Genomic DNA, 144,179 nt, shown 5'->3' with positions numbered 1-144,179 from the left:
CTAGAAAAACGGGAAGGATAGGAAGGGCTAAGGAGAGGAAAGAGAGAGGGAAGGGGAGGGAGGTCAATAAAATCTCTTGTTCCTTACCGGTCGGGGCACTCTGGCCAGTTGTCCGCGTCAGGAGGAGACCAGGGACAAAAGGGTCCCAGTCGCGGCCGCTGGGTCTGGTCCATTGGCAGGCAAGCTGGCCCCTGAGTACCCCGAGTGGTCAGGATGTCAGTCTCAGCGAAGAAGATGTCCCTTCGTGGTCGCCATTTGTTGCAGGAAGGGGGACGCCTTCCAGGGCCCGAAACTGGGCTCTTGTCTAACACTCGGAAATGAATTGTCCGAGGAGACACATGTTGACAAAGCAAGAGATTTTATTGGGAAAGGGCACCCGGGTGGAGAGCAGGAGGGTAAGGGAACCCAGGAGAACTGCTCTGCCGCATGGCTCGCAGTCTTGGGTTTTATGGTGATGGGATTCATTTCCGGGTGGTCTTTGGCCAATCATTCTAATTCAGAGTCTTTCCTGGTGGCGCACGCAGCGCTCAGCCAAGGTGGATGCTAGCAAGAGGGATTCTGGGAAGTGGACGGACAGGTAGTGTCTCCTTTCGATCCTTCCCGAACTCTTCCGGCTGGTGGTGGCTTATTAGTTCCGTATTCCTTATCAGGATCTCCTGCCATAAAACAACTCATGCAAATGGTTACTATGGTGCCTGGCCAGGGTGGGCGGTTTCAGTCAGTGTGCTTCCCCTAACAGAGGTAGAGTCAGAATTTGAATCCAAGTCTTGGACTCCCAGTGCAGTGCTGTTTTTGCCCTACAGGTGAGGAAGAGGCATGCCCTCCTTCTGTCCTATAAGCCAGTTGGGAAAGAAAACAAAAAACAAAGTGGGCACTCCTAGGAGAAGCCAGCAGGGACCATCTGTCCCAGCCTTTTCTTCCACAGAAATTTTTGAGCTTTTCCAAGAAAAGATCTTGGCCTGGCTGCCTTCCTCATTGCCTAGTGGGATCTTTGAGAATGAAATCTGCCCTTCCAGAGCCTGGGGATTGGGAGAAATCACAGTTGGCCAGGAAGCCCCAGAACAGGAATGCAGGGCATTTTGTAGGGCAGTTCAAGGTACTAGACATCCTCTCCTTCACCTGCAGCTGCTTGGGCAGCCGTTTCTCGCACTCAGGGCTTCCTCGGCCAGCAAGGCTTCAGCCCTCAGTGAGTGAGCCTTCTCTGAACTAACCTGGCACTTAGTGGGTGCTCTTTAAACCTGTTGGAACAAAAGAATGACTGTGTCTATTGACACAAACATTCATTCCACAAATACCAGATGTCCCCTCGGTGCCTCGCCACGTGTTGGGGTGGGGGACCCAGAGACAAATCAGCCCATGCCTCACAGATTGCATGATCCTCATCTTAGTATTCACCATCTCTATTGTGTTTGCTAATAGTTTTATCAAACACTCTCAGGGAGCAAAGGGTCCTTGGAAACCTACTCTATCAATTGTCTCATTGTACAGACGGGGAGACCAACGTTCAGAGAAACAGCATTCTGGTACAGACCAGAGCGCGGTCGGAGGTCTGGAATGCCTGCCCTGCCAGTGACTTGCTGAAGACTCTCGACCTCTCTGTGGACCTGTTCTCCGTGTCTGTAACACGAGGCAAAAAGCAGAGTGCACTCGGCGCAGAGGCCTGTCCGAGTGCAGAGCTCCGTCTCCGAGAAGGCCTTTCTCCTGGGAGAAGGGAGCTTTCTTTGTGAAACCTTCAATTTCAAACCCTGCGGCAGCCGGTTCCCAAGCCCCGCCTCCTCTCCAGGCTGCCGCGCGTTACCATGGAGACCGTAAGACCCTCTCAGCTCCCTGCTGTTCCTCGCCCCTCCCCCATTCACCTCGTCTTTAAGCCGTTTTTTTCTGTGGCTGCAGCTCTCTCCCTGGGCTGATAAACTCCCGAACTTTCGCAAGACAGGAATTATTATCCCATTTGTAACTGGGGAAAACTGAGACCCGGAGCAGAGCAGGGATTTGTCCCACGTTACCAGCAGCATCATAAACAAAGCTTCCCTCCACGAGAGACACCGCTTCCTCACCACAACCACACCTCCATATGGCCTTATGCGATTCTATTCAGGGAGGTTTATTTTCTCTTTTTTCTTCTTTCTTCATTGTTGGTAGTTTAACTTTTTTTCTAAGAAGATTGGAACGTGTTCTGACTGAATCTAGAGCGACTTGAAGTTCAGTCTTTACATTAGTGACTTTAAATCTTTTCTTGGATATGTTGTTGAAGTCCTTTGTTCACTGAAAATAGTGCTGGATGATAAAACCTGCCAAAAAGCTATCGCAGAATGTACCAGCCCTGATTATGCTGATGCAACAAGGATAATCACATTTTAGAGCACTGCAGTTTGCCAGAAGGCATTAAGAAAAATGGTACATGAACGTGCAAAATTTACCCAACAAACTTCCAAAAATTTGGACACATTATACCAAGTAGTTAAAAGTGTTTTTACAACTCTTGAAGACAAGGGTATCAAAACTTTGGCATATGAAAAATAGAATTTATTCTGCAAAGCTGAGTTCCAGTCCCAACTGGCTCATTTTGAACTACACATTACTTAACCTAAAGGTAGAATACCACCCACTCCAGTGTGATGGAGAGATGTAAAAGGACTTTGGAAGGTATGACATGTGCAGCAGATGTTATTTATTGTTATTAAAAGAAGGTTGGAGAAGGATAGTGTAAATTTTTCCCAAGGGTCTCCAATTGTCAAATGATTAGTTTCCAAAATTTTCTATAACTACCATATGTGATGCTAAAGTCTATGATTCTGGAATCCTGATCCTGATTCTAATCCCAGAACTCTGTGAGTTTCACTTTCTCTGATTCCATACAAGCATGAAGTTTAGGTCTTAGACCAGGGCAGGATGGAGACCCAGGTCAGCCTTCTGGGCTTACCCCTGAAGCCTTAGCCTAGTTCCCATCAGACCTGTCTTCAGTTCATCAGCCTCCCCCCAACCAGTTTTTGTTGAGGCTCATTGCCTGTATTATCCATATTCATCACAAATATTCTCCCATTAGATTCAATTAAACCATTTCACCAACACTGCAAGAATCAAAGCCTCCCTTGATTATTCGGCCCAGCAGAGGAGCCCCCAATTTAGGGTAAGTCCACCTCCCAACTCCTCACCCGATAGGCTAAACACCTTAATTCCCTCACACCCCAGATCAGCATAGTGGCTTAAGGAGTATTCCTTTCTGTACATTCGGGTACATGATGTTCCCTCTCTGCTGGCTTCACAGGCAGCTACTGACTCACCCCAGGTGGCTAATGTACCAGGTACTCACATATTCACATGGGGCTGCTCATAGGGTGCAGCAGCATATGTACATGTGACCTCATGTATGTGGACATCACCAGAACACCAGTCCTGGGGTACAGGCCACTACTGTTTATAGGGTTACCTTGAGGTGTCACCTTCTTCTCTATCTAAAGAGAGGATTCTGGTCCTGTGGGCCTCATGGGGGGTATTCTAAGGCTTTTGAACCAGTGTATCAACAATAAACTGTTCAACAATAATGTGTGATGGAGAGTGATATATAAATACATTGTACTACTAAGGTGTTCATGGTCAGTCCCGTACCACACTGCGGCCTTGCTGTGTGACCTCAGGCAGGATTCTAAGAGACTGGCTGCTATGCAGACAGATCATCATCACCATCTTCATCATCACCATTACCACTGTCATCATCATCATAGTGCTTTTAGCTCATAGAAGCCTCACAAAACCTGGGGAGGTAGGTATTACCCCAGTTTGCCAAATGAGAAAACTGAGGTTCAGAGAGGCTTAGTGATTGTTCCAAGCTCACAAAGCAAGTCAGAACATGAATCATGTCTAGATCTCCTGTCTCCAGAGTCTCCTCTGTCACATGGCATCTATTTCAAAGGAACAGGCTGAAAGCAGAACATTGATTCAACAGAGACACAGAATGTCAGGCCAGGAAGAGGTCTTAGTGATCTTCACATCCTTTCCCTCCCTTCACTGATGGCAAAGCTGAGGCCTGGAGGGAAGAAGTGCCCTTCCGAACCTCATATAGTGCCATCTGTGAGGTCTCATTCAAGAGCCAGGGTTTGAATGCAGTCCCCTTGCCATCCAGTTTGGTGAACATTCCCCACCCCATCATGGAGCTCATTTTAAAGTTGATGTAACTGAGATGGACAGCAAGCAAATACATGGTCCACCCAGCTATTGGGATGAGGGCCTGGCTAAGATGCAGGCCAGAAGAAAGGGCGTGGCAGCAGGGTGGCTGGGGGTAAGAGGATTTGCACCTTCATCCTGTTTTCTCACAACCAGGAAATGTCTCCAGACATTAAGAGCCAATTACCTCCTCCTGATTGGAAATGATTGCAAGAGACTTAAATTTGTCAGTTATTAGAATAGCTGGGGCAAGAGGTCTGAAGACAGTTTGTTTAGACCTGGACAGATCAAACTCTTCAGCCCAAAGAACTGGACAGTCTGCAATCATTAGCATCTTGATCTGAGCCCACACCTAGATGCTAGGGAACTTCCATGTGCCTTGGCCCTTGAAACAGCCTTCCCATCATGCAGATACCCCCCAATTGCATCCTGACTCCAGAGTCAGCTCAAACAGCTGGACTCCCACAGCTCTTATGACTTCCCTGTATCACAGCCCAGACCACGCTGGGTTGTCACTGTCTATGTGCCATTCTCCTCCATTATAGACTGTCAACTCCAGGGTACGATAAGGCTAGTCTTCATAGAGAGGCCTCAGCAAAGTTAGTTAATTGAATAAATGAATGGAGCAAAAGTAGGAGAGAACATCCAAGAACCCACCCTTACCCCAACTCCTCCATTTCCATTCTAAACACCAGGCCAAGGGCAGCAGTCTCTGCCCTAGCTCAACTCCTGGATTTGGCTTTTAGTTCAGGTTCCACTGGTAATGAAGCCTCAACTGCCCCACAGCTTCCCCTGGCTTCCCCTGCTCATGATCAACTCCAAGGATCCTGAGTTGCCTTTAGACTAACATCCCAAGAAGCTGAACTCCAGCCCTAGGAGTCCCATCTACAGATGGCCCACTGGGCAGGAGCGTAGCCAGGCTACCCTAGAGTAGCCATAAGCTTGGCATGACCTCTCGGCAGGCCCTGAGATAAACACTGGAAAGCACAGAAATGGACAAGGTGGTCTACTGAGGTCCTGAGTCTGCAAGGTATTTGAGCTATATCTCAAAGAAGAGAAGGCAAAATCAGGAAGAAATAGGCATCTACGTGCAAAATTGACTGAAGCCCATGAACCAGCCTGGTGCCTATTAGGGCAAGGCTCTAGCTACCAACCCTCACTGACCTCTTGTAGGGCACTGAATAGGGGATGTAGAAGATTTAGAGGCTGAATCAGATAGAAGCCTAACCTAAGGTACAACTAAGCCAGGAGGATGCCAAGACATCTAGAAGGAGATGTTCTAGGAACCCAAACACATCAACATTCCAGAGACACTAATATTCTAACACACTAATATCCCAGCATACCACATTCTTCTACCCTGCCATTCCATTACAGGGGGCACTCCACCCCACCAGCATTCCTCTTTCTACCATTCTAATGTTCTGCCCCACCAACACTCCTCCATACCACCATTCCAACATTTAAAAATACCATTATGTATTACACTTGAAACTTTCAATCTTCCAACTTTCTTCAAGTAAAAGCATTTGTTTCTTGGTTCATTTATACCAATGACTCCTTTAGAAAATTAAAATCCATGGCTCCTTCTCCCCAGGGGGGGAGAAAAAAAGTATGTACACATAAATTTTGCAGATCATTGCAGATTTTCAGTGACTGTCGGCAAGGTACATTGACTCTAAGAATTGTTTAATTTTATCCCGTCTTAAAATCTAGAAAAACATTTCAGTAGAACAAGATCATTAAGACAAGATTGAGAAAAACAAAACAGACCAAGTGGAGCCTGGGATGGTGCAAAAAGTGCAGAACTTAGTGACGAATTCAGCTAAATTCGTGTCCCACATATTTAGATCTAAGACTTTCAGGAGCCAAGGCAAAAAGGGAAACCTGTTCACTTACACAGTTCACTGTGTTCATGAGATGAAAACAAACCACTTATTCCTTAGGAGACATACAACTATTCTTGGTATGAAGGTCAGACAAGAATTTCTCCTGAGAGCCTCATAAAGAATGACAGAGTGGACCATGACCTCAATAGGGCTCTCACGCAGCCTCAGAGATGTGTCATGTGATAGAGACCAACTCAGTCCAGTTGCTTGGTTTTACCACTGAAAGTCTTAAGCCCCAGAAATGCTTTAGTCCCAGGCAAACTGAGATGGTTGGTCACTCTATTCGTGAACTACAGTCCAGTCAAAACTTACCTGGGCTAAGGTTCTACAAAGCTGTGTAAAAATTAACTTTGGGAAGTCTTTCGATCCCCTGTTACGTACAGTACAGAACCATTTCTCAACAGCCCAGCCAGTTTGTCCTCTAGCCCTGGAACAGATTTCTGTTTCTTTAGTGAAGTATTTGATGAAGAGATTGGCTTGCTTGGGGCCAAAAGTACTAGAATAGCACTCACTGTAGCAAAATGCACACACACCGTGGATTACAAGAGGCATATAGAGACTGATGGACTTCCCTGGTAGCTCAGAGGGTAAAGCGTCTGCCTACAATGCGGGAGACCTGGGTTCAATCCCTGGGTTGGGAAGATCTCCGGGAGAAGGAAATGGCAACCCACTCCAGTATTCTTGCCTGGAAAATCCCACGGACGAAGGAACCTGGTAGGCTGTAGTCCATGCGGTCGCAAAGAGTCGGACACGACTGAGCAACTTTACTTTCATAGAGACTGATATCAACAGAAGGAATAGCATTTACCTCTCCCCTGACACACTCATCTTGAGGCATATGCTGAGTGAGTGAAATATTCAGTATGTTAATTGGGGTTTTTCTTTCCATGTCTCTTTTTATTCACAGCAAGTAAAGCTGAATTTCTGTAAGTTAAAGGAAAACAGTACCCACCTCACATGGTTTGTGTGAGAGTTAAGAGTTAATATTTACAAAGCACTTAAAACAGTACCTGACACAGAGTGAGTGCTTGCTGTTGTTATTAATATAGATATGGTGGCACTCGAGTCTGTGTCCTACAGCAATCCTAATATAAGTTGATGGCAATTTTGGAAAAAGAAATTCAATGACAGGAATGAGTTTTAGAGCCCCAGCCCTAAGTTGGAAGTTCATAGAGGGATACTCTCTAAGATTCTAGAGGAGCTGAGGACTGCCTGCCTTTAGACAATCCTCCTTGAGCCCTGGTTCTGAATCCAAGATCTTAAGTGTGAGCGGCCGTGAACCCTCTTTGGTGAGGGGCATGGCCCTTTCAGTCCATGCCTTGCCTTAGAAGATACCCAAGTATCACCCAGAAAGCAGCAACCTTCCAGGCTCCCCCATGTGTCCAGACTGCACACCCCTGGCTGGCTGGGATCTGTCCAGAGGTCTGTACAATATGAAATGCTATGCAGATGTGAGAGACCAAGATTAGTATACAGTGGTGCAAAGTTTAGAGTCCAGAGGGCTAATGAGACTGGAGCCTGGCCTGTGCCCATAGAGGAAAGGAGGGAGCACTTAGGCAATTAATTAAGAAGACACAGAGTGGATCATATTTGATAATTATGTGGAGGTCAATTGGTAAGAAACCCCAAAACGGCTGGGTTCCTGATTCCTCCTGCAGCAAAGCGCACATTTCCCAGGAGCTTACTATCTCAGAGATGAAAGAAATAATGATTAATTGATTAATTTAACAAACAGTAGATGCCTACTCTGGTTTAAGCAGTGGGCTAATCTTCATGAGCTCTGACCTAACTCCGAAGGTGGAAGGTGAAATTTCCTTGACTGCTGGTCAAATCTTAGCTCTTCCACTTACCAACTCTGTGATTGACAACTCACTGACCTTTTCTAAGGCTCAATTTGTTGTTGTTTAGTCCCTTAGTCATGGTTGACTCTGTCAGGACCCCATGGACTGTTGCCCACCAGGCTCCTTTGTCTGTGAGATTTCCCAGGCAGAAATACTGGAGTAGGTTGCCATTTCCTTCTCCAGGCACAGGGATCAAACCCGAGTCTCCTGCATTGCAGGCAGATTCTTTACCACTAGCCACCTGGGAAACCAAGGCTCAATTTTTATTGTTGTTTAGTCACTAAGTTGTGTCCAACTCTTTTGCGACCTTGGACTCTAGCCTGCCAGGCTCCTCTGTCTCAATTTACATACCTATTAAATGGAAATAGAAGAAAGTAATAGAATGGGAAAGACTAGAGATCTCTTCAAGAAAATTAGAAATACCAAGGGAACATTTCATGCAAAGATGGGCACAATAAAGGACAGAAATGGTATGGACAGAACAGAAGCAGAAGATATTAAGAAAAGGTGGCAAGAATACACAGAAGAACTGTACAAAAAAGATCTTTATGACCCAGATAATCACGATGGTGTGATCATTCACCTAGAGCCAGACATCCTGGAATGTGAAGTCAAGTGGGCCTTAGGAAGCATCACTACGAACAAAGCTAGTGGAGGTGATGGAATTCCAGTTGAGCTATTTCAAATCCTAAAAGATGATGCTGTGAAAGTGCTGCACTCAACATGTCAGCATATTTGGAAAACTCAGCAGTGGCCACAGGACTGGAAAAGGTCAGTTTTCATTCCAATCCCAAAGAAAGACAATGCCAAAGAATGCTCAAACTACCACACAATTGCACTCATCTCACATGCCAGCAAAGTAATGCTCAAAATTCTCCAAGCCAGTCTTCAGCAGTACGTGAACCATGAACTTCCAGATGTTCAAGCTGGTTTTAGAAAAGACAGAGGAACCAGAGATCAACATCCGCTGGATCATCGAAAAAGCAAGAGAGTTCCAGAAAAACATCTATTTCTGCTTTATAGACTATGCCAAAGCCTTTGACTGTGTGAATCACAACAAACTGTGGAAAATTCTGAAAGAGATGGGAATACCAGACCACCTGACCTGCCTCTTGAGAAATCTGTATACTGGTCAGGAAGCAACAGTTAGAACTGGACATGGAACAACAGACTGGTTCCAAATAGGAAAAGGAGTACGTCAAGGCTGTATATTGTCCCCCTGCTCATTTAACTTATATGCAGAGTGCATCATGAGAAACGCTGGGCTGGATGAAGCACAAACTGGAATCAAGACGGCAGGGAGAAATATCAGTAACCTCAGATATGCAGATGACACCACCCTTATGGCGAAAAGTGAAGAGAAACTAAAGAGCTTCTTGATGAAAGTAAAAGAGGAGAGTGAAAAAGTTGGCCTAAAGCTCAACATTCAGAAAACTAAGATCATGCATCCAGTCCCATCACTTCATGGCAAATAGATGGGGAAACAGTGAAAACAGTGGCTGACTTTATTTTTTGGGGCTCCAAATCATTGCAGACGGTGACTGCAGCTATGAAATTAAAAGACACTTACTCCTTGGAAGGAATGTTATGACCAACCTAGACAGAATATTAAAAAGCAGAGACATTACTTAGACAACAAAAGTTCGTCTAGTCAAGGCTATGGTTTTTCCAGTGGTCATGTATGGATGTGAGAGTTGGACTGTGAAGAAAGCTGAGCACCGAAAAATTGATGCTTTTGAACTGTGGTGTTGGAGAAGACTCTTAAGAGTCCCTTGGACTGCAAGGAGATCCAACCAGTCCATCCTAAAGGAGATAAGTCCTGGGTGTTCATTGGAAGGACTGATGCTGAAGCTGAAACTCCAATACTTTGGCCACCTGATGTGAAGAACTGACTCATTGGAAAAGACTCTGATGCTGGGAAAGATTGAGGGCAGGAGGAGAAGGGGACAACAGAGGATGAGATGGTTGGCTGGCACCACCGACTCAATGGACATGAGTTTGGGTAAACTCTGAGAGTTGGTGATGGACGGGGAGGCCTGGCATGCTGCAATTCATGGGGTCGCAAAGAGTCGGACATGACTGAGTGACTGATCTGAACTGAACTAAATGGAAATAATGCTAAATAATACCTACACTATAGGATTATCCTGAGGATTAAAAAAACAATAACTAACAAACATTTAGATATCAGTATATGTCAAACACTGTTCTACGTGGTTGTCATATGTGTATATATGTGTGTTCAGTTCGCTTAGTTGTCTTAGACTCTTTGTGACCCCCTAGACTGCAGCCCACCAGGCTCTTTCGTCCATGGGATTTTCCAGGCAAGAATACTGGAGTTGGTTGCCATTTCCTCCTCCAGGGGATCTTCCTGACCCAGGGATCAAACCCAGGTCTCCTGTGTCTCCTGCATGGAAGGCAGATTCGTTACTACTGAGCAGAGTGGGAAGCCCTTTCCATATGTATACTAATTTAATAACAATAACTCCAGGAGGTAGGTACCATTCTTATCACCATTTTCCAGATGATGAAATGGAGACACAGAGAAGTCAATTAAGTTGCTCCCAGTCACGCAGCTAATAAGTAGTGGAGCCAGGATTGAAAGCAGGCAGCATGGCTGCAGAGGCTATGTTCTCGACCACTCTGCTATCCTCTATTTTTTCAATGAAGTGCTTAGCACAACTCCTCGCTTGTTGTAAGCACTCAGTTGAGGTTAGCTGCCAGTATTATATTTTTAACAGTTTTATTGAGCTATGCTTTACATATTAGGGTTACATTTTGACTATTTGAAAAGCCTTTCTCACATACACTGGGCTGAAATCCCCCTCAGATCAAGCTCCTTCTCTGCGGGTTCATGTTGTACCTCCAGAATCTCCTTAGAGGTTGTCTTTCCCTTGCCGGGTTACCGCCTCTTAGAGATTTGCAGTCACAGGTCAGACCTGTTATGGTAGGACTTGATCTGGCTTCTTTCTTGTCTGTTGGTGACTGAGTCATTGGCCTATAGGATTGACAAGCCTCTGACAAGTCCCAGAACCACCACAGGTCAGGCCTGGCAGCCTCCCACCCCAGAGCACAGCACCTACATAAACTACAAAGTGTGGAGCGTCCAGTGGAATGAAAATGAAAAGGCAGGACCCCGTGTTCAGAAATCATTAAGAATCTCAAGACGGTGATGGCAGAGCATTAAACTGAGCGTGGGTCCGTGTGCAATCACTCAGGTGGCATATCCATGAAACTGGCACTACACAGCACCCTGCATTTCAGCTGTTCATCACCCCCCCGCATCCTCAGCCCATCCTACCATGTGCCCACATGGAGGCAGGACCTGGGAAACTCCTGCCACACCTGAGAAACAGGAAGCATTTGACATCAAGAGAATTAAAGCCCACTTGGGCTCTAGAGTCTATCAGTTAGCTAAAAGCCTACCTTAAACCTCAGTAGCTGTAAGATTCAGTCCTCTTCCCTATCTCCTTGGCTTCCTTTGTCAGAGACAGTCCTCTGGGTTTAGTGGATGTTGGTGCAAACACCAGACTAGGAGTTGGGAATTTACCATTGTCTTGCTAGACAACTGCAGGCATTGCATGTCCTCTCTGGCGTCAGCTCCTTTACCTAGTAAATTAAATGGTTACATTCAGTATCAAAGGAAATGTGTTTTCACTGAGCACTGACCAAGCAGGTTCACATTATAATAATCATATCATTAAACTAACTACTTATTATTTGCCAGACACCATTACATTACCAGACATATCACACCACTGTATGTTCCCCCATTTAATCCCTGTAACAATCCTATGAGTTATTTTCCAGAACTCTAAAATAAAGACTTGACAGAAGTAGTGATTTTGTCTGATTTTTTTCACTGCTAGAACAATGCCTGGCACACAGTAGGTGCTCACAAGCTATTTGTGGAACAAATAAATGAGGAAACGGGCTGAGAGAGGCAGCGATGTGATTTATCCGAGGTCTTACCATTAGGAAATGCCAGGGTCAGAATTTTAATCCTGCCTAGCTCCAAAATCTATGCTTATGCTTATTCACCTGCCATGTGGGTGTGATTCACATTTTATAGGTGAGGAAATAGGCTCAAGTGAATGGGGATCTCTGCTGGCTCTTAAATCCTGTGTTTCTTAGCAGATGGTCTGCACTTTGCAGGAATAACATCACTTTGAAAGTTGATGTCATTTGTCTCCTCTGCCCAGGACGATTCTGGGGTCTCAAGAGGACTCTTCTCTTCTCACAGAAGCAGGGTCACTGGCAAAGACATTCCAGACTCAAATCCTGCTCTGCTGAATACTCACTGTGACCTTGGACAAGTTTTTTGTATTTCTGAGCCCCAATTTCTTCATCTGTAAAATGGATCCTATACTTCCTAGACCTCCCTCCAAGGATGTCCCCTCCTCCAGAAGGTGCCCTGCACACAGGCGACCCTTAATAAACCTTATTACTCCACCCCAGAGCAGCGTCAAGGTCAAAGCTTGCTGCTGCTGAGGGCCAGAGTCTGCTGGGGCCTTCTGGAACCTGATCGGAGGCCACCGGCTTGGGGAGAGCAGGGTCAGCTGCTATTCTTGGAGCTGGTGGAACCCAGCCAGGTTTCAAGTTCCCTCAGGGAGCCCTGACCCAGGCAGCTCGGCTGGTCATGTGGGCAGTGAGCTCTGACCCCAGCATGTTCCCCCCAGGCCCTCCACACTGCCCAAGCTGGAAAGAACCCTGAGGCACAGAGCGTGCTGCAGGGAGACCAGGTCCTCCCGGAGCTGACCGCAGCCTTTTAGCTGTGTTCATTAGCATCTACTTGGTGCCCAGAAGGGTGCTATTTGGGAAATCTCCCAGAGATTTCAAGGAATTTTTAACATCTGGATGACAGACTGCCGTAGAGAAAGAGGGACTAAATTTTAACCCCAGATGCATGCTTGCAGAATCTGTGTGTCTTTTTGCAAGTTGTTTTGTCTACCTGGGCTTTAATTTGGCTGAAAACTGGTGAGAATAAAAGCTTCCTTAGAGGACTGTTGAGAGGATGAGAGCATCTGGTACATAGTAGATGTTCAGTAAATGATCATTATTTAGACTGGGAGCTCCCAAATGATAGTGAACTTGTCAGATTCAACTATGTCTCCAGTGCCCAACCTAGGGCCCAGCCAAGGAGACACTCTCAGTGTTGGTTGAATGAATAATGAGTTACGGAGGAACTGAAAAGAAATGCCTCGTGGAGCTCCCATCTTTCACCACTCTCACACCCCACTCCAAACCTCATGCAGGTTCAGTCACCTCTTCATCAGCCCTGGCAGGTGAGCATCCACCCTCGGCTTGCATGTTCCTGTGATAGAACGTTCACTTACTCCCATGTCTTTCCAGTCTGTTGAGTAAAACGTTCTTCCTTCCACTCAGACCTCTGTGAACTGAAGTCTTCCTCCTTGCAGACTCCATCCACTGGGCCTGATTTCACTCTCCAGAGCTGTACAGAGTAAGCCTAGCTCCAGTTCCAGGAGACAGTCCCTCAGCGACTTATTTCACAATTTAGAATGTGTCAGGCATTAAGTTAAGCACCTCACTTACTTTATCTCATTTTACCCTTTAACCCATACATTAACCCTGAAAAGTAAATACTATTCCTAGATCAGAGATGAGGAAAATGAGGCTCAGAGAAGTAATGTAGCACATTTGTATGTGGCAGAGAAATGATTTAAACTCAGATTCTTCTCCAAAACACTACATTTTCAACATCCAATGGACCACTGGAAGACAATATTTATTTCCAGAGTTCTTTCCCTTCCTTTTTTCTTCAATAAAGATTTATTTAGTACCTTATTTGTGAGGTTCTGAGCTAGGCCCTGGGGATAGATGAGTCAGACATAATCCATGTGCTTAACACACTTACAGCCTGTTTTAAACCATGTGAAAAGAACTAGAGTGAGAAACACGAGGACTGTCATAGCACCGCAGACCTGGGGGCCCAGGAGGGCTTCCTAGACGCCTGAGCTGAGATTTGAAGGGCTGTTAGGAGTTGGCTGGGCTCGTGCCAACCAAGACAAGATGTTTTGGTGGAACTGTTATGCAAAGAGCTGAAGCAGTAGAGCTCAGACTGCATGGGGGTCTTGATGCCAAGGAACTCAGACTATATACCACTTGAATGGGTGCTTAAGAATCTCCTGTGATTTATTTAAAAATCCTGATTTAGCAGAATTCCCTGGTAGCCAAGTTGTTAGGACTCTATGCTTCCGCTGTAGGAAGTGGGTCCGAACCTTGATCAGGGAACTAAGATCCCGCAAGCCACGGGCATGGCCAAAAAAGAAAAAAGTCCCAATTTTCTCTTAGTACATCTGGGTAGACCCAAGAATCTCTATTTTAAGTAGATGCCCTAAGAGACTGAGGAATAGAAATCAACACTGCTATAAGGGACAAGAGGTCTTTGAAGGATTTCAAAGAGGGTAGAATTCTTGATCCCTGTCTTAGGAACCTCTTAGGTTAACTTGGAAACAAACAAGAAAAAAGGTAATTATAATGATGGGCAATGACCATAATTCTTAGAAGTTCAAGAAAGATATTCTTAGTATTCCAAGAAAAAGGTGTGGCATATTTGTACTTGTGATTCTTTAGCCATGAGGATGTTAATATTGGTTTGTTGGCATTAAGTTATTGAGCATGTTCTTTAAGGTATCAGGGTGGCCTGGTATTGGGGCATTTTCTTTGTTTCAAAAACATTGTTTTTGTAAAAGTCACCTTCCTGAATAGAATTGAAGAAAGAGTACAGATCCATTCATGTGCTAGCTCCAGCTTAGACAGGATCTTTTCTATTTCCTATTTATTTATTTTTGACTGTGCTGGGTCTTCATTGCTGCATGGGCTATTCTCTAGTTGCCGTGTACTGGCTGCTCATTACAGCGGCTTCTCTTGTTGTGCAGCGCAGGCTCTAGAGCATGAGGGCTTCAGTAGTTGCAGTTCATGGGCTCAGTACTTGTGACTTCCGGGCCCTGGAGCACAATCTCAGTAGCTGTGGTGCACAGGCTTAGTTGCTGCTCAGCATGTGGGATCTTCCCGGACCAGGGATTGAACCTGCATCTCCTGTTTCAGCAGGCGGATTCTTTACCACTGAGCCACCAGAGGAGCCCCAGGAGCTTTTCTTGATGAGCAGTTAGTTTCAAAACCAGTACAGCCCTACAGCTAACACAGATTCTTGGATGTGCAGAGGAGCCTGGGCCTGATTTGTCTTGCGGTGGTTGGGAGGCTAAGATGTTACTCTCTGCTGTTCATCTCAATAAGCAGCCACTGACGGCCTAATATGTGCCCAGGCTCAAGTCCTCGTACATGAGGAACTCAGAGTCTCATGGGATGTGGAGATAAATATACAAATAACACAGTGTGATTAGCACTGATAAGAGTATACTTGGGCCACTAGTGGGCAGAGAAAGCCTCTATCCTGGCCTGGGGAAATGAAGGAAATGCTACCAGAACCTTACAAGATGAAGGGCGTTCTACTTGAAAGGTAGAAGGGCATTACAGAAGAACCAGCAAAACAAAGAGCACGGCTGAAAACAAAAAAAAAGAAACAAAAAACCAGCCTGGGTGTTTTTTTTTTTTTTTTTTTTGAGGGGGGATGGGTGGAACAGAGGTGGGGAGTGCAGAAACTACAGGCAGTTCCCTTTTGTAGAAGCCTGTTAGAAGCAAGATGGGGCTAAATACCGAGGAGGGACTGTGGGGGTAGGGAGACTTATATGCTGGGGAAGGAATTTTGGCCTTTCCCCTTTAGACAGTGGGGAGGCCTGATTTATAAACTGTAACACAATCACCATTCCTCCAGCCTGGGGAGGGGCACCAGCTGGGAATAGTTTCCACTCTGGGCCCCCAGCAGGTGCAAGTCTTCTCAGTGACTCTGTCTCCACTGGGGCAGAGAGAAGGGAGGAGGAAGGGGGCAGGCCCACCCCCACCCCCACACCAGGCCTGCCTCCTGCAGCTGTTTTATGCCCTGGACACCCCTAGAGAGCTGAGGCCCATCAGCTCCCTGGATGTGAAAAGAGGGGCTGCAGAGGCAGCCTGTTTTAAAAGCTAGACTACCTCACAAGCCCATGTTGCCACGTGGAGAGAAAACAATTATCTAACTGTAAAATCTGGTCCCATAAATACCTTTCCAAAGAAAAAGTTATCATTCTGTAAGAGCTAACCTTCCTAACCACCTTAGTAGAAGGTATTGTTATCCCCATGTGAGCGGTGACAAAATTGAGACCCAGAAGGTCGAATAATTTGCCCAAGGTCACACAGACAATAAAAGGCAAAACCCATACTGAAACCCAGGTTAAGACTGTTAGACCTAAGAACTGCAAAGAGTCTGGTGCCCCAACCTTAATGTAGAATTCAAAATAAGAGATCTAAATTGCAAAATAAATGTCAGGAAGCCAAAGCAGTTTTGACCTTTTTTCCCCCAAAGCGATTCCTTGATGTTTTCTAAAAACATAAATTATTTTTTAATTTGTATTTTCTCATTCTTTAACACGCACACTTAGTAATTCTTTAACTAAGTTAGAGTTTCTCACATCTGTAGGGTCTAAAGTTTAGAAATTGTCCCTCTGCCAAGCTGCCGCTCACAAAATTTTTCAAGCAGTTTCATGAAACTTTGACATACTAAAATGTAAAGCATTTTTAAATTAAAAAAAACAAACAAACCAGCAAACAGCTCAAAACTGTTTTTTTCCACCATTTCGATCTCATGAGTTCCAAATTAATACAAATGGCTCTTGGGTCCATCCATGTGCCCAGGCTAGAAATGTTTTTTTTTTTTTAACCCCATGCTTAACTCCATTCCCCTCCTACTCCCACGAGGCTCTTTAATCCATTTTCCACACTACAGTGATCTGGTTTCCAAATGTGCTTTCATTCTCCCGCTCAAAAGCCATCGGTGACTCTACATGACCCACAAGATAAAATCCCAATCTTGAGACACCCCTTCCAGCCGCCCCCTCCCTCTACCTCTCTGGGACTCCTACTTCCCTTTCTTGCTCACAGCAATGAGCAGTACACTGTGAGATTTTAGTGAGAACACTAAACGAAAACACAAATCACCAGTCAATTACGAAACTTCTTCCCCATTGGACCACCTAGCCCAAGCCTGGGATGGAGGGAAAATGTTGGAAATAGTTGCCTGCTGGCCACAGGCAATGACAGGGTAATGACCTTGCTTGCTCAGACCAGAGCATGAAAACCCCTTGTCAAACCTTGCCTCAAGGGTTGCACAAAAGTGAGAAACCAAACAATGTTTTTATCAACCTATCCCTTACCATAGCAACCTGGGTATGCAATGGCCTTCAACCTTGCTGGACAATATATTATTATTTGCAGTTAATAACCTTTGTGAAATATAACATTTGGATACTGTTAAATTCTACTCCACTGTTCCCAGTCCCATCTCAGTATGTGATCCAAAGAAGACTAGCATCATGGGTCCCATGCAGGAGCTGGTCCATAAAAAATAACCCAGCATATCTGACACCAAAAATCAAGTTAACCCAATTTTTCAAGATTACAAAACACACTAATCAATTCAAAAGATGTGATTCTTAAAAAATGGTTAAACAACAATGCTATTGGGCTGAATGAAGTATGCTGGTAGGTGATAAAGGATATAGTGAAGGATAACTGTTTCTTCTACTCTGCTTCAAACTGCATTTCATGAGACCATAAAACTTTAAATCCTGCATTAAAAAAAATTAAGTGTTTACAGTTTTTAAAAAATTGTGGTTATTTAGTCACTAAGTCATATCTGACTCTTTTGCAATCCCATGGACCATAGCCTGCCAGGCTTCTCTGTCCTTGAGGTTTCCCAGGTAAGAACACTGGAGTGGGTTGCCATTTCCTCCTCCAGGGGATCTTCCCGACCCAGGGATGGAACCTGTGTCTCCTGTGTTGCATGTAGATTCTTTACCACTGAGCCACCAGGGAAGCCCAAAATTGTGGTAAAATACACATTAACATAATTTAGCCATGTTAAAATACATAGTTCTGTAGTGTTAAGTATATTCACATTTTTGCTCAGGTTTATATCCAGAACTTTTCATCCTCAAAATCTAAACAGTATTAGTCATTAAACAACTCCCTTCTTCCCCCACCTCCTAACACATGGCAACCACCCTTCTACTTTTTAAAATACCTCATCTAAGTGGAATCATACAGTACTTCTTTTTGTGATGGGCTTATTTTACTTAGCATAATGTCAAAGTTCATCCATTTTATAGCATGTCAGAATTCCCTTCAAGGCTGAGTAACATTCCATTGCACATATATATATTTTGTCTATCTATTCACCCATTTATAAATATTAGGTTGCTTCTGCCTTCTGACTTTTGTGAATGCTGCTATAAACATGGGTGTACAAATATTTCTTGGAGACCCAGCTATCAATACTTTCAGATATATATGCAGAAGTGGAATTACTGGACCATATGGTAATTCTACATTTAATTTTTTGAGAAACTGCCATATTTTCAATATGCAGTAGTGGTTGCACTATTTTATATTCCCACTAACAAAGTATGAGGCTTTCAGTTTCTCCACATACTCTCCAACACACTTTTTTTTTTTTTTTTTGGTAAGAACCACCCTGACAGGTATGAGGTAATTATCTCATTGTGGTTTTGATTTGCATTCCCCTAATGACTGGTAATGTTGAGAATTCTTTATTTGCTTGTTGGTCTACACCATTTATCTTAACCACAACAAAAATTACTTTATATTTTAAAACTAAAGTCACTCTTTAAAGCTTCTCTGCTCTTGGGAAAGTCTCTTATATCAACTTGAGAAGCAAGCAGGCTGTGCTTACAAGTACCTTCATACAGCATGCCTTCCTTCTACAACAGCTGCAAAATTGAAAGCCCTAAAACCTTAAGTGATGACAGAAATAAGGACCATGTCATCAGCAGAAAAATGACAAGCTCGCCCCCTAGTGTCAAGTAAGGAAGATCATAGAAAAGGCAAATATTCTTAAAAGGCACAACCACCACAAAGAAAATCACTTCTACGCTACCAAGAATCTGGAGAGAATACCACAAACTTCTAATCAATCAGGGCTTACCACGTGGAACTAGTGGTAAAGAGCCCAGCCGCCAGTGCAGGAAACATCAGAGACTCGGGTTCAATCCTTGGGTCAGGAAGATCCCCCAGGGACAGAACCCACGTCTCTTGTGCCTGGAGTAGGGCATGGCAACCCACACCAGTATTCTTGCCTGGAGAATCCCCATGGACAGAGGAGCCTAGGGGGCTACAGTCCCTAGGGTAATAGAGAGTCGGACACGACTGAAGCGACTTAGCAGGCACACACTAACCAATTGAGATAGTTTATTCACAGGAACAGTGGAAAAGGTTCAGTTTTGAAGGACAAAATGTATCATCAATCCCTTGCTTACAAATTTCTAGGGTAAGTTATTTTATTAACAGTACCAAATGAGTGGCCTGAGGATGTTATTTTTAACATGTGAATGTCTCCACTAAAGGAAGTTTTCTGTTTCACCCTCTGGAGCAACTCAGAAGCATAATGACTTTTATCTTTACATCACACATAACTCCCAATCTCTGAATTTACTGAAAAATCTGACTCTAAAAACAAAAACGCAGCCCACCAATGATTACATAAGTCAGCAGGTGGCAGTCCTGACTATTTAACTGTTCTTAGCTCCTTAAACCCGCTATTATGTAAATCAAGATACTTTGATTTTTTTAAGCTCTCCCAACTAGAATAATGGTGATGATGGTGATTCCTTCAGGTCCTGTGGCTACTAATTTTTCCAGTTTCCTGCTCTGTCTCTCCTTCCCACCCCCATAATCTTTATGGCTCACTAGTCTGCTGTTTTTCACAGAACAGGAAAAGAGTTTGAGAACCAAGATCTTATAAATGTGGATCACACCAGATAAACAAATATTGACCAAAATAAACATTTCAGACTACATCTGAGCAGGTGACACCGGGGGGCAAAGGGTCTATGTAATCAGAGTTACTGATATTAAACACCAAGTCTTTCTTCTCCAGTAAGTCGACCTTCAAGGGCTCCATCAGAAATAGGAGGTGCCAGCATCAAGCTGTCTGTAGCATGGGAGGGTGAGCCACCCTACCCAAATGTTAAAGGCTGGACATTTTTCTGCTGTTCTTTGTGCAGCTGCCGGGCCCGATTTTTTAGTTCCTCAGCCTTAGCTTCGTCCTTATCGACACCATCCCCAAACTTGTACATGCGGCTGGCATTAGCACAGGCCCAGACATGGCCCAAGTCACAGGCTTTCATTGAGTATTTGCATGCCAGGCCCATGTCCTTGGGAAAGTTGGGGGCGCCCTGCAGGAACATGGCGCTGAGGTTGAAACAGCTAGCAGCATAGTTGCCATCACAGGCCCTTGTGTAGTAGTCTCTGGCCCTCTCCAGATTGGGCTGGCCATCCTCATTGACCTGTCCATCATGTGCCAGGAGACCAACATTGTGGCAGGCTTCAGTGGACTTCTTTCCCGGCTTCTCACACGCCATCAGAAAGCAGTTGGAGGCAGCTTTCAGATCCTGGGATAGTCCACCTGGGAAGAAAGAAAAAACGTCAATCCAAGCCAGGACAGAACCCAAATGTCTCAGGCCAAAGTCAGGAAGCAATTCCCAAATAAAGTTTATATACTTTGAGCTAAGGCAACATGAAAAGAAGATGGTCTGGTATAGTACACAGACCTTACAGCTTTTTCAGCCATGGAATCTTCAGCTCAAATGGTATCTTATAAGGAAGCCCAAACAGGTAAAAAGGGTGAAATGATAAGTTTCTCAGCCTTAGCTTTATCCTTATTGGTAAAAGATACTTACCTCTGAGGATAAGAGCAAGATCACGGCATCTTATGAGCACTTCGTCAAATGTTTGTTAATTTAAATATATACTGAATATATATTAATTGCCAATTACTATGCTAGATTCTAAGGAATAAACAGATACTGACTCTGCCCTTGTGAATTTTGTGGTCTAATAAGACAGACATTAAACACCACACAAGTAAATGTATGATTCTAAGTGTGACAAGCATATGGAGAAAGAGTATAGGATGCTACGAGAATGATCAAGGCTCTGAACTAAGAGGTGAGGTAAAGGAAAGTTTCTCCAAAGAAGTGACATTTGAGCTGTGAAATAATGGAAAAAAGAATGAAAAGAAAAATATGGAGTGGGGGGAAAATGGCAAAGAAAACTGTTCCTGACAGCAGGAACAGAATACAAAGAGAAAAGGAGCCCATGTGCTAGAACTCAGAAATCACTAAGGAAGGGTGGTTGAGGCAGGCAGGGGCCAGCTCATGCAGGGTCTGATGTGTCTTCTTAAGGACCTTGTACTTTAACCTTGGAGCGATGGAAAACTGCTAATCAATCATTTTAAGCAGAGGTGGTGACGGGGCCTGCTTTTTTCTTTAGTTTTTGGTTTTTTTTTTGTTTTTTTATGTGTGGTTTTTTTGTGTGTGTGTTTTTTTGTTGTTGTTGTTTGTTTGTTTTAATGGAACATTTCAAATCCCCTATTCTCAAAATCCCTCATTCCTAAAAAAAAGAGAAACATATCTCAACATTAGTTTTTAAAGAAGTCATCCCAAATACATCACCTAGAAAAAACCATCATTAAGAGAACACCATTCCAGTCATCTTCATAGCAAGTGTTTGAATTAAATGTTGGCTGGCTGAATGGACAGCTAGATAGAAGTACAGTTGACTCTTAAAAGCTATGAGAGGCACCCACTCTCCATGCAGCCAAAAATCCGAGAATAGCTTAAGAGTCAACCTTCCCTAAATGTGCCCCTGTGCACCCACAGACTAAACCAACAGGGGATAGAAATCATGGAGCATTACCATTGTATTTATTGTTGAAAAAATCCACATGGAAGTGAACCTGCATCATTCAAACCTGTGTTGTTTGAGGGTCAACTGTACTTTGAAAAACCAGATTACACATTCTAGTTGTAAATAAAAAATTTAACTTTGACTTTACTTGCATTTATTAAGACAAACAAGTGAAAATGAAGAAACTGCTAACTTCAAATGAGTATTTCTTCAACAGAGAAATTTCCTAAATGAGTCCCTAGAGTTATAAATTATTTAAAATATTTAAAGTCACCGGGTTTTTTTTTGGTGGGGAGGGAGTGTTTCATGGCGGCATCTGCAGCGGAAGCAGAGAGTCCTAACCACTGGACTGCCAGGAGATTCTGTTATTATTTTGTTTTAACCAAATCTCAGACAGTATTGACTCACAACTATAAAAGGGGAGTTCTCATACTTCTCCCCACCTCTCTTCTCCTGCCTTCTACTTTTTGCTAGATACGTTATTTCAACTCAGGGAGACACAGGAAACAGAGGTTAATGAAACCTGAGCTCTGCTGTCAGAAAACTGAGGCTCCCATCCTGGCTCCATCATTTGGAAAATTTATACTATTATTTCTTCAAATATTTTTTCTGTCCCAATCTATTTTCTTTCTGGGCTCCAATACATGCTGTGTTAGATTATGGGACACTGAAACCTACGTGTTGAGACTCTGAGAGTTGGGAAATTTTTCTGCTTTTTTTGTCTCAGGGCTTCAGTTTAAGAGAACATCTACAATCCTCTGAGTTCACTGATCTTTCAGATTCATTATTTATTTCCTTCTGAAGTGTTTTATTTGTTGTTAAGCCTATCCAGTGAATTTTTCATTTCAAATATTATATTTTTCAATCATATGAGTTCATTTGATTTTTCTTAAGTTTCAGTTTCTCTGATGAGACTGTCCATCTGTTCATTCATTGTGTCCATCTTTTGTTTAAATTTATTAACATACTTATTTCCCTGTTTAAAAATGTTTTGACTGTTAATTCCAACATTCCTGTCACATCTGGGTCTGTTTCTATTGACTGATTTTTTTTTTTTTTTTTCTGTTTAGTAATTCCTTATCCCTAGACATTGTAGATGATAATTTATTCAGTCTGGGTTTTGCTATATTCCCTTACAGACTACTATACTCTGGTTTCTCTTCATATCACATAAATCTCTCACCTTTTACCAAAGACTGCTGAGTTTTGTTTTGGCAGGTAACTATTCACTGGTGAATCAGCCTGATCCTTCTGAGGCCTGATCCTCCAGTAGCCTCAGTGGCCAGAAACTCTGACCTATGTCTCATCCATTCAGCAAGAATACCAAAATCTACTTGGCTTCTACCTCCTTCTGCCTATCTGCCTAATCTGAAAAGTACCTCCAGGCAGAAAGTCAAAGCACGGGGCTCATCCTGTGTGTTCCCCTTTTCTCAGGGATCACACTACTGCACTGAGTTACCTTCCAAAGTCTAAACAATTGCTTTATATATTTTATGGAATCCATGGTTTATATCCTTAAAAGTTCATTTTAGTTGCCTTATGGAAAGATGATTAGAGACCTGAATTAATGATACAGGAAAGAAAGGTGGCTTGAATAAATACAGTAGCAGGAAAGGGAGAGAGGATAGATTTGAGACATATTTTAAAGGCAAACTGGTCATGAGCTACTCAGTAGGGAGAGACACCAATTGCTAAACTGAAAGACAACAGGGGTGTAATAATTTGAGAGAAAACAATTAAGAATTTCATGGAAGAACAAGATGGCGGAGGAGTAGATGGACGTGGAGTACACCTCTCTCCACAGATACATTGGGAATACACCGTCAGACACAGAAGTGCATACAGAACACCAGCTGAGAGCGGACAGGAGTTCCTGACCAGAGGAAAAGAATATATAGAACCACAGAAAACTTGGTAGGAGAAGGAACTAGGGGGAAAACAGGAGTGTCAGTAGGACTGGACCTGCCCTCGGCAGGTGGGGGAACTGAAGCAAGGGTCCAAGCCCCACATCGGGTCACTTGTCTGAGCCAGAGGAGAAACATTTAAGGCTGAAAGTGAAACAGCTGATCTGTGGCAGCCTAAATGGAATGAGAATCAGACAGTCCTTGCCACAACCATACATGCTCCAGACAGAGATGCAGGTCCCCCAAAAGGCACAGTGGCTGGGAGCTGGAGTTCAGATATTTTGGAGCAACCCCAGGGCGAGGGCTGCTGTTGATTGTGGAGAGACAGATTGAAGGGCTGTGAGGAAGGAGACTGTGGTGGGAAATGTCTGTAGATGAAAGCTGGGCAGCCGCAAGGCGATACTGCTGAGTCACGCCTAGGGGGTGGAGCCATCACCATAGCCTCCCTCCACAGGCCAGCATCCGCAGCTGAACAATAGAGAGGCTGGCCCATCAAATGCCTGATGCACTGAACTACAGAGTAGGACCCCACCCAGGGTGGCCCTTTAAGTGCCTGATGCGTGGAACAACAGAGAAGGACCTCAGGCAAGGAAGTCCTCTAAGCTCCAGAGAAAGACTGGCCAAAGAGGCCTTCTGATCGCCAGCTACAAGAGGCTCACAAAAAGGTTCTGATAAGGCGATAATGCCTGCAGCTGAAGCAGTTCAAGACCCTGCACACTTGGCACCGCCAGGGTCCCCACAAGCCAAGCAGCTGCACCACCTTCATGCTCAACTCTCACTGGGGCAGAGCCGACACAGGCAAAAAAAGTTTGCATCTATGCATGCAGGGTTGCTTCAGTTAGGTCTGACTCTTTCCGACCCTGTAACCTGTGGCCTGCCAGGCTCCTCTGTCAGGGAGGGGGGTTCTCCAGGCAAGAATACTGGAGTGTACTGGCCAATACTGGTTGCCACACCCTTCCAGAGCACTATATTTCCTGCTGCCCTAGCTGCCAACTCCCCTGAGTACCTGGTGCTGCCAGGACCCCTGAGAGCCAAGAAGCTGCACCACCTCCACACATGGTCCTCACAGGGACAAACCCAAGTCCTCCAGGGCAGCCTCAGGAGCAAACCCCAGTGGACGACCCACATGCAGAGGTGGAAATAAAACCACAATTGAAACCCAGGAGCAGTAATGGATAAGGAATAACGCCCAAAACCCTCCCACGAGCTGTACAAGCTGCAGACTAAATCCACACGATCAACTAGGCAGACTCTGTGTCTGTGGAATATATAAAAGGTCACTGAGAGCTCCCACAGAAGAAAACGTACTAGTTCTGATAGCTGTGGACACTGGAGGCAAGAACACACAGAGGTAGGACCAGATTAGAATCTGAGCTGCCCCACAGCAGGTCCAGAGATCAGCACAGTGTTGGAGGGCATCCTAGGGAGGTGAGGTGGACTGTGACTCCCAGCGAGGGAAAGGACTCTGACAGCAGTGACTCAAGAAAAACATTTATTATTCTTACGTTTTGACTTGTTCTGTAGCTTCTTTTGGATTTTTAATTTTTTTTTCTTTTTTCCTCCCTCTGTTGTAGTTAATTTTATTGGCACTATGAAATCTAATTAAGCTTTTGAGCTTTTTCTCAGTCTCATTTTTTATTGTTGTTATTGACCTCTGCCTCTACATTGGGCTTTTGCAGTTCTGTGGAGTCTTCCTTTTATTTTTTCTTTTCTTTTTTAATTGTAATGTTTTAAACCTATTATTATTTTTTCTAAATTTATTCATTTGTTTGCTTTTCCTACTGTTCTTTTCCCCTTGCAGTTATAATCTTTAATGTAAATAAATCTTCTTTATCTACCTCTATTTGACTTTGCATATCTATTCTTTCCTTCCTTTCCTCTCAACATATTTGTCGGTTTTGTTTTCATTGCTTTATTCCCCACTTGGCACCTTGCTTTAGTTTTGTTTTCCAGTTTGTGCTTTAGTTAGTTTCGTTCTTAACTGGTAAATATACTTTTTTATTTCCGTTGTTCTCCAGGTCAATCAACTGTACTTTATTTTTGTTGGACTGTTTTGACTTTGCTCAGGGGTGTATATATATGTGTGTATATTCCATTATTTTAATTATTATTTGCCTGATTTTGTAATTGCCATTTGTCTGGGGTTCATCTTTGGTTTCTGATTACTGGATATCTGTTTTAATCTCACTTAATGCCATAACCATTTGTAGAATCTTCATTCCTGACCAGAGATCAAGTTCTGAGCCTTTGGAGTGGGAGCACTGATTCCAAGACCCTAGACTACCAGAGAACTAACCCTAGGAGGTATCAAACAGTGAGAACCCACACAAAGGAAACCACTTGAATACAAGACCCGGCATCACCCAACCACCAGTAGCACCGTGTGCAGGACGCTTCATCTAGACAACAAAACAAAAATACAAACCCAATCATCAGCAGACAGGATTACCACCTCACACAGCCTTACCTATCAGAGAGGGAAAAAAAAAACTCAGCACAAATCTCACCCTATACGAAGCTTACACAAACCTCTGGATAAACCTGAGGAGGAAAGAAACCAAAAAGAAGAAAGAATTCAACCCTGAAGCCTAGGAAAAGGAGACCTCAAACAGTAAGTTTAAAAATATATATATATGAAAAGGCAGAGAAATATTACATAAATAAAGAAACAAACTAGAAACAAAGAAGTCCAAATAAATGAAGAGGAAACAGGCAAAAAGAATTCAGAATAATGATAGTAAAGATGATCACAAACCTTGAAAGCAAAATGGAGAAAATGTAAGAATCAATTAACAAAGATCTAGAAGAATTAAAGAATAAACATACAGAGACAAACAATGCAATTACTGAAATTAAAAATATTATAGAAGGAATCAATAGCAGAATATCTGAAGCAGAAGAACGAATCAGTGAGTCGGAAGATAAAATGGTGGAAGTAACTTCTGAAGAGCCGAATAAAGTAAAAAGAATAAAAAGAACTGAGGACAGTCTCAGAGACCTCTGGGACAATATCAAATGCTCCAACATTTGAATAATAGGGGTCCCAGAAGAAGAAGAGAAAAAGAAAGGGTATGAGAAAAGTTTTAAACAGATTATAGTTGAAAATTTCCCCAACATGGAAAAGGAAATAGTCAATCAAGTCCAACAGGTGCAAAGAGTCCCATACAGGATAAACCCAAGGAGAAACATGCCAAGACACATACTAATCAAACTAACGAAGACTAAACACAATGAAAGAATATTAAAAGCAGCAAGGGAAAAGCAACAGGTAACATACAAGGGAAACCCCATACATTTAACAGCTGATCTTTCAGCAGAAACGCTGCAGGCCAGAAGGGAATGGCAGGGTATATTTAAAGTACTGAACGGAAAAAATCTAGAACCAAGATTACTGTACCTTGCAAGGATCTCATTCAAAATTGATGGAGAAATAAAAAGCTTTTCAGAAAAGCAAAAGTTAAGAGAATTCAGTACCATCAAACCAGCTTTACAACAAATGTTAAAGGGACTTATATAGTCAAGAAATACAAGAGAAGAAAAAGATCTACAAAATCAACCCCAAACAATTAAGAAAATGGCAATAGGAACATATATATCAATAATTACTTTAAATGTAAACAGATTAAATGCTCCAACTAAAAGACAAAGGCTGGCTGAATGGATACAAAAATAAGACCCATATATACACTATCTACAAGAAACCCACTTCAGACCTAAAGACACATACAAACTGAAAGTGACAGGATGGAAAAATATATTCCATGCAAATGGGAAAGCAAAAGAAAGCTGGAGTAGCAATCCTTGTATCAGACAAAATAGGCCTTAAAATAAAAGACTAATACAAGAGATAAAGAAGGACACTACATAATGATCAAGGGATCAATCCAAGAAGAAGACATAACAATTGTAAATATCTATGCACCCAACACAGGAGCATCTCAATACATAAGACAAACACTAACAGACAGAAAAGGAGAAATTGACAGTAACACAATAATATTAGAGGAGACTTTTAACACCCCACTCACACCAATGGACAGATCACCAAAACAGAAAATTAATAAGGAAACACAAGTCTTAAATGATACATTAGGTAAGATGGATCTCATTGATTTCTTCAGGACATTCCATCCAAATGCAGAAGAATATACCTTCTTCTCAAGTGCACATGGAACATTCTCCAGGATAGACCACATCTTAGGTCACAAATCAAAGCTCAGAAAATTTAAGAAAATTGAGATCATAACAAGCATCTTCTCTGACCACAATGATATGAGACTATCAATTACAAGAAAAAAAAAAACTGTAAAAAACACAAACACATGGAGATTAAGCAATACTTTTCTAAATGAACAACAGGTTACTGAAGAAATCAAAAGGGAAATCAAGAAATTTCTAGAAACAAATGACAATGAAAACATGACAACTCAAACCTATGAGATGTAGCAAAAGCAGTTCTAAGAGGGAAGTTTATAGCAATGCAATCCTACCTCAAGAAACAAGAAAAACATGGAATAGACAACCTAAGTTTACACTTAAAACAACTTGAAAAAGAAGAACAAACCAAAATAAGTAGAAGGAAAGAAATCATGAAGATCCGATCAGAAATAAATGAAAAAGAAATGCAAGAAACAATAGTAAAGATTAATAAAACTAAAACCTGGTTCTACGAGAAGATAAACAAAACTGACAAACCTTTACCCAGACTCGTCAAGAAAAAAAGAGAGAAGAATCAAATCAACAAAATTAGAAATGGAAAATGAAAGGTTACAACAGGAATTGCAGCAAAATAAAGGATTATAAGAGACTATTTTGAACAACTATATGGCAAGAAAATGAATAACCCAGGAGAAACGCACAGATTCTTAGAAAAGTTCAATCTCCCAAGACTGAATCAGGAAGAAACAGAAATTATGAACAACCCAATTATGAGCATTGAAATTGAAGCTGTGATCAAAAATCTCCCATAAAACAAACCCCAGGACCAGATGGCTTTCCGAGAGAATTCTATCAAACATTTAGAGAAGAGCTAATGCCTATCCTTCTAAAATTCTTTCAAAAAACTGCAGAGGAAGTAGCACTTCCAAACTCATTCCACAAGGCTACCATCACCCTGATAAAACAACACAAAGACAGAAAGACAAAAACAACATAAACAAAGAAAACTACAGGCCAATATCACTGATGAACATAGATGCAAAAAATCCTCAACAAAATTTTAGCAAACAGAATTCAGCAACACATCAAAAAGCTCATACACCATGATTAAGTTGGGTTTATTCCAGGAAAGCAAGGATTCTTCAATATACGCAAATCAATCAACGTGATACACCATATGAACAAACTGAAAGATAAAAACCATATGATCATCTCAATAGTTGCAGAAAAGGCCTTTGACAAAATTCAGCACCCATTTATGATAAAAACTTTTCAAAAAATGGGCACAGAAGGAACCTACCTCAACATACTAAAGGCTAGATATGATAAGCCTACAGCAAACATTATTCTCAATGGTGAAAAACTGAAAGCATTCCCCCTAAGATCAGGAACAAGACAAGAGTGTCCACTTTCACCACTATTATTCAACATAGTTCTGGAAGTCCTAGTTAGAGCACTCAGAGAAGAAAAAGAAATAAAAGGAATCCAGATCAGAAAAGAAGTAAAGCTCTTGCTCTCTGCAGATAATGTGATAATGTACATAGAAAACTCTAAAGATAGTATCAGAAAATTACTAATCAGTGAATTTAGCAAAGTTGCAGGATACAAAATCAGTACAAAGAAATCACTTGCATTTCTATATACTAACAATGAAAAATCAGAAAGAGAAATTAAGGAATCAATCCCATTCATTATTGCAACAAAAAGAGTTAAATATCTAGGAATAAACTTACCTAAGGAGACAAAAGAACTGTACACAGAAAATTAGTGTACAAAGACACTAATGAAAGAAATCAAAGATGACATAAACAGATGGAGAGATATTCCATGTTCCTGGGTAGGAAGAATAAATATTGTGAAAATGACTACACTACCAAATGCAATCTACAGATTCAATGCAATCCCTATCAAATTACCAATGCCATTTTTCACAGAACTAGAACAAAAACCTTCACAATTCATATGGAAACACAAAAGACCCCGAACAGCCAAAGCAGTCTTGAGAAAGAAGAATGGATCTGGAGCAATCAACCTTCCTGACTTCAGATTATACTACAAAGCTACAGTCATCAAAACAGTATGGTACTGGTACAAAAACAGAAATATAGACCAACGGAACAAGACAGAAAGCCCAGAAATAAACCCGTGCACCTATAAGTACCTTATTTTTCACAAAGGAGGCAAGAATATACAATGGGGCAAAGACAGCCTCTTCAATAAATGGTGCTGGGAAAACTGGACAGGTACATATAAAAGAATGAAATTAGAACACTTCCTAACACCATACACAAAGATAAACTCAAAATGGATTAAAGACCTAAATTTGTAAGACTAGAAACAATAAAACTCTTAGAGGAAAACATAGGCAGAACACTCGATGACATAAATCAAAAGCAATATCCTCTATGACCCACCTCCTACAGTAACAGAAATAAAAACAAAAGTAAACAAGTGGGACCTGATTGAACTCAAAAGCTTCTGCACAGCAAAGCAGCTCATACAACTCAATGTCAGAAAAACAACAACCCAATCAAAAAGTGGGAAAAAACCTAATCAGACATTTCTCCAAAGAAGACATATAGATGGCTAACAAACACATGAAAAGATGCTCAACGTCACTCATTATTAGAGAAGTGCAAATCAAAACTACAATGAGGTATCATCTCACACTGGTCAGAATGGCCATCATCAAATAATAAATATGCTGGAGAGGGTATGGAGAAAAGGGAACACTCTTGCACTGTTGGTGGGAATGTAAATTGATACAGACACTATGGAAGACAGTAGGGAGATTCCTTAAAAAACTAGGAATAACACCACCATATGACCCAGCAATCCCACTCCTAGGTATATACATTGAGGAAACAAAAATGGAAAAAACACATGTATCCCATTGTTCATTGCAGCACTATTTACAATAGCTAGAACATGGAAGCAACCCAGATGTCCATCAACAGATGAATGGATTAAGAAACTATGGTACATATACACAATGGAACATTACTCAGCCATAAAAAGGAATGCATTTGAGTCAGTTCTAATGAGTTGGATGAACCTAGAATCTATTATACAGAGTTAAGGGAGTCAGAAAGAGAAAAATAAATATCATATTCTAATGTGTATATATGGAATCTAGAAAAATGGTACTGAAGAATTTATTTACAGGCAGCAATGGAGAAACAGACATAAGAATAGACTTATGGACGTGGGGAGAGGGGAGGAGAGGGTGAGATGTATGGAAAGAGTAACATGGAAACTTACATTACCATATATAAAATAGACAGCCAATGGAATTTGCTGTATGACTCAGGAAACTCAAATAGGGGCTCTGGATCAACCTAGAGGTGTGAGATGGGTTGGGAGATGGGAGGGAGGTTCAAAAGGGAGGGGATATATGTAGACCTAAATAAAGGACAGAAATGATTGGGACATAACAGAAGCAGAAGATATTAAGAAGAGGTGGCAAGAATACACAAAAGAACTGTACAAAAAAGATCTTTACAACCCAGATAATCACGATGGTGTGATCACTCATCTAGAGCCAGACATCCTGGAATGTTAAGTCAAGTGGGCCTTAGGAAGCATCACTACAAGCAAAGCTAGTGGAGGTGACAGAATTCCAGTTGAGCTATTTCAAATCCTAAAAGATGATGCTGTGAAAGTGCTGCACTCAATATGCCAGCAAATTTGGAAAACTCAGCAGTAGCCACAGGACTGGAAAAGGTCAGTTTTCACTCCAATCCCAAAGAAACACAATGCCAGAGAATGCTCAAACTACCGCACAATTGCACTCATCTCACACGCTGGTAAAGTAATGCTTAAAATTCTCCAAGCCAGGCTTCAGCAATACGTGAACCGTGAACTTCCAGATGTTCAAGCTGGTTTTAGAAAAGACAGAGGAACCAAACTGCCAACATCTGATGGATCAAAGAAAAAGCAAGAGAGTTCCAGAAAAATATCTACTTCTGCTTTATAGACTATGCCAAAGCCTTTGACTGTGTGGACCACAATAAACTGTAGAGAATTCTGAAAGGGATGGGAATACCAGACCACCTTACCTGCCTCTTGAGAAACCTGTATGCAGGTCAGGAAATAACAGTTAGAACTGGACATGGAACAACAGGCTGGTTCCAAATTGGGAAAGGAGTACGTCAAGGCTGTATATTGTCCCCCTGCTTATTTAACTTATATGCAGAGTACATCATGAGAAACGCTGGGCACAAGCTGAAATCAAGATTGCCGGGAGAAATATCAATAACCTCAGATATGCAGATGACACCACCCTTATGGCAGAAAGTGAAGAAGAATTAAAGAGCCTCTTGATGAAAGTGAAAGAGGAGAGTGAAAAAGTTGGCTTAAAGCTCAACATTCAGAAAACCAAGATCATGGCATCTGGTCCCATCACTTCATGGCAAATAGATGGGGAAACAGTGGAAACAGTATTTGACTTTGTTTTTCTGGGCTCCAAAATCACTGCAGATGGTGAATGCAGCCATGAAATTAAAAGACGCTTACTCCTTGAAAGGAAAGTTATGACCAACCTAGACAGCATATTGAAAAGCAGAGAAATTACTTTGTCAACAAAGGTCTATATAATCAAGGCTATGGTTTTTCCAGTGGTCATGTATGGATTTGAGAGTTGGACTATAAAGAATGATGAGCACCGAAGAATTGATACTTTTGAAATGTGTTGGAGAAGACTCTTGAGAGTCCCTTGGACTGCAAGGAGATCCAACCAGTCCATCCTAAAGGAGATCAGTCCTGGGTGTTCATTGGCAGGACTGATGTTGAAGCTGAAACTCCAATACTTTGGCCAACTGATGCGAAGAGCTGACTCATTGGAAAAGACCCTAATGCTGGGAAAGATTGAGGGCAGGAGGAGAAAGGGACAACAGAGGATGAGATGGTTGGATGGCATCACCAACTCAATGGACATGGGTTTGGGTGAACTCCGGGAGTTGGTGATGGACAGGGAGGCCTGGCATGCTGTGGTTCATGGGGTCGCAAAGAGTCGGACACGACTCAGCTACTGAACTGAACTGAATATGTATACCTATGGCTGATTCATCTTGAGGTTTTACAGAGGACAACAAAATTTTGTAAAGCAATTATCCTTTAATAAAAAAATTTTTTTTCATTTTGGATTTAAATTTCAAATGTCTGCAAGAACTCCAAGTTTCCAGTAAACAATCAATTATATGCAGTCTGAAGTGGTTTGGACTAGAGACAAAGGTTCATTTATAATTATCATCACTAACTTATCATCTATTGTTGCCACACCCTAGGGACCACCTAGACTCCAAGTATTTTCTCCAAGTACCTTTTCAATGTAGTTTGGTCTTGTTTTTACATGTCATAATCTTAAAGAGTTCTTCATTCCCCATTGGAAACCCTTCTAACTATGTTCTATTAAGAATCTTTCATCAAAGAGATATATCAGAGATAAACTTCTATTTCCTTTCATGAAACATTTAAATGGCTTCACAAGACTAGTTCAAAGCTGATTCCATAGATGAAAACATCTGGACAAAACTTTCCTTGGGTCACTAAGTGTCTGATCCAAAGTAACCTCTGCAGTAGCCAATATAAACCAGAGCTATTCACATTGATAGAATGTTTTACAATTTAAGAAGAAGTCACATGGAAGCTACTTTTTTTATATTGGAGTATAGTTGATTTACACATGTGAGCTCATTTGATGCTCATAAAAATTCTATAAGTTCTGAGCTGACATTATTACTCCAATTTTGTCACTGAGGTATTTGTAGCTCAGAAAAGAAAAATGCCTTGCCTGATGCCACAGTGTCAATTAGTGCTCCCTATGAAAAGTGACCTCCCACTCTTCTCCTTGCCCCAAGCTATCCTTGATAAAAGGAGAGTTATTAATGAATTTTTGTCAAGAAAGGACACCGGGTGTGTCTTCAGAACAGAGGGAATAGTCTTTGGCTCAGAACCAGGCAGAGGGAATCAACAGTACTGGCTTTTAGACATGGTAGAGCCCAAAGTCTGCTAAACAATAATCCAAAGGGTCTGAGTCAAGATCAGCTAATGAGATCTCCTGTGACCACATTGGACCTGAAGGGAGTTAAGAATGTTAGCTTAACAGAATTAAGTATTATTCTCTAAACACTCTGTGTTCTTTCACCTGCTCACCTTCTATTTTAGAGAGAAGACATAACTCTATTATACTTCTATCAAACAAAGTTTGCTCTGTCCTTTATGAACCAGTTTCAGTATCTCCTCATCTATGACAGCACCCCAGATGATGACATGCTCCCAGAACTGAACCTTCAAGGTACTCTTCATATCTCTCTATGAAGATACTTATCAAGCTCTCCAAAGTTAACAGCATCAGTATAAATAGTTCTTCCCCATGAAGGAGGTGAAAAAAAAAAGATTTCTTCCCCCACACTGGTCCATCTATGCTTTACTGCACACAGTAAATAATAAGTTTGTTCAACAAAGAAGCACTGAAACAAACAAACAAAAAACAGTCTCAGTGCACAGTCATTAATCACACTTGTTGTTCTTATTGTTCAGTCACTAAGTCTCGTCTGACTCTTTGAGACCCTACGGACTGCAGCCTGCCAGGCTCCTCTGTCCATGGAATTTCCCAGGCAAGAATACTGGAGTCAGTGCCATTTCTTTCTTCAGGGGATCTTCCCGAACCCATGTCTCCTGCATTGGCAGGCAGATTCTTTAACCACTGAGCCGCCAGGGAAGCGCTGTCTAATGAGAAGGGAAAACAATTTCACAACTTCCACAAGCTCTTTTGTTCTCTCTAATTTATAAGGAACTCAAACTGTGGAAAATTAAAAGAGATAGGAATACCAGACCACCCTTACCTGCCTCCTGCAAAAGCTGTATGCAGGTCAAGAAACAACAGTTAGAACCAGAAATGGAACAACAGACTGGTTCAAAATTGGGAAAGCAGTATGTCAAAGCTGTATATGTCACTCTGTCTATTTAACTTATATGCACAGTCAATTCAATTGCTCAGTCACGTCCGATACTTTGTGACCCATGAACTGCAGAATGCCAGACTTCCCTGTCCATCACCAACTCCCAGAGCTTGCTCAAACTCATGTCCATCGAGTCAGTGATGCCATCCAACCACCTCATCCTCTGTCGTCCCCTTCTCCTGCCTTCAACCTTTCCCAATATCAGGGTCTTTCCAATGAGTCAGTTCTTTGCATCCGGTGGTCAAAGTTTTGGAGTTTCAGCTTCAGCACCAGTCTTTCCAATGAACATTCAGGACTGACTTCCTTTAGGATTGATTGGTTTGATCTTGCAGTCCAAGGGACTCTCAAGAGTCTTCTCCAACACCACAGTTCAAAAACATCAATTCTTCAGCATTCAGCCTTCTTTATGGTCCAACTCTCACATCCATACATGACTACTAGAAAAACCATAACTTTGCCTAGACGGACCTTTGTCGGCAAAGTAATGTCTCTGCTTTTCAATATGCTGTCTAGGTTGGTCATAACTTCTCTTCCAAGGAGTAAGCATCTTTTAATTTCATGGCTGTAGTTACCATCTGCAGTGATTTTGGAGCACCGCCCCCCCCAAATAGTCTGTCACTGTTTCCATTGTTTCCCCCTTTATTTGCCACGAAGTGATGGGACCGGATGCCATGATCATTATTTGAATGTTGAGTCTTAAGCCAGCTTTTTCACTCTCCTCTTTCACTTTCATTAAGAGGCTCTTTAGCTCATTTCACTTTCTGCCATAAGGGTGGTGTCATCTGCATATCTGAGGTTATTGATATTTCTCCCAGTAATTTTGATTCTAGCTTGTACTTCATCCAGCCTGGTATTTCACATAATGTGCTTCTGCATATGCTAAATAAGCAGGGTGACAATATACAGCCTTGTCGTACTCCTTTCCCAATTTGGAACCAGTCTGTTGTTCCATGTCCAGTTCTAACTGTTGCTTCTTGACATGCAAACATTTCTCAGGAGGCAGGAGATGGTCTGGTATTCCCATCTCTTGAAGAATTTTCCAGAGTTTGCTGTGATCCACATAGTCAAAGGCTTTGGCATAGTCAAAAAAGCAGAAGTAGATGTTTTTCTGGAACTCTCTTGTTTTTTGATGCTCCAACAGATATTGGCAATTTGATCTCTGGTTCCTCTGCCTTTTCTACATCTAGCTTGAATATCTGGAAGTTCACAGTTCACATACTGCTGAAGTCTGGCTTGGAAAGATTGGATTGCAAACTGACCTTTTCTAGTCCTGTGGCCACTGCTGAGTTTTCCAAATTTGCTGGCATATTGAGTGCAGCCCTTTCACAGCATCATCTTTGAGGATCTGAAATAGTTCAACTGGAATTCCATCACCTCCACTAGCTTTGTTTGTAGTGATGCTTCCTAAGGCCCACTTGACTTCACATTCCAGGATGACTGGCTCTAGGGGAGTGATCACACCATCATGGTTATCTGGGTCATGAAGATATTTTTTGTATAGTTCTATGTATTCTTGCCACCTCTTCTTAATATCTTCTGCTTCTGTTAGGTCCATACCATTTCTGTCCTGTATTGTGCCCATCTTTGCATGAAATGTTCCCTTGGTATCTCTAATTTTCTTAAAGAGATCTCTAGTTTCTCCCATTCTATTGTTTTCCTCTATTTCTTTGCACTGATCACTGAAGAAGGCTTTCTTATCTCTCCTTGCTATTTTTTGGAACTCTGCATTCAAATGGGTATATCTTTCCTTTTCTCCTTTACCTTTAGCTTCTCTTCTTTTCTCAGCTATTTGTAAGGCCTCCTCAGACAATCATTTTGCTTTATGCAGAGTATATCACATGAAATGCCAGACTGGATGAAGCACAAGCTGGAATCAATTTTGCTGGCAGAAATATCAATAACCTCAGATATGCAGATGACACCACCCTTATGGCAGAAAGTGAAGAGGAACTAAAGAGCCTCTTTATGAAGGTAAAAGAGGAGAGTGAAAAAGCTGGCTTAAAACTCAACATTCAAAAAATGAAGATCATGGCATCCGGTCCCATCACCTCACGACAAACAGATGGGGAAGCAATGGAAACTGTGACAGACTTTATTTTCTTGGGCTCCAAAATCACTGCAGATGGTGACTTTAGCCATGAAATTAAAAGACGCTTGCTCCTTGGAAGAGAAGCTATGACCAACCTAGACAGCATACTGAAAAGCAGAGACATTACTTTGCCAACAAAGGTCCATTTAGTCAAAGCTATGGTTTTTCTAGTAGTCATGTCTGGAAGTGGGAGTTGGACCATGAAGAAGGCTGAACGCTAAAGAATTGATGTTTTTGACTGTGGTGTTGGAGAAGACTCTTGAGAGTCCTTCCGACTGCAAGGAAATCAAACCAGTCAATCCTAAAGGAAATCAATGCTGAATATTCATTGGAGGGACTGATGCTGACACTGAAGCTCCAACACTTTGGCCACCTTTTGCAAAAAGCTGACTCACTGGAAAAGACTCTAATGCTGGGAAAGGTTGATGGCAGGAGAAGAAGGGGACAACAGACGACAAGATGGTTGGATGGCATCACTGACTCAATGGACATGAGTTTGAGCAAGCTCCGGGAGATACTGAAAGACAGGGAAGCCTGGCATGCTGCAGTCCATGGGGTTGCAGAGTCAGAGATGACTGACTGAACAACAACAAAAGCTCCTTATGAAAAATATAATAAAATATGATGTAAAAATAAGACATATATTCAGAAACTAACAGCTAGGAACATTTTTATTTTTCCATGCTATACTGTACAGCTGAGAACACACATAATTTTGTGTTCAGCTTTCTTCATTGAATATTATATTATATACTCTTTCTGACATCAACAAAAACTATTTAGAAACATTATTTTTTAATGGGTTAAATAACATTCCAGTCGACGGAAGTAACATTATTTAACTAAGCTGCTACTGTTGGCACACAGATTTAAAAAAAATAATGCAGCTATATATTACTTACAAATCATAAATTAATGAAAATGGGCTAAATGCCCCTCTGCTTAAGCAAGGGTACTTTATATTCCTGTTAATGCTAAACTTTCGTCAAATTTGAGACTACCACAGACTGTATGTTCCATGTAAAGGCAGAAATAGTCCACAAAGTTCCAGAAATTTAAAAAAGACATCCTCTTCATCAAACTTTCACTGAAAGTCCTTCTAACCAGGCTTTACTGGGCACTAGGAATAAGGGATGAATGAATTATATCATCCTCAAAAAGCTCATGAACTAGTCAGCAAAAAAAAGAGCTGCCTGTCTTAGGTTATATTCCCAATTTGTGGTGGTTTTCAAATATGCCCATAAATTCCTGATAGTCCTTCTTTCAAGAGGTAGAATTTTAGTTCTCTCCAATTAGCGTAGGCTGAACTTACTGACTCACTTCAAATAAGCAGAATAGGATAGAAATAAAAAGCATGTGACTTCCAAGAGTAGGTTATAAAAGACACTGTGGATTCCATCTTGCTCCTTCTTTTGGATCACTCACTCAGGCGGAAGCCAAATGCCATGTCACAAGGACATGCAAATAGCCCATGAAGAGATCCATGTCACAAGGAACCAAGGTCTCTTGACAACAGTTGGCAGAGAATGGAAGCCTTCACAGCCGAGTGAGCGAGCCAGCTTAGGATTAGAGATTCTAGTTCCAGTCAAGCCTTCAAAAGACGACAGCCTGGTTCCCTGGCTAGTGTCTTGACTGCAGCCTAATTAAGAGACCCTGAGGCACACAGCTCACCACTCCCAAATTCCTGATCCAAAGAAACTATGTGAAATGACAGGTTTGTTGCGCTAATTTGTATTTAGCAATAGGTAATTCCTAGGTGACACAGAATAAAGAATCTGCCTGCCAATTCAGGAGACAGAAGAGATGTGAGTTCAATCCCTGGGTCGGGAAGATCCCTTAGATTAGGAAATGGCAACCCACTCCAACATTCTTGTCTCAAAAAATCGCATGGACAGGGGAGCCTGGTAGACTACGGCCCATGGGGCTATAAAGAGTCGGACATGATGAGCACGCATGCAACACAATGCAACTTAAACACTACTCAATACCAACTGCAATTAAGGCATGAGGAGAAAAGACAGATGGAAAGGAATTGATTACTAGTCCCTTCTTCTGTGCCAGGCACATGCTGATACCTTTACCTACATTACCCTATTTAATCTTCACAAAGACCTATGAAGAAAGTATTGTTTTTTCTCCATTTTACAGGTGATATTACTGATTCACAGAGTTAAAGTGACTACAGAGTTAACATTCCCTAAGGTCTGCCTAAGGGCTTCCCCAGGTGGCTCAGTGAAAAAATAATCTGCCTGCCAATGCAGATGTCAGTTTGATCCTTGGGTCAAGAAGATCCCCTGGAGAAGGAAATGGCAACCTGCTCCAAAATTCTTGCCCGGGAAATCCCATGAACAGAGGTGCCTGGTGGGCTACAGTCCATAAGGTCACAGAGTTGGACATGACTAAGCGCACACAAGTTCTGCCTAACTTGAAAAGTTATGCTCTTCCCTCCAGCACTTTGCTGAACTCTTGACTCCAAATTGTCCTACAACATGCTTCCCCAGTGCCTGTGAAGACCCATCTGTAAAGAGACCTCAGTATGAGCCTCAGGTTGTGGCCTCACCACTACCATCGATGATAAGGACCAAAGAAGGCAGGCCCCTCCTTACCTTTCCCAGTCACATAATAGGCCCCCAGTTTGTAGCAGCTATCACTGTGTTTGTTCTCTTCACAGTTGAACTTCAACACCTTGGCAGCCTCATCAAAATTCTTCTGGATTCCTTCCAAATAGTCCACCAGTCGATAGCAACCTGTGAGGAAAGGGCAAAGTCATTCAAGTCTGGGGGAGTGGGGAGGGTCCAGGTGTGGCAGGCTGGATGTGCCTTTTATTTAGGACAAGCCTCTGTCTTCCTGCTGGTGGCTCAAAGGTTAAAGCACCTGTCTGCAATGAGGGAGACCTGCGTTCGATCCCTGGGTCGGGAAGATCCCCTGGAGAAGGAAATGGCAACCCATTCCAGTATTCTTGCCTGGAAAACCCCATGGACGGAGAAGCCTGTTGGGCTACAGTCCATGGGGTCGCAAAGGGTTGGACATGACTGAGAGACTTCACTTTCTGTCCTCCTGAGGTGTGGCAAGGTGACTTCACCACAAAGAATGCAGGTCGTATTCAGCCACTCCTACAATGGCACTGTCTGTCCTCAGCCTGAGACTGAGCAAGGTATAAACCGGGAAGACCCTGGCCCCTACACTGGCTCTACTCCTCACCAGTCCTTCTATTCCCTGTCAACAAGACCCAAAGAGCCACTGGCTTCAATGATGAAACTTTGCTAGCTTTGGAACTTCTCAGGAAGTTCAGCATTTAAACAGTGAGAACCAAAAGGGTCAATAGGCCAGTCTTCATGGCAGCAAGAAGCAATTCTTTGATGACTATACCTTAATCCTTGGCTAGGCTGGGTACATGAACAAAGAGTTGAAATTGCAGCTACCAAAGGAGTTAGAAATAAGACTCCCTTCTCCTTAGTAGTCTCTATTTCCAGCAAGCCTCTCCTTAACAACTCTCCCCTCTGTACCTTTTCTTTTTTTTTTCCATTTATTTTTATTAGTTGGAGGCTAATTACTTTACAATATTGTAGTGGTTTTTGTCATACATTGACATGAAACAACCATGGATTTACATGTGTTCCCCATCCCTCTGTACCTTTTCTTCACCCACGATAACACCCATCTCTTGTTAACCTTCATTCAATGAATATTTGAGCATCTGCTGCTGCTGCTGCTACTAAGTCACTTCAGTCGTGTCTGACTCTGTGCGACCCCATAGACGGCAGCCCACAGGCTCCCCCGTCCCTGGGATTCTCTAGGCAAGAACACTGGAGTGGGCTGCCATTTCCTTCTCCAATGCATGAAAGTGAAAAGTGAAAGGGAAGTCGCTGAGTCGTGTCCAACTCTTAGCGACCCCATGGACTGCAGCCTTCCAGGTTCCTCTGTCCATGGGATTTTCCAGGCAAGAGTATTTGAGCATCTATCTGCAACAATATATGAGACACTGCTTTAGTTGCTGGGAATATAGTCACCTGTCCTCCTAAAAGTTACAGTCTAGAGGAGGAAACACAATAAATAGCTTAGAGGAGGAAACACAATAAATAAATAGCTTAACAAGATGCATTCAAACCTTAATAAACACCATCGGTGAAATAAAACAGGATGATATGAGTCTGTTGTGCATTTTGGGGGAAATGGTTAACATAGACCGGGTAATCAGGTAGGGCCTCACTGAGGACTTCAAAGTGTGAGCTGAGAGGTGAATAACAAGAATGAACTAGCTATTTAAAGTCAATGAAATGGGAAGGAGACAGAAAGACTCAGGTACAAGGAACAGTACATAAAAAGGCTCAAAAAAGAAAATAAGGTTGACACAAATAAGGTATAATGTCGCTGGATCCAGGAGGGGCAGGAAAAGAGGAAAAGGCAGGGACCAATCAGAGGGCCTTACATTAGATAGGAAGAAACTGGGATTTTATTCCAAGTCAATAGAAAACCACTGGAAGGATTTAAGAAGGGAAGTAATATGATTCAACTTGCATTTTTAAAAGGTCACTCTAATAAACACGTTTGCATGTATCTGGATGAATATGGAGGAAGTCATGTGTGAGGGGACCCACTCCGACACTGATAATGACAAAAATGTGTTATTTCCGTCATCTGAAAATCTAGTAAATAACATAACGAAATTAAAATTTAAGTATCAGTTTATGAGTAGAGAATAGATTTAAGGGAGTTAGGGTGCAAATGGAGAGTCAAGTTGGAAAGTTACTTCAGTAATCTGGCTGAGAAATGATCTTGAAGACTACTACAGAACCAGCTATAGAAATTGCCTCCTCTCAGACTCTCTTCAAGAGCAGTATCCTGCACTTCTTATATGCCCACCCAACCCTCCTTCACTGCTAATGTATCTCCAGGGTACAAAAACCCATATATGGCTCTCCACTGCCTACACAATAAAGGCTTTCAAATGCCTTACCCCAGCATTCAAGATCTGACACACTGTGGCCCAAGGTCTGTCCCGCCTAAATCTTATTTCTAATTACAATCTGACTTCAATTTTCAGAAAGAGCATTTTCTTCACTCCCTCTGCTCCATTTAATCAGCATTACTAGCCTATTCTTCCTGACCTCTTCCAGGAGTCTTCCCCAACCATTCTGCACCTCAAGGATTCTTTTAAGCCATCCTACTTTAGAGCAACTCTGTGTAGTTGGTCAGCTTGGAGCAAGGCTGCAAACTATTAGAAGGCAGAGCCAGTATCTTTTTTTCTTTTCTTTTAAAGTATGGGTACTAAAAACAATAAAATAAAATAAAGTATGGGTACTTCCCTGATGGTCCAGTGGCTAAGACTCTGAACTCCCAATGCAGGGGAGCCCAAGCTGGATCCTTGGTCAGGGAACTAGCTTCCGGATGTGACAATTAAGAGTTTGCATGCCACAACTAAGAACAGGTGCAGCCATATAAATAAATAAAAGAGAAAGAAAAAGCACTAAGAAGAAAACCATCCAAAGGTACTGGCTGCTCTGGATGGCCCCTTCTGGACATCACCATCCACCCACAACTGAAGTCAACTCAATGTTCCCAGAACACATGGGGCACATTCATGCCTCAGGGCCTTTTCACTAGCCCTTACCTCTGCCTGGCATGCACCTCCCTTACTTTTCTTCAACACTTTGTTCAAATGCTACCTTCTTAATGATTCACCCTGACCACGCAACTTAAAGCTGCCCTCCTGAACTGCTGAGACCTTTCAGTCAATTCTTTTTCCCACTGCACTTAACTACCTGCTAACACACTACCTCATTTATTAGGTTTATTTTCCAACAACCCCCACGAGAATGTAAGCTTCACGAGGACAGAGCATTTTATCAGTTCACTGATGTAGCCGTAGTCTCTCTGCTCCAAATGCCCTAGCGCTTCTCTTCCTTCTCGCCAGGCCTCCGGGCTCCGTGAGGCCAGAGCAAGCTCCTGCATGCCCCGCAAGTCCTCGTGGAACCCAATCCGCTCCTTACACACACACAGACACACACACGGCAGCCAGCGACCCACAGACACCCGAGTCCCCTTCCAGATCCCCTGAGAGGTCGCTCGCGTGACCCGTCAGTCCCCGTCCCTGAGGCCGGAGCCCCCACGTGTCCTTAAAGCCCTGCAGGCGGCGCTCACCGTCCGGGTCCTTCTCGCGGTAGCACTGGTAGTTGCACTCCACTTCCATGTTCTCCAGAAACGACTTCACCTGCTCCTCGTCCTGAAAGTCCACCAAGCCGGCCATGGCTCTCGCTGGCCCAGTCAAAACCACCCCGCCGCTCTGACCCCGCCCGCGCCGTACGTCCTCCCGCCCCCGCGGTCACGTGAGCGGCGAAGGGGCGGGGCCTTGGAGGGGCGTGCCGCCAAGGTCCGCGTTCAGCCCTGAGCTGGGGAGGCGGAGCGTCCTGAGCTTTGGGCGGTCATTTGTTCTTACGGTGTTAGTCTTTGGTGGTCCCAAGTTTTCCTCTGGTCAGCCCACAGGTAAAGCCGGTAGCAGTCTTTCTGCAGCACTTTATATTTGTGCCAGCCCTGTGGTGTTAATGTTTCTCTGCCTGCGGTCATTTATCACATTCGTTAGTTCTGTATTCCCAAAGCGTGCGTCACCAAGTACTTGGTTTTAGTATTACTATAGCTAAGGGAGTATGGTTACTGCCTTTAAAGAACTTGCGGGTTAGTAGGAAGAGCTTTGAATTTTGAGCACCTACTATGTTCCAGGTGTAGCTGGACAAACTAGTATTCATGAGTCTGTACAAACACAATGAAAGGACTGATACATCTCTATTTTCCTCCCAGACCTACCCACTGCCTCCAACATGAATGACCGAATGACCTAAGGAATGAATGGTTATGGAAGATAGTAACTAGAACACTGTAGCTGTACTGGTTGTAGTAATAAGGCTGTTACAATAAGGCTGTTGCAGTAGTTATAATAAGACTGTTAATACTTAAACAGTGCTGAACTTTGTTCCAGATTCTATTCTAAGAGCTTGATAATAATTCTCTTTTAATTCTCATGGCACTCACTGTGACCTTGTGGTCACATTATTATCCTCATTTCACCAATTAAGAAGTGGAGGCATAGAGAGGTTAAGCAATTTGCCCAAGGTCACATAGGAAGGGAGTGTTGCTGTGCCGTAAATTTTTTTTTAAATAAAAGAATGAGATACAAGAGGGACATGTCAAAGATATGGAAAAGAGGAGAGGAACTTCAGCTGGTTTTTTATTTTTCTCCTGCTCAGAATCATTGGTTTCATAAAGCCTAGACTGAAAGCTGTCCAAACATAGTTCCTATTCATCTTTGAGTCCCAGTCAGTCCCTGTCTAGAGCCTTCAGTGGAGCTCAATCCGAGGTTTCCCATCACCTATAGCTATTAATCTATCCCTAAAGCAATCAGAGTGGACTACTTCCGACCGCTTCCTTATTGAATAGCAGCTTACTGCACATGGGAAATGTCTTTGAAATCCCAGTTTTGTTTTAAAAATTCATAGGATTTTTTTTTTTTAATTTGGCCACACCAGGCAGAGTGTGGACTCTTAGTTCCCCAGCCAGAGATGGAACTTGTGCCGCATGCACTGGGAGTGCAAAGTCTTAACCATTGGACTACCAAGGAGATCCCAATATGATTTTACATTCAATTCCATAATACAACATTCATAGCATATCATATTCCAGTTGCTATGCCACATTTACTAGTGGTTTCTCAAACCCCTGATCACCTTCAAAGATCTCTCAGTATAGACATGTACTGACCTTTGACTATGAGTTCACCTTCCTTGACTAGAACCTCATCTACTGCCTCCCTTCCCTTTACCACACTCAGCTTTCTGTTCTCTGAATCCGTCCCAGATCTGTGTCCCTGTTTACTATTGCTCATGATGCTTTGACTACCCTTCTCAAATCAGAGAACTTCTCCTCTGTGAAGTCTCTGATGCAACAACCATACATTCCCAAAGTAGATTTAGATCCTCCCACTTCAGTTTTCCATCCTACTTGGTTTATTCTGATATAATGTAATAGGAGATGACTGGTATTGAGGGGCAGACAGATCTCAGTCAGAATCTATGTCCTATGTATACAAAACTGTGTCCTTGAGCTAGTTACATTTGTGAGCCTCATTCCTCATCTCTAAATGCAGATCCCCTGTATGGCTGTCAACAGGAGTAAAATTTCATATATGCAGTATGCTTAGCACAGAATTGTTCCTGTTCTAGAAATGTTTGTTAAGTCCAAAAAGACATGAAAGTCTGTGTCCCCCGTCTTAATGTGAGCTCTGTGTCCCTTGGGCTGGTCACAGAATCAAAAATAGAGCAGGGCTTGGTGAGGGTGATGTAGATAACCAAAGTCAGGGACTGGGTCACAAATATATAATGTGCTGTGCTGTGCTTAGTCGCTCAGTCGTGTCTGCCTCTTTGCGACTCAATGACCATAGCCTCCAGGCTCTCTGTCCATGGGATTCTTCAGGCAAGAATACTGGAGTGGTTTGCCATGCCCTCCTCCAGGGGATCTTCCCAACCCAAGGATTGAACCCAGGTTCTCCCACATTGCAGGTGGATTTTTTAATGTCTGAGCCACCAGGGAAGTCCAAACATGTAATACTTTTCCCTTAATCTTATTTGCAGAGTTGAACTGCATTGAAATGAGACAACCTGAGCAGCAGAGGGCGATAGATATTTGGGTAAAAGATGGAAGAGAGGCTGGGCCAAGTACGAAGTCATATTTTTAAAAGACTTTTAAGGTCATCAAAAGAGCAACCTGCTTCCTTTTTTCAGTCCTGTCCTTATGTGTGTAGTTTTATTCCCCTCTATTCTTATAAATGTTTGCATTTACTTTGAAAAATTATTTATTTTAATTATTCAAGTGATTCATGAATATGTGCTAACTGCAAGTTAATCTCATGTTTTCCACCTAAAAACCCTTTTTGATAAGCATGATATAGCTTGTAGACTGTTGCAAAGAAAAAGAAATTGAAGGCCTGAGAAGTTAAGTGATTTATCTTAAAACACACAGTGAGAGGATCAGGAGAAACCATCTCAGACCCTGTAGGAAAGAATTCAAGAGCATTATAGTGCTCACTTCCTGACTATAAATTTAAATTCAACTACTAATATTAATTTTGAGTTTAAGTTCTTAAGAGATATTATCTCTAAAGTATTAATTATCATTTACTCTTTTTATTATATTATTTTTATTATAATTAACATTTATTGGATGCTTATAATATCCCTGGTGGCTCAGACAGTAAAGAATCTGCCTGCAATGTGAGAGACCCGGGTTCGATTCCTGGGTCAAGAAGATTCACTGGAGAAGGAAATGGCAACCCACTCCAGTATTCTTGCCTGGAGAATCCCATGGACAGAGGAGGCTGGCAGGCTACAGTCCATGGGGTTGCAAAGAGTTGGACATGACTGAGTGACTAATACAACATGTTAGGCATGTCACACATCCTATCATATTTTTTTAAAGTTCACAGATTCCTTTTTTTAAAGTTAATTTTTATTGGAGTATAGTTGCTTTATAATGTTGTTAATATCTACTGTACAGCAAAATGAATGAGCTCTACATATACATATATCCCCTCTTTTTTCCTTCCCATTTAGGTCACCGAAGAGCACTGAGTAGAGTTCCCTGTGCTATACGATAGGTTCTCATTAGTTATTTATTTTATACATAGTATCAATAGCATATGTATATCAATCCCAACCTCCCAAATTTCCCACCACCCTCCTTTTCCCCTTGATATCCCTACATTTGTTCTCTACATCAGTGTCTCTACTTTTGTTTTACAAATAAGATCACCTATACCATTTTTCTAGGATCCACATATTTGTGTTAATGTATGATATTTGTTTTTCTCTTTCTGACTTATTTCATTCTGTATGACAGTCTCTAGGTCCATCCGCGTCTCTGCGAATAATCCAATTTCCTTCCTTTTTATAGCTGAGTATCTAATTTATTCTTTACAAAATTACACTTCATTTGTTCAACAAACATTCCCTGGATGTTTAATAATAACTAGGGCCCAAGGGGTGCAGAATTGAAGAAAGCAAGATTTCAATAAGAGCATACAACTTTTAGAAGATGAAAAGCACTTGTTAGTAATTATATGGTGAAATGCTCCTCCTAATGATTAAAGGAAGGCAAAGTTAAAACAGTGGTATTTTTTAATCTTTAGATCAACAGAAATTGGCATCCTATATTTGTGAGGGTGCTGAGAAACCAGCATTCCCATACACTGCTGTTGGAAATAATAGATTGATACCTCCTCCTTAGAGATTAATTTGGCAATATCTATTAACGTTTAAAATGTGCTTCAATATTTTTGGATGGTGGGAGAAAATATTTGCAAACCATCTAACAGCTGAGTGACTAAGCACACAGCACATCCCACAATAGACTTGTATCCAGAATATATAGAGAGCACTCACAGCTCAACAATAAAAAGATAATTATTAAGAAATGGGAATAGGAACTTCTGTGGTAGTCCAGTGGCTTAGAGTCCAATTTTCCAGTGCAGGGGGCCCAGTTTCAATCCCTGTTCGGGGAACTATTAATAGATCCCACATGCTGAAACTAAGTATTCCCATGCCAAATCTGGAAGATATCACATGTGGCAACTAAGACCCAGGGCAGACAAATAAATAAATACATTTTTTTAAAGAAAGAAAATAGGCAATATATTTGAATACACATTTCACCAAAGACATGGATGGGTAATGAGCACACAGAAAAACACCCAGCACAGGGAAATGCAAATAAAAATCTACAATGACATAACGCTATAAAATTACTAGAATGGCTATAATCAACAAGACAAATATATCAAGTGTTTACAAGGATATGAAAAAAGGCTAGAACTCATACATTTCTGGTCAGAATGTAAATGCTATAGTGACTTTGTTTTTTTTTTTTATTTGAATTTTATCTTGTAGTAAGTGGCACCCCACTCCAGTACTCTTGCCTGGAAAATCCCATGGGTGGAGGAGCCTGGAAGGCTGCAGTCCATGGGGTCTCTAAGAGTCAGACAGGACTGAGCGACTACACTTTCACTTTTCACTTTCATGCATTGGAGAAGGAAATGGCAACCCACTCCAGTATTCTTGCCTGGAGAATCCCAGGGACGGGGGAGCCTGGTGGGCTGCCGTCTATGGGGTCACACAGAGTCGGACACGACTGAAGCGACTTAGCAGCAGCAGCAGCAAGGACACTTAAAATGAGATCTACCCTCTTAGCAAATTTTTGAATGCAAATACATTATCATTGACTATAGGTACAATGTACAGTGTTGTACAGAAGATTTCCAAGAGCTTGTTAATCTTGCTTAAGTCAAACTTTGTCCTCTTGGTTAGTAGCTCCCAGTTTCCCCTTCTTTCTAGCCCCTTGCAACCATCATTCTTCTGTTTGAGTGTATGAATTTGACAATTTTAGATACGTCATGTAAGTGGAAATATGCAGTATTTGTCTTTCTATAACTAATTCATTTCACTTAGCATAATGTCCTGAAGTGTCATCCATGTCGTAGCATATTGCAGAATTTCCTTCTTCATTAAGGCTGAGTTGTATCCCATGTATATTTATTTGTTGTTGTTGTTGTTTGGTCACTAAGCTGTGTCCGACTCTTTGCAACCCCATGGACTGTAGCCCACCAGGCTCCTCTGTCCATGGGGTTTCCCAGGCAACGATATTGGAGTGGGTTGCCATTTCCTTCTCCAGGGGATCTTATATATTATATATATACTTTTATATATATCCACTCACCTGTCAATGACATTTAGTTGTTTCCACATCTTAGTTACTTACTGTTGTGGAACCTAACTAAAATCACTTATGTCAGGGAAAAAATGGAGATGGTCAATGCAAGCACATAAGGAAAACTTAAACTTACAGAAATTTACAGCTCTCAGAAGTCAGCAGAATACGCCACCCAATCTTCAAATGCCAAGTCTGTTCACACTATTTCTAGACTTCCCCCCCCCGACTCAGCTACCTTGATCCAAATAAGGAAGACCTCGAGACAACCAATTAGCTGAAGAAACCAAATAAGTTCCACGTTTATTCCATAGTCTGTGAGCAACTCAGAACTCATTGCTCCTTGTAGCCTTGAGTTTCCTGGCTTGCATGTTGAAAGCCTTGCAATAAACTCGTCTTTCTGCTGTTTTGTTTTCAGTATGCGGGGTTTGAATTTGTCAAAAACAAAATTCTGTGAATAGTAAAGCAATGAACACTGGGATACTAATATTTATTCAAGAGTCTGATTTCAGCTCTTTTGGATAAATGCCCAGGAGTGGGGACACTGGATTAAATGGTAATTTAATGTTTAAATTTTTGAGGAATCTCTATACTGTTTTCTATGGTAGCTGCACCATTTTGCATTCCCATCAACAATGTGCAAGGAAAAAAAAGTGTGCAAGGATTCCCATTTCTCCACATCTTTGATATTGCTTGTTGTCCTTTTATGTATAGAGAGAGAGCTCTCCTGACAAATGGAAGGTAATATCTCATTGTGATTCTTATTTGTATTTTCCTAATGATTAGACCTTTGAAATATCTTTTCATATGCCTGTCAACCATTTGCACATCTTATTTAGAGAAATGTCCATTCAAGTCCCTAGTTCATTTTTAGATCATGCTATTAGTTTTCTGCTATTGAGATATAGGAGTTCCCCACATATCTGGAAGATTAGCCTTTTATCAGATATTTGGTCTGCAAACATTCCCTCCCATTCCATAGATTGCTTTTTCATTAAGCTGACTGTTTTCTTTGCTGTGCATATGCTTTTTATTTTGATGTAGTTCTACATGTTTATTTTTGTTTTTATTGCCTGCACTTTTGGTGTTATTCAAATGTGCTTACAGGGAATTCCCTGGTGGTCCCGTACTTAGGACTCAGCGCTTTCTCTGCCTGGCCCAGGAACTAAGAGCCCCCAAGCCATGTGGCCGGAAAAAAAATTTGTTGTTACATTTTTAACCTGGAAATTTAACTTCCAAAAATGTATCCTATAGCAATTCTTATGTAAACAAATATTTACTGCAGTTTTTGTTGTTGCTGCTGCTGTTTTTGTAATAGAAGCAACACATATCCAAGAATAAGAGCTTTAACTACAAGGTATACATTTTAAAAAGATGAAATAGGTCTTTTCACACCAACTTTGAAAATGTTCAAATATATTGTTAAGTGAAAAAGAAAGTTGTGTAAATGACTTAATTTTTGCTTAAAAAATAACCTTCTGTATATTCATAGAAAAAAAAAAACCTGAGAGAAAATACACTGAACTGTTAATAGTTAACTATGCGCTGGGAAGAAGAGAATGCATAAGTAGTGCATAAGGAATGTCCAGCATTTATATTACATTTTTATTTTTGTAATAGTCCTATATTATTTTTGCAAGCAGACAACAATACAAGAAAATTTTAAGGGGATGATGTCTTTACTAGACATGTTCCCTTATATGGGTCATTTCAGAGGTTTCATACCCGTTTTATAAACGAGGTTCTGAGAAATAAAGTGATTTCAAGGTCACAGAGCCCGCCAATTCTCCCCTAGAGGTCACTTGACAGTGAGCTGACAGGACCCGCCCGAGCAGAGAGACGGGACCAATCACGTTTGCTGTGAGGTCACTTTGAAGGCCTGGGATTGGTGCTAGTGTCTTAAGCGGAGCCAGTGGTCAGCAACCCGGGCAGCTGCGGGTGGCAGAAAGCTCGTGAGGGTGGCGGGAGGCCTGGGGGTTGGTCTGGGGGCACTAGTAGTCCGTGCCTCCGCATCGGATGGGCTAGCCGTAGAGACACCCTGCCCCTCTGGCTGTGGCCAGTCAGGCCCCCACGCCCGTGCCCGCATGGTCTGCAGGCGTTCTCCCTGCATCTCTCCCACCGACCGCGGGGAAAGGCAGGTCTCAGCCCTGCTCAGACTCCTTTTCAGCAGCGGTGATTACACATCACAGTCTCCGTGTGACCTGCCTGATCGGGAGCCAGCACAAGCGATTAGACACAGGCTTCGGGCAACCTCTGCTTCCCTGCTTATCCTTGAACCTCCCGCGGCTATGCTGCTGAACTGGAAAGACCCCTGCTTTATAGAGAAAAGGAGGGAGGGAGGTCCAGAGAGAGGAAGGGGTTTGGCCCAGAGCACACAGTGAGTTAACAACGGAACCATGGGCCCTTCCTTCAGGACAGCAAATTCAATGGTAACTTTTCCAACTTTATCTTCACCTCCTCCCAACAAACACCCTCATTCTTCTCTGTCTCTGACTTCCTCTGTGTCTCAAGCCGATAAAACATTTGAAGCAGCAAGGTTTATCAAGAATGATAAAGACTTTAGAATCTCACACTTCCTGTAAGACCTTGGACTTATCTGCCCTTATTTTTTTCTCTACTCTGGGATATTGTTCTCTACCTTATGAGAATAAATGAGAAATTGGGAGGCAGTTTGTTATAGAGTAGTGGTTTTCAAAGTATGATCCCTGGACCATCACCACTGGAATCACCCAGGAATTTGATAGAAATGAATATTTTCCAACCCTACAACAGATCTCCTGAATCAGAAACTTCAGGGCCCAGCAATCTATGTCTTAACAAACTCTCCAAGTGATTCTGATGTATGCTAAAGTTTGAGAACCACTAGAATACAAAGGGTAAGACTACTGGGTTTGGAGTCAATTATCAGTTCTTCTCAAAGTGTCTTCATTCTGCCCAGTACTATTTGGGAGTCCTCAAGCAAAGCATGTAACCTACGTGTTCTTAAGTTCACTTACCTGTGAAATGGAGGTAATGGTTCTATCTACATAACAGTGTTGTTTATTCATTTGTTCAACACATTTTTCTTGAAGTGACTATTATATGACAATCACTCTTCTAGGTTCTACAGATACAACAGTGAACAAAACAGACAAAAATCTCTGACCTCATGTAATGTACATTCTAATGAAACTTTTGAGGATTAATTAATATAATTATCATCATGTATAAAGCTTAGTATAACATGGGGACATATTAAGCATTCAGCAAGTGGAAGCTATTATAAATGATGGAAAAAGCACTTGGAAGGGATTTTCTACTAGACTTGGAAATGTTCTATTAGACTAAGTTGTGAACTAAGAAATGTATGATTCATGCCCATGTCATCAAACTCTTACACAGGACGTGGTGCTGAGTAGGGCTTGGTAAATATTTGATGACTATGTATACAAAAGTCAGGGATTAATGATCTCTCTCTTGTCTAAATGGCTTTCCTTTATAATCCTTTAGAGTTGACAGCTCACCAATAAGTCACACCCTCCATAAACCTTCCTCTCTTCCTGCATTTGTTTATTTCACTTGGTCCAGTTATTGAAAGGTAATTTTCTCCACATTAACATGTGTTATGGGTCTGAAATATAGTTGCTGTATGATAAATCTATGTAGAGTGAATGAATGGATGCCAGAGAAGCATAGAAATATACTGGAAATAGCACTGAAATAGGAATCAGAAGGCTTCTATTCTAATTCCTATTCTGCCTCTTCTATAGTGTTTGGTCTTAACTTAAATCTGTTTCCTTTTCAGATCCCCAGTCTCTTAATCTGTAACATGGAATTTACAATCCCAGTTCCACCACAATGCTGAAAGAAGACAGACTAACTTTGATACCTAAGCTTTAAGAATGTCTCACACAACCGTGAATGTGTGGTCTTCTCATCTTACTCCTCAAGAAGAATTGCTAAAAGCAGTAAAGGAGATAATGTATATCTCTTTGCAAACCTTAAAACACTGTAAAAATTAGATACTATTTCAAATCAAATAATCTACAACCTATAGAATTTATAGTTTGGAAACATCTCCTTATCCTTGCAACTGAAAGGGTGATCTGAAGCCTTGGCACCACTTGAGATCTTCGTAGGAATGCAGACTCTTGAGCTCCACCCAAACCAACTAAACCAGCATCTTCATTTTAACAACACCTGCCACTGGCTCAGTGGTAAACAATCTGCCTGCAATGCAGGAGGCTGGGGTTTGATCGCTGGGTCGGGAGGATCCCTTGGAGGGTGAAATGGCAACCCACTCTAGCATTCTTGCTGGGATAGTCCCGTGGGCAGAGCGGCCTGGCAGATTTCAAGAGTCAGACACAGTTTATCGACCAAGCCACCACCATCTAGTGATTCAAATGCACAGTGAAGTTTGAGAAGCACTGCTGTAAATCAGGGGCTTCCCAAGTGGCTCAGTGGTGAAGAATCTGCCTGCCAATGCAAGAAGCTCAAGAGATGCAGGTTAGATCCCTGGTTGGGAAGATCCCCTGGAGGAGGAAGTGGCAGCCTAATTCAGTATTCTTGCCTGGAAAGAATGAACAGGGACTGTAGGGTTTGTAGGGCTATAGTTCATGGGGTCGCAAAGAGTCAGACATGACTGAGTACACACACGTACTGTCAATCAGACTTATAGGACATAAGCATTGAAAAGATTTGAAGATCATCTTCAACTCTCTCATTTTACAGATGAGTACACTGGAACCCTGCAATGAAAGGGACTTGTCTTTCTAAAACTGTGTCACCCACACCTCACATTGCAAACCAGTGGTTTCACACTGTCCACATCCTTAGCTTAGCATCATCTGGCTGCTGCTGACTACTCCCCATACAGACTAGACAAACCAATCAATCACTCTGACCCCTACTCCCCTGCTCTAAAGTCTTTGGGCTATTTTCTCTATGTGGGCTACCCTTTCTACTTCACTCCAGGCTCTTGGCACCAGCTCAGACTATGACAGCCCACAGCTCTCATTTAGGACACTTATCTAACCTTTACGGTTGACAGTGGACATGGTTAGCCAGCTGAGGTCTTCTATGAGAGTCAGTGCTCAGTAGGCACTGACCACCACCCAGGCTGACTTGTTCAGCTGTTGGTGACAGTAGACATTCCCATGATGTGCCCCTCAGAGTGGTTCATTGCTGCATGTTCAGAGGAGTCCAAGTGACACAACAGGTTGCAACACCAAGCGTAGGGAAGGGATTAGCCTTCAGAATAAGTCATTTCAACTCTGGGCTGAGATCTAGTGCCTTCTAAAAATGCTCACAAGAAAAGGGAATCCTCCTACTGTGGTGGGAATGTGAGTTGGTGCAGCCACTATGGAAAACAGAAGAGAGGTTCCTTAGAAAACTAAAAATAAAGTTACCATATGATCCAGCAATCCCACTCCTAGGCATGTATCTGGTGAAAACTATAATTTAAAAATATACATGCACCCGAAACTTCATAGTATGCTATGTACAATATCCAAGACAGGGAAGCAACCTAAATGTCCATCTACAGATAAATGGATTAAGAATATGTACTATATTTACACAATGGAATATTACTCAGTCATAAAAAAGAATGACATCTTGCCATTTGCAGCAACATGGGTGCACCTGGAGATTATCAGACTAAATGAAGTAAGTCAGAAAGACAAATACCATATAATATAACATATATGGAATCTAAATACTATGTAAATGAACATATTTTTGAAATAGAAACAGACTGACAGACATAGAAAAACTTACGGTTGCTAAAAGGGACAGGGGATGATAAAAGGATGAATTGGGAGTTTGGGATTAGCAGATACAAGCTATTATATATAAAATAGATAAACAACAAGGTCCTACTGTTTGGCACAGGGAACTATATTCAATATCTTCTAATAAACAATAATGGAAAAAGATACAAAAAAGAATAGGTACATGTATATATAACTGAATCACTTTTCTGTATACTAGAAACTAATACATCATTATAAATAAACTATACTTCAATTTAAAAACTAAAATAAAAATTTTAATGTACAGAATAAAATTATGTTATGTACTTTGCAAAATTTTTTAAAAGTGTTCACAAGATTCCAAGGTGTGTCCCAAAAGTCAATTCCTGAGGCTTCCCATCTCCATACAAGAACTGATACAAATAGGTGCTAAGTACATGTTGATGAATGAATAAATGATTGACTGGGTAAATTGTTGTGGATTTCTAAATGCAACCAAATGCTTTCAAAAAAAGCAGTTGTGGGAATTCCCTGGTGGTTCAGTGGTTAGGAGTCTGCACTTTCACTTCTGAGGTCTTGCATTCAATATCTGGTAGGGGAACTAAGATACCACAAGCCACATGGCTCCACCAAAAAAAAAAAAAGAGAAAGAGGCAGTTGTGCAGGGGAGAGTTATAAGCAAATGTCACATAGCATTAACGATGAAGTGTTTAAGTACTTTACCTTTGCCCACAGTTCAGTTCAGTTCAGTCGCTCAGTCGTGTCTGACTTTTTGCGACCCCATGAATCGCAGCACGCCAGGCCTCCCTGTCCATCACCAACTCCTGGAGTCCACCCAAACCCATGTCCATCGAGTCGGTGATGCCATCCAGCCAGCTCACCCTCTGTCGTCCCCTTCTCCTCCTGCTCCCAATCCCTCCCAGCATCAGGGTCTTTTCCAGCCAGTCAGCTTTCCGCACGCCCTGTGCGATCTGACCCAGCCTGCCTTGCCAGCTTTGTCCCTTCCCCTCCCATACATACAGTTTTTGCCTCGTCCCCAAAGAGCTGTAGCCCCTAAACATGTCATCTGCTTTCATGTTCCAGTGCCTTCACACACGTTTTCCTATACCTAGAGTCCTTTCTCTTCCCCTCTTAATTTAGGTAACTCGTATTTGTCTTTCAAAGACCTGGTTAAGTGGTACCTCTCCTGGGAAGCCTGCTCTGACTGCACAACTGGGCTAGATGCCTCTTCCGTGCTCTGGTAGGTTCCTAGATCCTTTTCATGAGTACTGATCATATTCTTTTGCTGTCGTCTACCTTCCCCCCCCCAAAGATTTGAGCACCTTGAGGACAGAGACTAGGTCTTGTTTATTACTGTGTCCTCAGTGTCCAGTATATGACATGACAGAAGGGAGAGACATTTATTGGGCACAAGAGTTATCATTAGTCAGGACCTTTGTCGCCCATAGAATTCCAGGCTTAAGAAGAGCTTTGCAGGGACTTCCTTTTGCAGGGACTTCCCTCGTGGTCCAGTGGTTAAGAATCTGCCCTGTAGTGTAGGGACACAGGTTTGATCCCTGGTTGGGGAACTTACATCCCATATGCCATGGGGCAACTACACCAGCATGCTGTAACTACTGAAGCCAGTGTGATGCAGAACCCTTGTTCCACAACTAGAGTCCACACACCACAATGAAAGATCCAGCATGACACAATGAAGATCCTGCATGTAGCAACTACACCCAACTTCACCAAATAAACCAATATTAAAAAAAAAAAAAACTCAAACAAAGGACCCGAAGAGACCTCAACCTTAACTCCAAGTTTGTATGTTAATTTAAGAGTACTTGTTTTAATGTTAACATTTGGCAGAAACCAACAAAACACTATAAAGCAACTATTTTTCAATTAAAAATAAATTTTAAAAAAATGAGTACTTGTTTTAAAAAAAGAAAGAAGAGTTTTGAAAAGCCTCATTTAATATTTGTTGATGAATAAATTATTTACATGCATATGAAAAGAGCTGGGACAGTGAATAGTAAATGACAGGCAAGGATGCCTGGGGAGGCAGAATTTTACCACCACCACCATCACTACCACCCCCCGCAAGTCCATAGTAGATGAATGAGTAGGAGGACATTGACAGATGACCCTCTACAGAAGGGCACGCTGGTGACAAGATCCCAACAGTCTGACTGGAATGACTATTCCAAACTAGTTGCTTTTTCCTTTCTCCTACCCAACCCTGACAGAGAGTTACAGAAGAGTTAATGAGAAGAAAATATCATTTGGATCAGTTACCAGACCTGAGAATCAAGGTAGTTTTACAACCTAGGGAAATCCACTCCTCTAAGCTTCAGTTTCCTCATTGTAAGAAGAAATAGTAATATCTAGCTTGCAGAATTGGCAGGAGGATTTTATAATAATAGTCAATACATATTTAACATATATCATTGCAAGTCCTATTATAATACATATATATTATTGCATATTATATATGTATGTACACATATGTGAATAGTAACTAAATTAATCCTCACTAGAACTCTATAAGGTAAGCACAATTTTCATGTCAATTTTATAAATAAAGAAACTGAGACACAGAAATATCACATAACTTTGACATGTTACTCACTTCCCTGATGATCCAGTGGCCAAGACTTCGTGTTCCTAATGTAGGAGGCCCAGATTCAACCTCTGGTCAGGGAATCAGATCTCACATGCCACAATGAAGACTGAAGATCCCATATGCTGTGCAACTAATACCTGGCATAGCCAACTAAATATTTTTCTAAAAAAGAAAGAAATGTCACATAGATTTTCCAAGATCATACAGCTGGAAAGTGTGGAGCAGGGAGTGAAATCCAAGCATATTGGTTTGCTCCAGAGCCTTTAATCTTAGCAAGATCCTATCAAGTACTATACTCTGCCTCTTAAGATAATTATGTGAGAGTGAAGATGTCTGGCTCATAATAGTACATAAGAAACAAGGACCAAGTAAAGTAACCCACGACCTGAGATGGCATAAAATGGATTAATATTAAGAGGTACAATGTTACTTTATTACTCTTTAAAAATGTCTTATCTTCAAACTATTACATACTCCTGTGATTGGAAGACTGTTTTCTGCTTGAACAATCTGGGCTATTTTAAGATGCCCTAAAGGTAAGCTGGCTTTGCCTTCTCCTGAGGAACTGAAACAAGTTCTTAGCACTTCATCCAGAGAACTTTTGAGGGCCTTGAAGATCTCATGAAATTAATTCCTCCAGTCAGGCCCTGAAGACAGAGACAAATTGAATCCAGTCAATGCTCTCAAGGAACTCACAACTAAATTGGGGAGACAGACAAAAGAGATCATCTCAACATAACACTGTTATATTGGAGGGAAGCTCGTAAAGGACATCTAACTTAAATATGGACAGAGTGATCAGGGAAGACCTTTCAAGAGAAGGAGACACATGAAGTCTAGTATCAAAGGGCAAGTGAGACATTTGAAGACATCAAGAAGGGGTTTCTTGGTAGAGGGAATGCTAGGAACAAATGAATGGGGGCTTGAAATAGCCCTGTATATTCCAAGAACCACAGAACTGTACTTCACTATGGCTAGAGCAGAGCTGGAGTCATGGAATGGTAATGCCCAAGGCAGAGGCCAGACGGGGAAATGCCTCAGTTGTCAGATTAAGGGGTTTGGCCCTAATCTTACAGGTGATGTAGAGCCATTGACTCAAGTCCCAAACAAAAATATAATATGGTTTAAAAGATAATCTTGGTAGCAAAGGTGGGTTAAATTAGAGGTTTAAGACTAGAGATAGCTTTTAAGCACATGAAAAGATACTCAATATCATTAGTCATTAGAGAAATGCAAATTAAAGCCATAATGGATATCATCTCACACCCACTGGGATGCCCATAATAAAAAAAGATGAATAACAACAAGTGTTGACAAGGATGTGGAGACTTTGGAACCCTCATACATTGCTGGTAGGATTTTAAAATGGTGCAGCTGCTTTGGAAAACAATTTGGCATGTCATCAAAAGTTAAATGTAGAGTTCCATATGACCCGGTAATTCTAGTTATATACTCAAGAGAAATGAAGACATACATTCACATAAAAACATTTACATGCAGTTTTATAGCAGCATTATTCATAATAGCCAAAAAATGGAAACAATCCAAATATTCATCAGCTGATGAATAAACAGGATATGGTATATCCATATGGAATACATAATGGAATATTGTTCAGCCATAAAAGGGTATAAAGTCCTGATACATGCTGCAGCATAGATAAGCCTTGAAAACATAATGCTAAGAGGGAAAAGCCAAACACAAAGGGCCACATAGCATATAATTCCATTTATGTGAAATGTCCAGAATAGTCAAGTTCCTAGAGATATAGATTAGTGGTTGCCAGGGGCTGGGGGTAGGAAGGAATGAGGAGTGACTGCTATTGAGTACACCTTTATGTGTCACTTCAGTTGTGTCCGACTCTTTGTGACCCTATGGACTATATAGCCTGCCAGGTTCCTCTGTCCACGGGGTTCTCCAGACAACCATACTGGAGTGGGATGCCATGCCCTCCTCCAGGGGATCTTCCCAACCCAGGGATCTAACCTGCGTCTCTTACATCTCCTGAATTGGCAGGAGGATTCTTTATCAGTAGTGCCACCCTGGAAGCCCTCCTATTGAGTACAGGTCTCTGGAATTAGTAGTGATGGTGGTACAAGGTTTTGAGTATACTAAAAACCACTGATTTGTATTTAAAAAGTGTAAGCTTTATGACATGTGAATTATATATATGTATAGAGACTGGTGGCAGAGTGACAAGTGAGGTTTCTGAAATAGCCTAAGCAGCAGACTTCAAACAGGGGAATCCACACCCTTGGAAGTTCATGAAGAATTTCCAGGGGCCACACAGGCATAAATAAGTTCCATATCTCTAACTTTTATGTGTACATTCTTTTCTAAAACTAATCTGCCTGATAATGTGCTTTTTATTTCTCCTCTTTTACAGTAACTTTTCTCTCATCTTCAAAGGAAAGATATGCCACTGATGAATCTTGGCTATCACTATGAAAGTATTGAAGTGAAGTGAAAGTCACTCAGTCATGTCCGATTCTTTGTGACCCCAAGGGCTATATGGTCCATGACATTTTCCAGGCCAGAATACTGGAGTGGGTAGCCTTTCCCTTCTCCAAGAGATCTTTCCAACTCAGGTCTCCTGCATTGCAGGCAGATTCTTTACCAGTTGAGCCACAAGGGAAGCCTAAGAATACTGGAGTGGATAGCCTATCCCTTCTCCAGTGGATCTTCCTGACCCAGGAATTGAACCGGGGTCTCCTGCATTGCAGGTGGATTTCTTACCAACTGAGCTAACAGGGAAATCCCAATGAAAGTACTGCCCTGGGCTAAAAATATCTGGACCATCACTGAAAGGATAATTTGAATGTTCTGGACTTCTCATGGGCAGCAAAGCAAGAGTGTTCAATAAGCAATGATTAAACTGATAATAAAAATGTAGATGTCAAATTAAAAATGTATAAGGAGGGCCATAGTATATCAAAATTCTTCTAATGGGTACCAAAGGATAAAGTCTAGAATTAGCTTTACCTTAGGATCACCAGGTTGCTTAACGTTCAAAATTCTAATCTTGTGGTACCTTCAGATAATGGAACATTATTTAGCACTAAAAGAAATGAGTCAGTAAGTCACAAAAAGACATGGAGGAAATGTAATACTTAGCACTTTCATCAAGTAAAAGAAACCAACCTAAAAAGCCTGCATATGCCATATGATTCTAACTATACAACATTCTGGAAAAGGCAAAACTGTGGAGACAGTAAAAAGATAGGTGGTTGTCAGGGTTAGGGAGAGAGAGGGATAAATAGAGCACAGAGGATTTTTAGGGCAGTGAAACTTCATACATCTAATTATATATTTGTCCAGATCTTTAAAAATAAACTCATTTTTGGGCATCTGCTCCTGAGATAGAGAACACAAAAAGGGAAATAAGATTTTAGGAAAGATAGGGAGTTACTTTTTGAGCCTGAGGTTATGAGATATTAGTGGGATATCCAAGTGGAGTCTGTATTTGACATTAGATGTAGAGGCCTGGAGCTTGGGAGGAAGATTTAGAATAAAAATTTTAGACTCATCAGAATAGAGGGCTGGCCTCTCTCCTTGCCTGCATGAAGCCATTGGAGAGTTTGTCACCATTCAAGAAAAGCATAGAGAATACAAAGATAAAGAGACTGTGATGCACGGACAGGATGTTTTTAGATTTCACATATGAAGGAATTTTGAGTTTGACAAGGTTCAGGGTGCAGCCATAGGGTGCAGGGTGCAGTCAGTCTAATGACTGATGTGGAAAGGGGAGTCATTAGAACTGAGGAAGTCAAGGAATAGAGAAGCCAGAGGGCAGGATGGGTCACTAAGGTAAATGTTGAAGTCATCCAAGTTACTGTAGGATTGCACCAGCCTAGTGGCTCTTTTGGAGAAGGCAATGGCAACCGACTCCAGTCCTCTTGCCTGGAAAATCCCATGGACGGAGGAGCCTGGTAGGCTGCAGTCCATGGGGTCGCTACGAGTCAGACACAACTGGGCGACTTCACTTTCACTTTTCACTTTCATGTATTGGAGAAGGAAATGGCAACCCACTCCGAGAATCCCACCTGGTGGGCTGCCATCTCTGGGGTCGCACAGAGTCGGACACTACTGAAGCGACTTAGCAGCAGCAGCAGCAGCAGCAGCAGTGGCTCTTTAACTTTAGTGTGGATCAGAATAAGTTGGAAGCCTTGATAAAACATAGATTTCTGGGCCCCATATCCAGAATTTCTGATTTAGTTTGTCTTGATGGCCCAAGAGTTTGCATTTATAATAAGTTCCCAGATGAGGCTGATACTGGTGGTCTGGGGACCACATTTGGACAATTACTGCAATAGAATGAGGACTGAGGACTGAGTCAGGTGTCAAGGTTTTCTATGAATGTGTTTAGTTGGTGAGAGTAATGAAGAGGGGGCGATACCAATCCTAAACAGTTGAACGAAACTCTCTGTTCATTGTTCCTTTTTAATTAAGACAAGACAAGAGGATACTTAATTGGTTTTTAATCCACATTTCTCTTCTCTGGAGATGTATTTCTGATTCCACAGTCAGAAGTTCTCACCAATTTCCCCACAAGTGCTTAGAGCCACCATGTAAAGAGGATTTCTCATATATTAATACACTCTAATTTTTCAGAGAGTCCTGGCCCATTAAATATCACCTTGCTAGGTACGTTCTGAACTACAATGTTAGAACTGGTAGAGGGGACTTGGGGGCCACCCTTCCAGGCCATTTAACCCTTAGGACATTTTATAGATGATTGCACTAAGCCCCAGAGAGAGGAGAGATTTGCCCAAGGCCTCAGTATCTCAGGGTTCCAAGGTTCCTTAAAAGTATCAAATCCCACCTCCCCAGTGTCTGGCAAGCAGCCCTTCTGACTCCTGGCGCAGTGCTCCTCAGTCTCATCCTGAGGTATACTTGTGTTTCAGCAGTGCAGAGAGCTATAAAATCCTGCTGTTTTTCTACTCAAATCACTCTTATTTGCCTTCTAGCATCTTACAGAAGATACTAGGAAGGAGAGACTTCCCTGGTGGCTCAGCGGTAAAGAATCCACCTGCAATGCAGGAGACACAGGTGATGCAGTTTTGATCCCTGGGTGGAGAAGATCCCCTGGAGGAGGAAATGGCAACCTACTCTAGTATTCTTGCCTGGAGAATCCCATGGATAGAGGAGCCTGGTGGGCTACAGTCCATAGGGTCCCAAACAGTTGGACACTACTGAAGCGACTTCATACGTACACATACACTATGAAGGAAGGATAGAGTGTGAAAGTAATTTTCCCAGTGCCTTCCTAGACTAGTATCATCGGCATCTCCTGGGAACATGCTAATGGCACAAAATCTTGAGCCCTCACCCAGACCTAATGGATCAGAAATTCTGGGGGAGACACCTAGCAATCTGCTTTAACAGATGCTCCAGTTGATTCTGATAGACACTAATATTTACAATGGATTATAGTCAAAAAACAATTTCACATTAGAAAGACCTCCTGTTCACCAGGTCCTTCCTATCCTAGAGAGAAATTCCAATTCTCTCCAAGGCAATGAGGTAGTGGAATTGATTGTGGGGTCAGCATTAGTTCTTACATGACTGACTTGAGGGGTTTCCTATCTCTGAGGCTGTGTTTTCTCATCTATTAAATGGAATAGTCACCTTTTTTGTCAGCCGCAGGGAATTGTTGGGAGGCTTGAATGTGAAGCTTGCTGATAAACTGCCTTCTAAAACACTGCTGTGACTTTGTAAGAGATTGCTAGAGTTAATATTTGGATTGCTACTTTCAGCCTGAAAAAAAAAATCCCTTTGATACTGCTTGGCTCTACGCAGAGCAGCCAACCCAGTGACTAGGGTGGACTTGTCTTAATAGAGAATGCTTATCGGAAACTTCTGCTCTAAGTCTTGGGTTCTGATGAGTAGTTGCAATGGAGCTCGGCACCTCATGCTCAAGAGAAACCAGCTGAAATTTCATCATGCTAAGTTTGTTTTCTCTCATATTAAATTGGTAAGGAGGACTTTGTGTTTATTTCTAACTGGGAGTCTTTTTCATTATCTGACAGAGTAGTACAAAAGACAGTAGACCTTTAGAATGGTCCCCTCACTTAAGGCTTCAGGGCACTGACTAGTAAATAATAACACGAAATCTTGCCTTAGAAAAATAAGTGAGTTGTATTGAAATTCTTATTTTTTTGCTTTTGTCTTTTCCCATTTAACTTTCTCGAACTGCTGACTTTCAGAATTAGGAGAAAATTGAACAATCATTAAATTTGTTTTAAAACTCATTATTAGAACTCCCATCTATTATATCCCAACATTTTGTCTATCAGCCCCTTTCTTTGGTGACCAGGAGTTTACTATGTCACAAATACATGGCCCATTCCATGTGAGATAGTTTTTGCTCTTAGAATGTTCTCTTCTTTTTTGAGCTAAAACTCTACCTTGCAAAATTTCCTATTCTCTCTTTGCCTCCAGCTTATCCTTCTAGAGCAAAATGGAACAAATCGATATTCTCATAATAATAATAATAGCTATTTAAGAATAAGAGAATCTTCCAAATTCTGTAAACAATTGATTTTCTAGAGAAATAAATTATCATAAACCTTGAATACCTTCGATTCAACCTTGATTATAGCTAGAGACCAAAGGCCACAGGCTTCAATAGCAGGAATTTTTAAAGGATACAAGTGTTTTTGAGAGGATGACGCACTCACTGAATTAACCATTAACTTCTGTTTACATAGATAAGAGGAAAGAATAGTGTATAATTATATGCCATTTATCATTGAATTTAAGTTGAATTTAAGTTGAATTCAGTTAGTCTGAATCTTTTCTCATGAAGTTGAATTTCTGTGTTTATAAAAGGAGCAGACTTTCCCAATAACATCAAAAGGTTTATTTTCATAGTTCCAAAGACTCTATAAATTACTCTTTATCATCCTGAGATTATGAGTTGCTATAGGAAACTATGTTTGTTGTAAAGTATTATATTTGTTCACTTTAAGTCATAAACTCTGTTTGCCAAAGGAGGTTGATTATATTCCCCAAACATGATGAGTAACTATTAATCTAGTTCTGATTAAATCAACAATAATAAGAGTATACAGAATCTCTTATAACAGGGACATTATAAAGTCATTACTTGTGGAAAAAATTGTTTTAATTGTAAAATGAATAAACAGCTCTAAATCAGTTTTATTTACTTACTTTTAGAAAAGGTAATGCATCTTTATGATTAAAAAGTCAAAAGGCTAGTCTGTGAAGAGTCTTCTACCTGTCTCCTGCCATCTAGTTGTTTTCCCTAGCAGCAATCAGACAATCGATGATGTCTATTTCTGTTAAATTCTTCCAGGGATATTTTCTGCAAATATAAGCACTCATGAATACATATTACTACCCTCACTTCTTACAGCAACACTAGTATGCAATATACATCTTTAGCATCTTGCTTTTTCACTTAACAGTAGATCTTGAAGATTATTTGAAGAACTTTCTTATTCTTTTTTATGGCTGCCTGGTAAACTTGGTAGGAATATACTGCTACTGTGTTTAACTGGTGTATTAATAAACTGTGTATTAATGTTTATGAATAAACATTTGTTTCCACACTTCTGCTATTACAAACAAAATTTGTACACATGCTTGTACACGTGTAGATTAAATTTTTAAAAGTAGAAGAAATTCCCTGGCAGTCCACTAATTAGGGGACTTTTCCAGTGGCTCAACAGTAAAGAAACTGCCTGCAATGCAGGATACATGGGTTTGATCCCTGGGTGGGGAAGATCCCCTGGAGGAAGGCATGGCACTCCATATTTTTGCCTGGAGAATCTCATGGACAGAGGAGCCTGGAGGGCTATGGTCCATTGGGTCACAAAGAGGCAGACATTACCGTATCGACTGAGCACACACACACGCACCAGTGACTAGGACTCTGCATTTCCACTGCAGGGGTCACAGGTTGGATCCCTGGTGGGGGAAGTAAGACCCTGTATGCTGTGTTGCCAGAAATAAATAACTAAAAATTTTTAAAAATTAGTAATAAAAAAAGTCCTTGTGACTTAAACATTCTGAACAATTTTTTTAGAGGTAGAATTGCTGGGTCCAGGGGAATAGTAATTTAAAAATTTGATAAATACCGTCACCAAGGGACTTTCCTGGTGGACCAGTGGCTAACATGCTCCCAATTCAGGGGGCACTGGTTTGACCCCTGGTTGAGAGAACTGGGTTCCACACGCTGCAACTAAAGATTCTGCATCTGCAAGTGAGACCTGGAGTCACCAAACAAATAAATAAACACTTTTTAAAAATACCACTACTGAACTGTCCTCCGTGAAAGTTGTTTGAATTTACATTCCCACCAACAAAATATGAGAGTACCTGTTAAAACCACCACTACCACCACCACACAGTCTTATGAGTCTTATAGATCCTTGTCAATCTGATAGGTGAAAAATAATATTCCAAAAAAATTCTAATTTGCATTTCTCTTATCCTGGGCAACAGTGAGCATTTAAGAGCCGTTGCTATTAATATTTCTTTTTCTGTGACTATTAGTTCACTTCTTTGCACTTTTTCCTCTTGCATTTTGGTTCTTATAGATTTAATCTTTTTATATAAATATGACAATCACCCATTTTCTTATGATACAAACTGCAAATACATATATATATACATAGCCATTTTCATCTCACTCTTCTTATGGTGGTTTTGCAGTACAGATAATTTTTATTTCCACATAGTTGTATTTATCCATCTTTTATAGCATCTACATTTTGTTTTATACTTTAAAAGATATTCCTTACTTTGAGATTATAAAAACTGCCATGGTCCCTTCAAAAACATTTTGGTTTCTTTTCTTTCCTTTTTAAAATTGTCGATATATTTTAAATTTCTCCTGAATAGTGAGGTGTAGATCCAAGTTAAATTTTTCTAAATGGCTGTCCATTTATTGTAACACCAAAAATAGTGCCATTTTTTTTTTTTTTTACTGACTTGAAATTTTACCTTTATCATACAAAATTATCAAGTATATTTGGATGTACTTTTGGACTTTCTGTTCTATTTCATTGAATAGAGGTCAATTGTGGCTCCACTCTTCGTTGATGGCAGAGTCCTGATTTTTTATGGTGATTTTCCATTGGTTTCTTTTCTTTCCGTTTTAAAATCATTGATATATTTTAAATATATTTAAAATTGGGTCCTCAGGAAAGATGATCCTCAGATCAAATACAGACAATAAATCATTATTGGTCTAAGCTAACACTAGTGGCCTTATTTCTTTTTTAAAATATTTATGTATTTACTTGGCTGCTTTGGGTCTTAGTTTCAGCATATGGGATCTAGTTCCTTGACCAGGTATCAAATCTAGGTCCCCTACACTGGGAGCCTGGAGTCTTATCCACTACACCACCACGGAAGTCCCTCCCTTTTCTGTTTGTTGGTTTATGCATGGCCAGTAGACTTGAGAAGAACCATACTGAATGGCTACTAGTAATAATAAAAATCTATTAGACATACAAAGGGGGATGTTTACAAGTTGGCAATTGGACATATAAGTCTGAAATTCAGAAAGGAGGTCTGGAAATGGAGGTGTCCTTTGGGGGATTATCACTACTTAGATTGTATTTTTAAAAATTGTGATAGGATAAGATTATCAAGGAGTGTTTATAAATGGAAAAGGCAAGAGGTCAAAGTATTGAGCCCTGGGGCACTGCAGTATTTAGAGGTCAGAGAAATGTGGAGAGATGAAGAGTAGCCAGTAAGGCAGAAGAAGAACCAAGGGAATGGAGTGTCATGTGGGCAAGGAGGAGGAATTGATTAGCTAAGTCTACTGCTCTTGGTATGTCAAGTAACAATGACCATTGATTTTTGTGAGTAAATGGATGTCACGGGTGTCTCTTGACAAGAGCATTTCAGTGGAGTGGTGGAGGTGAAAGCTCAACTGGACAGGGTCCCGTAGGAGATGGGAGAAAGAACTGAAGACAGTATAGTACTGGCCACCTTTATAAGACATTTTGCTGTGAAAAAGAGCAGAGAAATGGGGTAATAGCTGGGGGGTCAAGCCCAGTCAAGAGGGTTTTTGTTTTGTTTCAAGATGGAAGAAATAAATTTATTTTGGTATGTCAATGGGAAAGAAAAACCATGATGTAGATGAGGAGAACTGCTGGATAGATGACTTAAAGAAAGTGAAACAGTAGCACAGTAGCACTGTCCCACTCAAAGTGTGATCTGTGTACTAGTGATGGCCCACAAAAGTTTGTCACCAGTTTGTGACAGAAATTGAGAGTACATATTTAGAAACTTTTATAACAATTTGACAGAAACATTTTATGTCTATTGGATCTAATAACAGCAACAAAAAAATTCTGACCTGGAGTGGTCAAATTCGTAGACAGAAAGTAACATGGTGGTTGTTATGATCTGAGGTGAGGAGGAAATGAAGAGTTATTGTTTAAAGAGTACAGAGTTTTGGTTTTACAGGATGACAAGAACTCTGGAGCTGGATAATGGTTATGGTAGAATATTAATGTGAAGGTATTTAATGCCACTGAACTCTATACTTAAGAGTGGTTGGGAGGGTTAAAAAAAACTATATCTGGGCTTGCATTTTTATATGTCTGTTTTTAAATTTTAATTTTTCTAGTAATTAATTTTTATCATATTTTATAAAAATATAGGTTTATCGCTAATTGGGGGGAGAAAACAAGTCTTTTTGCACAGATAGTGTGAGAAGAATTGAGGAGGGTTTGACCTTAGCTAAAAGGTAAATAGTTCCTTTTAGTAAGCAAAGGAAGGCAGAGTTTAACAGCACAGTCAGGAGCATAGCAGAGGTATAGGTAGCTTGGAGGTCATGGCAGTGGTGAGAACCTAGAGAATTTTTTTTGCTTGCTTCATTTTCACAGTAAATTGGAAATGAAATCATCAGGTAAGTGAGAAGCTTTGGAAGTTTGAAGAGAGATTTTTGATATAGTCACCCAGTGGGGAGGAGGAGTGATGGAACTGGAGAAATGTAGTAGGAGAGTCAAGCATTAAGGGCTTATTTGACAATAATGATATTGAATTGTAGGTGGAGGTCAGTCAGTAGGATTTCAGATTTTTCTCCACTCTATCCCATTTTGCTGCAGGTTTAGGATTAAAGTTTTCTCAGTTGAGTATAGGGAACAGAAAGAATTAGAGAAATGAAGGTGAATACCTAGGAAAGATTTTCATAACGGACGTAGAAGCTAAGCTTTTCATGAAAAGAAATGAGGATACAGGATAGTGTGAAGAACAGTGAAAAATGTATTAGGACAGCGGATTCTGAGTCTTGGTAGACTTGATCAATTTTGGAGCTGGGTATTAGAAGTGAGTTAGAAAGGAAGGTGGTTGATGTGGGAGAGTTGATGATTAAAGTTGAGATTATATTAATAGATTTCAGCACAAGCTGGAATCAAGATTTCAGGGAGAAATATCAATAACCTCAGATATGCAGATGACACCAGCCTTATTGCAGAAAGCAAAGAACTAAAGAATCTCTTGATGAAAGTGAAAGTGGAGAGTGAAAAAATTGGCTTAAAACTCAACATTCAGAAAACTAAGATCATGGCATCTAGTCCCATCACTTCATGGCAAATAGATTGAAAGCAATGGAAACAGTGACAGGCTCTATTTTCTTGGGCTCCAAAATCACTGCAGATGGTGACTGTAGCCATGAAATTATGACACTTGCTCCTTGGAAGAAAAGTTATGACCAACCTAGACAGCACATTAAAAAGTAGGAAAAAAAAAAGTAGAGACATTACTTTGCTAACAAAGTTCCATCTAGTCAAAGCTATAGTTTTTCCAGTAGTCATGTATGGATATGAGAGCTGGACTAAAGAAAGCTGAGCACTGAAGAATTGATGCTTTTGAACTGTGGTGCTGGAGAAGACTTTTGAGAGTCCCTTGGACTTCAAGGAGATCCAACCAGTCCATCCTAAAGGAAATCAGTCCTGAATAGTCATTGGAAGGACTGATGTTAAAGCTGAAAGTCCAATACTATGGCCACCTGATGAGAAGCACTGACTCATTGGAAGGAACCCTGATGCTGGGAAAGATTGAAGGTGGGAGGAGAAGGCGGGAGGATGAGATGGCTGGATGGGATCTTGAACTCAAAGGACATGAGTTTGAGTAAACTCCGGGAGTTGTTGATGGACAGGGAAGCCTGGCGTGCTGCAGTCCATGGAGTCGCCAAGACTCGGACACGACTGAACGACTGAACTGAACTGAACTACAGTTATTGGAAATAAGAGCAAAAGTATGAGCAGGGAAATGAAAAGCTGAGGCAAGGGTGGTCCCTAGTGGAGAAGACCATGAGAAGTTATGGCATTGGAGGTATCATCTAAAATAAATGAAATGATCAATAATTATGGTAATGGTAATTAATGGCAATGAACCAGAAGCACAGCGGTCTGTAGGTTACCGAAACGAGTGACTGCTCTAAGTCTCCTGTTGGGACGTATATTTAAGGTTTTTCGTTTTAAAGCTCTGGTTATTTGAGGAAGCGCAGCTCCTTAAAAGGCCTGGGAGAGCGAAATGCCACAGAACCGGAGCTGTGCGGTACCTTTTGTCGGGACTCCTCCGCCGAGACTGCGCAGTGAGCGCGGAGGCGGGGCCAATCGTGGGCTCGCGGGCGAGGGCGGGGCCTTGGGGGCGGAGTCTGAGCTCCGGGTTGGGCTGCGGCTGCGGCTGCTGCACTTCCCAGCTTTTGAGGCCAGGAGGCCGAGGCCTGGGCCAAGCCCGGAGCCGCCGCTCGTCGGAGCCTCCTGGAGCCCCCGCGCAGGCTCAGCCTGGGGGCGGGCTCAGGCCCGGCCCGCCGCGGAACCCAGGACAGAGGCTGCATGCCCGAGGACCAGGCCGGCGCAGCCATGGTAAGAGAGCGAGGCCTGCCTGAGCCGCGGCCGCCCGCCACCCTGGCCCCCGCGGGCCTGCCCTCCCCAACTCTGATGTCCCGTCTGCCCCTGCCTTTACCTCCCTTCCTTGTTACCCACGCCTAACTGATCCGCTCCTTCTTCCCCTTGTTTCCCGGCCACCTGCTGGGGTAACACTCCCCCCCCCCCGCCCACCCTCAAGCCCCCCCACCCCGCGTCTCTCTCCACTCGGTGACACCCCCCCCTTTTTTTAATCACCCCCCAGTGACAGCCTCTTTCGCGTTCCCCTTTGCCTCCCCCTTCTCGTCCTTTAATCCGACCTTCTTTTCTCCTCTATGGTTTTGCCTTGTTCTCTCTTTTGGGATCTCTACACCTTCTTTCTGTTGCCTCCCTCCTTTTTGCTCCTGCTCTTTGCTCTTGCTACTTGCCCCCTTTCACCATTTTATCTCCTCTCCGTATCCTTTCTCCCCTTCGTCCTCCACCATCCACATTTCCTCTCCCCCTTATTGGACGTCCTCTCTTCCGCGCTCTCACAGCTGTCCCCATTTCCTTCTACGGGATTCAAGGGTCTAAGCAGGAACAATTTGAGGGCGGTTGCTTCCCAGGAGCTGTTGGGCGGGCAGATAGGGAGTCGGAGGCTTTCTTCTTTCTTTTCTTTTTTGTCGAGGGAAGGAGGTAGATTGGAGAGAGCCTGCAAGCCTGATTATCTAATGTCATTGCAGAAACTGAGTGATAGTGTGTTTTGGAGCGGCGGAGTGAGACGTGGGGTGCGGGCCGGCATGCACACTATGGCCTTATAAGATATCTAGCTTTTTGATAGAAGTAACTTAAAATGTTTTAAATTGAATATTTATTTTGAGCATCTTTTAATGTGGAAGTATAGTTTGGGAAATTTAAAAATATTTATTTACAGGCTTTTTTGTCACTCAGAACAAATGGTTTGTTTTTGTTTGGAGACTGAGACCAGGGCATCTGGAGATGGAAAATCAGCTTGGCAGTCAGTTTGTGACAGTCTCCTTAGTACCTCTATTATCTTCATTTGTTTTAGTTGGGAGAGCCTTACATTTTCAGATTTTCTCTTTCCTTCCTGTTTGAAGCTTCAGTGGGTCTTTCATTGAATTGGGTTACACATGGTTTGCAGTTCATTTGATTAATCTCTTGCTCTAGCATATGCAGCAATCTGAATTTTGGTCTCTGGGAGGAATAAGACATTCTAGTCAAAACTAAGTCCTGGTAATTCTGTTCTCCTAGGAGGACAGTCAGTTTCTGTTTTCTCCCCTGATTTTTGAGGAGTGGTTCAAAGTTACTTAATCTGTGAATTTTCTCTGACTCACTGACTCTGCATTTTTAGGTGGTCACTCTCCAGTGTCTGCCTGCACAACAATCCTTCACATTCACAACCTATCACACTGCTATTGTATGTTAATCTGTTTCTTCCCCTGAAATGTGAGTTCTACACAGTTACTGTGCCTTACTCCTGTTATTCCCAGTGCCCAGGCCAAGTAGGTGCTTGAATGATTTCACTTTATGGTCTCATTTTTCCTGTCTGACACATGTGATCTTGAACTGAAATTTGAGAAAACTAGTGGACTACTCAGAAAGAGTGAGGCTGAGATTCTTATTTTTGGTGCAGAAAGGAAATTTATTAAGATGTGACCTTTTCAGACTAAAGAGCTGTCCCAACAAATACACCAAGTGGCTAGATTTTTGAAAGTGTTTGCCTTCCCACAGAGAGTGAATGTATGAGTAGAGAGGGAGAAGTTATAAACTCCTTTTTGGGTGTTTACGATCCAGGTGTGCCATTTGAGCTGGGCTTGAAAAGTGAATAGGGTTTATATAGATCATTTTGGGTAGGGGAAGAATGTTGTGAATGTGCGTAGAAAGTAATGAGGATGTATTGTAGGTAGTAGGATTACTTTTATGTGGCATGAAGAATGCAGGAATGAGGATGTGTAGTAGGAAATGAGACTAGAATTAGATATATGAGACATGGTTATGGTTTAGACTTTGTCTCCAACTAACTGGATTTTTCCTTGTTAAAATACATACACACTGTGTAAAAGTATATGTATGGGAGAGTTGAAGAGAAGGCAAAATTTTAGCTTATTATTAGCTAAAAATTATTTGTAGAGGCTACTTAAAAATTTCCTTGTGTAGTAGGTGTAATAGGCACTCAATAAACCAAATAGAACCAAATATTGTAATGCTTTGTGTTTTATATTTTTCAAAATTTTTATTGTTAGGTTGTGTTTTGAATAATTGATGTGTCTAAGACAGGGGTTCTCAAGTTTTATCATGAATCAGAATTTCCTAGAGGGCTTGTGGTCTGCCACTTCTAGAGTTTGACTTATTAGGTCTGGAGTAGGACTTGAGAGTTTGCATTTCTAACAAGTACCATGTCACGCTGGTGTTCCTGATCTATAAGCCACATTTTTGAGAACCACTGGTTTAAGATGTAGTCCTTTTTATTCATCTAACAGTTTTTGAACTGCCATTGACTGTTGACATTGAGGATATTGCAAGTAATAAAACAGATGTGGTCTCTGCTTTTTTGTATGTTTTGTCTGTAGACAGTATAGCATCAAGCAAAAAGAGTAATTCTAAATGTGAAGAGTGCTAAAAAAGGAAAAGTGGCAGCATCATGATATGGGAAAGTTAGGGATGGCTTCCCAGAGGGTCTTACTTTTAGGAGAAACCTAAGGGACTAAATGACAGGAGTTGAGTTGTGTTGTGGAAAACCTGTTTAGAAGGAACAGCATATGTGAATGACCTCGTACTGTCTGTTGTCTGCTTAACTGCATATCCTGGAGTTCTCAGCTCAAGGAAGTCAGGGAAACCCCAACCCCCCTGCCTACTCATCAAAACAAAACAAAAACACTGCTAAGTCACACACTTCCATTGTGTTAGTCTCTTTGATAGAATACGCATCAATTGTAATTTTATATTTCTTGCTATGATTTTTCAGTTAATATCTGTCTCTACCTTCAGACTATAAAAATCATTGATACAGAAGTGACTTGACTAGCTTCTAAGGGCCAGGTGGTGTTCTAGGCATTGTGGTTAAAGTGGTTTAAAAAAAAAAAAAAAGACAGTAAACAAATATATTATGAGAATAGTAGTAAATGCTAAGAAGAAATAAATCAGGGTAAGGTATAAAATTAAATATATTTGTGTGTGGAACTATTTCAAATGATACGGTTAGGCAGCAGCATTAATAGCTGCTATTTACTGAACATGACTGTGTATAAGACCTGTTTTGTGTCTCATTCTTTAACACCTACATAGCGCCTGAGGCATAATATGTGCTTAATAAATATTTGTTGAATGGATGGCTGACTTTGGGAAGGATCAGAAAGTCAGGTAGACTTTGTTGAGAAAGAACGTTCGAGTTGGAGTTTTACCTTTTGAGGGTTTATTGGATAAGAGTTTGAGAAGGAAAGCCATTCCTGGCAAAGGGACTGACTTGAGCATAGAAGCTGAAAGCGAAGGAGGCATGATGTATGTGGGGAAATGCCTGCCGAAGGGTTCGATCCCTGGTCCTGGAAGATCCCACATGCCGCAGAGCAACTAAGCCCGTACACCCTAACTGTTAAGCCTGTGCTCTAAAGCCTGGAAGCTGAAACGCAGAAGCCCACAAGCCCTAGAGCCTGTGCTCCGCACTAGAGAAGCCACGACAATGAGAAGCGTACGCGCTGGCAACTAGACAGTAGCCCCTGCTTGCTGCAGCTAGAGAAAAATAAAAGCCCTTGCAGCAACAAAGACCCACATATTCAAAAATAAAAATAAATTAATTTAAAAAAATACATAAGAACTGACTTTTAACCTTAAATTAGGAATTCTTGTTTTTTTGTATTTTAAAAATCAGTAGGTCTTTTCTTAAAAATTAATTTTTGACTGTAGTTGATTTACAATATTGTGTTAGTTTCCTCTGTACAGCAGAGTTATCAGTTATACATACACATATATCCTCTCTTTTTTAGATTCCTTTCCCATATAGTTCCCTGTGCTATACAGTAAGTCCTTATTAGTTAACTATTTTTTATATATATATAGTAGTGTGTATATGTCAACCCTAATCTCCCAATTTACCCCTCCCCCTTTCCCTGATGGTAACCGTCAGATTGTTTTCAGTATCTGTGACTCTATTTCTGTTTTATAAATAAGTTAATACATACCATTTTTTTAAGATTCCTTGAGCACTATCATATGAAATTTGTCTTTCTCTGTCTGACTTATTTCACTCAGTATGACAATCTCTTGGTCCAGCCATGTTGCTGCAAATGCCTTTGTTTAGTTATTTTTTTATGGTTGAGTAATATTGCTTTGTATATGTATCATACATATTGTATGTGTGTTGTACATAGAAAGATATAAAAATATCTTCTTTATTCATCTGTCCATGGACATTTAGGTTGCTTCCATGTTCTAGCTATTGTAAATAGTGCTGCAGTGAACACTGGGGGACATGTACCTTTTTGAATTATAGTTTTCTCCAGCTATATGCTCAAGAGTGAGATTGTTGGATTATATGGCAACACTATTTTTAGTTTTTTAAGGAACCTCCAGTCTGTTTTCTATAATGGCTGCACAAATTTACATTCCCACCAACAGTGTAGGAGGGTTTCCTTTTCTTTACACCCTTTCCAACATTTATTGTTTGTAGATTTTTTGATGGTGGCTAGTCTGACTGGTGTGAGATGATACCTCATTGTGGTTTTGATTTGCATTTCTCTAATAATTAGTGATGTTGAGCATCTTTTCTTGTGCTTTTTGGCCATCAGTGTGTCTTGTTTGGAGAAATGTATGTTTAGATCGTCCATCCGTTTTTTGATTAGATTGTTTGATTTTTTTTTTTTAATATTGAGCTGCCTGAGCTCTTTGTATATTTTGGAGGTTAATCCTTTGTCAGTTATTTTATTTTGCTTTTGGTTTCTTTGGTTGTGCAAAAGCTTTTAAGTTTAATTAGGTCCTATTTGCTTGTTTTTGTTTTGATTTTCCTTACTCTGGGTGGTGGATAAGTAAAAATTAGTAGGTTTTTCTAATTTTTCAGTTTTTTTTTCTAAATGACAATATAAAAAGAATGCTTCCAGGCTGCTGCTTACAAGCTTGCCTCCACAAATAAAACATTGGAAAACATTGGAAGTGTGGATATTGCAGCAGTGCTTAGTCACTCAGTTGTGTCCGACTCTCTTGCAACCGTGTGGACTGTAGCCCTCGAGGCTCCTCTGTCCATGAGATTCTCCAGGCAGAATACTAGAATAGGTTGCCATTTCCTTCTCCAGGGGATCTTCCTGACCCAGGGATCGAACCCAGGTCTTCCGCATTGTAGACAAATTCTTTACCATCTGAGCCATCAGGAAGTGTGGTTAGTTTACTTCTAATAATGAAAATCCAAATTGGATAGAATTATTATCACATTTCTTTTTTTAATACTTAAGATTACTGAGATATCTTGATGTACCATTTAAGAGTCCTGATAAGATAAATGCACTCATTTACTCCTATTTTGTCATTGCAACTTATGTTTCCTGTCTTTCTTTCACCAACAGTTCATTATAAGAATAAAAATAGTTTAAAATTACTGTGTTGTTCAATGTGTAACAATTGAGTGTCTGTAATATGATGAGCTAGTTTCCTAATTTCCACTAATTCACACATGTTCACTAGATCAATTTTTGGATACTCTCAAACTATTCTGTTTTCAAAGGAGAATATTTAAAGTAATTCTTTCATTATATGGTAAAAAAAAAATACACAAATCAGTGTCTATTTGTGTATAACTGAATCACTTTGCTATACAGCAGAGATTGGTACAACCCGGTAAATCAACTATAGTTCGATTAAAAAAAAACTTAAAAAAGTACCAAGCAAAATATCAATGTTGAATTTAATGATTGAGTCATCCTTGAATTAGGAAATTTTGACTGGAACACTACTTTTTTCATAGGTTCTAAAGCTAACCCTTAAAAACACACAACCAATAAGTAGCAGAAATAGTCATTATTTGCGGTGGAATAAAAGATTATTTTTAATGCTAGTAATTAATGTTAAGACAAAGTTCTTGAATGCTGGGACATTTATTTAGAGAGCATGATCTCACACATTTAGTGAGCACACAGTATCAGATGATGTACTAATTAATCTTCACAATTCCATGAGGTTGATGATGTTTTCTCATGGCACAGTTAGGAAAACTGAGACTTAGAGAAATCAGGCGATTATGGTCATATACCGAATAAGTGACTGAACAGGATTCAAGCACAGGTTTGTCTGACCCCTGTCTGTGCTATTTCAAACAGCTTCCCTGGACTCTGAGATTTTCAGAGTCTAAACTAAATTCAAGCATTTAAAATATTTGTACTATTGTTTCCATTTTAAAAGTAATTTAATATTGAGAGAAAATGGGTCAAAGAGTGTGTATAATTTTATGGTTGTTGATCTGTCTTGCCAGATCGCTTTTTGCAGAGCATTTGTAGAGTGTCAGATGTTGGTGGCTTTCTGTCTTTAGCATTTAGATACCTTTTTCATGTTGAAAAGCTCGAGACATGTGACAGAAATATACTTTGAGAACACAGTAATTAGGGGGAAAAGCCCCAAAGACTGGTGGAAATCATTATTCTATGAGCATCTGTTGGGCATTGAAAGTGTACATTTCAAGATATTATTGTGTACAGAGCATACTTGCAATGCATGTAAGTTTGTGGATTCTTCATTCCACATAAGAAGCCTGCAGTTTAGGGCCCACTAGTTTACAGTGGTCTTATAGGGCTGCTGCAGCCACACGGATGGTACTGCACAGCACGGGTAGCAGCTGTACCTGGGCCAGCAGTGGGTCTACAGTTATCTGTATCCTGTGTGCTTGGCAGCGTAAATCGCATAGTGGGAGTCCAGCAAATAGTTCTGTGCAGCATACGAGGATTCTTAAGATCTAATTCTTTAGTGAGCTAATCATTTTATGAGAAGAAGTCCTTGCATTTTATGTTCAGTCATACTGAGCACACATACTGTTTATCATGCCTCTAGTTTTGCTTAGACTCTTCCTTTAGCCTGGAATGCTGTCTGCTTGAGTATTTAACTTTCAAGTTCCCTTTAAGCCCTACCTGCTTTGTGAAGCCTTCATTTACCCGCAGGTAGCCTTGGGCTCCTCCTTTTCTCATGCCTCCCTTGTACACTATATGTGCTTTGGGTACGGGAATTACTTTATGGTACTAGTATTTTTAACGAGGCTGGCTGTCTCTCCATATTATGAACTTTCTGAGGGTAAGTACAGTATTGTGTTTTTTCAGCTTCATGTCTTACATAGTTGGTATAATTCCTGAGACTGAAAGAGTGTGTGTACTTTGTAGAGAATTGCATAAGGTGAGATGTGAGTCATGAAAAAGGGGGAAATAGATGAACACTTTGTACAGATCCTCTGAGGAGGGAAAAAGAGTTTTGAGGGTAAGAAATTTTGAATCAGGTAATTTCTCTTACTAGCATAAGTAGTAGTTATGACCCGGGATAAATGTTTCTGTCGAGAGTGTTCATCACGAAGAGCTGGGAAAGAAGCCAGATGATTTTGAGATGAATTGCAAGCACTATCCCTTTGTATAAACATTTGCAAATTATTTGTCTATAATTTGTAGAGGTATCCTTCCAAAGAATAGAATATTTAAATACAGACAGTAAAGAGTCAGTTACTGGTAAATGTAGAGGAGTGGTTAAATCATTTAAACATTTTGTTAGCTGTATAAAGATCTTTTTTCTTTTTTCGTATCGCCAGTTCTCCCTTGTATGAACACTTTGCTTAACTCTCAAAAGCATTTTCATGTATGTTCAATGTCATATTCTCCTTTTCTAAGGGCATTTTTTAAAAAGTTTCAGTGCTCTTAGTTATGTAATATCAGTTATTTTCTTTCCATAAGCCTTGTGACCTTTGGCAAGTCGTTTCACTTCTCGGTGCCTCCAATTTTAAATCTCTAAAGTGAAAAGGTTATATTAAATCCTCTCTCTGTGACCTCTTAACCCCTGTTAAAAAATGTAGTAAGATTCTAGCATGTTAAAGGTAAATATTTTAGTTAAGTAGGTACATTATATTTCCTGTAGTGGCAGACTGCTTTAATAGGTTTTAATTTTGGGTGAACCTGAGCTCTTACCTCCATTAATATACTATCCAACTTTTCACAGCAGAAACCCTTCTTTCAATTATGTTAATATTTCCATAGTATGTTAGTATTTTAAAGGCATTTTCATACAATCCCATTTATTCCTCAGTGCCATTTTGTGAGGTAGTCAAGATAGAGGTTTGGCAGATAAGAAAACTGAGAAGCTAATTTCTTTACCTAAGGTCACACAGCTACTAAATAGCAGAGCTGGGACTGATGGCAAGCCCAGCGCTCTTTCCATTATTAACCCAGCTTCTCTGTTTACCATATTATATTTCAAGACTACTGCTAGTAGTTAAGAGGAAATAATGCTAAAGGATCTCTTTGAGTTAGTGATTGCTATGAACTGCTCATCTGCTAAGTGACTGCTGACCTGAATTTTTGTTTTGTTTCATGGAATAGCTTTATTACATGAGCTAAGTTGGAAGGGAAGGGGATTTATTTACCTTTGCAAGTCTTGAACTTTTGTAGATTCAAATCTAGCTTCTTGCTCTTTAACACAGAGCCCTTTGCCACACTGGCCAAGCCTTGAAGTGATACATGCAAGAAGCTTGCCTTCAGTTCAGTTCAGTCGCTCAGTTGTGTCCGATGCTTTGCGACCGCATGAACCACAGCACTCCAGGCCTCCCTGTCCATCGCCAACTCCTGGAGTTTACCCAAACTCGTGTCAATTGAGTCGGTGATGCCATCCAACCATCCCATCCACTGTTGTCCCCTTCTCTTCCTGCCCTCAATCTTTCCCAACATCAGGGTCTTTTCAGATGAGTCAGCTCTTCGCATCAGGTGGCCAAAGTATTGGAGTTTCAGCTTCAACATCAGTCCTTCCAATGAACACCCAGGACTGATCTCCTTTAGGATGGACTGATTGGATCTCCTTGCTGTCCAAGGGACTCTCAAGAGTCTTCTCCAACACCACAGTTCAAAAGCATCAATTCTTTGGTGCTCATCATTCTTTATAGTCCAACTCTCACATCCATACATGACTACTGGAAAAACCATAGCCTTGACTAGACAGACCTTTGTTGACAAAGTAATGTCTCTGCTTTTTAATATGCTGTCTAGGTTGGTCATACCTGCAACTTTATTTGGTGTCTAGGGATCTCTGAAGAGTAGTTGGTGGTTTTTGCTTGTTTTGTTTTTTTTCTTGCCATACTGCACAGCATGTGACCAGGGATCGAACCCATGTCCCCTGCAGTGAAAGCGTGGAATCCTAACCATTGGACTGCCAGGGAATCCCTAGTTGGTATTTTTTAAAAAAGAAAATAACTCTCCTCAGTCCATGCCAAATAATTGAAAGTATCTGTATCCTTGAGAACAATATACCTGTGCCTTTACTACTAGCACAAGGGGGGAATAACTCCATGAACTAAAAGGAAATATCCCGTGGAGTACTACTAAAATGAGGAGTCAAAGATTGTTTCAGTATCTTGAAGTGTCTTATATCCATGAAGTCAAATGACACCGTCTGCTTTTCAATTCCATTGTTTAATTTTAGTGCTAGACTTGGGACTTAATATTTCTCTCTGAACATATGGTCTCTTTCTCTAGGGGCAAATAAATACTTTAAACACACCTAACAATAAGTTTGTGTTGACTGTTCATTTACTCTTTCAATAAACATTTAGTGCCTATCTGTTAGACATTCTTGTTGGGTCTGGGAATATAGTGGTGAACAAAACATAGTGTTTGTTTTATGGAGTTTGCATTGTATAGTAATAGCTAACAATTATTGAGCATTTATGGCTTCCTTGGTGGCTCAGATGGTAAAGAATCTGCCTGCAGTGTGGGAGACCCAGGTTTGATCCCTGGGTCGAGAAGATCCCCTGGAGAAAGAAATGGCAGTCCACTCCAGTATTCTTGCCTGGAGCATTTCATGGACAGAGGAGCCTGGCGGGCTACAGTCTGTGGGATCACAAAGAGTTGGACAGGACTGATTGACTAACACACACACTGAGCATTTAATATATGCCAGTCACTGTTCTAAGTGCCTTACACCAAAAATTTATTTATGACAACCATCCTGTGATGTATGTACTGTTATTGTGTGTTTTTATAGATCAGGAAACTGAGGTACAGGGAGATTAAGTCCTCATGCCTAAAGTTACATTGTTTTGTAAGTGGTAGAGCTGGCATTTTAATCCAGGCAGTCTTACTTCGAAACCCACACTTTTCACCGCAGTATTTACTGCATAGTCCCTCAGAGAGACGTCAGTAAAAAAATTATTTCTAATACTGAAGTTGTCAAGTTTGTGATCTTTGTAGTTACCTGGTTATTGGCCCAGTCTTTAGGAAAAAATCATCTGGGGATATAGAAAAACCAAACCATTATCAGAGCCTTTGTTTTCTGTTGGATGATCTGTCAGTCCTAGGAACATTTCAGGTAGGAGATAAGATCTTGAACCTGATTCATGAATCAGAACCAAGACAACTACATAAAGCCAGGACCCTAACACCTAACATCATCACGCCATTGGTGAAAACATAGAGTAAAAAATATCTGCCTCATGGTGTAGGGAAACAAAGGAGCTTACTTGTCTTGACATGGTCTCTGGATGGGAATAGTCTCTCTCTTGAGAATTTACAGTCATGAACTTTCTGCCTTATGTGTCTGAAACTTGAACTTATATAACTTGTGCAAGATCATGGCTATTAAGTAGGAAGGGAACATTTACTGAGTAATTACTCTGCCAGGCATTGTGCTGGGGGCTTTAAAAACAGTTTCTCACTTCATCCTGACAATAGCACCATGAGATAAGTACTAATATTATCCCCATTCTACAAAGGATAGGACAGAGGATCAGAAAAGCTAAATAATTTGCAGTGTGACACCACTGAATTCAAATCCAGGTCGCGTATTCTTTCTACTAAGCACAGGGTCTCTGGAAACATCATTTCATTTTTGTGCCTCAGCTTCCTTAACTGTGAAATGAAATTTGTAATATTTTTCCTTTTACTTCATAAGATTATTTTAGGTATCAAATAATATAAAGGATGTGAACTTGATTTTTTTGCTGTTAGATACTGTTCCTGGTATCATCCATAAAGTGTATTTTTCCTTTTAATTAATTAATCAAAAGGGAGACCTCATTATTTAATAGTTTTGAAGTCCACAAGGTCTGTCTTGAGGAATTAAGGCAGTCTTACTATTTTTTTGTATCAGATGTTTCCTGAAGTAGTTTCTTGAGGAGAAATAAATTTAATTCTGAGATAAGTTGTCATCTAGTAGCTTACTAATTCATTCAACAAGTAAGTTATCTGATGCATTTTTTGGACTTTAGGTCCTAAGTGTAAAAGATGCCTGATCGATGAGGACTTCATTTTTTATCACTCTAGCAACAGTGGAAGCCCCAGTCTCCTCCAGCAGTAGACTACAGTTGGAGTATGTAGTCAGTTCCCAATGTCCCCCATGTCCCCACTTGCTAGGAATGGGTAGACCACTGCTCAGAATGCTGAAATGCTTCTTTGACCCTGGTGACATAGTAACAGAGTGAAGCTTTTACATATAGAAAACAAACCAACCAACAAATTATATAACTAACTCATGGGGAAGTGACTGAGTATGCCTCTAGCTGAATATTGCATAGATGACTAAATACATCAAGAAGGGAGAATATAAGAAAGAAAATTAAAAAATTAGGAAGATTAAAAGAAAGCCATGAGAAGGTTAGGAAGAACTGATGAGTATCAGTGTGTGATTCCTCAAAGACTCTTTAGGAGGAAGTATGTTCTTTTGTCTGATACTTGGAAGTGTTGCAAATCTCCTACTACATACGTACAAATATAGCTTATTGTATTTCCCATAATTTGGAAGAGAGATTTGTAATCAGTGCTTCAGCATTGTTGTATTGAGGTGGTGGTATTTTTTTTTATTGTTACTAGTTTTATGTCTTAATTAAAAATTATCATTGATTTAATCTAGTGTGTGGTTATATATATATTTGTACTAATAGAACTTTTGACATAAAAATTTCCAGATTTAGACTTTGACAGTGTTTTATAACTTGAATAGGAAACATCCATTTTTCTCGGTGAAGCAAATGTCTGTTAAGATTCCCTTGTAGTGATATTGTTAATACGGTTTTGCATTGGAACTTGGGAACCAGGAGGGATGGATAGGCTATGAGGTCTTTTTGCCCCACTTATGTGGATCTTAGACAAAAAGCATTTGAGAACTACTAACTTTACTTGAATTCGTAGTCTTGAGAGGGAGATGGCCATCTAAACAAGTAAAAGTTATACAGTGGGTAATTGTAGTAGAACTGTATAGAGAATGTCATGTGATTATATCACTTGTATTTTGGGATACAAAATGAGGAACAGCTTCATGGAGCAGTGGACATGTGTCCTGGCTCTTGTCGTGTCGGAAGGAATTTGATAGCTGAGAGGTGGAGAAGGGTACTCTAAGGAGAGAGGACATCATGTATTAAGAGAGGGAGGCATGACTGACTACCTCTGGTAACATTCCTTCTCTGAACCTCAGCTTCTTCAACAAAGATAATCTCTTTTCTCCTTACTTCATAGAATCATAATGATTGTTTTCAAAAGACTTCATATTTATTTATTTATTTAAAATTATTTTTGATTGCACGGGGTCTTCGTTGTTGCACACAGGCTTTCTCTAGTGGTGAGCAGGGGTTACTCTCTAGTTGCAGCATGCGGGCTTTTCATTGCAGTGGCTTCTCTTGTTGCAGAGCACGGGCTCTAGGTGCTCAGGGCCTCAGTAATTGTGGCTCATGGGCTCTAGAGCACAAGCTTGGTAGTTGCGGCAGCATGTGGGATCGTCCCAGACCAGGGATTGATCTGGTGTCCTGTGCATTGCAAGGTAGATCCTTAACCACTGGACTACCGCTGGACTACTGAAAAGACACTATAAATTGAAGAGTTAGACGGCTGTTAAATGTTGAAGGTGTGGACCTACATCTTGGCTTTTGTAGTGCGAACTGTTAGTCTCATTATTACTTTTCCTCATTTGAAAGCCTTCTGTGTCTCCCCTAGGTAGTGTCATCTCAACACCTCTCCTAACTTCCGTTCAGTCCAGTTGTTCTTTATTTTTGTTGTTTTTTTTATTTTGTTGTTCCTTTAAGATTCTGCTTTGTGGCGTGTAAAGACAGGAGCAGAAGAGAAGATACATGTTTATATACCTAGCTTTAATAGCAGGAAAAATTCTTTATTTGTTTATGTATAACTGTTTAAGCTATGATCCTTGTTGTTTAGCCTCAGAGCAGTGTCATAATCTATGGAACATAATCCTTCAGCCAAAAAGTCATTTAGTAATAACTCAGAGTCTTTATTTACAAAATTTTTGGACACCTGAAATAGAACAGAGTTCACAGATATACTTCTTAAATTTCCCTTTTTATTTCCCATTTCCTTTCCTTTGTATACATCATAACTGTCCCCCTGCCTTTCCCCTGAAGCCCTTCTCAAGATGGCCTTTCCATCCCAATCCATCATTGTTAGATGGTAAAACCTGGGAAATGTGTGACTGCATAGGGCAAGGGTGTAGGAGCACTGGTGAGAAGTTACATTATGACCAATTTAGGAAAAATAAAAATGTGTGTGTACATGTGTGTGGGCTTCCCTGGTAGCTCAGCTGGTAAAGAATCCACCTGCAATGCAGGAGGCCCTGGTTTGATTCCAGGGTCCAGAAGATCCCCTGGAGAAGGGATAGGCTACCCACTCCAGTATTCTTGGGCTTCCCTTGTGGCTCAGTTGGTAAAGAAACCACCTGCAATTTGGGAGACCTGGGTTTGATCCCTGGGTTGGGAAGATCCCCTGGAGGAGGACATGGCAACCGTCTCTAGTATTCTTGCCTGGAGAACCCCTATGGACAGAGGAGCCTGGTGGGCTGCAGTCCATGGGACTGCAGAGTTGGACGTGACTGAGCGACTAAGCCCAGAACAGCATGTATATTTTCATTCATAAGTAATATAATTTTAATTATATGTATAATTAAATATAAAAGGTCTATTATAAAGCCTAATATGAAAGGTCTCTTCTCACTAGTTTGAATACATGTACTGAAAAGTATAACTATCATTGATAAAATAGACACTGATTTTTGGTTATTTTGAAATATTTGAAAAGCACAAGTGTGAACACAGCTCTTTTTTCAACATTTTCACAAGTTTTTGCTTTTTTTTTCCTCTCATTTTTAATAACTGATACTTTCAGGGACTTCCCTCATGGTCCAGTGACTAAGACTCTGCTCCCAAAGCAGGGGACCAGGTTCGATCCCTGGTCAGGGAACTAGATCCCACTTGCTGCAAGTAAAACCCAGTCCAGTCAAATAAATAAATAAAAATAAATATTATTTTTTAAAAAATAATAATTTGATAATTTAGAAGACCATAGAAAACATTTATGTAAGCCATGAAACATAGTAAACAAACGTCTGAAAACCAGCATCCAACTTAAGAAATAGAGGATAACCACTGCCATTTTTTCCTCTGTGTGCCTCATTCTTTTATGCTACTTCCACCCACCCCCAAAGTATCCACTATCCTTTTTAATTTTAAATATTTCCCTTGCTCTTCTTTATAGGTTTACTATAACATTGTTTAGTTTAGAAGTAGCTACATAATCTTCTGAAATTTGCTCAGTCGTGTCCGACTCTTTGCGACCCCATGGACTATACGGTCCATGGAATTCTCCAGGCCAGAATACTGGAGTGGGTAGCCGTTCCCTTCTTCAGGGGTCTTCCTAATAACCCAGGGATCGAACCCAGTCTGCTGCATTGCAGGCTGATTCTTTACCAGCTGAGCCACAAGGGAATCCTATGCCTGTATAGATGTTTAGTTGAAATCTTGCTGCTTGTACAGTTTTTATTTAGCTTAGATTAACTTTATTCTTAGCATTTTACTATCTTTAACCAACAAAGATCTACTGTATAGCACATTTACAGTGCTCCACGCTGTGTTATGGGCCAGCCTGGATGGGAGGGGTTGGGGGAGAATGGACACATGTGTGTGCATGGCTGAGTCCCTTAGCTCTCCACCTGGAACTACCACAATATTGCTAATTGGCTATATCCAAATACAAAGTAAAAGTTTAAAGTTTGAAAAAAAAACAAACCCCAAACCAGAAAAACTTAGCCCAAGCAAACTCAAAGGTGTTTGATTTTAACTCAAGAAAACTTGAATTCTGAACAAAAATTATTACTCTACTGCTGGAAAAATTCATTTAAGAATTCACATAACATATCTAAGAAGTAAAATTTTTTTTCCAGAAATGAAGTTTAGAGACAAAAAATAAAAATAGTTTTGACATTTTATCCTTCTCACACATACACATAACTGAAATTGAACAACTTTTCGTTGTTTCATCATTTCAGAATAAAATGTGAAAAGATACTTTAAAGACTGGGTTCTAAAAGAGTTATTCATAAACATATTATTATGTAATTATCTATATAATTGATATACCACAATTTGCTTGCCATTTCCCCCCTATTTTAGAATTTGTATATGTATTTTAGGGGGGAGTTTAGAAAAACTGTGAATAAGTCTCTTTGTGCAAATTCCTTTGTTAACATCTCTGGTTATCCCCACCCCCCACCCCCTTTTTTTAAGATTTTTTTCTTGTTTGTTTCTGGTAAATTCTTAGATGAGGCCCTGCATCCAGGGACTGGGTGTTTTTAAGATTGTAATTAAGTCTTTTATATCCAGAGAAATTGTGACAAAAATTTATACTTTAAGCAGCAGTATTTGAGAGGACCAATTTGAGGGTATACTTAATTTGAATGATTCACAATGTCAGGATTTTATCCAGTTCCAGAAAACACCATGTTAAAAAAAATTAAACAGCTGTGCTGTTCTTTCAGATTGTTGTTATTTTTCCTGTTTTCCATAGGATATTTTTTCAGCCACTGTTGAAGGACCACGTCATTCTGCCTGCTCTACATGTGATAGTTAATTACAGGGCTTAGTTATTCTGTCTGATCACTCCTCTGAGAATTTCTCTCTTCTGTGACTCAGCTGTCACCAGTAGGGGGTGATATTTAAATCTGTATATTCAGCTCACTTCTTTCACAGAAGCATTTTTAGTTCATTTTCTGTCCTTACCTAAGCAGGCAGACTCTTCACAGCCATAACAAATTCCCTTGAAGAAATAAGTTTTGCCTTGTCTTCTTTTCGGTCTTGTCAGTGAGATCACGGGAGTATTAATTCCTATTTCATTTTTTATTTTCTAACTTTTTTTTTTTACTATTTCAGACTTTAAAAAGTTGCAGAAATAACATTAATTCTCATATAGACATTTGCCCAGATTCTCCAAATGTTAGCATTTTATCTTGTGCGCTTATCTGTGCTATTTCTACACACACACACTTGGTTAACGACTACTTTAAATCATGGCGTGTTTTATTTTTTTTAAACCTCAATTTCTCTGTCTTCCACCCATTTCCCTCCTTCATCTGAGAGCACTCTATGATAGGAAAAATTAGAATTAAATATGTTGGTTCAAGGCCTAATTCTGCTATGTTTTTAACTCAATGAACTTGGGTACATTGTTCTTTCTGACCTCCAGTATCCTTATATACAAAATAGTGTCTATTATACCAGCTCCACAAGTCTGCTATGAGAGCCACATACATGTCAAAAGGATTCTGTAGTAATGCTGGTCAGTCCAAGAGAACACTCGAGTATCTAGGAGAGTGCCAGGCATTATGCTGCTGCTGCTGCTGCTGCTAAGTCACTTCAGTCGTGTCCGACTCTGTGCGACCCCATAGACGGCAGCCCACCAGGCTCCGCCGTCCCTGGGATTCTCCAGGCAAGAACACTGGAGTGGGTTGCCATTTCCTTCTCCAGTGCATGAAAGTGAAAAGTGAAAGTGAAGTCGCTCAGTCGTGTCCAACTCTTCGAGACCCCATGGACTGCAGTCCACCAGACTCCTCCGTCCATGGGATTTTCCAGGCAAGAATACTGGAGTGGGTTGCCATTTCCTTCTCCAGGCATTATGCTACTGCTGCTGCTAAGTCGCTTCAGTCGTGTCCGACTCTGTGTGACCCCATAGACGGCAGCCCACCAGGCTCCCCCGTCCCTGGGATTCTCCAGGCAAGAACACTGGAGTGGGTTGCCATTTCCTTCTCCAAGGCATGAAAGTGAAAAGTGAAAGGGAAGTTGCTCAGTCGAGTCTGACTCTTCACGACCCCATGGACTGCAGCCTACCAGGCTCCTCTGTCCATGGGATTTTCCAGGCAAGAGTACTGGAGTGGGGTGCCATTGCCTTCTCCGAGGCATTATGCTAGGCACTGGGAATTCAGAAATCAGCACCTGTTTCCTGTTTGGTCACTTACTGCATCTTGTCAATTCTTCCTTCAAATTGTTTTTCACTTTGTTTTTTTTTTTCCCATTTTCCTTGCTTCTACCCTAATCCACAGCATTATCACCACTAGTGTGAGTCACTGTAACAACCAGCTGGTCCCCAAGTTGTTTTTTGGCATTTATGTCAGTGCCAAACTGCTAAGTGTTCTGAGTATGGTAAAGTATGGGGCTTCCCAGGTGGCTCAGTGGTAAAGAATCCCACCTGCCAATGCTGGAGCTGCGGGAAACTCAGGTTTGATCACTGAGTGGGGAAGAGGCCCTGGAGGAGGAAATGGCAACCTACTCCAGTATTCTTGCAGGATAATCCTGGGAACAGAAGAGCCTGGTGGGCTACCATCCATGGGGTCTCAAACAGTCGGACAGACTGTAGCAGCTGAGCACATGGTAAACGGGGGTGTGTGCGTGCTGTCCCTTCAGTGGTGTCGGACTCTTTGCGACCCTGTGGACTGTAGCCCACCAGGCTCCTCTGTGTATTGGATTCTCCAGGCAAGAATACTAGAGAAGATTGCCATTTCCTTCTCCAGAGAATCTTCCTGACCCAGAGATAGAACCCATGTCTCTCACATATTATAGTGGAAAAGATACAGGCTTCATAATAAGAAGATTTAGGGTTACATCCAGAGAAGGCAATGGCACCCCACTCCAGTACTCTTGCCTGGAAAATCCCATGGACGGAGGAGTCTGGTGGGCTGCAGTCCATGGGGTCGTGAAGAGTTGGACATGACTGAGCGACTTCACTTTCACTTTTCACTTTCATGCATTGGAGAAGGAAATGGCAACCCACTCCAGTGTTCTTGCCTGGAGAATCCCAGGGACGGGGGAGCCTGGTGGGCTGCCGTCTATGGGGTCACGCAGAGTCGGACACGACTGAAGCGACTTAGCAGCAGCAGCAGCAGGGTTACATCTTTGTCCCACTTCTTACAAATAGTGTGACTCTGGGCAAATCTCTTTATCACTATTCCTATTTGAACTTTCTCTTTTAACATGTAAATATCAAGGAGTGTGCTGGGTGCTAAGGATATACAAAAAGGGTTAATACGTTCCTTGAACTTGAAGAGCATCATGATCTAGTAGGGGAGACAGATACAGTCATAAATAACTATGGTGTAACAGAAATTATAAAAGAAACTGTCTTTGGAGTCAGAAATAAAGAGCAGCTTATGTAGTGGTAAAAGCACAGCCTTAACTCTGGAATCAGATTGCCTGGGGTCTAATCCTGGCTTTGGCACCTATTAGTTGTATCATCTTGGCAAATTAATAACTCCTTAAGTTTCAGTGTCTTCATAGAATAGGGGATACTGGTACAATTTTAATGAGAAGGAAATGAAATTATGTATGTAATGTACTTAGCATAGTTTATTGCATATAGTACATAGCATATATGAATAAATAAAGCCCTACGATTATGATATTACTATATTATAGTGGTTTAAGAGCTTGAAAATATAGGTTTGGCCTCATTTTTTAGTTGGAGTTCCAGTTTATCAACATGCTGGCCGTGTGTGTGTATATCTATATGTGTTTTTTTTCTTTAGCCTAAACCTCAGTTTTTTCATTAAAAATGTATATTGTAATGGTGCTTGATTCATAGAACCTAGAAATTCAAAGAGCTCATGTATCTAAAGAGCTGTGAAACAGGATCTGAGACAGTGTTTCATGAAAAGTGTGTATGTGTGTGTGTGTGTGTGTGCGCGCGCGCGCTCTGTCCCTACAATGATAGCTCTTGTAATTTTTATTCTTGCTCTGCCTTCTGCTGGCTCTTTTCTCTTTCACAGTAAATTAATCTTTCTGAGCCTTAGTTTACCTGTTTCGTTCAAAGCAGGTTGTTCTGAAGATTGCAAATGTATATGTGAAGTTGTTGGATTGTGCCTGTCCCCACACTGCTGTCATTCAATACATAGCAGCTAACAGGACTGGAGCGACTTAGCAGCAGCAGCAGCAGCAGCTAATAGATAATGGTGCAAATTAATCTCCCCGGTGCTGAGTCAAATAATTCTGCCCTGGAAATTACGAAGGGCATCATAGAACTAGTGAGGTTTGACTAATTGCTGAAGGATGTGTCAGATTTTGCCACAGAGAAGGACTCATCTAAAGTTTCAGAGATGTGAAAATGCTTGATACAGTGCTTAGGAAGAGAAGGTAAATAGTAGGTTGCATTAGGGAACATTCAGTTTCATGTATCTATTTAGTAACATGTTTAGAGGGAGAAGGGAACAGTAGAAAATGAGGCTGGGAAGGAAGGCTGGAGCCAGTTAGTAAAGGTTTTGGATACCTTGCTATCATGTTTATATTTTATTCTCTAGGTCTCTTTGCCAACTTCTTACATCAGAGGAAACTTGATTTCCTGGGAGATAGAAAACGGATTTACTTGAAACCAGTGTTACAGATAGTAATTTCTTGGTAATTTTGTGTTTTATCTTAAAATTCATGCAGTTTTTTGCCTTTTACTTAATACATTTGTTTCAGTACAAAAATATTTTTATTTATTAGTTACATAACTTGGTTCCCTTTCCCCCAACCTCCCATACTCTTATCCCCTCAAATAATCTTTGAGTGTGTTTGATGTTCTAAACCCCATTTTTTATTTGATGTTCTAAAGCCCATTCCATTTATTTATTTATGAAGTTCATTTATCTCTTATATAAAATTGTTTTCCTTAGTTAAAAAAAAAGTGTCAAGTTAATACTGTAGATTTAATCCCATGGCACACTCCTGCTGGGGAGCCTCTTGAAATGTGTTCCAAACATGAGAACTGTGGTTATGGATGATATGGAACCTTTGAAATTTTTTTTGAAGAGTGATAGGATAAAAGCTATGCAGTGAAGAGTTGGATTGGTCCAGATTGAGTAGAAGCCATTTCAGTTAATTAAAAAGAATTTTCTCGTTTGTTCTTCCTAGAAATGTAGTCTTTGAACTGTGTGGATTACCTTATGATCCAAATGAAATCAGACTTGGCCTCCTCTCCCTCCTGCTTTTATTCTGGTAGGATCTTTGTTTTTGCCTTGCCTGGAGTGTGCCTAATTGATGAAGGAATAAATCTCCCTGAGCAGGAATTTTTAAGAGATGAATTGTTTAGATACCAAATTTCAGCTTCTGCTTTATCCTTTCTTTGTTACTCCTTTGCTGCGGTTGTCTATTTAAAAATAAAGGGAATTCCCTGGAAATTCTAGTGGTTAGAAGGTACTTTCACTTTTCACCATAACCCAGGTTCAGTCCCCTGGTGGGGTACTCACGTCTTGATGTGGCCAAAAATAATAATAATAATAAAATTTAAATTACTGATCTCTCAATACTTTGTGTTTGCTTAAAATACGGAATTTGAGGAATCACAGATGGCAGTGTAGTTTTTGGAGGAGATCTCAGATAACCTGAGTACAGTTCTAGTTTTGTCACTGGCTTGGTATATATAACCTCTCTGTTGTTTTTCTTTAAATGAAGATGATTTTCCTTGTTCACATCACATAACTGTGTCAGGTGAGATAACATATTTAGAATTTGTATATAAAGTTGAAAGATAGTATATTATGCTGGATAAGGGCATAGGCTCTTGGAGCTACACTTCCTGGGTCTGAATCCTGACTCTGACCCTTGCAAGCTGTGTTTCCAGACATACTGCCATGATTCTGAGTTCTTTTATTTCTGTTTATCTCATTGAATCCTCACAACAACTTTATGAAGAAGGCATTATTATTATCTGCATTATAAGATGAGAAAACTGAGGAGCAGGAAGTTTAGATAACTTGTGTAATGTCACACAGTTAGCAAATGAAAAGTTGGGATTTGCACTCTAGTTCCAAAGCCTGGGTGGTTAACTATTAGGCACATGTACTTCCGAATAAGAAGAGCAGCTGACTAGAGCAGTATTATTATGCTTACTAATAGGAATTAACATAGAGATAAGGTGAAGTTTTCTCTGAAAAGGAAAAATTCGTGGGGGTGAAAAAATTGTTTTTGTTTGTGGACATATTTTATCAATTGGAAAAAAATTTTTAGAATGATTAATTCAGTATTCTAAGTGTTCATATATTACTTCCCTGGGTTTGTTCTGTTAAAATGACTTCTAAAAATTATGTACTCAGAGAGTTCGTGTCTCATCTCTGACAGTTACCCAACTTTCATTCATTTTCTTTTGTAAAATAAATAGATTATTTTGAAACTTACCAACTGAGGTCAAAGGGTAGTTTGTTTCATCTGGGTTATGAATTATAAACATTTAGAAAGATGGTACAGTGAAGAGTAGAAAAAGCAGGAAGAATTCATACTTACAACACAGGAAGTAAGACAGAAAATGCAAAATTCTATGATGCAGAAGTTGAATTTGAAGAATTACTTCCTCTGAACTTTTTCTTATGTGTTCTAGCTATATCTGGCTGCAGAGAAGACAGGGGTATATGACCTTTGTTACAGATGGTCCTATGCCCAAGTAAAAATAAAAGGTTTATTAACATGGAGGAAAAGAAGACCAAATTTCATGGTTGGTAGCTCACAGCCTCTGTTACATTGGGCCAACCATTTAGCTTTTGTGAAGTCTGTTTTCTCATCTTATAAATAATATCTTTGTTGTCCACTTTACTCAGTTATTACAATGTCAAATGTGTCAGTGTGAAAGCATTTTGTAAACTGTAAAATATGTAACTTTTAATAACTTTTAATTCTAGAAATCACATGGTATATAGAAAATTTGATTTTTTCATATAAGATCAGTTCAGTTCAGTTCAGTTGCTCAGTTGTGTCCGACTCTTTGCGACCCCCTGGACTGCAGCACTCCAGGCCTCCCTGTCTATCACCAACTCCCGGAGTTTACTCAAACTCATGTCCGTTGAGTCGGTGATGCCTTCCAACCATCTCATCCTCTGTCATTCCCTTCTCCCCCACGGCTTCAATCTTTCCCAGCATCAAGGTCTTTTTCAGGGAGTCAGTTCTTCTCATCAGGTGGCCAAAGTATTGGGAGTTTCATCTTCAACATCAGTCCTTGCAAAGAATATTCAGGACTGATTTCCTTTAGCATTGACTAGTTGGATCTTCTTGCAGTCCACGGGACTCTCAAGAGTCTTCTCTAACACCACAGTTCAAAAGCATCAATTCTGTGTTCAGCTTTCTTTATAGTCCAACTCTAACATCCATACGTGGCTATTGGAAAAACCATAGCTTTGACTAGATGGACCTGTGTTGGCAAAGTAATGTCTCTGCTTTTTAATATGCTGTCTAGGTTGGTCATAACTTTCCTTCCAATGAGCAAGCATCTTTTAATTTCATGGCTGCAGTCACCATCTACAGTGATTTTGGAGCCCAAGAAAATAAAGTCTGTCACTGTTTCCAGTGTTTCCCATCTATTTGCCATGAAGTGATGGGACCAGATGCCATGATCTTAGTTTTCTGAATGTTGAGTTTTAAGCCAACTGTTTTAGTCTCCTCTTTCATTTCCATCATAGTTCTTCACTTTCTGCCATAAGGGGGGATATCACTGCATATCTGAGGTTATTGATATTTCTCCCAGCAATCTTGATTCCAGCTTGTGCTGTATCCAGCCCAGCGTTTCTCATGATGTACTCTGCATATAAGTTAAATAGGCAGGGTGACATTATACAGCCTTGACATACCCCTTTTCCTATTTGGAACCAATCTTTGTTCCATGTCCAGTTCTTTTTTTTTTTCCATGTCCAGTTCTAACTGTTACTTTCCGACCTGCATACAGATTTCTCAAGAGGCAGGTCATATCATATAAAATAACTGCTAGCAATTTACCCAGAGTTAACTACTGTTAATATTTTGATGTATTTATTTCAGTTTTATATTTATAGTTTTGTAAATAATTTTTGTGACAACTTTATTGATACATAATTCACATACCATTCAGTTCACCCATTTGAAATGTACCCAATTCAGTTTTTGATATACTCATAGTTGTGCAACTACACAGTCAATTTCAGAATATTTTCAAATATTTCAATATTTCAATTTCAAAAAGAAGCTATGTGCCCATTAGCATTTACTTCTCATTTTCCTACAACCGTTCCTCTCCATTAGCTCTTGGCATCCACTAATCTTTCTGTCTGGTTAGATTTGCCTATTCTGGACATTCCACATAAATGGAATTCTGCATTATATGGTCTTTTGTGACTGGCTTCTTTCACTTAGTATAATGTTTCTGAGATCCATCTGTGATTCCATAATACAATGGAATAGTATTTCATTGTGTAAGTATACCATATTTTGTTTATCCATTCATAAGTTGATGATATTAGGCCATTTCCACTTTTCATCTATTATGAATAAAGCCTTTGTAAACATTTATGTTCAAGTTTTGTGTAACTTACATTTTCATTTCTCTTAAGTATATACTTAGTGGAATTGCAAGGTTATATGGCAATTGCTAGATTTTTTAAACATTTTAATTTATTTATTCTTGGCTGTGCTGGATTTTTATTGCTGTGTGGGCTTTTCTCTAGTTGTGGAGAGCAGGGACTACTCTCTAGTTGCAGTGCCTGGGGTTCTCATTATGGTGGCTTCTCTTGTTGCAGGCTCTACGATGCACGGGCTTCAGTAGTTATGGTATGTAGGCTCTGTAGTTGCGTCTCCTGGGCTCTAGTGGGCAGGCTGAATAGTTGTGGTGCATGGGCTTAGTTGCATGTGGGATGTTCCCAGATCAGGGATTGAACCCATGTCTCCTGCATTGGCAGGAGTCTTCACCACTGATCCACCAGGGAAGCCCCTGCTGGATTGTTTTCCAAAGTGGCTATACCGTTTTACATTTCCACTTGCAGGGTATGAGAGTTCCAGTTTCTTCACATCTTCACCAACACTTGCTTTTATCTGTCTTTTGGTTATAGCCTTAATAGTAAGTGTGAGATATTACTTCATTGTGATTTTGATTTGCAGTTTTCTGGTAATTAATGATGTTGAATGTCTTTCATGTGACTCTTGGTCATTTGTATTTCTTTGGAGAAATGTCCATTTAGACCTTTGCCTGACTTTGAGTTGTCTTTTTATAATTGAGTTGTAAGAATTATTTGTATAATGTAGATACAGATCCCTTAACAGATAGATGATTTTCAAATATTTTCTCCCATTTTTTGGGTTTTCTTTTCACTTTCTTGATGATGACTTTTGATGCGAAAGTTTTTTCGTTTTTATGAAGTCCTGTTTATCTGCTTTTTTCTTTGGTTGGTTGTGCTTTTGATATCATGTCTTAAGAAGTCATTCACCAATTCAAATCCAGGAAGGATTATACCAATGTTTTCTTCTAAGAACCTAATAGTTTTAACTTTTACCTTTGGGCCTTTGATCCATTTTGAGTTAATTTTTATATGTGCTATGAGGAAGGATCCCGTGTTCATCCTTTTGCATATAGATGTCCAGTTATCCCAGCACTGTTTGTTGAAAAGCCTATTTTTTTCCCCATTGAATTGTCTTGACAGCCTTGTTTAAGTCAACTGACCATAAATATTAGAGTTTATTTCTGATCTTTCAGTTCTATCTCATTGATTTATGTGTCTTTTTTTATGCCAGTACCATACTGCTTTGTTTACTGTAGCTTTATAGTAAGCTTTAAAACTGACAAGTGTGAGTCTTCCAACTTTGTTGCTCTTTTCAGAGATTGTTTCAGTTATTCTAGGTCCATTGTATTTCCATGTGAATTTTAGGTCAGTTTGTTAATTTCTGCAAAAAAAGAAGCTGGAATTTTTTAGGGATTGTACTGAATGTAGATCAATTTAAAAATATTGTCTTCTGATCCATGAATATGAATGGATCAGAATGAATGGATGACTTTTATCAGGTTGAGGAAGTTCTATAAACTATGTATTTTAAAAAACTTACCTTGTATTATGAATATTTTTGTATTTGTGTGATATATCTTTGAACTATAATTTTTAATGGCAGCATATTATTCAGCCATTAAAATGTCACGTGTGTAGTATCAGTTTAATATGGTTAAGAGTTGTGTTCCTGAGTCATATTTTTTTTAAAGATATTTTTATTTATTTATTTGGCTGCATCAGGTCTTCGTTGTGGCAGGGATCGAACCTGGGTCGCCTGCATTGGGAGCTCGGAGTCTTATCCACTGGACCACCAGAGAAGTCCCCCTAAGTCAGTTTTTAATTTGAAGTTACACTTTGTCAGTTACTGTGTGTAGAATACTTAGATGTTACTTTTCTGAGCCAGTTTTCAGTTATACAAAAATGAAAATAATGCTTCACTACTTAGTAAAGTAGGGGTGAGGAATGACTGAAATCATGGATAGTTTATATTAAACACTCAGCAGAGTCATACAGAAAGCACCTAATGGATGGTAGCTGCTATAATTATATTTTAGTTATATTACTGTTATTAGGGACCTTAAAGAGTGTTTATTTCTGTAATCAAAACCCTTATACTTAAATCTTTGTGCTTATTTGATTAGTTCTGTATTCCTCAGATTGGAATAACTGGGTTAACCTTTTTCTTTTTTGAGGGTAACACCTGTAGCACATTCTTTCCTCCAAATAAACTGATCATATTTGCATTGTTAGGTTGGGATGGGAGTTTTGTGGGAGATCAAGTTGGAAAGTAAATTGGGGCTAGATTTTGGAAGAACTCGGGCATCATCAGTTTAACGATCGATAAGATTTTTTTCTTTTGTGTTCAGGCCCATGCATCCCACTGATGTTTTGAGCAGTAGAGCGTCCTGGGATGGTAACTTAGGAAGATTACTCTGCTGTGCCATCTTCCCTAACCATCCTTGCTGTATGTTTACATGACTACCCAATATATCCTATACTATAGTATTTAATAGACTTTTAGTAAAAATGTATTTAAATGTTTCTCTTCTCCTGCTTCTTGAGAACATGGATCATATGTTGTATTCCCACTGCCTAACATGGTATCTTGCACATGGTAGACACTTGAATAAAAGTACTTGTTGAACAAGTAAATGAATCTTTTGTTCTCTATTTTTCTGGAAACTAACTTGTTGGCTTTGGTTTTCCCTTTGTTTCTTCCTGGGATCCAAGGAGGAGGCATCTCCTTATTCCTTACTTGATATCTGCTTGAATTTCCTGACTACTCACCTTGAGAAGTTCTGCTCAGCAAGACAAGATGGAACATTGTGTCTGCAGGAACCTGGAGTATTCCCACAGGAGGTGGCTGATCGGCTACTTCAGACCATGGCTTTTCATGGTAATAAATAAACAGAGGAAACAAAAATTATGCCCTTTTAATTAGCATTGGATTTTGAAGTGCTGCTGTGGCCATTTAATTATTTTCATAGACATAACAGAGAAACCTAATTGAGGAAAAGGAATTCATTTATTTTTGCCTACCTTGCCACTTATAGTATAATTTAAATAAGCATTTTCTTTTCTAACCTGGCAAGTCCTTTTTTTTGTTTGTTTCTTCTATTTTGTTTTTGTGAGAAGCTATTCGAATGGCAAAAATAGCTTCTCTCCCAAAATAGCCGTTTGGAAGTCAGCTGGTCTAAAATACCTTACAGTGTTATTTGGCAGTAAGAAAATCAATAAATGTTATAATGGAAAAACTAGTTTATGCTTTTGATCTTTGAAACTGGAAATCATAGCTAATGTGTTACTTCTGTCTTCAAAAACAAATTCTGGGCTGATTCATGTCAATGTATGACAAAACCCACTGAAATGTTGTGAAGTAATTAGCCTCCAACTAATAAAAAAAATTAAAAAAAAAAGAAAATAAATTGTGAAAGATTTATCTGTGAAGTTCTGATTATGCACAATATATTGAGAATTTTGTTACCTATGTATAAGTTCTAAGTTGAAAGAGATTCAATCCCTTTATATATTTAGGGTGTGTAAACTCTTACAAGTAAGAAATACAATTTTTTCCACAGCTATAAAATAGAATAAATATGGCAATAGTGATAATTATCATTTATTAACTGCCTCTTCCATGTAATATTAGTGCCAGGCATTTTATACTTTTGTTGAATTTTCTCAAAAACTTATAAGGTAGCTATTTTTTTAAAAAATATTTATTCATTTATTTAGCTGTGCCAGGTCTTAGTTGCCGTGTGTGGGAGCTTTCATTGCAGCCTGTGGGGTCTAGTTCCCCAACCAGGAACTGAACCTGTGCACCCTGCATTGGGAGCACGCGGTCTTAACCACTGGACCACCAGGGAAGTCCCTAAGGTAGCTCTTTTTATCCTGTTCGTATGCAGGTAAGGAAACTGAGGTTCAGAGAAGTAACCTGCTAGTAAATGATAGAGTCCTAATTCAAATGCAGATCTGTTTTATTCTAAATCTGTTTTCTTTTTGTTGCCGCACAATGTTCTTACTCCTACATTAGAGGTATTCTTGCTCCTGGATGGCTGAATATGGTATATACACTTTTGTTGTGACTTTAAATATATATGCCCACACATACATTCAAATATGTTTATAATTGTTATATTTTATTAAATATAGGGACTCGAAGGGACTTCCCAGGTGGCTCAGTGGTAAAGAGTCCACCTGCTGGTGCAGGAGACGCAGGAAACTCAGTTCGGTCCCTGGGTTGGGAAGAGCCTCTGGAGGAGGAAATGGCACCCACTCCAGTATTCTTGCCTGGGAAATTGCATGGACTGGGAAGCCTGGTGGGCTACAGTCCATGCCAGTTGCAAAGAGTCAGCCACAACTGAGCAACTGAACACACATACACGTATTATATATGCTTAAAGTCACAGCAAAAGTATATCCCATTATTTGATATACATGTGTGTGTGTATGTCTATATATAGAGAAACAAGAGAGAGCACACACAAATGCAGATAGTGCGTCTGAAGGAAGGGTGGGAGGAAGAAGATGTCTGAATTCCTTGGTTTTCACTAAAGTTGCTCAAGTCTGTAGTCTCTTTGGATTCTTCCAACCTGCTGAAGGAATGAGGGTAAATTTCAATAGGTATTATCCACATTTAAGTGAAAGATCCCTTACAAATAAGATTTAAAATGTTATGCTAGTGCTAGCATTTCTTTCTGGTCTCAATTTAACGATTACACTTAGCAAATTCAGTTTAAATATTTGTACATATAACTAGTCTTGTAAATAAAGAATAAATGTTAACTGAAATTTTTAACTTTCCCCAATTCCTTTTGAAGTATAACTATTGTTGACTAATAATAGCAGCTAACATTTGTTGAATGCTTATTATATACCAGGCAGTGGTGAATGCTTTATATGAATAAAATAATGAAAGTAGTTTTTAAGTACATATAACTAAATAATTGTCTTCCAGAGTATGTCTTTGGGAAGCTATATGCTTGATCAAAATGTGTTTTCTTCAAACTGACTTCAAATGAAGAAAGTGAGGGTCAAGAGAAACAGTGTGCTGCCCCATTTGTGTTTCCCCCATGTGATTACCTGTCTTATTCATCACATGCACGAATTCTTTAATCTCTTTGTAAAAATCATATCCATCTTCAAACAGTCAAGAGTGGATACTGCTGATGATACTGCAAAAGAAAAACCTCTAGACTGTAGGGAATTTCTTATGAATGCATTCAATATTGCTAATATAAGTCTTCTAATAGTGCAATGATTTTAGAAAATAATTTATTTTTAAAAATTTACTTATTTACTCAATTCAAAGGATTAATGCTATTGGTAGCAGTCCGTATTAAAATAAGCCTGATACTAAAGAGTTTTTCTTACTTCATTGTATGATTCTCTTGCCATACTCTCTGCTCATTTATCTGTTGTCTCATTGCTAAAAATTTTCCAGGAAATGTGTGTATAAGATCTAGGGATCAGAATAAGAATTTTACCATCTAAAAAGATAATGCCATTTAGCTGTTATTAATATAATATCTAACTATTAGCTATTAAGAATGTAATGTCTCATATGAATGTTGTAGTGCTATAGTCATCCATGGACAGGTCTTTTATGTGAACGTAAGTTTTCATTTCTTTGGGATAGATGCCCAGGAGTGCTACTGTTGGGTCCTATTGTAGTTGCGTGTTTAGGTTTTTAAAAACTGCTGCACTGTTTGCAGAAGGGCTATGCCATTTTACACTCTTACCAATAGAAGACTGACTCAGTTTCTCTGCATACTTGCCAGCATTTTGTGTTATTACTGTTTTTTTATTTGAGCCATTTTAATAGATGTGTAGCCATTTCTTCAAATACTTTTTCAACCCTGCCCTATTCCTCCACTCTTCCTGTGACAAATAGCTGTGTTCAAATTTTTTTTAAGTCTGTTTTTTTTCCTGTTCTTTAGATTTGGATAGTTTCTTTTTTTTTTAATCTTTTAGTTCACTAATTCTTTCCTTTGTTCCTTTTATTCTGTTGTCGAATGCAACCATTATTGTATTTTTCAATTCTAAAATTTTCCTTTGGTTCTTCTTTTTAACTTCTTCTTTTCTGAGGCTTTCTGTTTTCCATTTGTTTCAAGCTTGTTTGTAATTGCACAATTAAGCATTTTTATGATGGCTCCTTTAAGACCTTCATCAAATAATTTTAACATTGCTGATTTTTCAGTGTTGACATCTGTCGTCTTTTTTCACTTTGAGGTCTTACTGGTCCTTTGTATGATGAATGAATTTTTATTGAAATCTGGACATTTTGGATATAGTGTTATGAGACTGCTGTTTTTGTTTGTGTCTCTGACACCACTCTAGCAGTGGAAGCTACCTTATTATTGCCAGATTGGGATAAATATTCTTGTTTCCCCACTTGACTTCTGTTGACACCTGAGACTGAGTGCTTCTCATTACTCATTACTGCTCTGCAGGGGATTGGCGTTCTGGTTCCCCACTAGTTCTTTACTGATAACCTCCCTAGCTGAGAGCCGTGTGAGTACTTCATTTCTCTTCTTCATTTGGCCTCCACTGACAGCATGTCGTAGGGAGGTGACCTCCTTACTTACTGTTGGTCAGTGATGAAGTCTCAACTCTCCACTAGACTTCCTATAATACTACCCCCACTCAGAAAGGGAGAAGCACCTCATTACTGCCAGATGGACATGGAAGTCCTGGCTCCATACTCGACCTTCTCCTAACACTTCTCTGTGGGGAGATTGTGGCAACTAGTTATAGCAGGAGTGAAAGTCTAGGTTCCCCTCTTGACATTTGCTGGTGTGGATGAGGGTGAGGTTTTTGTTTATATCTCTGACACCCTCATCCACATCAGCAAATGTGCTGAGATAAAGTAATCACTTTACTTCAGTCAAACACTAGAGACCTAATGATGAACCGGAACACCAACCCCCTGCATAGCCATAATGAGGAGCACTACGTCTCGGGCGTCAACAGCAGTCAAGTGGGGGGACAAAAACATTTACCCTTGCTCGGCCGCCCTTTTCCTGGTACTTTGGCTAGAGTGAGCAGATTTTGTGGCCCCGGCGGGGGACCAGCTGTTTTTGTGTGTGCTTGTTGGTATTTCCCAATTGCCAGCTTAAGTCTGGGATATATGGCACAGGGAAAAAAACCAGGAACTCCACCGCATTGTTCTTTGTGTCCCGAGATCTTTAGCTGGCCTGCTTTCTTCTCTTGATCTTTCAGTGATCTAGCCTTATTCCTTGTCTTTTCCCACTTCCATACGTAAATCTTCAGAAATCAACCATGTTCCCACTCGTATCTAGGTTTTCCCCTGTATTCTTCTTAAATTCCTCTCACCTTCTTTCTCCATCTTTGAATTTTTCCTTCATCTTTGAAGGACCGTCTCAAGGGTCACCTCTTCTATGGAGTCTTTTTCAGATCTCCAGGCATGGTAAATTACTTCCTTTTCTTTGCTTTCATGGTACTTGGGTCTGGTATACCTTTGGCTAGAACTGGGCATGTAGCACCATCTAAATCCAAGGATAGGTTGGAAAATACAACTGTGCATGTGTCCAGTAATGGATGGAGAACCAGATACTAGTGAATAGCAGTAATGCCTAACACAGTCCTGATTCTGCCCTGTGCTATTTCTGTGTTCTTGGAAGACCACTTTTTTGAACCCCAGTTTACTCATCTATAAATTGTAGATAATCACGTTCTTACCTCACTGAATTGTTATGTCTATTAAGTGAAATACTGTTACATGGTAATGCTTTGGAAGTGTAAAGTATGCTGGAAATTTTAACTATCCTTTAACCATTTTTTGAAGTTAAAGTACTGCTTATTTTTTCCTAGGTCTCCTGAATGATGCAACTGTAGGTATTTTTAGGGGCAACCAGATGCGCTTAAAACGAGCTTGCATTCGCAAAGCCAAAATCTCTGCTGTTGCTTTCCGGAAAGCCTTCTGCCACCACAAGTTGGTGGAACTTGATGCCACAGGTGTGAATGCTGACATCACGATTACAGACATCATCAGTGGGCTTGGCAGTAACAAATGGATCCAGCAAAATCTCCAGTGCCTCGTGCTGAACTCATTAACTCTCTCCCTCGAAGATCCTTATGAGCGGTGCTTTAGCCGGCTTTCTGGCCTTCGAGCATTAAGCATCACCAATGTTCTCTTTTACAATGAAGACCTGGCTGAAGTTGCCTCATTGCCAAGATTAGAGAGCCTGGATATTTCTAACACCTCGATCACAGACATCACGGCTCTGCTGGCCTGCAAAGACCGACTCAAGTCTCTAACCATGCATCACTTGAAATGTTTAAAAATGACAACTACCCAGATACTGGATGTTGTTCGAGAACTAAGACATCTGAATCATCTTGATATTTCAGATGATAAACAGTTTACATCAGACATAGCTCTTCGGTTACTGGAACAAAAGGACATCCTGCCCAACCTCGTCTCCTTGGATGTTTCTGGGAGGAAGCATGTGACAGACAAGGCTGTTGAAGCTTTTATTCAGCAACGGCCCAGCATGCAGTTTGTAGGTTTGCTGGCCACTGATGCTGGCTACTCTGAATTCCTCACAGGCGAAGGACATTTGAAGGTTAGATTTTAAAAATATATTCCTTTGTCAGGCTGACCATTGTTTAGTTTGCATAAGACTCCATTAAGGTGAATGTCTAATAATATATAGATCATATTCATGAAACATGACATTATATAGTGGAAAGGCCTTGCTTTAGAGTCCGAATTAACAATTCCAGATTATTTGCTTCATGGCCCAGAGCAAACTATGATGTAACTTTTCAATTTGCATTTATTTATACAATAGATATGACTCTTACCTGCAAAATTATTCTAAAGATTAACAATTATTTATATAAAGTGCGAGTCATGTTGTAGGCCCTGGATAAATGATAGTTCTCATGGTGATAATATTTAGATATTTTGAACCTCTTAAACATATCATATCTAAAGGATCACTTCAAAGAAACTAGGAATGCTCCTTTATAGAAAAGAGTATCTAATGGGAGAATAAGTTCTCCAAGAAGATCTCTATTGTAAAAATGGTAAAATCCTTCTCTCCTTAAGGTTTCTCATGCGTAATGGTTTAAATTCCATTTGGGAAACATCTACTGAACTTGGTACAACTTGAGATTGAAAGATAAAAAAGATACAGGATTTGCTTCCAAGGAGCCTGCTAGTAGTCGTAATGTTATGATCACAAACAACTCTAAAGCCAAGGATCAGGATAGTTGCTGTAGGAGAGTAGGAGAAACTGTTTCTCACTGGAGAATTTTGGTCTTGATGAAAGATGGTATCTGAATCAGACCTTGAAGGACAGAACTGTAACAGGCTTAAGGACAACTAGTATTTTTCTAACATGCATTGTATCCTACAAATGCCTTATATTGTATATGGTAATATCTATAGATTGATATTAACTCCACTTTATAGATGAGAAACATAGAAATTATGATTTACTGTTAGTTAGAACCAGTGTTTGGATCTACATCTGTCTAATTTCAGAGCCCCATTTTTTTTCCTCTACTACTTGGACCAAACCACTTAAGTTGAAGCATCATTTGATTCTACCTGGTGCAAGTGGCAATATTGAGTTCTTTCTTATGGCTGAGTAGTATTCGTGTGTGTGTGTGTACCACACCACGTCTCCTTTATCCATCATCTATCAGTGGACACTTAGATTGTGCCGGTGTCTTGGCTATTGTAAATAGGGCTGCTGTAAATTTGGGGATGCATGTATCTGTTTCAATGATAATTTTCTCCAGATACATGTCCAGGAATGGGATTCTGAATCATATGGTAACTCTGTTTTTAGTTTTGTAAGGAACCTCCATACCATTTTCCATAGTGACTGTACCAACTTACATTCCTACCAACAGTGCAGGAGGGTTCTTTTTTAGCAATCAATATCGATCTCAAAAAAGGAGAAGGAAAGGTTAGCTATAGAACATTTTAAAACATGTCAGTTCTTATATTATTTGTAAATTTAGACTTTAAAAAGTAGACTGTAGGAAATTATTTTGAGTCACTTTTTTATTCATTCATTCAGTAAATATTTTATTAAGTACCTCTGCATATTTTGTACTGTGCTAGACATGGAGATTTGATGGTGGAGTGAAATGGTGTGATCTTGCCCTCCTGGAGCTTGTAATTTAGTGAGGGATTCAGACAGTGAAGTATCATACATATGTCATGGTGTATGGTTTCAATATATGTATTTATATATCATAAACCTATATATTAATACATGATATGCACAAATATGTATGCTTTAAATTGCATAGTGTTAAGAATCTAAAAGCTACATAATACTGTATTTGAGTATGTTTAACAGAGAATCCCGACTTAGTTTAAGGTTTCTCTGAGGACTTGATGAATGAGTGAAGACCTCGTGGATGAGTAACTTGGTAGAGAAAATTCTAGGCAGCAAGAATAATACAGCAAAAGATGTGTGGTAGGAAGGAACATGGTACATCCAAGGAACTTCAAGAAGGCCACTGTGGCTAGAGTTCTAGAGTAGGAAGTTGCAGAGTGATGAGATGAGGCTGGAAAAAGCAGGTGCCAGGGCCAGAAATGGCAAAGTCACGTGAGCCAGGTGCAGGGCAGCAAGTGTGAGGAACTTACATGACAACTTGTTATCAAACAAGGTAAGTTTCTAGCACAGGGCTTATGGGTAAAGGCAGCATAAAAATGTAAATTACTATGTTAGTGTTACTTGTCTGCCTAAGAAATGGGTCAGTAAAGAACTGTGAAAATCAAAGGGGAAGAAATCTCTGTGTACTGGGAGTTTAGGAAGGATTTCCCAGAGGAGGTGAGCTTGATCTGTGTCCTCAAGGATGAGAGGAATGTGTCCCTAGCACACTGCACTAAGTAATCTTCTCAAGGCAAAGATCCTCCAGTAGCTATGATTCCCAAGCAGTATGATTTTTGCCGATTGTTCTTACCACCAACAGACCCTAGAGTGAATTAGCCCAAGGTTTTTAGTTGAGGCTAGTAGAAAATATATGTTATACAATGCCTCTGTGAAACAAGTTTGATTTTACAAATGGAACATCATTGCTTTGAAATTTTGACTCTAGGAAACACCTACTTTGCTGTCATCTAGTTTCCACTTCTGTAAATACAGTGATTCTCAACCTTGACTGTAATTAAAATTACCTGGAGTATAATTATTTGAGATGATGGATATGTTAAGTAACTGTATCATGGTAATCATTTTGCAGTATTTACATGTATAACATCATCATTTTACACATTACACTTACATAATGTATTTGTCATTATGTATATAATATTATATATCTTGATAAAGCTAGAAAAAGTTTTTAATTTAAAAAATCATCTAGATAACTTGAGCAGTTAAATCAGAACTGTAGGGAGGTGGGACTGAGGCATCAGTTTTTTTTAAAAGCTCCTTGGGTGATTTTAATATGTAGCTAAAATGGAGAATCATTGTTTTAAAATAATTAAAAAAAAATAGAGATCTTTGAAACTTTGCCTTTTATTCAACTATATATAAAAATTGATGTTTGTTTTAAATTATTTGACTACTAATTTGAGAGTTGAAAAATAATAGGTCATGTTAAGAGAAGAGAGCTGAGATTGCTCTGTCTCCTTTTTTAGAGTTTTCCAGATTAGCAAAGTTGAAAAATGGGTCTGAAATGATTGTTTTAATATTATGATGCTTTAAATTAGTTTAGGTTGACACTTTTGGTTTTACATGCCTCGGTTTTTTAGACCACACTGAAGGATGCAGGACGTAGGGACAGTGTGACTCCCCAGTATTCCTTATGAGGCCTTATCTGGGACTTTAACAAAAGATTTGATTTTTCCACTTTTCACTTTTCCAAAAGTCAAGATCTCTTGACTCTGTGAGGGAGGTATTGTCCTCAGTGAGAGGGAATGATTTTCTTAAGGATCACAGCTAGCTGATGAACCTGGAATGTATTCTTTCTACTACATCTCTGCCTATATTTGAGAACCTTAGTTCTTTCTCTTACTCTCTGTTTCTAGTCCCAACAGAGAGGGTTTTCTTACATAGAATGACCAACTCTGTCACCTTTGTTTCCCTACCTCATTTGCTCATTTGTAACCATCAGTTTCCTCAACCTTCCGCTATTCCACAGTTAAGGTTCTTAGGTTTTCTGGCTGCCTCATTCCTGAGAATCACTAGTTATATGTTAAACCCAGTATTCTCAGTCTTCATCTCATTTGGTCTAAATGCCTTTTGATACAGTTGATCTTGTCTTCCTTCTTGAAATACCTTTTTTTTTTTTTTTAAACTTAGTTTCTAGGATATCAGATTGACCTTGTTTTTTCTGTACTTTTTGGACTTTCTCTCAGTTCCCGTTATTGATTCTTCCTCAATCTCTCAGGCCCCAAATCTATATGTCTATGTCAATTTAGGAATCATCCTAAATTTATATCTCTAACCTAGACTTCTCCCTTGAACTAAGACTTAATAAGTACTTTTTAAAGATGTCTGAGCTAGTGCTTCTGCTCTTGAGGAATTCTGATCCAGTGGAGAAGAGACAGAACCAGTTTAAAAATAGCTTTAATCAATTGTGAGAAATGCTGTAATAGAGTTATGTGCTGAGTGCTACAAGAAAGTCTTTCCTTAGAATATACATTTAGTTTTATCCATATTTTAAATATTAATAAGGTTTAACTTAGTGGTAAAAGACATTTTTTTTTCTGTTTTAAATAGGTTGCAGAAACTAGTACATACAGACAGGTGTTGGTTTTGTTGTTGTTGTTTTCTTTTTGATCTAGCATGTGAAATTGATTGAATTGAAGCTGCATATAGTTTGAGGAGCCAGATTGCTTGATTTGAGTAGGGGCTCAAGAAGGGTTAATCCCTGAATAAATATACAGGCGATGAAATTTGGTTCAGATTATTTACATTCCAGTAACAAAAGTTCTGTAATTTTACATTTAAAGGTAACTTGAGGTTGCATTTTATATAAGACTGTAAAGCTGTTTGAGTCAACCAAATGTGGATAAATGAAGTCTGATGAAGATTATTGTTAATGTGTTTTCCCTCTTATAGTCTTTTTTAGCTCTCCTAATAGTTCAGTGTCTTTCCAAATCTAAGAAAATCTAAGAAACAATTCAGGATGATTCAAAAAGAGTTGAACATTAGAAAAATTTTTATTGTTCAGTAACTGCTTATATATGTGAATACATAGTCAAAATCATTGTTTATGTATGTATATTATATATTCTTATTGTTGTTTAGTCACTAAGTCGTGTCTGACTCTTTTGAGTCCCCATGAACTGAAGCCTGTCAGACTCCTCTGTCCGTGGGATTTCCCAGGCAAGAATACTTGAGTGGGTTGCCATTTCCTTCTCCGAGGGATCTTCCCCACCCAGGGATCAAACCCACATCTCTTGTGTCTCCTGCATTGGCAGGCGGATTCTTTACCACTGAGCCTCCAAAGAAGCCTATATTATATATAAAAGAAAAGTGAAAGTGAAGTTGCTCAGTCGTGTCTGACTCTTTGCGACCCCATGTACTGTAGCCTACCAGGCTCCTCCGTCCATGGGATTTTCAAGGCAAGAGTACTGGAGTGGGTTGCCATTTCCTTCTCCGGGGGATCTTCCCGACCCAGGGATCAAACCCGGGTCTTCTGAGCTGTAGGCAGATGCGTTTACCGTCTGAGCCACCATAAATAATATAAAAAATATTTTGTAAAGAAACTTCCATTGTTATTCCCGCAGTCTTACAAATGCTCAGTATATGCCTTTTTGTTCCTTGGTACACACATCTGTGCTGTAGTCTAAATTCTTATTAGACCTTTGTAGCATATCCTATCAGTGGTTGAAATGTTAGCTGTGATACAGCCCTTCATTTTCTCAAAGCTGCATATTCCTTACCCATATGAACATAGTTATTACTAAGTAATATACTTGAAACATATTTATTTTTGTGTCACCTTTTATAACGGTGCTGCCAAAAAAAGATAGTCTTCCACCTTAATGAGAAGATTATACCTCTCTGAACAGTAGGGTTTGGGTGTGTTTTGTATTTATTTATTTATATATTTTTTACCATTTTGAAATCGTCACTCAGGTTAATAAATAGAACTTGTCAGCTACCCTGAAGCTCTTTCACATGCCCCCATCCTAATCACAACTTCCTCCTTCCTCACAAAAGTAATCTCTATCCTGACTCTAATGATAATCATGTCCTTGCTCTTTTAAATAATTTTACAGCCCAACCATTTACATCTAGACACTTAGTTAATCTTGCCCACTTTTCAAAATCATACGTCTTTTCAGTATCTTTTATAAAGTTCCCTCTCGATCCCTTTCTTTTCCTTATACTTTGTGTATTAAAGAATCTGACCCTTTGGTCTGTAGACTTGCCCTTAGTCTAGGTTTTCTTGATTGTATGTTTGTGGTGCATGTTGAATGTATTTTCTGCAAATTGGTAGCTGGATGTGAGAACTTAGTCCAACTCATGTTTAATCCCTTTGGCAGGATGCTTAGGTTTTACGTTTTCATTAAGGAAGTACATAATGTCTGGTTGTTTTTCTTTCTGTGATGTATTAGCAGTTGTTGACCTTAACACCTAGTTCCATTAATTCATTGAGGATCATGGTGATGCTGTAATAATTTCTTTTTTTTACTTATTACTGGGTTACTTTTCCAAAAAGCCACTTCTTGGTATATACATTTGGCTACCCAGTGGTATATGAACCACAGTTTAAGATAACTATATTAACCTGTATAAGTGGGAAATTCCAGGATACACTTACTTTTGAACAGAATTTTTCAGTGCTGAATGGGAGCTTGATAAATCTGGGAGAATCAATTAATATATTTATTTGATAAATATTTTTTGAGTGCTTATTCTAAGCCACACACAGTGCTGTCTGTTGGGGTACAGTGAATAGATCAGTCTACTAAGGGGATTGTGATAATGGCTATGAAGGTGATGTTGCAGGAAGACCTGACTTAGGTTGGTGGGCCAGAGAAGGCCTAACAAAGTGTTATTTAACTTGAAATGAGAAGGATGAATAGAAATTAGGTAAAGAAAGAGAGGAAAATTTCAGAGAGGACATTATACTTAGTAGCTTTTTTCTGGGAAAGAGCTTGACTTATTGAAAGATCAGCAAGGTCAGTGTAGGTTGTGGAGGGGAGAGGGATAGATTGAGAGTTTGGGACTGACATGTACCCATTGCTATAAAAATAAAAAAAGGCCACTGTCATTACTAAATTGTGAGTTAGGGCAAGAGGGTTACCTTAAGAGGCAGTAGAAGCCTAATCATGCTGCTGCTGCTAAGTCGCTTCAGTTGTGTCGGACTCTGTGTGACCCCATGGACGGCAGCCCACCAGGCTCCGCCGTCCCTGGGATTCCTTATAAATAGAGTTAAATATCTTGAGATTTATTTTAGGTACAGTATAGATAATATTACCCATAGACTTATTCTAGGATCTGAGTCTGTCTAATATACATCTGTTTAGCATATGTATACCTTCACAGGATGACTTTTGGGGATGGGTTGGAAAATAATCATAGCCATTTGTTTCAAACTTTACATAACTATGCTGGATGCCATCCACGCAAATGAGGTTTGGGTAGAGGCAGTTGGAGGGTTGAAAAGAATCCTAAAAGCTCATCTTCTGGCTGTGTTCAAAGGTGTCTGGAGAAGCCAATGAAACTCAGATTGCAGAAGCATTGAAGAGGTACAGTGAACGGGCCTTCTTTGTCCGAGAAGCTCTATTTCACCTTTTTAGCTTGACTCATGTGATGGAAAAAACAAAGCCAGAAATTTTAAAGGTAAGAACAAGAAACTGGATATGAGAAGTGTGAAATTATCTTCCTAGTTAGATGATAGTTTTGTGAAGAAAATTGGTGAAAACCTGCATTTTAGTCTTTTTTTTAAATAAGACTGATAATATATAATTCAGTTTTTAGCCGTAAATGAGAATGAGAGGAGGTAATTGAATAGTGCTAAAGTTTTATAGTAATCTCATTTAAACAATACAAATGCCTTCAAGTTCATATTTAACTATCTAAAACCAGTCATCAGTGTGATATCTTTTTACCAGCCCTAGTAGAAAATAGAGTATATGATTCGAATCAGGACACTACTTGGTATATTAGCCATGTATTGCTTCCATATATGGTTTTTAAAGAAATACAATATTGGGATTTTATAAAGCACTTTTCCATGCTGCTTATGAACTTCTTGTGCTTTTGTAATTAATCTGTGTTATTCCCCAATTAAGATATTTTACCCAAGACAGTTTTTGAAGGAAAAAATAGGAGGATTCTTAATTTTGTTGATTGGGTGGGGCATTTTTTGTCAGAATGTGGTCCTCTAGCCACCTGAAGTCTGGGATATTGCTTATTTTAAAAAGCATATTTGTGAATCTCATTCCAAGAAAACTTAGATTCAGTAGGGCTGGATAAGATACAGGAATCTACATTGTAATAATCCCTCAAGATAATCCTTATACACATTTAATTTAGAAACCAGTGAGTATAGGAGTATATTATATTTGGTCCCTCTTTTAGTGGGCACAACAATCCCAAGAGAGAAGTTTTATCTTCTGTTTTACAGATTATGTACCTGAGGGTCTGTGAGGTTAAGTAACAGTAAATTAGTGGCAGAGCCAAAATGACTTAACCTCCTGGTTTCTTAAATTTTTTGAGAATGCGGTGTTTGGATAGGAAGCAGTAACATTTAAGTCCTTGGATGTTGGTTGCAACATCTGCCACCTCCTGTATACATACCAGTGGATATTGGTGCTTGGTATATGCATTATCATGTTTTGGTTTTGGTTACTATGCACTTGAGTAACAAAGGATCAGACCTGTAGTCCTGATCTGAAATATTTACTCATTCATTCAGAGAATGGTGCAGAGAGAAATGTGATTCTTTTAAGAAGTTTTTGCTGTAAAAGGAAGCAAAAGAAAAAGGTGGTAGTTGGCTGAGGATGTGTGTGGGTTTTGTTTTGTTTTGTTTTAGATGGGAGAAAAAAATACCTTGTTTGTATGCTGTGTGAATGATGGACTACAGAATAAAAATCTGGTATGGGAGTTGGAAGGGGAGATCAGCTGAAGCAGTGTCCTTGGGTAGACAAGAAGGGAAGAATCAAGCATTTAAGTGGAGGGATTATCTTTAGAGAGGAGCCCCTACAGGTCATTTATGGTAACAGGCAGGCAGACAGCAATTGCTCATGTGTATGCTGGCAAGGAGGTATGTGTAAAAGCCAGACTCTGAAGTTCTTTTATGATTACTTCAGTTTTCTCAGGGCTTCCCTGCTGGCTCAGAGGGTAAAGTGTCTGCCTACAATGCAGGAGACCTGGGTTCGGTCCCTGGGACGGGAAGATTCCCTGGAGAAGGAAATGGCAGCCCACTGCAGTACACTTGCCTGGAAAACCCCTTGGATGGAGAAGCCTGGTAGGCTGCACAGTCCATGGGGTCGCAAAGAGCCAGACATGACTGAGCGACTTCACTTTCACTTTCCATTTTCTCAGGGTAACTGGAAGTAAGATCTTCAGCCATTAATGAGGAAAAGGGATGATTTGTTGGGGATTTGAGGAGAGAGGAAAAGGAGAGTAGTTATCTAGGCCAGAGGGAAGTAAATGGATTTTATTATATTTTAGTTTTATCAGTGTTCTTAAGGAACTGAATGTTGGGATTTGAAAGTGAAGTTTGCTGCTGGTTTACTCTATTCAAGTCAGTAAGAATTTGTTTAGTGCTTGGTATAAAACAGGCCAGACTGAACTATATCTAGGAAATACTAAGATGTTTTCTCTGAATAGAAAAGATTCATTAACATTACAGAAAAATTTCTGGACATGAACAGTTTGGCCAGGTAGGTGAGTCACTATTATGTCCTAGGCTCTGTGCATAAGGATAAAAAGGATACTTAAGATAGCTTAGAAATTATTACAGATCAGCACAGTAATGTTGCTATATGCTGCTGCTGCTAGGTTGCTTCAGTCGTGTCTGACTCTATGCAACCCCATAGATGGCAGCCTATCAGGCTCCTCTGTCCCTGGGATTCTCCAGGCGAGAATAGTGGAGTGGGTTGCCATTTCCTTCTCCAATGCATGAAAGTGAAAGTGAAGTCGCTCAGTTGTGTCCGACTCTTCGAGACCCCATGGACTGTAGCCTACCAGGCTCCCCCGTCTATGGGATTTTCCAGGCAAGAGTACTGGACTGGGTTGCCATTGCCTTCTCCGTTGCTATGTGAAGAGGGCTTATATGTTTTTATAAGTTGGATTAAGAGAACTCATTTCTTTTTCAGCTTGTGGTTACTGGGATGAGAAACCACCCTATGAATTTGCCAGTGCAGCTTGCTGCAAGCGCCTGTGTGTTTAATTTAACCAAGCAGGATCTTGCTGCAGGAATGCCTGTCCGACTCCTGGCTGATGTGACCCATTTGCTGCTCAAAGCCATGGAACATTTTCCCAACCACCAGCAGGCAAGCATATGGGAATTCACATACAAATGGTCTTTTTAGTGTCTACTACCCATCTCCTACCTCCATACAGTTCATTTGAGTAGAGCAAAGCTGGAAATTCCTTTGGAGGCTGTGAAGTAGTATGTTTTGTGGTGTGACTGAGTGCAGGGCGATAGACAAGTAGAATACTGAAGAATGCGTTCCTCGCCTGAAAGCATTTCAGTCCAAACATGGAGGGAAATAATGCAAGCCGTGTAAAATGTCTTGCACCCAGACCTTGAGTTGGTGATAATTTCAGCATACAGGATTAGGTGTAGAGCTTCTTCTCTGAGCCAGGCATTGGTTCAGTACTCAAGTAGTCAGTACTTAAGTACTAGAATAGAGAAATAAATAAGACATGGATTTTCTGTTTCTAGCAGTATAGGTAGTCTATAAAACCTGTCCTGTTCTTTGGATGAAAACTAAAAATGCTGCTGGAATTATATTTTTAACTCTTTAAGATTTAACAATGAGTTGGCAAAGTTAGTAGAAAATACTCAGACACCCAAAATCCAAAATCAAGTAAAATTGGCAACCCAGATTGGTGAGTGGATCATTAAAGCCAGCTTCCCTCATTGAGAATAGCTGCCAAACTAGATAAGTTTTAGCCTTTGGTTTTCATGGACTCTGGAAGCCAGGTGAACAGAAGACAAAACAGGACCCATCTAAAGGCCACCAGAAGGGAGGGAGATTAGCTGGAATTATCCAGTTTATCACCCTATTTCTCATCTAATAAAAAAGATTTTTAAAATGTGCAAGTAAACTTATGTGGGTCCAGTGGAAGTCAGTCCTTGAACTGTAGGTGAGCAGAATAAAGGTTCTAAGACATGTTATGCTTTATAAATGTCTTTTTTTAAAAATAGAATCTAACAAAGCAATATTTATTCAGGGTTGTTTTTTTTTTTCTCTCTTTGGTTCTTAGTTACAGAAGAATTGCCTCCTTTCACTTTGCAGTGACCGAATTCTTCAAGATGTTCCATTCAACAGGCAAGTGGTAGCACCAGAACTTAAATATAGGACAAAATGGAATTTTAGAAATCTGTCTTGGGTCATGTCTTACCATTTAGGATATTCCTAGTGTACAGCTAATTAAGTGGGTGGGATTGTGTTTCACCTTATAGAATGCTGAATCTACTTTCTGTAATTTAATACTTTCATATTCATGAGAGCAGATTCTATTTTCATACCTCTTTGCATAAGAATTTGTACTGATTATAGTTTTTAGAATGTATGCACAGTGTTGTAGGCTGAAGAAACTAAAGCATATGGAAATTCAGTATCTTGCCCATGGTTTTGTGACTAGTAACTGTGAGGCTAGAAAGGATCAAGTTTAGTTTTAGCTCCAGCATTCTTTTCTCTGTATTATGCCTCTTTTTATTATAGTTATTTGATATTGAATTATAGGAGAAACCTTTTAAGCAGAGGTTAAGAGAGACCATATAGCTGGATTCCAGTAAGTATAAAGAATTTCCTTATTTTGTAAGATGTGATTTGGGAGCTAATTTTTTTTTCATTTTACTATTTTAAAATATAATTTTTTAGTGATAGTATTTTCAAAACTAAATTTATACTTTATGATTTAATGAGAAGTGTATTTCTCAAGCAGCAGTTTTATAGTGATTTACTTTTATTTGGGTAATAGTACATTGTTATCTGACATGCTGATGGAATGAAGTATTCCATTTACTATTTGAAATAAATAATTGGTTCAGACGGTAAGGAATCTGCCTGCAATGCAGGAGACCTGGGTGTAGTCCCTGGGTCACAAGGATCCCCTGGAGAAGGAAATGGCAACCCACTTCAGTATTCTTGCCTGGAGAATTCCATGGACAGAGGAGCCTGGTGGACTACAGTCCATGGGGTCATAAAGAGTTGGACGCAACTGAATGACTAACATACTTTCACATGTATCTCATGTAGATTACTGAATTTTATTTTATAAATACATTAAATGTCTGCATTGACCACATGAAGTCATAGGCTGAAAAGACATAAGCTAAAGAAAATTATAAACCACCCCAGAGGTTGACAGCCTTTTCCTTAAATGGCTAGATATTAAATGTTCCAGGTTCATGAGCCATAGGGTCTCTGTTGAACCTACTTAATCCTCCCATTGTACCTTCAAAGCAGCCGTAGACATAGACTTTATTAAAAAAAAAAAAATGGGGATAACTGTTCCAATAAAACTTCAGAAAACAGACAGCTAGGCCAACAGCTATAAAATCACTTGAGGTGGGCTATTGTTTGCCCTTGATGTAGCCAGTGAGTACAGTCTGCTAGACTTGAGCTTCTTTGTGGTAAGAGACAGAGATTGATTAATCTTTGCCTCTAGTGCTTAGTATTTCAGTGGCTGTTTGATGGATGGATGAATGAATGAATTAGGAGTATAACAGAAGACAGCCTTTCATAGAAGAGGATGACAGAATGTACTGGGCCCCCGAGCAAGGACAGAAAGATTTCATTGGCTTGGTGATCATTAAAGATTTCATTTTAGTGATGGCATTAAGATAATAAAAATAATAACTAATATATGAGGCACTTGCCAGACACTGTGCTAGGTGTTTTAGATATGTTTATTCAGTCCTTGCAACAGTCCTGTGAAATTGTTACTATTGTAATTAATCTTCATTTTACAGATGAGGAAACAGAGGCACAGAGAAGTTTAGTAGCTTGCTCAAGGTGATAAGATAGTAAGTAGCAGAATTTAGATTTAAATCCAGACTGACTCCAGAGCTTCTACTTTTTATATCCATGTCATATTGCCTTGAAACTGAAAATTGACTGAGTTGATTGTTCTGTGGGAACTGCGCAAGTAAAGGCACAGAGGAAGTCAATACTAGTAAAAATTAACTTTTATCAAAAGTTTGATATGTGCCAAGGTCTGTCCTAAGTCTTAAGCTTTATGTGTGATATGATATAATCCTCACAACAGTCCTATGGAATAGACTGTATTATTTTACAGACAAAGAAATTGAAGTTCAGAGAGATGAAGAAAGTTACCCAGGTTCCCAAAGTTAGTACATGGTGAAGGTGATATTTGAATCCAGGCTGATTCCAATGTGTATGATGTTCTTAATGACATGACTACATTGCCTCACAGGATAAAACAATGTATTTTATTGTTATTAACATTAGGTAGAGCTAGAATTCCAACCCCCAAATTCAAAGAACTTCAGAATCTGCTTTTAAGTTTTAATACTAGGTTATATATGGACATGTTTTGAGACTAATAAAGTTTCCATGTATCATATCCTCTCTTTTCCTGTTTTATTTATTTTTTCTCTAGCATATGTCAGTACCCAAACATGCCATATACTTTACTTATTTATTTATTACCTGTCTTCTCCACTAGAGTGTAATCTCTGTGAGAGTAGAGATATTTTTCTGTTTTGTTTGCTAATCTGTTTCTAGCACCCAAAACAATATCTGGCACAAAGGAGAAGCTGAATAAATGTTTTCGAGTAAAAGAATGAGTATTCCCATTGTGCTAAGTACTGGCGGGAACCCAGAAAATACTTAAAATTATTATTATCACTACAGAATAGAAATATGTTATACCTCTAGTAGATGAATGTCAGATATTTTTTACCATATTTTCCAAACTCTTTTGTTTCTTTACAGTGTTGTCAGAATTAATTATACCATCTCCAAAACACTGTGTGTCCTTGTTATTCTCTATCAATTAGGAGGAGCTTTCCTTTTCTTTCTCATCTACCTAAATTGTAGCATCACTTCCCAGCTGGAGCTCTGAAACTATTCCTGGGGCCTCCAGGGTTAATTCATGAAACTCTTTATGTGTTTTCAGGTTTGAAGCAGCCAAGCTTGTCATGCAGTGGCTCTGCAACCATGAGGATCAAAACATGCAGAGGATGGCAGTTGCTATCATTTCCATTCTGGCTGCCAAGGTACCTGAACTCATACTTTATAATTTTCTGTAGGAAACTGTTTCCCCGGACAGTTTAGTAAACCAGGTTAACTTACTCAAGCTGCATTCAGGGTTGCAGAATTCCAGGTTGATCAGAGATTGTGGTCTGACCTTTGGAGTCTGCTACAGTGAATGATATTAAACTCACGCTAGTAGATGTTTGAACATTTACCTTGTCTTCTGCTTGCTTGCAGCTTTCTACAGAACAGACAGCCCAGCTTGGTGCTGAGCTCTTCATCGTCCGGGTAAGTCTATGCAGACCCCTAAACAGTTTTCATTTTCATTATTCTCAGGCAGTGTTGCCTATCTTCTGAGATTTTATATTTCAAAAGTTTTTTTTTGTTACTTTTAAGTGAGTGTGTTAATTTCTCTTCATTGGGGCAGCTTTACTCTGTAACAAGAGATGGAAAGACTCCTGAACTAGGAATCAGATGACCCGGGGTCTAACTTGTACACTCACTGTGTGAATATAGATAAATTACCTGGACCATTGGGGCCCAAATAAACCTTAAATCCTATCTAGTTCACATAATTCTGTTATTTTGTTATTTATTAAGAAAATGTGGAGTCTCTATTATAGTCATAAGACTATACTAGATGCTTTAGGGGAAAAAATTATGTGAATAGCTGATTTATGATTTTTGGTTGCTTCAGTTGAGGAATTAATATAGTGAACAGTGAAAACTTAAAATCTTTAAAGAGACTAAGTTGAAATCATGCCTTATTCCCAGTTCTGTCACTCAGCAACTGTGTGATTTCAGGCAAGTCACCTAAATTTTCTTTGAAGTAATAAAAAATGCTTTATACAGTTGTTAATGAAGATTGAAAAGGAAAAAAAGATTGAAGGAATTTACTAAGTTTCTAGCACAAAATCCAACACATATGTTGGACGAGTAGAAAATGCTGCTGATTTTATTTATTTTTACTCTCTTCAGGGATGACATTTTAGTTTTAAATATGACTTTTTATTGCTGTGTATGAGTTTCAGTAATTTTGACTAGAGGTATATTCAAAGATTATAAAGAAGTAGTTCACTTGTATGCTTTGGGAGAAAATTAAGTTTAATTTGAGTAGCAATTAGCAGGAATTAATAGTAGTAGTAATGGTGATGCTAGCTAATATTTTTAAAGCCCTTAATTAAGTTCAGGTAGCCCAATTCTGGTGCCACACTCTTGGCCACTATGCTATTAAGTTACATAATTGCAACTAGATGTTTGTGTTTCTTAAAAATTTTTTCCTTCATTGTACATAACATTAAGTAATAGTGCTCATTAATGTTACTTGTATCTGTTTTAGCAGAGCTCCCTTTACCCCCAAAAGTGTAAACTAAAATTGGAATTATGGATGGCCATGTAGGTCTTAAAATATTTATTTTTCAAGTTTACATTTCTTAGGTTTAAAGCTGTGATAGAAATAATTTACAAATGGAATTCCAAAGCTATAATCTTAATTAAATCCAGATTAAACTTTAATTCTCTTACTATTGTATATAGCTCATCCGTTCTTTTTTTCTTAAGGAAAACATGGGGTTAGAACTAGGTCTTCCAATTTTTACTTTCTCTTACTAAGTTGGCTATGATAAAATTACTTAATATTACTTGGACTCAATTTCCTCTTCTGAAAAATGAGGACAACAGTATTACAATATAGGATATAATTTGCTGATATTTAATAAGTATTAGATTCATTCCCCCTTCATTCCCTCCCCTTTTTTTATCCCAGGATCTGAAGTGAGTATATGTTGTGACCTGTTGGGTAACATAGTAGATCCTAAGTTTTAATCATTTTGCTTTTCGTTTTATTTACAGGTGATTAGATTATAGGTATGATAGGAATATTATAGAAGTATTTGTGAAAATTCTTTTTTTTTCTTGTGGAAGGGATCAGAATATTATAGAAGTATTTATTAAAATCCTCTATTTTTTTTCCTGTGAAAGGAAAAGTCTAATCCAATAGGCTGTTTGTTGCACTTTATAGGAAATGTTTGAACCCATGAAACTAATCCTCATGGACTTGTTAGTCCATGTCATTACCACTAATTATAATAACAATTCAGTAATTAGAAATTCTATTTTCCTCTTTCAGCAACTTCTTCAAATAGTGAAGCAGAAAACCAATCAAAATTCAGTGGACACTACTTTGAAGTTTACTTTGAGTGCACTTTGGAACCTCACGGATGAATCTCCAACCACTTGCAGACACTTTATTGAAAATCAAGGGTTAGAACTCTTCATGAGGGTTCTAGAGGTTAGAATGGGAATTTAGCCTACAGCTTTGGACATTCATTTATTGATTGATTTGAGCATTTGTTTATTATATTTGGTTCTTTAGTTATAGATGTCTCTTTCTTTTTATAGTCATTCCCAACCGAGTCATCCATTCAACAGAAAGTCCTAGGACTTTTGGTAAGATACAAGCATTTCCCACTAAGTTCAAGCTGTAATGATTTTCCATCTGAGATATTACATAGAAAAATGCTACTCTGTTTGTAAACACAAAATGATGTTAAAAATATATATCAATATAATTAAGTAAAAAAAGCAGGCTACAAAGTTACATATACATATTTAGATTTTCATCATACTGAAAGGAAGAATATAAATTACATACTTTTCTTTATATTTTGTGGTATAGTACAAAGCTTCACTGTGAACATGTTTTACTTGTATAATCAGGAAAAAAAAGATCTCATGAAAAATGTCACTAACCTACAAGTATTCTTAGATTCTATGTCTGGCAATTGATAATTACTACTTAAACAACTGTTTAACAAATCAGATATTCCATAAGTATACTGAATATATGTTAAAGTGAGCCCTCTAGGATTTTAAGACACAGAGGAGGATCAGATATTTTATCACTTTTCATTGCTGCAACAGAAGTGCCTGTACAGTAGATGCTATTTTAGAGCAGACCTCTGCTCTTGAAGAGTTAGATCACAGGAGGCATAGGTTAGTAAATTGTAAAAGAAAAGTAGATTAATGTTTATTTTCTAGATTCAGAAACATGAGAGATGGATTTTTGCGAAAGCTGAGGGCTGGCACTTAAAGAGGACTGTCTAGAGACTTCCCTAGCAGTCCAGTAGTTAGAACTTCCTGCTGCCAGTGCAGGGGACATAGGTTTGATCCCTGGTCTGGGAACTGAGATCCCACATGCAGTGGGTTGTGGCCAAAAGACAAAAACAAAACCTAAAAAACTGTAGTATTTATTTACTATAATTTTAGTTATATAAAGCAGAAAATGTAAAACTATCTAAATGCCCAGTAATAGGGAAATGTTAAGTAAATTACAGTAGTTGATTGTTTTATTCATGGTTCATAGGATTATTAGATATGGAATTTGGCTTAAGTCATTATAAGAGGAAAAGGGGAATTTATTTTAAATATTCAGAAAGATCACATAGGGCTTTAAAATTGCTTTTTAAAAAAAATTTCTTAAAGAATATAGCTTACTATACCTAGTGAAGCAGTGCAAAAATGTATTTAAAAAGTGTAAGGTTTTGTCTCCAACCTTCCTTTATTTTAATTTTGTGAATTAGTGTTAATATATCCTGATGTGCTTCCTTCTGTTATCTTTTTCCTTTATTTTGTGATTGAATTTTTTTGATAGTTTATTTTGAGATATTGATTCTAGTTTAATTTTTCATGATCAGAGAAAGTACTTTGAGTCCTTTTGAATTTATTGAGACATATGTGGCCTGGGATATGGTCTTTCCTGGTCAATGCTCCATGTGCTCTTTAGAAGAATGAATATTCTGCTTTTGTTAAGAGTGTTCTATATGTATCTATTGGTTGGTATTCACGTCTACCATAGACTTACTGATTTTCTGCCTACTTGTTCTGTTAGGTAGCATTTATCATGTTCTATTAGTTTTTGCTCCCTGTACTTTGAAGCTCTGTTTTTAGGTTCAAAACTGGAATTGTTATGCCCTCTCAATTAATTGATCCCTTTATCATTATGAACTGACCTTCTTTATCCCTGGTAATATTCTTTACTTTGAAATCTTCTTTGTCTCCTTAATATAGCCAGTCCAGCTTTCTTTTGACTAACGTTGACATGGTTTATCTTTTTCTCTCCTGTTACTTTTAACCTATATTTGTCTTTATATTTAAAGTGTGTTTCTTATAGACAGCATATACTTTGCACCCTGTTTTTTACCCAGTATGAGAAGCTCTCCTTTTTATTTGGACTGTTTGGATTGTTTACATTTAATGTAATTATTGGTATGGTTATATTTGAGTTCATCAACTTGGTATTTATTTTCTGTTTGTCCCATCTGTTTTGGTTTTTTTTTTTCTTTTTCTGCTTTTTTTTGGTTTGAGTTAATAATGTTGTTTGATCTCCTTTCTTGGTTTATTAGCTATTACTCTGATTTGCTAAGTTAATGATTATTGTGAATTTATAGTATACATTTTTAATCAGTCTACCTTTAAGTGATTTTATATGATTTCATATATATTATTATTATTTTTTATTTCATATATATTATAAAAAACTTAAAATAGTAGATTTCCATTTCTACTCTTCTTTCCTTTATGTCATCATTGTCATGTATTTTACTTTTATGTATGCAATAAACCAATAAACATTGTTTTTTATATCAGTTATCTTTTAAGGAGATTTAAATACTTTTTAAAAACTTACATGTTTTCCCAAATAGTTACTATTTGTGATGCTCATCTTTCCTTTGTGTAGATCCAGATTTCTAACTGGTATAATTTTCCTTCTGCTGAAAAAGCATTCTTTAACATATTTCATAGTGTGGGTCTGTCTGCTACTGATGAATTCTTCAGCTTTTGTATGTCTGCAAACACCTTTATTTAATCTTCATTTTTGAAAGTTTCTTTTTTGCCAGCTCTAGTACTCTAGGTTGATAGTACTGTAAAGATGTTGATTACCTTTTTTCTGACTTGCCATCTTTCCGATGAGAAATCTGATGTCATCATTATCTTTATTCCTCTGTATGTATGTGATGATTTTCCTCTGGCTACTTTTAAGATTTAGGATTAGCAACAACAATTCTGTATAATTTGATTATGATGTGTTTTAATGTAATTTACTCCATGATTCCTGTATCTGAGATTCATTGAACTTCTTGGTTTATAGTCTTCAAGTTTTAAAAGTGTTAGGCCATTATTTCTTAAAACAAAAAATGTTTTACACCCCCTTACCCCCAACCCATTGGAGTCCTTTGGAGACTTCTATCTCATATGTTAAGCTGCTTGAAATTCACAACTCATTGGTGCTTTTTAAATTTTCTTTTGTTTTCTGTGTTTGTTTCAGTTTGAATTATTTCCATTGTTATGTCTTCTAATTTAGTAATTGTTTCTTCTTCAGTGTCTAATCTACTATTAATCCCAGCCAGTGTATAGTTTTTAATCGTTAGACATCATTTTCTTCTCTAAAACTTCAATTTGGGTCTTTTTAATATCTTCCGTATTTTTACATAACTTTTTGAACATATGAAATTTATTCATGATAACTGTCCTCTGCTAATTTTAGCATCTGTATTAGTTCTGGGTAAATTTCAAATGATTGATTATTCCCCTCATTTTGAGTTTTGTTTTCCTGTCACTTTGCATGCCTGGTAGTTTTTGATTGTATGCCAGACATTTTGAATTTTACCTTGTGTGCTGGATAGTTTTATTTTCCTATAACATATTCTTGAATTTTGTTCCAGGATTAACTGATTGACTTTTAAACAGTCTGATCCTATTTGATCTTGCTTTTGTGATGTATTAGGAGGATCTAGAGTGTGCCGAGGCTAGGGCTAATTATTCTGTGCTACTGAAACAAGACCTTCCTGGGTACTCAATGCCTGTTCCTGGTGTCTGTAAGTGCCAGGAACTTTAACCTTTTTAATAGCTCGTTTTCTGCCTTCAAATAGTTTTCTCACAGTCATACTCTGATCAGTACTCTGCTGAATAGGGGGCTATGCCCTGCAGCTCTCTGGATTCTCTTCATGTACAGTTCTCTTCTCTCTGGTTCTCTGTCCTGTGACTTGCCTTGATCTCCCTAGATTCCCAACTCCATCTCTTCAACTCCTTGAGTCCACTGGGCTCTACTTCAATTCTATATCACTGTGCCAAAGCCTGGAAACTCTCAAGGCAGCATCTCCTTTTGTTTGTTATCCACCTCTAAAGGTCACTGTTCTTTATTACCTAATGTCTAGTATCTTGAAAAGTATTGCTTCATGTTGTGTTTTTTTTCAGTTGTTTTAGAATGGAAAGTAAGTCTGGCCCCTTTTATTTCGTCTTGGTCAGAAGTAGGAGTCCTCATCAGTTTTTCACTGTACAGATTTAAGAATGAGAAATTTGTCTTTTATACTTACCAAAGATCCTGACGCTAGGAAAGATTGAAGGCAAAAGGAAAAAAGGGTGGCAGAGAATGAGATAGTTAGATAGCATCACCAACTCAATGGACATGTGTTTGAGCAAATTCTGAGAGAGAAAAGCCTGGTGTGCTATAGTCTGTGGAATTGCAAAGATTTGGATATGACTTAGCAACTGAACAACAACAACAATGTATTTCTCATACTATTTAAAAAAAAAAATTTCTCTTAGTGTAGGTATGTTGGCAATGAATTTTCGTTTACGTTTTGTCTATGTGAAAATGTCTTTATTTCATTTTCAAAAGATAAATTTTTGGTCACTATTGAAGTCCAAGTGGACATTTTTTCTATTTTGTTTTTTGGTTATAATTTTCATAAATTGGGATAATTTTTGCCATTATTTCTTCAGATATGTTTTTCTGTACCCTTTCTTATATCCTTTCTTTTTGAGACCCTGATTACAAGTATATTAGATTGCTTGAAATTATCACACAGGTCACATGACAGAATACTCTACTGGCTTTTTGGCAGTTTGTTTTTTTTTTCTTTCCATGTTTTGGCTTGAATGTTTTTTCTACTACTGTTTTTTCATTTTTCCTTTTATATATAGATATATTTACTATAATTATATACATATAATAATATATATATTCTTTCTGGAAGTTACATTTAGGTCATTTTTATATTGTCTTTTTTTTTCTCCTCAGGTTTATATTTTTCTTTCATTCTGTAATATATGTATAACATTTATAATAGCTGTTTTAAATCCTTACTTATTGATTCTATCATCCCTGTCATTTCTGGATCTATTTTTATTGATTGACTTTTCTCCCAGTTAAGGATCGTATTTTCCTGACTCTTTATATGTCTGGTAATTTTTCACTGGTTGTAGCTATTGTGAAATTTAATTCACTTTGTTGATTACTAGATTTTATTGTTTTCCTTTTAAGAGTCTTGGAGTTTGTCTGGATATTCAGTTAACCTACTCACAGATCAGGTTGTTCCATTCAAAGCTTACTTATAGGCATACTTCATTTTTTTCACTTCACAAATACTGTGTTATTTTCCAAATTGAAGATTTGTGGCAAGTCTGTTGGCACCATTTTTCTAACATTATTAGCTCACTTTGTGTTTCTGTGTCACATTTTGATTATTCTTGTAACATTTCAAACTTTTTCATTATTGTTATACTTGATATGGTGATCTCTGATCAGTGATGTTTGGTGTTACTACTGTAACTCATTCAAGGGCTCAGATGATAGTTAGAGTCTTTTAGCAATAAAGTATTTAATAATCAAGGTATGTACAGTGTGTTTTTTTTAACATAATGCTGTTGCATACTTATTAGACTTACTACATACTTATTAGACATACTTATTAGACATTGCATACTTATTAGACATGCTACAATATATGTAGTATAAACATAACTTCTGTGTGTACTGGAAACTAAGAAGTTTTGTGTGGTTCCCTTGATTGCAGTATTCATTTTTTTGTGATTGTCAGAAACCAAACCCACAATCTCCAAGGTATGCCTATATTTGCTTTGTTAGAGTAGCTTCAGATTAGCCTTTCCCCTACTGCTTAACCCTAGTTACCTCACTACTCAAATGTTTTGTTTAGATGAGATCCCTTCACTCTGGCTGGTAAGGATGTAAACTATTCCTAATCTTGTGTGACTTTGGGATTTGTTCATGTATTGCTTTCTGGTGGTTCTTTCCCTAGCTTCATGGGGTTTCATTTCATATCATTAGTCAGCCAAAGATTTTAGGGGATCCCTCTGCAGATGTCTTTTTCTTTGGAAATTTTTCCTTTTCATTACTCTGTTCTATAGATTTCTTTTGCCTTAGCCACGCTACACACCGATCCTTATCTCTTCAACTCCGCAAAACTGTCAGATTCTCTTTAGATTCCTCTTATATGCACAGCAATCTAGAAACTGCCCTATTTGGATATCTTTTCTCGTATCTATACAGGGATCACATTCCCTGTATAGCTAGTTGTCCATTCTCTCATATATTTTGGCTGGTTTCCCAGTAACTTGTTTATTGCAACAAAGAATGGCCCGTAATTCTTTTGATGCTTTGTTCCAGATCTTTCTTGTTGTGTTTTAATGATGCTGTCTTTGCATTTTTGTGTGTGTCTGTGTGTTTTAAACTTCTTAAATCAGGTCCTATCTTATAGTTATATTGCATGAGATTCTTGGGGGAGTCTAACTCACTACTGTGTATTTGATGATTCTTACTCATTATGGATTATTTTCATTGTGAATTGTAATTTAGCATTTTCTGTGGGGCTTTGAGTTCAAGATGTATCCTTCTCAGAGGGTCTTTGTATTTCTTTCTACCAAGCTTGGAGGAGATAGAGAACTACCTTTCTTTGTTTGTTTAATTTATTTATTTTGACCACACCACACAGCTTGTGGAATTTTAGTTCCCCAGCCAGGGATTGAACCCAGGCCCTTTGGAGTGAAAGCACAGAGTCCTAGCCACTGGACTGCCAGGGAATCCCCTTATTTGCTTATTTTAAAAGGCATGTATTCTTTTCCTTTTTCTGTCTCTGTAAAATGGTACATGCTATGTAAAAAATATGAATATGGAAGAATATAAACAATAAATGTGAGATGCCTTTTCTTGTTTCAATATGTGAGATTAGACAGGGGCATAGGAGACTTTGATTAATCATTTATGGTGATGGAAAAATACAGGATTATATACATTTCATGTAGCAGGTAAAGTTATGCCTGTCTCTTCTGTCTTCCCTCTTTTCGGCAGTTGGAAAAGAGAACTTAGTCTTTACAGAGGATGCATTTGGGCGTGATACCTTTCTTTTTCACTTGTCACAGAATGACTTAAGCTAGGGAGTGAATAGTTTCTTAACAATGAAAAGGCCAGGTTTTTGGTTCCTAAGAATTGGAATCAGTGTGTTAGGAAAAGAATTATGATTTCATAGTAGATCAGATGAAGTTTTGAGAAAGAGGATTAATCTTCACAATAGTGAGGTAAGCTGGGTCTTATATTGTTTTGGAGAAAATCAAGCACAGCCTAAATTGTAAACCCCTCAATTGTTTCCCATGTGAATAGAGGTCTTTCTTATATACTGCCTAGGCAAGCCATCATATCCCAACTCCAGATAAAACACCTACCTTCCACAGGCCAGCAGGCAAATTTTGACATTCAGTGGAGGTCCTAGGCTATGAAGTTTTTAAGACAGGATCACTGTATTGCTCATGTAAATGAATGCTTTCCTGTCTTCATCTTACTTAGGCTCTCCACATTACTTAGAACTACTAATCCTTTCACCCTTTTTAAAAAAAAATTTTGCTTATTTTTGGCTATACTGGTCTTCACTGTTGTGGTGAGAGGGGCTGCCCTCTGGTTGCCGTGCACTGGCTTCTCACTGCGGTGGCTTCTCTTGCTGCAGGGCATGTGCTCCAGAGGGTGGGCTTCAGCAGTTGCGGCACACAGGCTCAGTAATTGTGGCTCACGGCTCTAGAGTGTAGGGCTCAGTAGCTGTGGGGCATGCGCTTAGTTGCCCCGTGGCACGTGGACTCTTCCTGGACCAGGGATTGAACCCGTGTTCCCTGCATTGGCAGGTGGATTCTTAACCCCTGGGAAGCCACCAGGGAAGTACTTCTTTCATCCTTTTGATGTACTCACCTATCTCTGCTTTCTAGATACCAAACTTTCCCCTTTACCTCTCCTGTTGTTTTCCTCCTACCTCTCTTATGGTTGCTCTCAGGTTGGAGTTTCTCCAGACCTCACAGATGGTGAAAATTTGAACTACAGTCTTGCTTGAGGGCAGGCCCCTGTTTATAAATTCCTTATGTATATAAAGGAAGATTTAGGCCAGAGCCGAGATCACAATAGGCTTCTTTCTTGTGTCTCTACGTCAGGCCACCCTTTTATTGAGGTGTAATGCTTTGAAAATTCTTGCATTGTATGCAAAGTCTTAGTATCTCTGGTCCTTACTTCTGACCTTGCATGGCTGTTAAACCCAGTTCTCTTGCACCCTGCGCACCCCTCACTGCTGTGAGCCAGAGATAGCTGTTAGGCTCTAGTTTGATTTCCTGTTTACACTTTATCCCAGACAAAAGAGTTACATATTTAAAGTTTATTTACTGTTTTTCACCTAGCACAACTAGATATTGTACAGCAGGAAATTTTTAGGTTATCTAGTTCACTATTTCACTTGAAAAGAAGCTACTATTTATTTTATTGTTTGGGGTGGAGAGGAATAAAATCACCTATAATCCCACAGTGCTAACATAGCAACAGTCTTCACCTTTTGTCCATACACGATTAAATCATTGCAGTGTCATTTAGCCATTTACTATACATATTACTTTAATTTTTATATTTTTTTCCCCAGAACAATATCGCTGAAGTACAAGAATTGCATTCTGAATTAATGTGGAAGGATTTTATAGACCACATCAGTAGTCTTCTACATAGTGTTGAAGTGGAAGTCAGTTACTTTGCAGCTGGAATTATTGCCCACTTAATATCTAGAGGTGAACAAGCTTGGACATTGAGTCGCAGCCAGAGAAATTCTCTTCTGGATGATTTGGTAGGGTAACTTGCTGTTTCCTGGAAGAATACAAACAATATTAATAATGATTAAACTATCAAAGCCCCATCATGTAATACTAAATAAATATTGTAATCCTTTCTTGTGTGTCTTGTGTCTTTCAGCATTCAGCTATTTTGAAATGGCCAACTCCAGAGTGTGAGATGGTAGCATACAGGTAATTAGCAAGAAAATTAATATTAAGCCAATAACCTAGTCATGTTGCTTGCCTAGAGGTCATTCCTATTAGATGTATGGTTGTTTTCCCTTAGGCATCTATGTTTTTACTTTTTTTGCTACCTATCATTCATCAGTCCTTCTTTCATATTCATTGAAGACAGGTGCCAAAGTCTTGTTCTATCCTCTTGAAATTCAAAGATGAATAAGATATGGTGCCTCCAAACAAGAACTTTACAGCCTAATGAGGGAAACCAAATGTAAATCAGATATAATTCACTCTTATGCTAATTTCATAGAATGCTCTAAAATCAACGATGAAGATACTTTTTTTTTAAAAAAGATGACAGTACTTAAATCTGCAGTGGAAAATAATGAAAAACTTCTAGAGGAAGTAGATTGTGAGCTGAGTTTTAAGTAGGGATAAGATTTTAGGAAGAGTGTTAATGCTAGGAGGTGTAAAACAAGAGAACACATTTAAAGAACTAGAAGCAGCACCTGATGTGTTTAGGGAAGCAGTTTGTAATTATTAAAGTGCATACTGGATTCTAACTTTATTTATGACAAGTGATTTGATAGATAAGTTACTAATATACCTGAAGTATACCAGATTGCTGCATAAATATTATCATTACAGTTTATTTTGTTGTCTACTTTATAAATGCTGATGCTGCCAGTACTTTTTATTCCAATATGTTTTACACATTTTTGGGCAGAAGACTAGTAGAAATAGGCTAAATTCTGGACCTCCTTCATGATGTTCTATTGGTTAGTTATCAACTAGCTTCTTATCTGGGTTTCCAAACCAAGGTCTACTGTTCTTCAGAGTGAGTAACTTCAAGACCAAATCGTGCTTTTGAGAAAAAGTACATTGTTCTGATCACCTTCTATCTTTTGCACCACGACTTTTGGCTAAGACAAAGAAACGATGTTCTGCAGAGGGTCATTTATATTAGTTTAAAAATGGAAGGATAAACTTTCTGGAGTGAAAAGCTCAGGAATCATTGCTTTAGAAAATGACACCAAGTTTAGGATGTAACTTTCGTTCTTTTCTTTTGAACTTTCAGGTCCTTTAATCCGTTTTTCCCATTACTTGGCTGTTTCACTACACCTGGAGTCCAGCTGTGGGCGGTCTGGGCCATGCAGCATGTCTGCAGCAAGAATCGTATGTACTAAGAGAGTTGTGTCTGAATATAATTCTCGTCCTTCAACTCTGTTGTTCTGGAAAAAAAAGAAGCTTAAAATTAAAATGATATGTATATTCAGTGTTTAGGACATTGCTGCCGGCACCCATAGTGTGTGGAGAAGTAAAGTATTTAAATCAGGTTTCATGTCATTTTTTATTTTTCATATGATTCTTTTTTGAAGGCTGTGATGTGATATAACTCTTTTGTCAGTATTTATTAATATAAACTCATTCCATAGGTGATTTGAAATATTAAAAAGAAGCACATAAATATACCTTAATGGTAAAGTATAAATTATATTTTCTTAAGTTAAAAATCAGAACCAAGGAAAAATAATTTGAAAAAATTAAAAGATAGAGGGAAGATAGTAGAATTTAGATATGTAGGCCATTCATACTAATTGATATACTGTCTGTGACCGGGCTGCAAGGAATCAGCTACATGATTCTCTTTCTATGTATAAGAGGGAAGAACATTATATATCCTCAAAGGGGTATAAAGCTTTTCTGCACAATTAACTACAAGTTAAATTTCTTTTATAGAGCCTTAATAGGGGCTGTGTTATACATGGCCTTATATAAGAATGTGAGAGTCGTTTTTTTAACAATAGTTTTTTAGCAAGTAGCAGTACTGTTTTGTTATATTCTTTCTTGTTGCATTCTTTGATGAACACATATCACAAAAAGAGAACTCAACAAAAATTCTTCTTTGTCTGGTGAATAGAGGAAGATGGTTTAGGGAATGGGAAGCGACAGAGAAAACGACCTTGTACCCACCTAAACCTCCACCTGGAAGCTTTTCTGCCTCCTCCTCCTAAATTCCTGGAGCAGAGTTGCTCATTCATAAACATAAGACTGCCTCATTAGCTACACTAAACCTCCTCTGCTATAAACTTTTTTTTCCTTTCTTTGTACCTTTAGGTTCTGAGAACTCTCAATATTATTATTTTTTTAACAGTCTATCTGATTTTATACCCAGCCTCTAATCTCCAGGCTTCTTTGTTCATTACTCTTCACAGACTCATAGGAGAAAATAAAACATAATGAATAAATAATAGTGCATTTTCATTTAACTGGTGCCATTTTTGTGACTACTCTTAGGTGTTGGTGTTTTTTCAGGTTTACTCTGTGAAATGAGTACCCTGAAGAATTTATTCTGTAATGCACTGTAATTTGGAGATTGTAGATTATTGTATCTCCAACTCAGGTAGTTCAGGTTCCTACTTTCTTGCTTCCCTGTTTATATTTAAATGAAATTTACTTCTCAGTTTGCACTAAAAAGTTTTAATGCACTAAAAAGCTTATAGCTTTTAAAAATTAAGAGTTAGTGTAGCATAGTGATTAAGAGCACACAAGACTATTAATACCTGGATTCAAATCATGTTCCACCACTTACCATGTAGGCCATCTTGAGCAAATTATTAAATCTAGGACTTCAGTTTCCACATTTGTTAAATGGAAATAATAATAGTACCTGTTTCACACATTATAATGAGCATGTCCCCATATTTTGGGAAATTTTTGGCAACATGATTTACAATAATCACTTAATCTTTATTTTATGGTGTATTAGTTTCCTAAGGCAGATGTAACTAAGTACCAAAAATGGGTGGCTTAAAATAACAGGAACATTTTGTCACTCCATTCTGGAGGCTTAGAAGTCTAAGGTGTGAGTAGGGCCATGCTTTCTCTGACAGCTCCAGGGGAGAACCCTTCCTTGCCTCTTCCAGCTTCTGGTGTTCGCTGCTCTGTGTGTTTTCATATCATCTCTTCTGTGTGTGTGTGTCTGTTTCTGTGTCCAGATCTCTCCTTTTCATAAGAACATCAGTCACAGTGGATTAGGGCCCACCCCAGTGGTATCACGTAACTTCACTAATTATATCAGCCTACACCCCTGTTTCCACATAAAGTCTCATTCTGAAGTACCGGGCCTTAGGGGGTGTTAGGACTTTAACCTATCTTTTGAGAGGGATACAATTTAACCCATAACATTAGCTATAAATTTATTAAACTTGCCTAGCTACATCCCTATTGATGAACATTTAGGTAGTCTACCTTTTAATTTAAAAATTATACTCAAATGCTTGTTTTTACAGAGATAGTCATTGCATCATTATTCATAATAGGAAGTAACTCTAAGTAGCCTAGAGGTCCAGCAATAGGGGGATGTAAAATAATGTTGAAAGATCCAGACAGTGGAATTATAAGTGAAGAAGACATGATAGAGAAGTTTATAAGCAGAAACTTACATTCTGGGTCAGGACAGAGCAACTGGTCCCAGAGTAGCTCACCAACCATAAACAATAGAAAAATGGGGAAATTTGAAACAGTTTGTTCTAGACCTTTAGACAAAAAATTGCAAGGATCCTGATCCTTGAAAGGAGGGAACAAATGAGAGGGCTTTGTCACCTGGTTCCTCTTGGCCATGCCTCCTCCAGGGGCTTGAGGAACATGGTGGAGACTGGAACAAAGGGACTGAGAACAGCCACAGCCTGGCGGGGGTGAGGGGTGCTCCTAGTGGCCCAGGAAAGAAGGAAGCTGGCTTGCTGTTAAGAATCACAGATCCATGGGAGGACGCCAGCCTTTTCTAGTCAACACAGCTTTGCCCAAAGCCCAAAGAAAGCCCATTTCTTTGCCCAAAGAAACGTCTCCCCTGGCCACAGAGCAGAGCAGACAGCCTTCTACCTCCTGGAGGAGATGGACACAGGGCAGGCAGGGAGGGCTGTTGCAGGAGAGAACAAAAGTAGTTGTTTCTTGAATGAATAAGAGTGTGTCCAGGGAGGTGGTGTTGAAGTTGCCCACAGTGGCCAGTATGGGGAGTCTGGGAGGCCAGGACCCCTCAGAGGGGCCCTGCCATAGGGCCAGTCTCCACTTGGCCCTGTGGGCATGGGCAGGGCTGCCCTAAATGTCGTGCCAGGCACAGACACCCTTAGGGAAGATTTCAGTGGGTCCAGGGACGAGGGCTGGTACATCGATTAGGAGAGGGCAGCCTGAGGGGGTGGTGGCAGAGACCTCTCAGGATTGTAATCAGGGTTCCCAAGGTGAAGAGATGCTGGACCACCCCAAACTGGGAGAAGCCTCTGTTTTGGCAACCCTGAGTTCACCCTTGGTGGGCAGCTCACCGCTCATATACACGGACATGTGAATGGGCCTGCATACATACACAGGGCATGTGCTTGAGTAGATGACCGCACACTGATGTGGCCTGCTCCAGCCCACACGCAGCACCACCCTCGGACTCTGGAGTTCCCCTCTCAAGAGACCTGCCTCCAGTGTGCCTACCTCTGAGGGTCTCCCCAGGAGGGCACAGGCAGGGTGACTGTACTGCTGTGGGCCCTTGGGGGGGTGCAAGGAGGTCGGGGAGGCATGGGGAGGTCGGTGGGGAGGCAGGCCCGGTTGCAGTTCCAGTGGCCCCGCTGTTTGCCATCAGATCACACTGTGTGCTGAGAGTCAAGCATGGAACAAGCTCTACAGACTCCCTGCCTTTCTTCCTGGAGGCATTTACTGGAGTAGCATAGGAGAATCACGTACAGCTCAGCAATGTCATTGGATGGAGGAGACAGAAGTCCGAGTGCAGCAAGACTGAGGTGCCTGAAGTTTGGGGGCAGAACAATGCAGTTACATCTAGAAAGAACTCCGGAAATCTTCATAGGAGTTTCTTGAGTCTTAGGCTGAATACTAAGCTGTACATGCCTAGGGTGAGACTCCTTGAGGCCAAATACCGAAGAGCTGCTAACTGAACAACATGAGCTTACACAGGGCTGGAAAATATTTAAATTCTAAACAGTGGAAAGAACATAATACCTAGGGCTTTCACTGCAGATGCCAGAAGAGCCAGAAGAGGTTAGCCCTAAATTAAAGGCTTCTCTAAAGCAACCCTACAAAGCTTAGAAAACAAGTCTTGAAATGATCAAGCTGCTCTGCAAAAACTGTCTGCCAGAGAAAAACAAAGCACTCTTTTAAAAAAGACAGCAAAGTCTACACCCAACAATATGTTTAGTTATATGTTGGGTTGCTAGATGAGAAAAGCAGCAGAAAAATATGATCTATAACCAAGGGAAAAATCAGACAGTTGAAACAAACCCAGAAATGATAGTGATGATGGAGTTAGTAGGGGAAAATTAAAAACATTTTTTATAGATATGATTCAAGATTTTAAAGAAAATTTGAATACTAAGAGGAGGAAAAGTGAAGTATAAAAAATAAATAAAAATTTAACATGAAAAATATCTGAGTGAGCTTAAGAGTAGATACACAGAAGAAAAAAGGTCAGTGAAATTGAACACATAGCAATAGAGAATATCCGAACTCAAAGAAAGCTGGTTGGGAAAAAAAAAGGAACACCAGAAGTATCCTGATGTAAATACCAGGCAAAGACATAAGAAAAGAAAATTACTGAACAGTATATCTCATGAGCACAGATGAGGATATTCTTTTTAAAAAAATGTGAACAAACAGAACCTAACAGTGTATGAAAGGGACCAAGGAGTTTACTCCAAGAATGCAAAGTTGGTTTAAGATTTGAAAATCAATATGTTTCTATTACCAGACCAGGAAAGAAAAGCAATCTAATCATCTCTATAGATGCAGAAAGGCAGACCATTGGCCACTGCCTATGAAAGCAGGGATTTTTACTACTATTCAACTTTTCTATCCTTGCTGGGAAAACAGTTTGCAGTTCATTCCACAGAGGTGTTTTGGATTTTACCTTTTTCAGTCAGAGTGATGACCTTCCAAACAGAATGTTGTCTGTTTACCTTGAAGTTGCTGTCCACAAACCCGGCAACTCTTTGTTGGTTAGTGGAGAGCGGCTTGTGTGCCACTGTCCAAGTGACAATAGAATCTGGCAGCTCCTTTTGCAGTTCCAAAGTCAGTACTAGTGAGAAAGAGGCTCCCTTCTCATGAGTTATCCCCTCCTTACATTCTCCAGGTAGCATGACCCTATGTAAGCCAATTCCATTGTATTATTTAACTCTTCTGGGCATTGTCATTCCCATTAGAGTGTTTCTCTGACATCACTCGAAAACATTGTGGCTCTTTCAGGTTTGAAGATCATTGTTTGTCCTTCAGTCATAAGGGTAGCTTCAGTTAATGTCAAATAGCAAGGTAGAAAATGCCCTTACATGGAAATTCTTAGTCCAAAGTCCCAGTAGTCATCTCTGGTAGGCTCACAGGCTTTTGCCGTAACCCCCAGTCTGTCCTTCACATAGGACTGTCACACAGAGAATTTGTCCCTCCTAGCACTCCAGCCTCTGTTCCACACTGCATTGGCTAGGGCAGTCTTACTCGTTCCCTTTTAGCATATCCAATTAACATTGCTTGAAAGAAGGATTTATATGCTTTCTGTTTTATGATGTTAGGTAGGGAAAACATCCCCCAGTCAGTAAAATGTTCATCCTCATAATACAGTCAGATAAAGGAAATGTAACCACTTCACACACCAATTCTCCTACAAACTTTTACCTTAATTCTGTTAATCCTTATATTCCTAACTGCAGTCTCCATTAGGACTTCATCCACAGATTTTAATCTGATAATACTAAATAGGAGAGTGTTTCCCAGCTATACATAATCCTCATTTCCATAAAATATTCAGGTAGAAGAGGCACAGCTTCTTTATAGAAAGTCTGTTTAAACATTCCAACTTTCATAATCCTGTCAATCGTTACATTTTTATTTTCTCTCAGTCTAATTTTAGCCCACATCAGGGCTTCACCAGTGGGTTTTGGTAACTTCTTTACTTCTTGACTAAATTACCCACTCTTGTGCAAAATTCTTTAAGTCCCCAGTAAGGAGTCAAGCAAAGGAATCCTGGCCTTTTGTCGGTCTTTGTCTTGATTAGATAAAACAAATGCTGGTCAGGTTTGGATCCATCTCTAAATGCCATTGGCAACTTTAACCTTTAGTAACCATAGTTCTGACTATACAGACCTTTGTCGGCAAGGTGATATCTCTGCTTTTTAATATGCTGTCTAGGTTTGTCATAGCTTTTCTTACAAGGAGCAAGTGTCTTTTAATTTCATGGCTGCAAACACGGTCTGCAGTGATTTTGGAGCCCACAAAAAGAAAATCTGTCGGTTTTTACTTTTTCCCCATCTGTTTGCCATGAAGTGATAGGACCAGATGCCATGATCTTTGTTTTTTGAATGTTGAGTTTTAAGCCAGCTTTTTCACTCTCCTCTTTCACCTTCATCAGGAGGCTCTTTATTCACCTTCATCAAGAGACTCTTTAGTTCCTCTTTGCTTTCTGCCATTAGAGTGGTATCATCTATATACCTGAAGTTGTTGATCTTTCTCTTGACAGCCTTTATTCCAGCTTGTCATTCATCTAGCCCAGCATTTCACATGATGTACTCTGCATATAAGTTAAATCACAGGATGACAATACTCAGCCTTGATGTACTCCTTGCCCCATTTTGAACCAGTCTGTTGTTCCATGTGCAGTTCTAACTGTTGCTTCTTGACCAGCATACAGGTTTCTCAGGAGGCAGATAAGGTGGTTGTGATCCACGTAGTCTGGCTTTAGCGTAGTCAGTGAAGCAGAAGTAGATGTTTTCTGAAAGTCCCTTGCTTTTTCTGTAATTCAAAGGATGTTGGCAATTTGATCTCTGGTTCTTCTGCCTTTTCTAAATAAATCCAGCTTGTACATCTGAAAGTTCTTGATTCACGTACTAATGAAGCTTAGCTTGAAGGATTTTGAGCATTACCTTGCTATCATGTGAAATGAGTGCAGTTGTACAGTAGTTTGAACATTCTTTGGCATTGCCTTTCTTTGGGATTGGAATGAAAATTGAGTTTTTCCAATCCAGTGGCCACTGCTGAATTTTTCAAATTTGCTGACATATTGAGTGCAGCACTTCTAACAGCGTCATCTTTTAGGATTTGAAATAGCTCAGCTGGAATTCCATCGCCTCCACTAGCTTTGTTCATAGTAATACTTCCCACTCGACTTCACATTCCAGGATGTCTGGCTCTAGGTGAGTGACCATACCCATCATGTGTATTCGGGTCATTAAGACCTTTTATGAATAGTTCTTGTATTCTTGCCAGCTCTTCTTAATCTCTTGTGCTTCTCTTAGGATCTTGTTGTTTTTGTCCTTTGTTTTGCCCATCTTTGCATGAAATGTTCCCTAGTATTTCCAATTTTCTTGAAGAGATCTCTAGTCTTTCCCATTCTGTTGTTTTCCTCTTACTTCTTTGCACTATTCATTTACAGAAGACTCTCTTATTTCTCCCTGCTGTTCGGTGGAACTCTGCATTCAGTTGGGTTTCTTTCCCTTACTCCTTTGTCTCTCACTTTTTTTCTTTTCTCAGCTGTCTGTGAGGCCTCCTCAGACAACCACTTTGCCTTCTTGCATTTCTCTTTCTTTGGGATGATTTTGGTCACTACCTCCTGTACAATGTTATGAATCTCAGTCTACAGTTCTTCGGGCACTCTGTCTACCAGATCTAATGCCTTGAATCTATTCTTCTCCTCTCCTGTATAATCATAAGGGATTTGATTTAGGTCATACCTGAATGGCCTAGTAGTTTTCCCTACTTTCTTCAATTTAAGCCTGAAATCTACAATAAGAGTCTGATGATCTGAGCCATGGTCAGCTCCAGGTCTTGTTTTTGCTGACTGCATAGATCTTCTCCATCTTCAGCTACAAAGAATATAATAAATCTGATTTCAGTATTGACTGTCTGGTGATGTCCATGTGTAGAGTTGTCTCTTGTGTTATTGGAAGAGGGTGTTTGCTATGACAATACTCTTGTTAGCCTAATCCCTTAAATTTATTTGTCACCTCCACTGTATTGACTCAAAATGTTTTCAAGTCATATGTCTGATAAAGTGCTTGTGTTCAAAATACATCATGTACTCTGAAAACTTATGATAAGAAAACAAAATGAGTAAAAAAACAAAAGAATGGACAAAAGAGTTGAAGAGTCTCTTCATCAAAGATTTACAGATGACAGGGAGACCTCCCTGGTGTCCCGTGGTTAAGAATCTGCCTTGCAATGACGAGGATGCAGGTTCGATCTCGGGTTGGGAAAGGAAGAGCCTCCATGCCAGAGAACAACTAGTCTGTGTGCCGTAACTACCGAAGCCTGCGTGGCACAACTAGAGATCTGTGCACTGCAACAGAAGATCCTTCCTATAGGACACAATGAAGATCACATGCGCTACAGCTAAGACCTGACACAGCCTAATGAATAATAAATAAATATATATTTTTTAAAGTTTACAGATGGCAAATATACATGTATGAAAAGATGCTCAACATCATTAGGATATATGTATAGATCAATGCAGTAGAATTGAGAGTCCAAAACTAAACCCATTCATCTATGGCCAAATGATTCTTGACAAGGGTGCCAAGACAATTCAGTGGGAAAAGAACATGTTTTTCAACCAATAGTGATGAGAAAACTGAGTAGGCATGTGTTAAAGAAGGACCTTGCATGCTTATCATGCCTATATGAAAGTTAACTCAAAAATGGGTTATTGGCCTAAGTATAAAAAATGCATTTACATATGCATAAACACATAAAACTTTTAAAAGAAATAGATATAAATCTTTATGACACTGGATTAAGCAATGTTTTCTTAAATAGGACACCAAAAGCATAAGTCATAAAAGAAAAACTAATCTGATTTAATAAAAATTTTTAACACGTTTGTACTTTAAAGGACATCATCAACAAGGTGAAAAGCCTACTCAGAATGGTTGAAAATATTTGCAAATTATATACCTAATGAGGGACTTGTTTTCAAAATGTATAAACACAATAATAAAAAGAAAAATGACCCAGTTTAAAATTGGCAAAAGATCTGAATAGACCTGTCTTCAGAAAAATATACACATGGCCAATAAGCAGATTAAAAACAGTTCAACATCATTAGAAAAATATAAATTAAAACCATAATGAGATACCACTTTATAACTGCTAGGAAGGCTGCTTATAATCAAAAAGATGGACAGTGGCATGTGTTTATGAAACAACTGTATCATTCATCGATGATGAGATTGAAAAATTATACAGTCATTTCAGAAAACAATGATTTCTTGTAAAGTTAAACATACATTTAGCATTTGCCCAGCATTTTAGGTGTTTCCTCAAGATGAATGAAATGAAAAGTTCACAAAAAACTTATATTAATAGGATGATTATAGCATTTTTAGTCACTGTAACAAAGTGCTGGGGGTCAGGGGAGAACATCCAACAAATGTCCAGTACAGTAACATTAAAAACATGTGGTGTTTTTAAGCTGGAATACTTCTCAGCTTAAAGCAAAAGAACTACTACATACAGGTAATAACTTGAATACATCTTAAAAACATCATGTGGAACAAAAGTAGACAGACACAAGATTACATACTGGATGAGTCCGTTTATATGAAAGTCTAGGCAAAAATCTACATCGCAGAAATTAGAACAGTGGTTGCTTGGGATAAGAGGTGCAGGAGAGATTGACTGCAGAGGTGCACAAGGAAACTTTTTTTGTTGAAAATATTCTATATCCTGACTGTTGGTGGTCACACCAGTGTATCTGTTGTTCTTGTTCAGTATCTCCTGGAGTTTGCTCAAATTCATGTCCATTGAGTCGATGACACTATCCAACCATCTCATCCTCTGCCTCATATAACTATAGATTAAATTGGGTGTATTTATTGCATGTAAATTAGACTTTAATAAATATGACTAAAACTAAAAAAATTTAAAAGGCACATGTACAGTAAATTCCCTGGTGTTCCAGTGGTTAGGACTCTGTACTTTAACGACTGAGGGTCCTGTTTCAGTCCCTGATCGGGGAACTAAACTCCCACAAGCCAAATAGCACAGCCCTCTCCCTACCCCCAGCCCTTCAAAAAAAGCATGTGTGCAAAAAAAATATATTTTTTTAAGTTTTAAAAGTGTTTTATTTATTTAGGCTGCATTGGGTCTTTTGTTGCGCACCAGCATTTTCTGGTTAAAGCAAGCAGGGCTACTCTTGAGCTGTTGTGCTCAGGCTTTCCATTGCGGTGGTTTCTGTTGTAGAGCCTGGGCTCTAGGGCTAAGTTGCCTCAGGACATGTGGAATCTTCCCAGACCAAGGATCAGAACCTGTGTCCCCTGCATTGGCAGGCAGATTATCAACTACTGGACCACCAGGGAAGTCCAAAAAATTTGTTTTTAAATAATGAACATTGACATATACAATATGACTGCCATTAAATTTTTTTAAACATTGGAAATGAATTAAAGTACCTATCTTACCCATGTTCTGGGGTCAAAGAAATTTTCTTTTCTGGACTGCCTGTCTTATGGTTATGATTTATATATACATTATAGAATATATATATATAATGTTATGAGTGTTATCTGTGACCTGTATGTGAGTCCTGTAGTGTAATGTAACATCATTGCAGAGACATTTATCAAGCTCTAACTTATGTTTATGGGCAGTAATAAAACAGCTTAAATTTAAGTGAATAAATAAAAATTATTCCACAAAAAAGGGAGTTAAGTGTTTTAAGGAAAGCTCTTTCTCCTGTTTTCTTTCAGCTTCAAGGTACTGCAGCATGCTGATTGAGGAAGGAGGGTTGCAGCATTTATACAACATCAAAGAACATGAACAGACTGATCCCCATGTCCAACAGATTGCTGTGGCCATTCTGGACAGCTTAGAAAAACACATTGTACGCCATGGGAGGCCACCTCCCTGTAAAAAGCAGTCCCAGGCCAGACTAAATTGATAGCCATAGGTAATTGGATAATGGAGTCACAGAAATTCTTTTTGTGATAAATTCACTCGGAATAGCTTACCCTCTGTGATGTTTGGGGGGTTTCTCTGATAAGAGTCATAAGATGAGTATGGGATTGACAATGTACAGTACTGCCCATGTGAACAGTCTCTGATTTGTCTTGTGATTTTTAACTTATTAGGCAAGAAGGGTCTCTTCCTTCATCATTGCCTTTTAGGAAGATTTCCACATCTTTCAGTGTTTGAACTTACCTGTGCTTAAAATTCTACAGTTTTATGATGAAGTTTGCACGAACCCTTAGGCCAGACTTTTCTGATTTTTAAAGTCCCTTCCAATCAGTTTGCAGCTTCAGATAAGCTGTTAACTTGATTGCTGGCACTGCTTCAGTTGTAAATTTTATACTGCTTCTGTATAAAATGCCTTTATTCTCTGTCTGTGTATCTTTTATAAGATGTCCTTCTTAGTGTGAAAGAATGGAAATCTGAGTCCTCCCCTTGTGAAAGCTACTTACTGGCTAGTGCCAGGATGGCTGGCAGAAAATACATTAAAAACTACTAAGGGAGAATAGAGGTTAGGAACTGGGAAAAGGCCTGCTCTTGAGGTATTTTTAAACTGGGACTGGCTGATCTTCTGGAACCCACCTCTCCTAAGACACTGAGCAGTAGCTTGTTCTTCGTATTAATTTTTGGAGGCGTGGACTGCTGCCTCCTATACAGACTGCAGGTTACTCTCTAGAAATATTTCTCCAAGCTACCACGGTGTAAAATATTACAGCATTCTGTGTTAGATATTAATTAACTGTCTGAATCTCTTTATGTCATATTGTGAAAAAATCGTCTCTTGCTAAAACTGACCATTCTTTTCTCTCTATTTCAAAGTCATTTTGTTCGGTGGAATAGAGACCATATGTGGTGTTACCTGGTCACTTAAAATAATAATTAACAACAGTAAATTTTGCCACAAGAAGTTAATTTTCTTTTGTTTCAAAATACATGTATCTTACTGTTTTCATGTTGGGGAAAGATATCCACATCTCACTGCCAAAAATAAATAAGAAGAATTAGATGATTGTTAAGTGTAATGATTCTAGTTGCAATGCAGAAAAGGAAACATTTTGTGATAGGTTATTTTTTAGACAGTTGTCTTTTCTTTAGGAGAGTTGTTATAGTAAAGAATCAGTTATCAGTAATGGCAGTTGGGAGGCAGCAAGTCACCAAAAGAGTTATTTTCTATTTTAAATTTTAGGTTGTGAATAAGGTTAACCTGCAGTCTTAGATAACTGCATTTTTTTCATAGACGGCCAAAATGTTTTCAATAGAGATTTTAAATGGTACATTTAAATCATTGTGATCATTCAGAAGCATTTTTATTTAGAAAGGAGCTGGCTTAGTAGTATGCTATTAACATTTTGACATACACGTTTCATACCACTATCACAATAATCATACTTAAATTATTTGGTACTCCTTCACAGAAATAAAAACTAAAAGAAAATAGGTATTTAGAATACTAAAAACCATTGTAAATTGTGGGTTAATTCTGACTCAAAGAATTTTTATAGGTGTAAGATAAATTTTCACAGATTAAGTATTTCAAAGGAAATGGAAAATTCTTTTTTAAATGTCCCCTTTTCCTGGATTTAAATATCTAAGGCAAAATGTAGAAAATAGGAAGTCCTACAGTAGCTTAGAAGTTGCTAGCTGGGTGGACCATTTCCATGTCTTTTGGCTTATGTAGTTAAGGAAAAGCCTATATGAGAAGATTGGCTTCAATTTTCTGTTGTATCCTATTTAAAACAAAAGTCCATGCTCCTTGTAGGCTAATCCTAGGATTTTTGTCTTTATAAATTGTTTTCAAATATGGCTAAAAATGTATGGAAAACAATTAACCCCTTCATTACTCAGAATAACTTGTTGATAGATGAAGACTCAAATATATTTAAATTGAAATTTACTATTTTGAGCACTGGTAATGGCCAGATATTTCTGAGTCTTAAAAGCAAAATAATTAGGCATATCCCAGATAGATAAAATTTTTAGTGCCTTTGTGATTGGGATGACTCTTAAAATTGTGTATCTAATTATGGCACAGAATTGTCTATAAGATCTTAAATCTGACTACAATTCAGTATATAGTATATAATAAATTGAGGGCTTCCCTGGTGGCTCAGATGGTAAAGAATCTGCCTACAATGGCAGGACACCCGGGTTTGATCTCTGGGTTGGGAAGATCCCCTGGAGAAGGAAATGGCAAACTATTCCTGTATTCTTGCCTGAAGAACTCCATGGACAGAGCAACCTGCTGGGCTATAGTCCATGGGGTTGCAAAGAGTTGGACATGACTGAGCAACTTTCACTCATTCATATATAAATTATGAGGTATAACTGGCCTGTCTCTTAAGATAGAATCTATTCGGCCTCCTGTTTGCATTTGTACACTAGAATGTAATGAAACTTGGTGCCTTCAAGGGTTACCTCTTCAGTGGGTTAGAGGTGCTGTTTCAAGCACAATTTAGACTAGGGTTGAACCACTCATTGCTCAAATCATTGGTGCGCTCAGATATTAAAATTATCACTACATAAGTCCACAAACAGCAAGGTTTAAACCTACTAAAGGAAATGGGATTAGACTTTTTAGACTGCAATGATGCATGTTGTTATCAATGAGTAAAACAAGAGCAGTCTGAAATTAAAACAGAAATAATTAAGGTATATCATTCTTCCCATCAAGTAAATTTTGCTGTTCTCGTTATACTCTAAAAAAATCATTTTGTCCTTTTGCAGGTGAAACATAAATCAAGTAGTAATAAGCTACTTTACTGTCTGGCCAAATACTCAGTGGCTACTGATCTTAGTTGAGAATTTTAAAAATGATATCAGACTCACAGACCCAGGAATTGACCTTAAATGTTGCTGCTTCTCACTCCTGGACAGAAATGCTATTTGGTGGCACTAGTCAATTCAAGTGAATGACCCAGGTGGAGATGAATCCCACACGGCAACTGTGAAAATTTAATGGAAATTTAATTTCATATCTTTGGTTTGCAAGCTTCCAAAGAATCAGGGATTCATGTTTTACAACACTGGTCCTGAACATCCAGCTTAGGAAGTTGATCTTGCTGGTGGGACCTTTTGAGTTGGCCCTTTATCTCCCCAGTCAAGTCACTTGGCTGTATTTTAAATTATGCATTGCTCAGGATAGTATTGGGCCATCTTCTAGATCTTTGGAACACACTTTGATGAAAACATATTTTGTTTCACTGTGTGCTGAATTAGGGTAGAATCAATTAATAAACCATGGTTTTGGCTTAGTGCTTTAGAATGTCTGACATTGTCCCTCCCCCTGCTCTCTACCCCTTATGAAACGCTGTGCAGCAGTACCCAAGGTTGAAAAAGAGGTCATGAGTAGCCAGGAAAATAAACTTCTGTATTGTATATGTTGAAACCTACCCTTCTCCTGCCTTTTAATAGTATGTTTACATTATTTGGTTATTGTACAACTTTTATCTTGAGATAAACAGTATTAAACTGAAGGTATAAGTTAAAGGCAGTGTCATACTGTCAGCTGATGTGGGCAGTTTTATCTGTATGTTACTTTTTTGGGGACTTTGTATGGCTAGGGTTTCCAAGTAGTGTTCTGAGACAACTTACAGAGAGGTTTGCAAACTTATGGTTTCCCTCTGAAATCCACTGTAGCATTGGATATTGAGTATTTAAACTTTACCATTTGCTTTGTATTGACACATTTTTCATTTTTTTGTGTTAACTCATGAACTGTTTATTTAAGTAATAATGCAAATCCAAGCTTCATCCAGTGATGAAAATAGCAGTATGATAGAAGATTTTGCTGAGCGTGCTTAAAATGGGGAATTGCTTTATCTTTTTTAGTGTTTCATAGATTTTGCATGACATGTACACTCCTAATTATGCATTCTTTGGTTTCCAAATCTTAACCGAAGACATTCAGTGTTAACCCAAGAAAGAGCTTTCTCTGCCTGTTTTTACCCTCCCCCAATATTTTTAATAAATTATGGGAAAATCAATGCTATTTCTCATTTTCTGGATGAAGCAAAGCTCTGCTGGAGAGCACAACCTAATTGCATAGCTAGACAGAATGGCTGTTAAGAATATTTAGAAAATCCAAATATATCAAATTATGAGAAATAATAAATAATTTGTTAATAATATGTGCTTAATTTTTGAAGTTACTCTGGAAAATTGTTCAAATTGGGTTCTTTTAAGCTTATCTTAATTAGCTTAAAAGCAAGAAGCTACTTAGCTAATGAAAGCTGTAACATACTTCATAAAAGCAGGAAATTCTTGAGAGCATTTAATAATGGGAGGGCGTTATGTCAAGATTTATACTCTCAGATAACCTGTAAGAATAAAATTTTAAATCCCTGACTTTTGTAGAATTCCCACTGTCAAATTCTCACTGACTTGTGAGTGTGGAAAAAGGTATCTTTTGCTTGCATTCTGGTAGAAGAGTTCAACTCTTTTCAAAAGATATGAAAAATTCATTGGAAAATATGTATACATTTCAAAGTCTCCCAGTTGTCTGGACTGAAGGCACTGTTCTCACTATGGCCAGATGAATGGGAGTGTCCTGTACCTGAATCATGCTAGATATTAAATCAGGACATCGTTAGGTATTAATGTTGTGTGTACAGATTTTTGTTTGGGGTTTTTGGTTTTTTTTTTTTTTTGCTTAAATAAATGTTACAAATTTTATGTAAAGTGTGTCTTGTCTACATTTCTTCTAGACATTTGCTTTAAAATTTTAAACTAATGCAGATTCCTTGGTCATCCACTTATAACAATTAATCTCAATTGACTTTCTCAAAGGCCAGTGGTTTTACTGCAAAAATTTCCAGTGGTTTTTTTTTTTTTTTCAGGACCTGGAACTCCATTCATTCATTTCCTTTAATTCCCATGCTAGGTGCTGTTTGGGCTTCCCTGGTGGCTCAGACAATAAAGAATCTGCCTGCAATGCAGGAGACGTGGGTTCGACCCCTGGGTCAGGAAGATCCCTTGGAGAAGGGAATGGCTACCCACTCCAGTATTCTTGCGTAGAGAATTCCATTGACAGAGGAGCCTGGCAGGCTACAGTCCACGAGGTCACAAAGAGTAGGACATGACTGAGCAACTAACACAAACACAGGTACTGTTCATGTGTTGGAACTTATATAAGTCCTTCAGAAAACTTATAGTTTTGTCAAGAAGAGAAAGTAGTAAACAGATAAATATTACGTAACACAGACCACTCCACAGTATTTGTTTAGAGCCACAGAAACTATACC

The 144,179-nt window shown here is 39.4% G+C and overlaps 2 protein-coding genes across 6 annotated transcripts; one reads left to right on the top strand and one right to left on the bottom strand.

The window, feature by feature from the left end:
• Positions 1-19,193: 19,193 nt before the first annotated feature.
• On the bottom strand, positions 19,194-43,122 carry COA7 (cytochrome c oxidase assembly factor 7). The gene is made up of 3 exons (XM_065913061.1): positions 42,964-43,122; positions 39,429-39,569; positions 19,194-20,426 (listed from the first exon to the last, which is right to left on the bottom strand). Exons 1-3 carry the CDS (start codon positions 43,067-43,069, stop codon positions 19,978-19,980), a joined length of 696 nt encoding a protein of 231 aa, XP_065769133.1. The 5' UTR covers positions 43,070-43,122; the 3' UTR covers positions 19,194-19,977.
• Positions 43,123-69,575: 26,453 nt separating this feature from the next.
• Positions 69,576-143,619, top strand: ZYG11B (zyg-11 family member B, cell cycle regulator). Of its 5 annotated transcripts, XM_065913021.1 has the most exons (16): positions 69,588-69,764; positions 95,232-95,319; positions 95,858-95,955; positions 96,222-96,387; positions 101,325-102,079; positions 109,145-109,285; positions 111,769-111,945; positions 112,886-112,950; positions 115,769-115,868; positions 116,083-116,133; positions 117,974-118,135; positions 118,246-118,293; positions 126,591-126,788; positions 126,914-126,966; positions 128,033-128,130; positions 138,681-143,619. In XM_065913021.1, exons 4-16 carry the CDS (start codon positions 96,375-96,377, stop codon positions 138,869-138,871), a joined length of 2,052 nt encoding a protein of 683 aa, XP_065769093.1. In that variant the 5' UTR covers positions 69,588-69,764; positions 95,232-95,319; positions 95,858-95,955; positions 96,222-96,374; the 3' UTR covers positions 138,872-143,619. The 5 variants fall into 5 exon arrangements, with proteins under 5 accessions (XP_065769119.1, XP_065769084.1, XP_065769093.1 ...); XM_065913030.1 differs by lacking the exon at positions 95,232-95,319; XM_065913038.1 differs by lacking the exon at positions 95,858-95,955.
• Positions 143,620-144,179: the final 560 nt, after the last annotated feature.

This window comes from Muntiacus reevesi, chromosome 1, assembly GCF_963930625.1.
Source record: "Muntiacus reevesi chromosome 1, mMunRee1.1, whole genome shotgun sequence".
Classification (NCBI taxonomy): Eukaryota; Metazoa; Chordata; class Mammalia; order Artiodactyla; family Cervidae; genus Muntiacus; species Muntiacus reevesi.
The sequence above is the reverse complement of the archived record's forward strand: the minus strand, read 5'-3'. Positions and strand labels throughout refer to the sequence as shown.

Bases quoted from the DNA above. Each gene is read 5' to 3' on its own strand.
- ZYG11B (XM_065913012.1), top strand. From the start codon at position 69,735: ATGCCCGAGGACCAGGCCGGCGCAGCCATG. The intron at 112,951-115,768 runs GCAAGTGGTAGC...ATGTGTTTTCAG, and splicing joins CAAGATGTTCCATTCAACAG to GTTTGAAGCAGCCAAGCTTG. The intron at 116,134-117,973 runs GTAAGTCTATGC...TTCCTCTTTCAG, and splicing joins CTGAGCTCTTCATCGTCCGG to CAACTTCTTCAAATAGTGAA.
- COA7 (XM_065913061.1), bottom strand. From the start codon at position 43,069: ATGGCCGGCTTGGTGGACTTTCAGGACGAGGAGCAGGTGAAGTCGTTT. The intron at 39,570-42,963 runs GTGAGCGCCGCC...CTTTCCTCACAG, and splicing joins CCGCGAGAAGGACCCGGACG to GTTGCTATCGACTGGTGGAC. The intron at 20,427-39,428 runs GTAAGGAGGGGC...CTTTCTTCCCAG, and splicing joins CTATTATGTGACTGGGAAAG to GTGGACTATCCCAGGATCTG.